At 66.5% G+C, this 134897-nt stretch overlaps 7 protein-coding genes and 1 pseudogene across 9 annotated transcripts; 4 read left to right on the top strand and 4 right to left on the bottom strand.

Moving 5' to 3' along the window:
- Window positions 1-19067: 19067 nt before the first annotated feature.
- Window positions 19068-34402, bottom strand: CNGA4 (cyclic nucleotide gated channel subunit alpha 4). Of its 3 annotated transcripts, none has more exons than XM_089775843.1 (5): window positions 33381-33652; window positions 28640-28753; window positions 24405-24511; window positions 22033-23073; window positions 19068-20560 (listed from the first exon to the last, which is right to left on the bottom strand). In XM_089775843.1, exons 1-5 carry the CDS (start codon window positions 33431-33433, stop codon window positions 20181-20183), a joined length of 1695 nt encoding a protein of 564 aa, XP_089631969.1. In that variant the 5' UTR covers window positions 33434-33652; the 3' UTR covers window positions 19068-20180. The 3 variants fall into 3 exon arrangements, with proteins under 3 accessions (XP_089631969.1, XP_089631971.1, XP_089631970.1); XM_089775845.1 differs by lacking the exon at window positions 33381-33652 and adding an exon at window positions 34278-34402 and having other exon boundaries at window positions 19079-20560; XM_089775844.1 differs by having other exon boundaries at window positions 19082-20560; window positions 22033-23028; window positions 33381-33645.
- Window positions 34403-34430: 28 nt separating this feature from the next.
- On the top strand, window positions 34431-73031 carry FHIP1B (FHF complex subunit HOOK interacting protein 1B). Its single transcript, XM_089775842.1, is given in 14 exon segments — window positions 34431-34539; window positions 35057-35101; window positions 40851-41127; window positions 42308-42919; window positions 43728-43886; window positions 45634-45720; window positions 48770-48937; window positions 50965-51044; window positions 51709-51860; window positions 52717-52993; window positions 52995-53602; window positions 69247-69425; window positions 72175-72337; window positions 72726-73031. Coding segments are annotated over 12 exon segments (2874 nt in total). The 5' UTR covers window positions 34431-34539; window positions 35057-35101; window positions 40851-40989; the 3' UTR covers window positions 72977-73031.
- LOC149526161 (uncharacterized) lies at window positions 44352-45629 on the top strand (the record flags this gene model as incomplete). The annotated part of the gene is made up of 1 exon (XM_089777621.1): window positions 44352-45629. A coding segment is annotated over exon 1 (1278 nt), but the record flags the coding sequence as incomplete, so codon positions are not given.
- A 3094-nt stretch (window positions 73032-76125) lies between the features above and the next one.
- C1H11orf42 (chromosome 1 C11orf42 homolog) lies at window positions 76126-82144 on the bottom strand. Its single transcript, XM_075919727.2, has 3 exons — window positions 82020-82144; window positions 77063-77744; window positions 76126-76244 (listed from the first exon to the last, which is right to left on the bottom strand). Exons 1-3 carry the CDS (start codon window positions 82089-82091, stop codon window positions 76126-76128), a joined length of 873 nt encoding a protein of 290 aa, XP_075775842.1. The 5' UTR covers window positions 82092-82144.
- Window positions 82145-106515: 24371 nt separating this feature from the next.
- On the top strand, window positions 106516-107369 carry LOC102444729 (dnaJ homolog subfamily C member 8 pseudogene; annotated as a pseudogene).
- Window positions 107370-109080: 1711 nt separating this feature from the next.
- On the bottom strand, window positions 109081-110185 carry LOC102444515 (olfactory receptor 52R1-like). Its single transcript, XM_006114917.3, has one exon. The coding sequence runs from the start codon at window positions 110023-110025 to the stop codon at window positions 109081-109083; it is 945 nt and encodes a 314-aa protein (XP_006114979.3). The 5' UTR covers window positions 110026-110185.
- An 8337-nt stretch (window positions 110186-118522) lies between these two features.
- On the top strand, window positions 118523-121364 carry LOC149526160 (olfactory receptor 52P1-like). Its single transcript, XM_089775422.1, has 2 exons — window positions 118523-119067; window positions 120977-121364. Exons 1-2 carry the CDS (start codon window positions 118523-118525, stop codon window positions 121362-121364), a joined length of 933 nt encoding a protein of 310 aa, XP_089631548.1.
- An 11569-nt stretch (window positions 121365-132933) lies between these two features.
- On the bottom strand, window positions 132934-133881 carry LOC142827822 (olfactory receptor 52E2-like). The gene has a single exon (XM_075923813.2). It carries the CDS (start codon window positions 133879-133881, stop codon window positions 132934-132936), a length of 948 nt encoding a protein of 315 aa, XP_075779928.1.
- Between the last annotated feature and the right edge of the window lie 1016 nt (window positions 133882-134897).

The following is a 134897-nucleotide window of genomic DNA, read 5'->3' as shown; positions in this document are numbered from 1 at the left end:
CAGGCGTCCGGGCGTCCGGCGGTGGCCAGGCACAGAACCCAGGCGTCCGGGCGCCCGACCTTGGCCAGGCACAGAACCCAAGCGTCCGGCTGTAGCCAGGCACAGAACCCAAGCATCCGGCGGTGGCCAGGGACAGAACCCAGGCGTCCGGGCATCCGGCTTTGGCCAGGCACAGAACCCAGGCGTCCTGGCGTCCGGCTGTGGCCAGGCACAGAACCCAGGCGTCCGGGTGTCCGGCGGTGGCCAGGCACAGAACCCAGGCGTCTGGGCGTCCGGCGGTGGCCAGGCACAGAACCCAAGCGTCCGGCGGTGGCCAGGCACAGAACCCAAGCGTCCGGCCGTGGCCAGGCACAGAACCCAGGCGTCCGGGTGTCCGGCGGTGGCCAGGCACAGAACCCAGGCGTCCGGGTGTCCGGCTGTGGCCAGGCACAGAACCCAGGCGTCCGGGCGTCCGGCGGTGGCCAGGCACAGAACCCAGGCGTCCGGGCGTCCGGCGGTGGCCAGGCACAGAACCCAGGCGTCCGGGCGTCCGGCGGTGGCCAGGCACAGAACCCAGGCGTCCGGGCGTCCGGCTGTGGCCAGGCACAGAACCCAGGCGTCCGGGCGTCCAGCGGTGGCCAGGCACAGAACCCAGGTGTCCGGGCGTCCGTCTGTGGCCAGGCACAGAACCCAGGCGTCCGGGCGTCCAGCGGTGGCCAGGCACAGAACCCAGGCGTCCGGGCGTCCAGCGGTGGCCAGGCACAGAACCCAGGCGTCCGGGCGTCCGGCGGTGGCCAGGCACAGAACCCAGGCGTCCGGGCGTCCGGCTGTGGCCAGGCACAGAACCCAGGCGTCCGGGCGTCCGGCGGTGGCCAGGCACAGAACCCAGGCGTCCGGGCGTCCAGCGGTGGCCAGGCACAGAACCCAGGCGTCCGGGCGTCCGGCTGTGGCCAGGCACAGAACCCAGGCGTCCGGGCGTCCAGCTGTGGCCAGGCACAGAACCCAGGCGTCCGGGCGTCCGGCTGTGGCCAGGCACAGAACCCAGGCGTCCGGGCGTCCAGCTGTGGCCAGGCACAGAACCCAGGCGTCCGGGCGTCCGGCGGTGGCCAGGCACAGAACCCAGGCGTCCGGGCGTCCGGCGGTGGCCAGGCACAGAACCCAGGCGTCCGGGTGTCCGGCGGTGGCCAGGCACAGAACCCAGGCGTCTGGGCGTCCGGCGGTGGCCAGGCACATAACCCAGGCGTCCGGGCGTCCGGCGGTGGCCAGGCACAGAACCCAGGCGTCCGGGCGTCCGGCGGTGGCCAGGCACAGAACCCAGGCGTCCGGCCATGGCCAGGCACAGAACCAGGGGGCCTGGGTGCCTGGCTCCTGCTCTGGGCACTGGGAAGCCCTCGGCTGTGGGGCGTCGTGTGGGGGGCAGGGCCGGCCGGGAGGGGCTGTGGCAGAGGGCGCGGGCCCAGGGAACGTCTGCCGTCTCCAAGCAGCGCCTGGCCCCGCAGGCATGCCGTGTTTGCCCTGCTTATCCGGCCGCGGCGCGGGCCGCGTGTACGCCGGGTGGGGCGTGTTGACTCGTGGCTCGGTGCTCCGGCCTGTTTACCCGTCGGGGGGCGGGAACAGCTGCAGCCTTTCACCCAGCCGCTCACCCATTGTCTGGGCACCTGGCGTCCGGAGCCATCCGCCCACGCAGCCCCGCCCAGCCCCCCACCCAGGACTTGGTACGGCCTGCCCCGAACCTATAACAAGGTACAGCCCCCGTCAGTGCCTCCCACCTCATGACATGGTACAGTCTGCCCCATGTCCCCCATCCCATGACATGGCACGACCCCCCCGTGCCCACATTGCATGGCCCCCCGGTCTTCCCAATAGCCCCTCGTGACATGGGTCAACCCCCAAGTGCCCCTCCCCTTGCTGTGGTACCTCTCCCATTGCCCCCCGGCCCAGCGTGTGCCTGCCTGGCCTCGGGCGGGGGGCCAGTCCCCGCTGGTGGGGCGGGCGCCCGCTCCTGCCGGGGGGAGCGCTTTAGGCCCTGCGGGTTAAGGCAGCCAAGCAGGACTCGGGCTCTCTGCGTGGCGGAGGCAGGGACCCCAGTCCCTTGGGCACACGCCTGTGCCCCGACTGACTTGTGGGCACCAGGTGTGGCGCGGGCCGGACTCTCCGGCGGGCTCTGCCAGGCGCCAGCAAGGGCTGGACGCATTCGCTGGGCCGCTGCCGGTGCCACGGCTGCCACGTCCATCCACTGCTTTGCAGCCTTTGGCGCAGAACCAATCCCTGGGCTACTCAGTGCCCCGGCGCCTCTGCCCCCCAGCTCAGGCGACCTGCTGCCCTCTCGGTGGCTGTGTGGGGCCAGCACAGGGGCCAGGCTGGGCACCCCGCAGCACCCGCGGCCACCCTGCGGGCAGAGGGGCCCGGTCACTGAGCGGGGAACAGGGGTGGCGGGAAGAGGGGAGCCTGGCCGCCAGGGCCATGTGTGGGGGGACTGGGGCGTGGCAGCAGGCGGAGGTGGTTGGCTGCCGTGGCCCCTCGCTCCTGGCCCCAGGCTGCTCCCCTGGGAGACGGCGCGCAGTCTGTCCAAGGCGCAGCGCCTGGCCTGGCACCGTCGCGCCGCAGGGCCCGGGCGTCACGAGGGGCCGAAAGTCCCCGTCTGCCAGCCGCACAGGGACCACGGCTCGTCACCTTGGCCACGGTGCAAATCACCGCTCGGCTCCGTGATTCACAACACCCAGCCCTGGCCGCCTGCTGCTGGCAGTGACCGAGCCGCCCAAGGCAAACACGGCCCCGCCGGCAGCTCCCGCCGCTGGCTGCTGGCCAGCAACTGTCCCCGCACAGGCGGCGGGCCTTTCGCCAGTCCGCAGAAACAGCCCCTCCCCCTTGCCCATTCTGATCCCCCAGTGTTCACAGCCCCAGACCGCCTGTTACATTACACCCCCGTGTTCACAGCCCCCCGACCCTCCCAGTGCTGTGCCCCAGACCGCCTGTTACATTACACCCCCGTGTTCACAGCCCCCCGACCCTCCCAGTGCTGTTCCCCAGACCGCCTGTTACATTACACCCCCATGTTCACAGCCCCCCGACCCTCCCAGTGCTGTGCCCCAGACCGCCTGTTACATTACACCCCCATGTTCACAGCCCCCCGACCCTCCCAGTGCTGTGCCCCAGACCGCCTGTTACATTACACCCCCGTGTTCACAGCCCCCAGACCCTCCCAGTGCTGTGCCCCAGACCGCCTGTTACATTACACCCCCGTGTTCACAGCCCCCAGACCCTCCCAGTGCTGTGCCCCAGACCGCCTGTTATATTACACCCCCGTGTTCACAGCCCCCCGACCCTCCCAGTGCTGTGCCCCAGACCGCCTGTTACATTACACCCCCATGTTCACAGCTCCCCGACCCTCCCAGTGCTGTGCCCCAGACCGTCTGTTACATTACACCCCCGTGTTCACAGCCCCCCGACCCTCCCAGTGCTGTGCCCCAGACCGCCTGTTATATTACACCCCCGTGTTCACAGCCCCCAGATCCTCCCAGTGCTGTGCCCCCAGACCACCTGTTATATTACACCCCCGTGTTCACAGCCCCCAGATCCTCCCAGTACTGTGCCCCAGACCGCCTGTTATATTACACCCCCGTGTTCACAGCCCCCAGACCCTCCCAGAGCTGTGCCCCAGAACACCTGTTATATTACACCCCCAGTGTTCACAGCCCCTAGACCCTCCCAGAGCTGTGCCCCAGACCGCCTCTTATATTACACCCCCGTGTTCACAGCCCCCAGACTCTCCCGGTGCTGTGCCCCAGACCGCCTGTTATAGTACACCCCCGTGTTCACAGCCCCCAGACTCTCCCAGTGCTGTGCCCCAGACCGCCTGTTATACTACACCCCCGTGTTCACAGCCCCCAGACCCTCCCAGTGCTGTGCCCCAGACCGCCTCTTATATTACACCCCCGTGTTCACAGCCCCCAGATCCTCCCAGTGCTGTGCCCCAGACCGCCTGTTATATTACACCCCCGTGTTCACAGCCCCCAGACCCTCCCAGTGCTGTGCCCCAGACCGCCTGTTATAGTACACCCCCGTGTTCACAGCCCCCAGACTCTCCCAGTGCTGTGCCCCAGACCGCCTCTTATATTACACCCCCGTGTTCACAGCCCCCAGACCCTCCCAGTGCTGTGCCCCAGACCGCCTCTTATATTACACCCCCGTGTTCACAGCCCCCAGATCCTCCCAGTGCTGTGCCCCAGACCGCCTGTTATATTACACCCCCGTGTTCACAGCCCCCAGACCCTCCCAGTGCTGTGCCCCAGACCGCCTGTTATATTACACCCCCGTGTTCACAGCCCCCAGACCCTCCCAGTGCTGTGCCCCAGACCGTCTGTTATGTTACACCCCCAGTGTTCACAGCCCCCAGACCCTCCCAGCGCTGTGCCCCAGACCGCCTGTTACATTACACCCCCGTGTTCACAGCCCCCAGACCGCCTGTTACATTACACCCCCGTGTTCACAGCCCCCAGACCCTCCCAGTGCTGTGCCCCAGACCGCCTGTTATATTACACCCCCGTGTTCACAGCCCCCCGACCCTCCCAGTGCTGTGCCCCAGACCGCCTGTTATATTACACACCCGTGTTCACAGCCCCCAGATCCTCCCAGTGCTGTGCCCCCAGACCGCCTGTTACATTACACCCCCGTGTTCACAGCCCCCAGACCGCCTGTTACATTACACCCCCGTGTTCACAGCCCCCAGATCCTCCCAGTGCTGTGCCCCAGACCGCCTGTTATATTACACCCCCGTGTTCACAGCCCCCCGACCCTCCCAGTGCTGTGCCCCAGACCGCCTGTTATATTACACCCCCGTGTTCACAGCCCCCAGATCCTCCCAGTGCTGTGCCCCCAGACCGCCTGTTATATTACACCCCCGTGTTCACAGCCCCCAGACCCTCCCAGTGCTGTGCCCCAGACCGCCTGTTATATTACACCCCCGTGTTCACAGCCCCCAGACCCTCCCAGTGCTGTGCCCCAGACCGTCTGTTATATTACACCCCCAGTGTTCACAGCCCCCAGACCCTCCCAGCGCTGTGCCCCAGACCACCTGTTACATTACACCCCCAGTGTTCACAGCCCCCAGACCCTCCCAGTGTTGTGCCCCAGACCTCCTCTTATATTACACCCCCGTGTTCACAGCCCCCAGACCCTCCCAGAGCTGTGCCCCAGACCGTCTGTTATATTACACCCCCAGTGTTCACAGCCCCCCGACCCTCCCAGTGCTGTGCCCCAGACCGCCTCTTATATTACACCCCCGTGTTCACAGCCCCCAGATCCTCCCAGTGCTGTGCCCCAGACTGCCTGTTATATTACACCCCCAGTGTTCACAGCCCCCAGACCCTCCCAGTGCTGTGCCCCAGACCGTCTGTTATATTACACCCCCAGTGTTCACAGCCCCCCGACCCTCCCAGTGCTGTGCCCCAGACCGCCTGTTATATTACACCCCCGTGTTCACAGCCCCCAGATCCTCCCAGTGCTGTGCCCCAGACCGCCTGTTACATTACACCCCCAGTGTTCACAGCCCCCAGACGCTCCCAGTGCTGTGCCCCAGACCGTCTGTTACATTACACCCCCAGTGTTCACAGCCCCCCGACCCTCCCAGTGCTGTGCCCCAGACCGCCTGTTATATTACACTTCCGTGTTCACAGCCCCCAGATCCTCCCAGTGCTGTGCCCCAGACCGCCTGTTACATTACACCCCCAGTGTTCACAGCCCCCAGACGCTCCCAGTGCTGTGCCCCAGACCGTCTGTTACATTACACCCCCAGTGTTCACAGCCCCCAGACGCTCCCAGTGCTGTGCCCCAGACCGTCTGTTACATTACACCCCCAGTGCTCACAGCCCCCCGACCCTCCCAGTGCTGTGCCCCAGACCGCCTGTTATATTACACTTCCGTGTTCACAGCCCCCAGATCCTCCCAGTGCTGTGCCCCAGACCGCCTGTTACATTACACCCCCAGTGTTCACAGCCCCCAGACGCTCCCAGTGCTGTGCCCCAGACCGCCTGTTATATTACACCCCCAGTGTTCACAGCCCCCAGACCCTCCCAGTGCTGTGCCCCAGACCGCCTGTTATATTACACCCCCAGTGTTCACAGCCCCCAGACCCTCCAAGCGCTGTGCCCCAGACCACCTGTTACATTACACCCCCAGTGTTCACAGCCCCCAGACCCTCCCAGTGTTGTGCCCCAGACCTCCTCTTATATTACACCCCCGTGTTCACAGCCCCCAGATCCTCCCAGTGCTGTGCCCCAGACCGCCTGTTATATTACACTTCCGTGTTCACAGCCCCCAGATCCTCCCAGTGCTGTGCCCCAGACCGCCTGTTACATTACACCCCCAGTGTTCACAGCCCCCCGACCCTCCCAGTGCTGTGCCCCAGACCGCCTGTTATATTACACTTCCGTGTTCACAGCCCCCAGATCCTCCCAGTGCTGTGCCCCAGACCGCCTGTTACATTACACCCCCAGTGTTCACAGCCCCCAGACGCTCCCAGTGCTGTGCCCCAGACCGCCTGTTATATTACACCCCCAGTGTTCACAGCCCCCAGATCCTCCCAGTGCTGTGCCCCAGACCGCCTGTTACATTACACCCCCAGTGTTCACAGCCCCCAGACCCTCCCAGTGCTGTGCCCCAGACCGCCTGTTACATTACACCCCCAGTGTTCACAGCCCCCAGATCCTCCCAGTGCTGTGCCCCAGACCGCCTGTTATATTACACCCCCGTGTTCACAGCCCCCAGACCCTCCCAGTGCTGTGCCCCAGACCGCCTGTTATATTACACCCCCGTGTTCACAGCCCCCAGACCCTCCCAGTGCTGTGCCCCAGACCGTCTGTTATGTTACACCCCCAGTGTTCACAGCCCCCAGACCCTCCCAGCGCTGTGCCCCAGACCGCCTGTTACATTACACCCCCGTGTTCACAGCCCCCAGACCGCCTGTTACATTACACCCCCGTGTTCACAGCCCCCAGACCCTCCCAGTGCTGTGCCCCAGACCGCCTGTTACATTACACCCCCGTGTTCACAGCCCCCCGACCCTCCCAGTGCTGTGCCCCAGACCGCCTGTTATATTACACCCCCGTGTTCACAGCCCCCAGATCCTCCCAGTGCTGTGCCCCCAGACCGCCTGTTACATTACACCCCCGTGTTCACAGCCCCCAGACCGCCTGTTACATTACACCCCCGTGTTCACAGCCCCCAGATCCTCCCAGTGCTGTGCCCCAGACCGCCTGTTATATTACACCCCGTGTTCACAGCCCCCCGACCCTCCCAGTGCTGTGCCCCAGACCGCCTGTTATATTACACCCCCGTGTTCACAGCCCCCAGATCCTCCCAGTGCTGTGCCCCCAGACCGCCTGTTATATTACACCCCCGTGTTCACAGCCCCCAGACCCTCCCAGTGCTGTGCCCCAGACCGCCTGTTATATTACACCCCCGTGTTCACAGCCCCCAGATCCTCCCAGTGCTGTGCCCCAGACCGCCTGTTACATTACACCCCCAGTGTTCACAGCCCCCAGACGCTCCCAGTGCTGTGCCCCAGACCGTCTGTTACATTACACCCCCAGTGTTCACAGCCCCCCGACCCTCCCAGTGCTGTGCCCCAGACCGCCTGTTATATTACACTTCCGTGTTCACAGCCCCCAGATCCTCCCAGTGCTGTGCCCTAGACCGCCTGTTACATTACACCCCCAGTGTTCACAGCCCCCAGACGCTCCCAGTGCTGTGCCCCAGACCGTCTGTTACATTACACCCCCAGTGTTCACAGCCCCCCGACCCTCCCAGTGCTGTGCCCCAGACCGCCTGTTATATTACACTTCCGTGTTCACAGCCCCCAGATCCTCCCAGTGCTGTGCCCTAGACCGCCTGTTACATTACACCCCCAGTGTTCACAGCCCCCAGACGCTCCCAGTGCTGTGCCCCAGACCGTCTGTTACATTACACCCCCAGTGTTCACAGCCCCCCGACCCTCCCAGTGCTGTGCCCCAGACCGCCTGTTATATTACACTTCCGTGTTCACAGCCCCCAGATCCTCCCAGTGCTGTGCCCCAGACCGCCTGTTACATTACACCCCCAGTGTTCACAGCCCCCAGACGCTCCCAGTGCTGTGCCCCAGACCGCCTGTTATATTACACCCCCAGTGTTCACAGCCCCCAGACCCTCCCAGTGCTGTGCCCCAGACCGCCTGTTATATTACACCCCCAGTGTTCACAGCCCCCAGACCCTCCCAGCGCTGTGCCCCAGACCACCTGTTACATTACACCCCCAGTGTTCACAGCCCCCAGACCCTCCCAGTGTTGTGCCCCAGACCTCCTCTTATATTACACCCCCGTGTTCACAGCCCCCAGATCCTCCCAGTGCTGTGCCCCAGACCGCCTGTTATATTACACTTCCGTGTTCACAGCCCCCAGATCCTCCCAGTGCTGTGCCCCAGACCGCCTGTTACATTACACCCCCAGTGTTCACAGCCCCCCGACCCTCCCAGTGCTGTGCCCCAGACCGCCTGTTATATTACACTTCCGTGTTCACAGCCCCCAGATCCTCCCAGTGCTGTGCCCCAGACCGCCTGTTACATTACACCCCCAGTGTTCACAGCCCCCAGACGCTCCCAGTGCTGTGCCCCAGACCGCCTGTTATATTACACCCCCAGTGTTCACAGCCCCCAGATCCTCCCAGTGCTGTGCCCCAGACCGCCTGTTACATTACACCCCCAGTGTTCACAGCCCCCAGACCCTCCCAGTGCTGTGCCCCAGACCGCCTGTTACATTATACCCGCAGTGTTCACAGCCCCCAGATCCTCCCAGTGCTGTGCCCCAGACCGCCTGTTATATTACACTCCCGTGTTCACAGACCCCAGACCCTCCCAGTGCTGTGCCCCAGACCGCCTGTTATATTACACCCCCGTGTTCACAGCCCCCAGATCCTCCCAGTGCTGTGCCCCAGACCGCCTGTTACATTACACCCCCAGTGTTCACAGCCCCCAGACGCTCCCAGTGCTGTGCCCCAGACCGTCTGTTACATTACACCCCCAGTGTTCACAGCCCCCAGACCCTCCCAGCGCTGTGCCCCAGACCACCTGTTACATTACACCCCCAGTGTTCACAGCCCCCAGACCCTCCCAGTGTTGTGCCCCAGACCTCCTCTTATATTACACCCCCGTGTTCACAGCCCCCAGATCCTCCCAGTGCTGTGCCCCAGACCGCCTGTTATATTACACTTCCGTGTTCACAGCCCCCAGATCCTCCCAGTGCTGTGCCCCAGACCGCCTGTTACATTACACCCCCAGTGTTCACAGCCCCCCGACCCTCCCAGTGCTGTGCCCCAGACCGCCTGTTATATTACACTTCCGTGTTCACAGCCCCCAGATCCTCCCAGTGCTGTGCCCCAGACCGCCTGTTACATTACACCCCCAGTGTTCACAGCCCCCAGACGCTCCCAGTGCTGTGCCCCAGACCGCCTGTTATATTACACCCCCAGTGTTCACAGCCCCCAGATCCTCCCAGTGCTGTGCCCCAGACCGCCTGTTACATTACACCCCCAGTGTTCACAGCCCCCAGACCCTCCCAGTGCTGTGCCCCAGACCGCCTGTTACATTATACCCGCAGTGTTCACAGCCCCCAGATCCTCCCAGTGCTGTGCCCCAGACCGCCTGTTATATTACACTCCCGTGTTCACAGACCCCAGACCCTCCCAGTGCTGTGCCCCAGACCGCCTGTTATATTACACCCCCAGTGTTCACAGCCCCCAGACCCTCCCAGTGCTGTGCCCCAGAATGCCTGTTACATTATACCCGCAGTGTTCACAGCCCCTGACCCTCCCAGTGCTGTGCCCCAGACCGCCTGTTATATTACACCCTGTCATGGGCTGTGGGGGAGTCCCCCGGCCCTCCACCCCCGTCCGCAGCCTGAGGGGACTCTCAGGCGGCAGGTAGAAGAGAAGGGTTCTCGGGTCCCAGGGACACGGTGCAGCCCAGACTTGTTCCAGGCGCCGCCGGCTCAGCCCAGCCGGGGGGGGGGGGCTGGGCCCTGTTCCAACCCCCTCTCCCATCCTCCACTGACCCATCCCCCCAGGCCCTGGTCCCCTTTGATCCCCTTCCAGGCCCAAGGTGCTGTCTGCTGTCCCCTCCTCAGGCCGCGAGAGACTCAACATTCCTCCCTCGCGAGTGTGCCCGGCCTCCCCTCCTTGTGCAGCTAGTGCTGCAGTGCCCAGGGAAACTGAGGCACACACTGTTCCGGCACTACGGCACAGGGCGGGAGAATGGCCTCCGGAGTGAATTCAAGGAGTGAGCCCACCCCCCGCCCGACCGCACTGAGCGGGGTCTCTGCCAGCGGCCCGGGGAGGCCAGGCCCCGCCGCGGCGTTGGCACCCCCCTCGCACGGCCCCTCCACGGCGCAGCCCTGCCGCAGCCGGCCCCACCTGAGCAGCTTGGCCACGGCCCCTTCCCCGGGTCAGCCGGCCGGGCAGGGGGTCGCACCGGGCAATGCCCCAGGCAGACACGGCGCAGGGCCCAGCCCAGCTCAGGCGTCGTCCTCCGGCCGCGTCGCTCTGCACCCGGGCAGCACCTTCCTGCCCAGGCACACGAGGGGGTGTCGCTCCCCCCTCGGGCCCCCCGCGTCAGCCCCACCCCGCCCGGTGGCTGGTGAGTCTGGGTTTGCCGGCACTGGGGCCCTGGCCAGGCCCTTCTCCAGTGCAGAGAGAGCCCCCGGCCCGGCCCACCCTGTCCGGCTTCCCCATCTCGCACGGCTCTGACGGGGGCGGCCACGGAGCTACCGTGGGGCACAAACCTCCGGTCGCCCCGCCCTCCCAAGGCAGGACCCGCTGCCCGGTCTGGGGACCGGCCAGTCCCTGCGGGCCTCCGCCTGGGCCGGCCTGGGCGTCGAGCAGCCGCTCCCCCCGTGGCCCGGGTAGGACACCTCGGCCACCCCCCTGCAGCTCCACAGTCAGCTGGCTGGCCGGGGACACGTGGCCCGCCCAGGTCTGGCCGAAGAGCCCAGCGGGGCCCGCGGGTCGTGCCACGAAAGCTCGTGGGCTGCTTGTGGCTGTGGGACTCCGCTGTGCCCCGGGCACGCGCTGCTTTCCAGGCGACAGGCCGGGCCGGCTCCGCCTCGGAGAGCTGAACCGTGGGGGCGGGAGCCGGGGCGAGGGATCCGTCCCCGCGGCAGTGGCCTGGGCGTGGGACGGTGGCCGGCGCCCCCTGGTGGCTGGACGGAGCACGCCGGGACGCTGTGGAGAAGCGAAACGAGTTCTTGGCCTCGGTCTGCGCGGCAGGGCCGTGCCGAAGCTGAGCCCGGCCCTTAGGGGAGGCGCGAGGATCTGCCCCAGGTGGAGGGGCCATTGGAGCAGGCCCCGGCGCTCAGAGCCCCCGGGTGGCAAACGCTGATTTCGGCCGATTTCAGCCTGGCCTCGGGGCCAGCAGCACCTGCCAGGCGCCCGCGGGGGGTCCAGGGCGGTGAGGCAGCGAGCTCCCCCCGGCTTGTCCAGGAGCTCGTGGGGCCTCGGCACGGGGGAGGCGTCGGCCACGGGGACGGCGCGGAGCGTCCGACAGCCCCGCGCCAGCAGCCCAGCGCTGGGCGTCCTCCGGCTCCCTGTCCTTCAGCCGCAGCCTCACGTCGGGAGAGCACATTTCATAGAACCGTCCCAGGACCATCCGCGTCGCCAGGCCCCTGCGGTCTGGGCCCCAGCCCCCACTTGCAGCAGGCGGGAGGCCAGGTCTGTGTAGGTCTCAGGGCCCTTCTGCGCCTCCTGGAACTTGGGCCTGCGCCTCAGGGGTCATCCCGAACTCGCGCAGCAGGGCCTGTGTGACCCGTGCGTATCCCCCGGCTGCAGCCCTCCAGCTTCCGGGGGAGAGCTGCTGGAGCCAGTCGGCTGGGGGACCCGGTGCAGCTCGCAGGCTCGCTCAGAGGAGCTAAGGAATCCATCCGGGTCCCCCACATCCCTCCACTGGGACAGCACGAACCTCTCCCAGTGCCCTGCCATCCTGCGCCCCTGGGCCCTCCCCGCTGGGTCTCTGGGCTCCCTTTCCCCGAGGCGGGCTGGACTGGCTGCAGGTGGGGGTGCAGGCCCGTGGCCCCCCCCACCGCGTGAAAACCGCGGCCCCGGCCCGACAGGAACCAGCTGACACCTTCGAAACGGGAACCGCGCAAGGCTCGTGGATAAGCCTGGCCCTCGCCCCGGCCTCTCCTTCAGGGCACTGGGCATGGAGAGCAGCCGGGCGGGACGCAGCCAGGAGGGGACGCTCACCCCAGGGGCCAGTGTCTGCCCCTGCCTCCAGCCACACTCGGCCCTTCCCTGGCAACCCAAGCGGCTGCCACAGGCGGGGGGGGGGGTGCAGCCCCTCCTCCTGCCCTCAGCGCTGGCAGCACCAGCTCCCCCACATGGGGCTGTGGGAGTTCTACATCCCCTTCGTACCTCGCGAAGGAGTTCGACCCCTGTCTGCCTCAGTTTCCCCAGGCACATTGCCAAGCCCAAGAGAGGGATGGCAATTTTGGTGTGACCCCTCGCACCCTGTACAGGTTGGCTGCCTGGCCAGCAGACGGAGGGAAGGGGGGAGAGCCCTTTAGTCCAGCCGGAGAGGCCTCGCCTGGATCCCGGAAACCGAACAGCTGAGTCAGTCTGGGACACCACGCTCAGGATCAAACCAGGGTGAAGTGCCCAGAGTCAGCGCTACCTGCAGCCCCCCTCACACCGGGGAAAGGACAAACTCGGCCCCCCTCAGGCACCCCACTGCTCCCTCAGCCCCCCCTCACACAGGGGAGAGGTTATAACCCACCCCTCTCCCCTCAGACCCCCCAGTGCTCCCTGTGCCCCCCCCTCACACAGGGGAGAGGTTATAACCCATCCCCCACCTCCCCTCAGACACCCCAGTGCTCCCTGTGCCCCCCAGGCCCCCCTCACACAGGGGAGAGGTTATAACCCACCCCTCTCCCCTCAGACCCCCCAGTGCTCCCTGTGCCCCCCAGCCCCCCCTCACACAGGGGAGAGGTTATAACCCACCCCTCTCCCCTCAGACACCCCAGTGCTCCCTGTGCCCCCCAGCCCCCCCTCACACGGGGAGAGGTTATAACCCATCCCCCACCCCCCTCAGACACCCCAGTGCTCCCTGTGCCCCCCAGCCCCCCCTCACACAGGGGAGAGGTTATAACCCATCCCCCACCTCCCCTCAGACACCCCAGTGCTCCCTGTGCCCCCCAGCCCCCCTTACACAGGGGAGAGGTTATAACCCATCCCCCACCTCCCCTCAGACACCCCAGTGCTCCCTGTGCCCCCCAGCCCCCCTTACACAGGGGAGAGGTTATAACCCATCCCCCACCCCCCTCACACACCCCAGTGCTCCCTGTGCCCCCCAGCCCCCCTTACACAGGGGAGAGGTTATAACCCATCCCCCACCTCCCCTCAGACACCCCAGTGCTCCCTGTGCTCCGCAGCCCCCCTCACACAGGGGAGAGGTTATAACCCATCCCCCACCTCCCCTCACACACCCCAGTGCTCCCTGTGCCCCCCAGCCCCCCCTCACACAGGGGAGAGGTTATAACCCATCCCCCACCTCCCCTCACACACCCCAGTGCTCCCTGTGCCCCCCAGCCCCCCTCACACAGGGGAGAGGTTATAACCCATCCCCCACCTCCCCTCACACACCCAGTGCTCCCTGTGCCCCCCAGCCCCCCTTACACAGGGGAGAGGTTCTAACCCATCCCCCACCTCCCCTCAGACACCCCAGTGCTCCCTGTGCCCCCCAGCCCCCTTACACAGGGGAGAGGTTATAACCCATCCCCCACCCCCCTCACACACCCCAGTGCTCCCTGTGCCCCCCAGCCCCCCTTACACAGGGGAGAGGTTATAACCCATCCCCCACCTCCCCTCAGACACCCCAGTGCTCCCTGTGCTCCGCAGCCCCCCTCACACAGGGGAGAGGTTATAACCCATCCCCCACCTCCCCTCACACACCCCAGTGCTCCCTGTGCCCCCCAGCCCCCCTCACACAGGGGAGAGGTTATAACCCATCCCCCACCTCCCCTCACACACCCCAGTGCTCCCTGTGCCCCCCAGCCCCCCTCACACAGGGGAGAGGTTATAACCCATCCCCCACCTCCCCTCACACACCCAGTGCTCCCTGTGCCCCCCCAGCCCCCCTTACACAGGGGAGAGGTTCTAACCCATCCCCCACCTCCCCTCAGACACCCCAGTGCTCCCTGTGCCCTCCAGCCCCCCTCACACAGGGGAGAGGTTATAACCCATCCCCCACCTCCCCTCGCACACCCCAGTGCTCCCTGTGCCCCCCCAGCCCCCTTACACAGGGGAGAGGTTATAACCCATCCCCCACCTCCCCTCAGACACCCCAGTGCTCCCTGTGCCCCCCAGCCCCCTTACACAGGGGAGAGGTTATAACCCATCCCCCACCTCCCCTCAGACACCCCAGTGCTCCCTGTGCCCCCAACCCCCCCTCACACAGGGGAGAGGTTATAACCCATCCCCACCTCCCCTCAGACACCCAGTGCTCCCTGTGCCCCCCCAGCCCCCTTACACAGGGGAGAGGTTATAACCCATCCCCCACCTCCCCTCAGACACCCCAGTGCTCCCTGTGCCCCCCAGCCCCCCTTACACAGGGGAGAGGTTATAACCCATCCCCCACCTCCCCTCACACACCCCAGTGCTCCCTGTGCCCCCCCAGCCCCCCTCACACAGGGGAGAGGTTATAACCCATCCCCCACCTCCCCTCAGACACCCCAGTGCTCCCTGTGCCCCCCAGCCCTCCTCACACAGGGGAGAGGTTATAACCCATCCCCCACCTCCCCTCACACACCCAGTGCTCCCTGTGCCCCCCCAGCCCCCCTTACACAGGGGAGAGGTTCTAACCTATCCCCCACCTCCCCTCAGACACCCCAGTGCTCCCTGTGCCCCCCCAGCCCCCCCTCACACAGGTGGGTGGTTCAAGCCCCCCCCCCCCCGCCGGGCTCCCCGTCCAAAGGGCAGCCCAGGCCGGGCCGTTGACCCCTGGGGTCTCCCCAAGGCGCTCGCGGGCCCAGCGCTGCCGTCCCCAGTGCAGGTCTATTGGCGGAAGCAGGGGGCTGAGCCGGGCCCCACGGCCTGGGGCCGGCTGGGGGGAGGGGCCACGCGGCCGGGTGACCCGTCTCTGGGGCGCGGCCGGTGCCAGGCTGGGCCGGCGCCTCCTTCCCGGCCCCTGGCCCTGGGGCGCTGCTGGGGCGCAGGCAGCGGGGGCGCCCCCGGGCTCTGTCGACCCCCAGCCCTGAGGAGCTGCCCCTCCCTTGGGGGAGATTGGGGTGTCCCACGCACAGAGCATTTAGCGACAGCCCACCCCCGCTTTCGCCAGACGCCTCCCGCGCCCAGTGCGCACGGCGCGGGGGCACCAGACACCTGCCTGCTCGCAGCAACAGCCAGGCGGGGGGGTCTGTGACGACCCGTCGGGGCCCCGCCTCCCGCACCCCCCAACTGGCAGGGACAGACTCCCCCAGCCCGTAGAACAGGGGAGTTTATTGCTTCTCCAGGGTACAGCCCAGCACAGATGGAATCTGGTTCCAGGGCCGGCCTAGGATGCCTCAGCCCCCTTGAGATGGGGGGGGGGGTCTCAGCTCCTAAACCCCAGCCGCTTGCCTAGGCTGCTTCCTCCATGATCCCAGACAGAGACTGACTCTCTCCCAGCCCTGCCCCCCTCCCTGTGTCTCTCCCTGGGCGGCTGGCCTGGGTGTCTGGTTAGTCCACGTTTGGGGGAGTCAGTGAGAATCTCCCCTCCCAGCGCAGAGGGTCACAGAGCAGACAGCCCCCCCCACTGCACCCCGGCTCTCCCCCCTCCGAGAGCGACCTGAGCAGGGTGTGACGGCGCGTTGGGGTCCCCCGTCTCCTGCACCCCGAAATGGCACAAACAGACTGCACCAGCCAGTGGAATTGAGGGTGGTTTATTGCTCCTCCAGCACAGCACAGATGTAATCTGGTCACAGGAACTGGGCTAGGATGCCTCAGGCCCCCTTGAGATGGGGGAGACTGGGCCCCTAAACTCCAGCTCCTCTCCCTAGGCTGTCTCATCCATCCTCCCAGACAGCCACCAACCAACTAACTCACTTCCAGCCCTGCCCCCCAGCCAAGGCAGCATCCACCTTCCTTTGTTCCTCTCCATGGGGGGTGTCTGGCCACTGGTTTGCATAGTGACTCATCCTGTTTTGCTGGGTCGTGGTACCCACGGCAGCCAGTGGGGGTTCCCCCAGAGCCAGCAGCATAGAAACCAGCCAGGTACCCCCACTACGTCACAGTTCTCCCCCCTCCGAGAGTGAACTGAGCAGAGTCACTCCGCTCGTGACCTAGGGAAGTTCGGGTCCTCTGCGTGGGAACCCGCCCTGGGGACATGGGTGCTCCCCTTGACTCGGGCCGGCCGTGGCGAGGCCCCACATGAATTGGCTTCCCTCTGTTCACTCGCCGCCCCGCTCCAGGGCGACTGGCGCAGGCCTGTCCTCGGGGGTCACACCCACCCTTCCGCTGGCCTTGATCTCTGGCCAGGGTCTCTCGGGCCGGGGCCATGAGCCCAGTGAGCCTTCTCTGGACAGCCAGGGCGGCTTCCACCCCCGATGCTCCATCCAGGGAGGTCTTCCCCTCCCATAACTCTCTCAGCGAGCCCAGAGGGTCTATCTGGGGTAGAGACCCCCAAGCCGCTTTCCTACTGTCTTGGGCCTTCCCGCCCCTCTGGCAGGAGTCACAGGACCGGCAGTACCGCTGCACGGCTGTAAAGATTCCCGGCCAATAGAAGTGCTGGAGCAGCCTCAGCCGGGTGCTCCGGATCCCCCGGTGGCCCCCAACGGGGACATCGTGGGCCAAATACAGCAGCTTGAGGCGATACTTTCGGGGGACGACCAGCTGCCGCTGGACCCCCCATGCCCTCGCCTTCCTGGGGGGAGCCACTCACGGAACAGGAGCCCACGCTCCCGCAGGAATCTCTCCTGGCCACCTCTCCCCCGGGGCCGAGCTGCACGGAGGCCAGCCTGGTCCCTCAGCCTCTGCAAGGAGGGGTCTGCCTGCACCTCAGCCTGGAATTCAGCTGCTGAGGCAGGGATCGGGACCTGTCCCCCACCTCTGCCTAGGTCCGGAGTCCCAGCCTGGCTGGACCCCGTGTCCACTGGGATGGGACCCTGAGGATGCTGCCAGGAGTCCTTCCCTGGACCCACGTTGTCAGCCCCCCGCTGGCTCTGGCTCCGGGTAGTGACTAGAGCCCGCTGGGATTCATGGGGCCACTCCTCTAGGTCATTCCCCATCAGCACCTCGGTGGGCAAGTGCGGGTGCACCCCCACTTCCTTGAGGCCTTCCTTGGCCCCCCATTTCAGATGCACCCTGGCTACAGGCACCTTAAACGGGGACCCGTCTATGCCCTTCAGGGTCAGCTGCGCGTGGGGTAGTATCCGCTCCGGGGCCACTATGTCGGATCGGGCCAGAGTCACCTCCGCCCCCGTGTCCCAGAAGCCCGTCACCTTCCTACCATCCACCTCCAGGGGTATGAGGCACTCGCTCCGCAGGGGCCGTCCTGCCCCCACCCGGTACACGGAGAAATCCGCCTCCTGAGAATCAGACCTCCCAGGGGAGGTGCACTGAGCATCCTTCCCCTCTCTCTGAGCTGAGGTTTGCCTGCCAGCCCCTGCCTCTGGGGCAGCCTGCCCTTCCTCCCGCCCCAGCCAGTTAACCCTGGAAAGTCCCCGGTCCTGGGACCTGGTGCACTGAGCCCTCTTGTGGCCTTTTTGCCCCCAGCTCTGGCAAGTTAGGCTTTGGGCTGTCTCTGTCCAGGCCCTGGCTGGTTCTTTGGGGTATCGATGACTGGTCCTGGTCCCTGGGGCTCGCCTCAGAGGTGTCTCTCTCCGTTGCTCCACCGAGAACCGGTCTCTGCGCCGTTCCCTCTCTCTCCGGGACTCCCGTTCACACCCGGACCGGCTCTCCGTGAACTCATCCGCCAGCCTCCCGGCCTCTTGGGGGTTCTCCAGTCTCCGGTCCTTGAGCCACAGCCTCAGTTTGGGTGGGCACGCTTCATAGAACTGCTCCATCATGACCAGCTTGAGCAGCTCCTCTGCGGTCTGGGCTCCGACTCCAGACACCCACTTGCGGCAGTATTGCGCCAGGCGGGAGGCCAGGTCCACATAGGTCTCCCATGGCCCTTTCTGTACCCCCCGGAACTTCTTCCTGTACATCACGGGGGTCAGCCCGAACTTGTGCAGCAGGGCCTCCTTGACTCGGTTGTAATCCCCTGGCTGTAGGTCCTCCAGCTGACTGAGCACTCCGGCCGCCTCCTGGTTCAGTGCGGGGATGAGCTCCTGCAGCCAGTCAGCTGGGGGGACCCGTTGCAGTCCACAGGCCCTCTCAAAGGCACTGAGGAACCCGTCTATGTCACCCATGTCCTTCAATTGGGCCACCACGAGCCTCTCCAAGCGCCTGGCAGTCCTGGGACCTTGGGGCCCATCCGCACTTGGCGCAGCCGGTGCCCCGCCGGTTCTCCGCTCTGCCATGGCCAGCTCATGCTGTCGCTGCCTCTCTCGATCTTGGCGATCCCTTTCTCGGTCCTTGCGGTCCCTCTCTCGATCTTGTACCTCCAATTCCTTCATCCGCAGCTGGATCTTCAGGCACCGCAGCTCTGCTGGGCTGGCCTCTGCTCTAGATGGGCTACAGCTTGCAGGGCTTCCCTGGGAAGCTGTCCCATCTCTCCAGTGGGCTCCAGTGCTCCGCCCCCTCTCGGAGCCTAAGACGCTCCCAGCAGGGGTCTGGCTGCTCCCTGGCCCTGTGGCTGGTCATTCTCTTCCAGCTGGGTAATCAGCTGGGCCTTGGTTGCTTTCCGCACAGGCAAGCCCCTCTCTCTACACAGCCCCACCAGCTCTGCCTTCAAGGGTCGGGTGTAGGCCATCTGCCCGCTGGGCCCCTCGGTGCAGACTCACCAGTCTAGTGCTGCAGCGCCCCACGATTCCCAGGAACCGCTTCACTCTGTCTCCAGCACGCCTGGCTCCAGGGCTCTTGCTTCTACGGCGCCTTGTCGCTTGCCGCTGGGAGCTTCATTCACGGAGTGCAGTGGATCCCACTCCTGACACCAGTGTGACGGCACGTTGGGGTCCCTCGCCTCCTGCACCCCCAAAATGCCACGAACAGACTCCCCCAGCTGGTAGAATAGAGGTGGTTTATTGCCTCTCCAGGATACAGCCCAGCACAGATGTCACCAGGTCACAGGGCAGGCCTAGGATGCCTCAGCCCCCCTTGATATGGGGGATCCTCGGCCCCTAAATCTCAGCCCCCTCCCTAGCTCCTTCTCCCCTGCTTCCCAGCCAGAAACTCAAACTCTCTCCCCGCCCCGCCCCCAGCCAGGTGCTGGTCTCCCCCCTCTCTTTGTCTCTCCCTGGGCGGCTTAGCCTGGGTGTCTGGGTTAATCCACATGTGGGAGAGTCACTGAATCTCCCATCCCAGCGCAGGGACCCCAGGTCACAGAGCAGACAGCCCCCCACTGCGCCACACAGGCAATGTGGGGCAGGCTGGGGGGACTGGGGAGGCGATGTGGGGCAGGCGATGTGGGGCAGGCTGGGGGGCAGGCGATGTGGGGCAGGCTGGGCAGAGCATGTGGGGCAGGCTGGGGGGGCTGGGTAGGTGATGTGGGGCAGTACACCAGCAGGGTCATCAACCATCTGCCCGTTCCTGGTAACATCCCTCAGGCCCCCCGGGAAGGCCGTGGGATAGGGGCCGCCGGCGCCAGCCAGCAGCAGGCATGGGACAGGTGGCGCCCAGCTGCGGGCTCTGTGGGACCCACACCTGGGTGGGAAAAGTGGTGGGAACATCGGTGGGACCCAGATCACGGAGCTGACCTAGGGCTGGGCGCTCGGGGCGGCGGGGAGGGGCCGGGCGTGGCCGGGCGCTCGGGGCGGCGGGGAGGGGCCGGGCGTGGCCGGGCGCTCGGGGCGGCGGGGAGGGGCCGGGCGTGGCCGGGCGCTCGGGGCGGCGGGGAGGGGCCGGGCGTGGCCGGGCGCTCGGGGCGGCGGGGAGGGGCCGGGCGTGGCCGGGCGCTCGGGGCGGCGGGGAGGGGCCGGGCGTGGCCGGGCGCTCGGGGCGGCGGGGAGGGGCCGGGCGTGGCCGGGCGCTCGGGGCGGCGGGGAGGGGCCGGGCGTGGCCGGGCGCTTGCAGCTGCTGATTGTGCCCCTGTCACGCTCCCCCCCCGGCCCTCACTGCCTGGGCCCCGCCCCCTCCCCGCCGGCCCAGCCCCGCTGCCACTCCAGGCGCTCGATGCGCAGCGCCAGCCGGAGGGCGCTGGACTCCAGCTCGGCCAGCAGGCGGGCGAACTTGGTCTGCAGGGCGTCCAGGGCCTGCTCCAGCGCCGCCGTCCGCCGCCGCGCCGCCGCCTCGCGCTCCAGCTCCGCCTCCTCGGCGTGCAGGTCCAGCTTGTCCATGCGCTGCAGGATCTCCCGGCCCTTGGCCTCCAGCACGGCCTGGGCGGCCGGGAACTCGGCCAGCACTTCCCGCAGGTCCTCCTTGGACAGGCAGAACAGGTCCGAGTAGCCGATGCTCTTGATGTTGGCCGTGCGCCGGTTCCCGGACTTGTTCCCTGGGGAGAACCCACATGCTGGGACCGGCCCACGCGCCCCACTGCCGTCTCCACACGCCCCACAGCCGGCCCCATGCCTCAGCCTACACACCCCACGGCCAGCCCCATGCCCCAGCCCATGTGCCCCACTGCCGTCTCCACTCGCCCCACAGCCGGTCCCATGCCTCAACCTACACGTCCCACAGCCGGCCCCACGCCCCAGCCCATGTGCCCCACGGCTAGCCCCATGCCCCAGCCCACATGCCCGAGGGCCCAGCTCCACGACCCAGCCCAGATGCCCCATGGACCAGCCCCACACATGCCACGGCCAGACCCACAGGTGGCCCCATGTGCCCCAAATCTTGGCCTCTGTGATGCAGTGGGGGGCTGTCTGCTCTGTGACCCGGGCCCCCTGCGCTGGGATGGGAGATTCAGTGACTCTCCCAAATGTGGATTAACCCAGACACCAGGCTCAGCCGCCCAGGGAGGGGGGAGACCAGCACCTGGCTGGGAGGCCGGGCGGGGGGGGGGGGGGCAGGGGCTGGCCGGGAAGCATGGAGAGAACGGGTTAAGCTGGGGTCTAGGGGCGACGGACCCCAACCCTAGGGCCTGAGGCGCCCTGGCCCTGTGGCCACGTCCCGGCTGTGCTGGGCACTCCATAGCCCTGCTCTGCTCTGCTGGCTGCTCCGGGGACCCCGACGCGCCCTCACAGCCCCACACACCCTACAGGAGCAGCTCCACCTCAGAGCCCCCCAGGGCCCAACCCCAGGGAGCCCCCCCAAATAGCCCAGTGGAGGCAGGGGGCCGGGAGACGGGGGGGCCCTGAAGCCTGGAGGGCCAAGGAGTCGGGAGGCCGAGAGTCCAGCCGGCCCTGCCCGCGGCCGGGCGCTACCTTTGATGTTGATGATGCTGATCTCGCCGTGAGGCTGGGGACCGGGGCCCAGCGAGGCCGGGGGGGCCAGTGAGGCCGGGGGGGCAGTGAGGCCGGGGGGCAGCGAGGCCGGGGGGCCAGCGAGGCCGGGGGGCCAGCGAGGCCGGGAGGATGGGGGCCATGGGGCAGGGAGGCCAGGGGGCCAGGGGGCAGAGAGGCCAGGGGGCCGTGGGGCAGGGAGGCCGGGGGGCCAGCAAGGCCGGGGGGCTGGGGGCCGGGGGGCCAGCGAGGCCGGGAGGATGGGGGCCGGGGGGCAGGGAGGCCAGGGGGCCGTGGGGCAGGGAGGCCAGGGGGCAGGGAGGCCGGGGGGCCAGCGAGGCCGGGGGGCTGGGGGCCGGGGGGCCAGCGAGGCCGGGAGGATGGGGGCCGTGGGGCAGGGAGGCCAGGGGGCCGTGGGGCAGGGAGGCCGGGGGGCTGGGGGCCGGGGGGCCAGCGAGGCCGGGAGGCCGGGGGCCGTGGGGCAGGGAGGCCAGGGGGCCGTGGGGCAGGGAGGCCAGGGGGCCGTGGGGCAGGGAGGCCAGGGGGCAGGGAGGCCAGGGGGCCAGCGAGGCCGGGGGGCTACCTTTGATGTTGATGATGCTGATCTCGCCGAAGTAGAGGCCCTCGCCCAGCACGGCGTACTGCGTGCGCCCGTCGTCGCCCACCACGGCCAGCCGCCCCTCGCGGATGAAGTACATCTCGCGCCCGATGTCGCCCTTGCGGCACACGTACTCGTCCGGGCTGTAGACCTGGGGCCGCAGCTTGAGCACCAGCTCCTCCAGCAGGCTCTGCTCGCAGGTCTGGAAGAGCTGCACCTTGCGCAGGGTGGCCAGGTGCACGCTCACGGCCACCTCGGCCCGCAGGCGCTCGGGCAGGTGCTGCAGCACCCGCAGCTCGTCCGTCACCTTCTTGTTGAGGTGCAGGTGCTGGTGCCAGCGCAGGACGCGGCGCTCCAGGCGCCCGGCCACGCGGTGCAGCCGCAGGTAGCCCTTCACCCGGTCGCCGTCGGGGTAGAAGGCGGCCTCGGCCGCGCTCATGGTGGAGATGACGGAGCTCATGCTGCCCATGATGGAGGCGAAGCCCATGACGGCCATGAGGAAGTCGGCCACCATGAAGAGGAACTCCTCCTGGCGCTGGGGGTCGGGCGTGTTGCCCACGGTGGTGAGGATGAGGGTGGAGAAGTAGAAGCTGTAGAGGTACTGGCGCAGCGGGTGCCCGAAGCCGGGCTCGCTGTGGTTGGGGTAGACCCAGGTGTCGGAGCCGTAGCCCAGGGCGCCCGAGAGCGCGAAGTAGGCGCAGGCGTTCCAGTGGATGGCCACGAAGACGTAGAGCATGAGCTTGGCGATGCGGAAGGCGTAGGGGTGGGCCGTGCGCGTCTCCTGCCGGTCGAAGGCCTCGAAGAGGCGCGGGGTGCGCAGCAGCCGGTTGGCCCGCACGGCCGGCACGCCCAGCCCCAGCCGCAGGTACAGCAGGTCGGTGGGCAGCACGGAGGCCACGTCCCACAGCAGGGGCGCGGAGCGCAGGTAGTGCCGCCAGATCCGGGCCCGGTCCTGCACCAGGATCCCCTGCTCCAGGAAGCCTGCAGGCAGAGGGGCCCAAGGCAGCGGGTGGAGCTGGGGAGAGACTGCCAGGCCCTGCTGTTTCTGGGGCACAGCCTGGCATCCCAGGGCACTGCGGGGGCGCGTCTCTGCAGGCGATGGAAACGGGGGGAGGGGCCGTCCCGGTGGGCGCTGGCACGGGGGGGGGGTGTCTCGGTGGGCGCTGGCAACGGGGGGGCGTGTGTCTCGGTGGGCGCTGGCAACGGGGGGACGTGTGTCTCGGTGGACGCTGGCAACGGGGGGGGGGGGCGTGTGTCTCGGTGGACGCTGGCAACGGGGGGGCCGCGTGTCCCGGTGGGCGCTGGCAACGGGGGGGCGCGTGTCCCGGTGGGCGCTGGCAATGGGGGGGGGCGCGTGTCCCGGTGGGCGCTGGCAACAAGGGGGGCGTGTGTCTCGGTGGGCGCTGGCAACGGGGGGGGCGCGTGTGTCTCGGTGGGCGCTGGCACGGGGGGCCGTGTGTCCCGGTGGGCGCTGGCAACAGGGGGGGGGGGCGCGTGTGTCTCGGTGGGCGCTGGCACGGGGGGGCGTGTCCCCCGGTGGGCGCTGGCAACGGGGGGGCGCGTGTGTCTCAGTGGGCGCTGGCACGGGGGGGGCGTGTCTCGGTGGGCGCTGGCAACGGGGGGCGCGTGTGTCTCAGTGGGCGCTGGCACGGGGGGGCGTGTCCCCCGGTGGGCGCTGGCAACGGGGGGGGCGTGTGTCTCGGTGGGCGCTGGCACGGGGGGGGCGTGTCTCGGTGGGCGCTGGCAACGGGGGGGGCGCGTGTGTCTCGGTGGGCGCTGGCACGGGGGGGCGTGTCCCCCGGTGGGCGCTGGCAACGGGGGGGCGCGTGTGTCTCAGTGGGCGCTGGCACGGGGGGGCGCGTGTCTCGGTGGACGCTGGCAACGGGGGGGGGGCGCGTGTCCCGGTGGGCGCTGGCACGGGGGGGGCGCGTGTCCCGGTGGGCGCTGGCACGGGGGGGGGCGCGTGTCTCGGTGGGCGCTGGCACGGGGGGGGGGGGGCCAGCGGGGGGCGCGGGGGCACCAGGGGCTGGGCAGGGACGCGGGGGGCCGGGCGGGGGGCGTGGGACACGGGGGGCCGGGTGGAGGACGTGGGGGGCTGCGGGGGGGCCGGGCGGGGGGCGCAAGGACGTGGGGGGCCGCGGGGACGCAGGGGGCCGGGCGGAGGACGGGGGGGGGCCGGGCGGAGGACGGGGGAATGTGGGGGGCCGGGCGGGGGGCGCAGGGATGTGGGGGGCCGGGCGGGGGGCGCAAGGACGTGGGGGGCCGCGGGGACGCAGGGGGCCGGGCGGAGGACGGGGGAATGTGGGGGGCCGGGCGGGGGGCGCAGGGATGTGGGGGGCCGGGCGGGGGACACTCACCCGTGTGCAGGCGCACGCCGATGTCCAGCAGGTAGAGCAGGTCGCTCAGGTAATCCAGGCTGAGCCACACGCCCAGGTGCTGCTGCTGCACGTCCGGGAAGCAGGACCTGTGTGACGTGGGGGGGCCGTTTGTACGTCTCTGCGATATGGGGGGCTGTTTGCCATGTGGGGGGGCTGTCACTGCGCCGTGGGGGGGCTGTCTCTGCCATGTGGGGGGCTGTCTGTACGTCTCTGCGATATGGGGGGCTGTCTGTACGTCTCTGCGATATGGGGGGCTGTCTGTGACGTGGGGGGGCCGTCTGTACGTCTCTGCGATATGGGGGGCTGTCTGTGACTGGGGGGGCTGTCTCTGCCATGTGGGGGGCTGTCTGTACGTCTCTGCGATATGGGGGGCTGTCTGTGACGTGGGGGGGCCGTCTGTACGTCTCTGCGATATGGGGGCTGTCTGTGACTGGGGGGCTGTCACTGTGCCGTGGGGAGGCTGTCTCTGCCATGTGGGGGGCTGTCTGTACGTCTCTGCGATATGGGGGGCTGTCTGTGACGTGGGGGGGCTGTCTCTGCCATGTGGGGGGCTGTCTGTACGTCTCTGCTATATGGGGGGCTGTCTGTGATGTGGGGGGGCTGTCTCTGCCATGTGGGGGGCTGTCTGTATGTCTCTGCGATATGGGGGGGCTGTCTGTGACGTGGGGGGGCTGTCTCTGCCATGTGGGGGGCTGTCTGTACGTCTCTGCGATATGGGGGGCTGTCTGTGACGTGGGGGGGCTGTCTCTGCCATGTGGGGGGATGTCTGTGACTGGGGGGGCTGTCTCTGCGATATGGGGGGCTGTCTGTGCCGTGGGGGGGCTGTCTGTACGTCTCTGCGATATGGGGGCTGTCTGTGATGTGTGGGGGCTGTCTCTGCCATGTGGGGGGCTGTCTGTATGTCTCTGCGATATGGGGGGCTGTCTGTGCCGTGGGGGGGCTGTCTGTACGTCTCTGCTATATGGGGGGCTGTCTGTGATGTGGGGGGGCTGTCTCTGCCATGTGGGGGGCTGTCTGTATGTCTCTGCGATATGGGGGGCTGTCTGTGACGTGGGGGGCCTGTCTCTGCCATGTGGGGGGCTGTCTGTACGTCTCTGCGATATGGGGGCTGTTTGCCATGTGGGGGGGCCCTTTGTACGTCTCCAGGACGTGGGGGGGCTGTTCACTCTTGTGGCCCTGGGTTCACTGGTTGGCAGTCACTGGGTGCTGTGGGTGACCCCTACTGGCCGGAGTCTGGGGGGCGGATCCTGGGGGCAGGGCACATGGACTATGACTAGCAGCTTTCCAGCTGGCCAGGGAAAGGGTGTGAACAAAGGGGGGGGCCGCCCGGGGGAGGAGTGGCCGGGGGCCGAGGGGGGGCTGCCCTGGGGGAGGAGGGGCCAGGGGCCGAGGGGGGGCCGCCCTGGGGGAGGAGTGGCCAGGGGCCGAGGGGGGGGGCCGCCCGGGGGAGGGTGGCCGGGGGCCGAGGGGGGGGCCGCCCGGGGGGAGGAGGGGCCGGGGGCCGAGGGGGGGGGGCCGCCCGGGGGGAGGAGGGGCCGGGGGCCGAGGGGGGGGGCCGCCCGGGGGGAGGAGGGGCCGGGGGCCGAGGGGGGGGGGGGCCGCCCGGGGCAGGAGGGGCCGGGGGCCGAGGGGGGGGCCGCCCGGGGGGGGGAGGGACTGAGGGCCGAGGGGGGGGCCGCCCGGGGGGCCAGGGGGGGCCGGGGGCCGAGGGGGGGGGCCGCCCGGGGGGGGAGGAGGGGCCGGGGGCCGAGGGGGGGGGCCGCCCGGGGCAGGAGGGGCCGGGGGCCGAGGGGGGGGCCGCCCGGGGGGAGGAGGGACTGAGGGCCGAGGGGGGAGCCGCCCGGGGGGAGGAGGGGCCGAGGGGGGAGCCGCCCGGGGGAGGAGGGGCCGAGGGGGGGGCCGCCCGGGGGGAGGAGGGGCCGGGGGCCGAGGGGGGAGCGCCCGGGGGAGGAGTGGCCGGGGACCGAGGTGGGGGGCCGCCCGGGGGAGGAGGGGCCGGGGGCCGAGGGGGGGGGCCGCCCGGGGGGGAGGGGCCGGGGGCCGAGGGGGGGCCGCCCGGGGGGGAGGGGCCGGGGGCCGAGGGGGGGGCTGCCCGGGGGGGAGGGGCCGGGGGCCGAGGGGGGGCTGCCCGGGGGGGGAGGGGCCGGGGGCCGAGGGGGGGCCGCCCGGGGGGGAGGGGCCGGGGGCCGAGGGGGGGGCCGCCCGGGGGAGGAGGGGCCGGGGGCCGAGGGGGGGGCTGCCCGGGGGGAGGAGGGGCCGGGGGCCGAGGGGGGGGCCGCCCGGGGGGGAGGAGGGGCCAGGGGCCGAGGGGGGGCCGCCCGGGGGGGAGGGGCCGGGGGCCGAGGGGGGGGCTGCCCGGGGGGGAGGAGGGGCCAGGGGCCGAGGGGGGGGCCGCCCGGGGGGGAGGGGCCAGGGGCCGAGGGGGGGGCCGCCCGGGGGGGAGGAGGGGCCAGGGGCCGAGGGGGGGCCGCCCGGGGGGAGGGGCCAGGGGCCGAGGGGGGGGCCGCCCGGGGGGGAGGGGCCGGGGGCCGAGGGGGGGCTGCCCGGGGGGGAGGGGCCGGGGGCCGAGGGGGGGGCCGCCCGGGGGGGAGGGGCCAGGGGCCGAGGGGGAGCTGCCCGGGGGGGGAGGGGCCGGGGGCCGAGGGGGGCTGCCCGGGGGGGGGGGCCGGGGGCCGAGGGGGGGGCCGCCCGGGGGGGAGGGGCCGGGGGCCGAGGGGGGCTGCCCGGGGGGGAGGGGCCGGGGGCCGAGGGGGGGGCCGCCCGGGGGGGAGGGGCCAGGGGCCGAGGGGGGGCTGCCCGGGGGGGAGGGGCCGGGGGCCGAGGGGGGGTGCCCGGGGGGGGGGGGCCGGGGGCCGAGGGGGGGGGCCGCCCGGGGGGGAGGGGCCGGGGGCCGAGGGGGGGCTGCCCGGGGGGAGGGGCCGGGGGCCGAGGGGGGGGCCGCCCGGGGGGGAGGGGCCAGGGGCCGAGGGGGGGCTGCCCGGGGGGGAGGGGCCGGGGGCCGAGGGGGGCTGCCCGGGGGGAGGGGCCGGGGGCCGAGGGGGGGGCCGCCCGGGGGGGAGGGGCCGGGGGCCGAGGGGGGGGCTGCCCGGGGGGGAGGGGCCGGGGGCCGAGGGGGGGCTGCCCGGGGGGGAGGGGCCAGGGGCCGAGGGGGGGGCCGCCCGGGGGAGCCGTGTTCTGGGGTTTGGTGACGGGCCCGTCTGGGCTGGGCAAACCCGAAGGGCCGGGACTAAGTGGGGTGCTGGGGGCTCGGGGCCTGGGTGCCCCCCGGGCCGTGTCTCGGAGCAGCAGTGACCCCCCCCCCCGCCCGGCGGGTCCGTCTGGCTGCGCAGGGGGCGGGGTGGGGCCCCGACGTGCCGTTCAGCCCCCAGAGTCGAGGCGCTGGGGCCACCCCCCCCCCCGCCCTCTGGGGCAGCAACGACAGCTCTGACCCACGGGCCAGCTGGGGCCCAGCGCTGCTCCTCACCCACAGCCCCCTCCCCCCGCCCCCGCCCCAGTCGCCAGCCCTGCACCCCTGCCCCCGCCCCCCTGCCCTGTGCCCCTATCCCTGCCCTGCCCCCGCCCGGTACCCCCGCTCTGTGCCCCCGCCCCCCTGCCCCCGCCCGGTACCCCCGCTCTGTGCCCCCGCCCGGTACCCCCGCTCTGTGCCCCCGCCCCCCTGCCCTGTGCCCCCATCCCTGCCCTGCCCCCGCCCGGTACCCCCGCTCTGTGCCCCCGCCCCCGTGCCCTGTGCCCCCATCCCCGCCCTGCCCCCGCCCGGTACCCCCGCTCTGTGCCCCCGCCCCCCTGCCCTGTGCCCCCATCCCCGCCCTGCCCCCGCCCGGTACCCCCACTCTGTGCCCCCGCCCCCCTGCCCTGTGCCCCCATCCCCGCCCTGCCCCCGCCCGGTACCCCCGCTCTGTGCCCCCGCCCCCGTGCCCTGTGCCCCCAACCCCGCCCTGCCCCCACCCCCCTGCCCTGTGCCCCCAACCCCGCCCTGCCCCCGCCCCCTGCCCTGTGCCCCCATCCCCGCCCTGCCCGGTACCCCGCTCTGTGCCCCCGCCCCCCTGCCCTGTGCCCCCATCCCTGCCCTGCCCCCGCCCCCGTGCCCTGTGCCCCCATCCCTGCCCTGCCCCCGCCCAGTACCCCCGCTCTGTGCCCCCGCCCCCGTGCCCTGTGCCCCCATCCCCGCCCTGCCCCCGCCCGGTACCCCCGCTCTGTGCCCCCGCCCCACCCACCTGCAGATGAGCAGGATCCAGTTGTACATGATGGGCAGCACCATGATGCTCAGCCACCAGTAGTGAAGATCCCCCGCGGGGTCCAGCACCCAGGTCCTCGGGCCACCACCACCGCTGGAGGGACGGAGCACGCGGCCATCAGCGCCTGCCCTGAGTGGGGGGGCGGGCCGGGGACAGGTCCAGGGTGATCCAGAGCGGGGTGGGGAGGGGGGCAGGGAGTGTGTGGGGTAAGGGTTAGAGGGGGGCAGGGCCAGAGCAACACACAGTGAGGTGGGGGAGGGTGCAGGGCCGGGCGACCCGCAGTGGGGCAGGGGAGGGCCGGGCGACCCGCAGTGGGATGGGGGAGGGTGCAGGGCCCGGCTACCCGCAGTGGGGTGGTGGGGGCAGGGCCCTGCAACCTGAAGTGGGGTGGGGAAAGGGAGGGCCGGGCAACCCGCAGTGGGGCAGGGGAGGGCTGGGCGACCCGCAGTGGGATGGGGGAGGGGGCAGGGCCGGGCGACCCGCAGTGGGGCAGGGGAGGGCCGGGCGACCCGCAGTGGGGCAGGGGAGGGCCGGGCGACCCGCAGTGGGGCAGGGGAGGGCCGGGCGACCCGCAGTGGATGTGGGAGGGGGCAGGGCCGGGCGACCCGCAGTGGGGCAGGGGAGGGCCAGGCGACCCGCAGTGGGTGTGGGAGGGGGCAGGGCCGGGCGACCCGCAGTGGATGTGGGAGGGGGCAGGGCCGGGCGACCCGCAGTGGGATGGGGGAGGGGGCAGGGCCGGGCGACCCGCAGTGGGGCAGGGGAGGGCCAGGCGACCCGCAGTGGGTGTGGGAGGGGGCAGGGCCGGGCGACCCGCAGTGGATGTGGGAGGGGGCAGGGCCGGGCGACCCGCAGTGGGATAGGGGAGGGGGCAGGGCCGGGCTACCCGCAGTGGGGCAGGGGAGGGCCGGGCGACCCGCAGTGGGGCAGGGGAGGGCCAGGCGACCCGCAGTGGGTGTGGGAGGGGGCAGGGCCGGGCGACCCGCAGTGGGGTGTGGGAGGGGCAGGGCCGGGTGACCCGCGGCTGGGAGAGGGAGGGGCAGGGCCGGGCTGTGACATAGTGGGGGGGAACGTGCTGGTTTCTATGGGTCTGTGGTAACCCCACTGGCTGCCGCCGGTAGCACGGCCCAGAAGGACGGGGATGGGTCATTATGCAAAGGGGTCTCTCAACCTGTCCTACCAGCTGTGACCGCGCATGGGGGGTCCCCAATATCCTGCACCCCGAAATGGCACGAACAGACTCCACCCGCCAGTAGAATTGAGGGTGGTTTATTGCTTCTCCAGGATACAGCCCAGCACAGATGTCATCTGGTTACAGGAACTGGGGCTAAGAGGCCTCAATGCCCCCTTGAGATGGGGGAGTCCCAGCCCCCCTCCCCAGCTCCTTCTTCCCTGCTTTCCAGCCAGGAACTAGCTCACTCTCCTCCAGCCCTGCCCCCAGCCAGGGCAGCATCCACCTTCCTTTGTTCCTCTCCATGGGGGGTGTCTGGCCACTGGTTTGCATAGTGACTCATCCTGTTTTGCTGGGTCGTGGTACCCACGGCAGCCAGTGGGGGTTACCCCAGAGCCAGCAGCATAGAAACCAGCCAGGTACCCCCACTACTTCACAGTTCTCCCCCCTCCGAGAGCGAACTGAGCAGGGTCACTCCGCTCGTGACCTAGGGAAGTTCGGGTCCTCTGCGTGGGAACCCGCCCCGGGGACATGGGTGCTCCCCTTGACTCAGGCCGGCCATGGCGAGGCCCCACATGAGCTGGCTTCCCTCTGTCCACTCGCTGCCCCGCTCCAGGGCGACTGGCACAGGCCTGTCCTCGGGGGTCACACCCACCCTTCCGCTGGCCTTGATCTCTGGCCAGGGTCTCTCGGGCTGGGGCCATGAGCCCAGCGAGCCTTCTCTGGACAGCCAGGACGGCTTCCACCCCCGAAGCTCCATCCAGGGAGGTCTTCCCCTCCCATAGCTCTCTCAGCCAGCCCAGAGGGTCTATCTGGGGTAGAGACCCCCAAGCCGCTTTCCTCCTGTCTTGGGCCTTCCCGCCCCTCTGGCAGGAGTCACAGGACCGGCAGTACCGCTGCACGGCTGTAAAGATTCCCGGCCAATAGAAGTGCTGGAGCAGCCTCAGCCGGGTGCTCCGGATCCCCCGGTGGCCCCCAACGGGGATTTCGTGGGCCAAATACAGCAGCTTGAGGCGATACTTTCGGGGGACGACCAGCTGCCGCTCTACCCTCCATGCCCTCACCTTCCTGGGGGGGAGCCATTCACGGAACAGGAGTCCACGCTCCTGCAGGAATCTCTCCTGGCCTCCTCTCCCCTGGGGCTGAGCTGCAAGGAGGCCAGCCTGGTCCCTCAGCCTCTGCAAGGAGGGGTCTGCCTGCACCTCAGCCTGGAATTCAGCTGCTGAGGCAGGGATCGGGACCTGTCCCCCACCTCTGCCTAGGTCCGGAGTCCCAGCCTGGCTGGACCCCGTGTCCACTGGGATGGGACCCTGAGGACGCTGCCAGGAGTCCTTCCCTGGACCCACGTTGTCAGCCCCCCGCTGGCTCTGGCTCCGGGTAGTGACTAGAGCCCGCTGGGATTCATGGGGCCACTCCTCTAGGTCATTCCCCATCAGCACCTCGGTGGGCAAGTGCGGGTGCACCCCCACTTCCTTGAGGCCCTCCTTGGCCCCCCATTTCAGATGCACCCTGGCTACAGGCACCTTAAACGGGGACCCATCTATGCCCTTCAGGGTCAGCTGGGTGTGGGGTAGTATCCGCTCTGGAGCCACTATGTCGGATCGGGCCAGAGTCACCTCCGCCCCCGTGTCCCAGAAGCCCGTCACCTTCCTACCATCCACCTCCAGGGGTATGAGGCACTCGCTCCGCAGGGGCCGTCCTGCCCCCACCCGGTACACGGAGAAATCCGCCTCCTGAGAATCAGACCTCCCAGGGGAGGTGCACTGAGCATCCTTCCCCTCTCTCTGAGCTGAGGTTTGCCTGCCAGCCCCTGCCTCTGGGGCAGCCTGCCCTTCCTCCCGCCCCAGCCAGTTAACCCTGGAAAGTCCCCGGTCCTGGGACCTGGTGCACTGAGCCCTCTTGTGGCCTTTTTGCCCACAGCGATGGCAAGTTAGGCTTTGGGCTGTCTCTGTCCAGGCCCTGGCTGGTTCTCTGGGGCGCAGACGACCTGTTCCTTGGTCTCGCCCCGTAGTTGACTCCCTCCGTCGCTCAGCCGAGATCCGGTCTCTGCGCGGTTCCCTCTCTCTCCGGGACTCCCGTTCACACCCAGACCGGCTCTCCATGAACTCATCCGCCAGTCTCCCGGCCTCCTGGGGGTTCTCTGGTCTCCGGTCCTTGAGCCACAGCCTCAGTTTGGGTGGGCACGCTTCATAGAACTGCTCCATCATGACCAGCTTGAGCAGCTCCTCTGCGGTCTGGGCTCCGACTCCAGACACCCACTTGCGGCCGTATTGCGCCAGGCGGGAGGCCAGGTCCACATAGGTCTCCCGTGGCCCTTTCTGTACCCCCCGGAACTTCTTCCTGTACATCTCGGGGGTCAGCCCGAACTTGTGCAGCAGGGCCTCCTTGACTCGGTTGACCTTGGAGCGGGGCGGCGAGTGGACAGAGGGAAGCCGATTCATGTGGGACCTCGCCACGGCCGGCCCGAGTCAAGGGGAGCACCCATGGCCCCAGGGGGGGTTCCCACGCAGAGGACCCGAACTTCCCTAGGTCATGAGCGGAGTGACCCTGCTCAGTTCGCTCTCGGAGTGGGGAGAACTGTGACGTAGTGGGGGTACCTGGCTGGTTTCTATGGGTCTGTGGTAACCCCACTGGCTGCCGCTGGTACCACGGCCCAGAAGGACAGGGGATGGGTCACTATGCAAAGGGTCTCTCAACCTGTCTGACCTGCTACCCCCCAAGGAGAGGAACAAAGGAAGGTGGATGCTGCCCTGGCCGGGGGGCAGGGCTGGAGGCGAGTGAGCTAGTTTCTGTCTGGGAGCATGGAGGAAGCAGCCTCAGCAAAGGCTGGGGGGTTTAGAAGCCGAGACCACTGCCCCATCTCAAGGGGGGCTGAGGCGTCCTAGGCCTGCCCTGGAACCTGGTGACATCTGTGCTGTATCCTGGAGAAGCAATAAACCACCTCTGTTCTACTGGCTGGGGGAGTCTGTTCGTGCCATTCTGGGGGTGCAGGAGGCGGGGGACCCCAATGCGCCATCACACGGGCGACCCTCAGCGGGGTGGGGGAGGGCAGGTAAGTGTCCGGGAGCCCTTGGCAAGAGACGGCCTTGCTGGGTGGGGCAATGGGGGGATGCTGGTTGTGCCCTGGGCTGTGCGAGAGGCTGGGCACCGGGGCCATCCCCCAGTGTTCCTGGCTGCGGGGGGGGGGGGGGGGCAGGGCCTGGATGCATGGGGGGTAGAGAGGGGGCAGGGCCTGGCTGCATGGGGGGCGGGGGGAGCAGGGTCTGGCTCCATTGGAGGGTGGGGGGCAGGGCCTGGCTCCAGTGGGGGGCTAGGGGGGGCAGGGCCTGGCTCCAGTGGGGGGCTAGGGGGGGCAGGGCCTGGCTCCAGTGGGGGGCTAGGGGGGGCAGGGCCTGGCTCCATGGGGGGCTCGGGGGGCAGGGCCTGGCTCCAGTGCTGCCCCCTCAGAGCCACGCTGGGTCGCGGGGCCCAAGGACCCTCCCGGGCGCCCTGCCGGCTGCCAGCCCCTCCGGCTGTGGGGGGGAGGCCGCGGGGGGGCTGGGCCCCACTCACCTGGGGGCGGGCGCCCCGCTGCTCTGCGCCGTGGGGCCCAGCCGCCGGCCCATGCCTGCCCCGGTGACCGCGCCGCGCTGGGGAGTGCCGGCTGGTGCGCGCCGGCTGGTGCGCGCCGGCTCCTAGCAACCGCGCCGGGCCCCGCGGGGCCCCGCACCTGAGCCCCGGCCCCGGCACTAAAGGCAGCAATCAGCGCGGGCGCCGGCGTAATGGGGCCCCGGGGGCAGCCGCTACCTCGCCCCACGGGGCCCCCCACGGCTCTGGGGCAGGGCTGGGGCTAAGGCCAGCCCAGCGTGGGGGCCAGTGGGGTGCCCGGCGGGGCGCGGGCGGGGGGCAGGGGTGAAGGGGACTGGGGAGCAGTGGGGACTGGCGGGGGGAGGGGCAGGGGGCGAAGGGGCCGGGGGGGGCGGGGGGGGCGAAGGAGTCTGAAGGGGGAGGGGCGGGGAGCGCGGGGGGGGGCGAAGGAGTCTGAAGGGGGAGGGGCGGGGGGCGAAGGGGTCTCGAGGGAGAGGGGCGGGGGGGGCGAAGGGGTCTCGAGGGGGAGGGGGGCGAAGGGGTCTCGAGGGGGAGGGGCGGGGGGCGAAGGGGCCGGGGGGGCGAAGGGGTCTCGAGGGGGAGGGGCGGGGGGCGAAGGGGTCTCGAGGGGGAGGGGCGGGGGGCGAAGGGGTCTGGAGGGGGAGGGGCGGGGGCCGAAGGGGTCTGGAGGGGGAGGGGCGGGGGGCGAAGGGGTCTCGAGGGGGGAGGGGCGGGGGCCGAAGGGGTCTGGAGGGGGAGGGGCGGGGGGGCGAAGGGGTCTCGAGGGGGGAGGGGCGGGGGGCGAAGGGGTCTGGCGGGGGGAGGGGCGGGGGGAGGGGCGGGGGGGCGAAGGGGTCTGGCGGGGGCGGGGCCTTTGTTCACCGGCTCCGCAGTCTCAGGCCGAGCGTGCCTCAGTTTCCCTGGGCGCTGCTCGGGGGGGGCCCGGGGGGGCGCAGAGCGGAGCCCCCCGAGGGGCCCGCGGCCCCAGCCGAAGAGGCGGCGCCGCGCGGGAAACTGAGGCAGGGTCAGGGGCGGGGCCTGCCCCGGGGCCTGCCCCCCCCTGCGGGCTGGCCAATGAGCGGCGAGGGGGGCGGGGCCGGGCGGCGGCTGCGTCGGGAGGCGGCGGCAAGATGGCGGCGGCGCGGTGAGCGGGCGGGGCCGTGGGGCTGGCGGGGGGGGGCTGGCCGTGGGGCTGGTGGGCACTGGGCTGGGCGGGGGGCTGGCCGTGGGGCTGGCGGGCACTGGGCTGGCCGTGGGGCTGGTGGGCACTGGGCCGGGCGGGGGGCTGGCCGTGGGGCTGGCGGGCACTGGGCCGGGGGGGGGGGCTGGCCGTGGGGCTGGTGGGCACTGGGCCGGGCGGGGGGCTGGCCGTGGGGCTGGCGGGCACTGGGCTGGGCGGGGGGCTGGCCGTGGGGCTGGTGGGCACTGGGCCGGGGGGGGGGCTGGCCGTGGGGCTGGCGGGCACTGGGCTGGCCGTGGGGCTGGCGGGCACTGGGCCGGCTGGCCGTGGGGCTGGCGGGCACTGGGCCGGGGGGGGGGGGGCTGGCCGTGGGGCTGGCGGGCACTGGGCCGGGGGGGGGGGCTGGCCGTGGGGCTGGTGGGCACTGGGCCGGGCGGGGGTGATGCTGGTCTCAGTGGTGGTCTCTCTCTCTCTTTTGCAGCCCTCGCCCGGCCAGGACATGACCTCGGGCCACCCCCTCTGCCAGGTAGCAGGGCTGTGGGGCGGGGCGGAGCTGGGGGCCCTGGTGGCACTACGTGGGGCAGGTGGAACGTGCGTCGGCCAGGTCTCCCCTCCGGGTGGGGGGTCGTTGCTGGCCGGGCGCTGGTGCCCGCTGGCCGGTCCTGCGGCAGGGGCTGTGGTTGTGGGTCTCGCCCTTCGGCGGGTGTAGTTTCGGCATGGGGCACGGACTGCCTGGGTGGGCTGCTGACCCTCCCCCCAAGACCCTCGCTCTCCTGGGCTGGGGGGGTAGCCGCTGCCCCCTGGCAGCTGCCTGAGCATGGGGCAGCCCCACAGCCTGTGGTCCTGGAGCATGCTGGGTGAGGGGTCGACCCACAAAACTCCAAAGCTGACTCGGAGACTAGGTGGGGACGGGGACTAGAGCCCAGCCCCTCGGTGCTGCACAGGGCTCGGTGACGCTGCTGCCAGCGCTAGCACAGCTCAGCCGCGGCGTGCTGGGCCAGGGGCGTGTGGGGGTGAGGCTGGCACGGGTACGTCACAGGCGGCGCCGGGTCGGGTGGGAGGGATCATGCCAGTCACTCGGCAGGTGAGGCTGGCACAGGTCGCATGCTGACGGAGGGCGGCATGCAGCACTGAAGGCAGCCTAGTGGCAGGACAGGCGGAGGTGGCGAGTGGCTGTAACTCTCAGTCAGCCCAGCAGTAGGGCAGGCGGAGGTAGGGGGCGAGCGGGTGTAACTCCTGGGCAGCCCAGCAGCAGGACAGGCAGAGGCGGTGAGCGGGTGTAACTCCTGCGCAGCCCAGTGTCAGGACAGGCGGAGGTAGGGGGCGAGCGGGTGTAACTCTTGCGCAGCCCAGCGGCAGGACAGGCAGAGGCAGTGAGCGGGTGTAACTCCTGCGCAGCCCAGCGGCAGGACAGGCGGAGGTGGCGAGCGGGTGTAACTCCTGGGCAGCCCAGCAGCAGAACAGGCAGAGGCGGTGGTGAGCGGGTGTAACTCCTGCGCAGCCCAGCGGCAGGACAGGCGGAGGTGGCGAGCGGGTGTAACTCCTGGGCAGCCCAGCAGCAGAACAGGCAGAGGCGGTGGTGAGCGGGTGTAACTCCTGCGCAGCCCAGCGGCAGGACAGGCGGAGGTGGCGAGCGGGTGTAACTCCTGGGCAGCCCAGCAGCAGAACAGGCAGAGGCGGTGGTGAGTGGGTGTAACTCCTGCGCAGCCCAGCGGCAGGACAGGCAGAGGCAGTGAGTAGGTGTAACTCCTGCGCAGCCCAGTGTCAGGACAGGCAGAGGCGGTGAGCGGGTGTAACTCCTGGGCAGCCCAGCAGCAGGACAGGCAGAGGCGGTGAGCGGGTGTAACTCCTGGGCAGCCCAGCGGCAGGACAGGCGGAGGCGGTGGTGAGCGGGTGTAACTCCTGCGCAGCCCAGTGTCAGGACAGGCGGAGGTGGCGAGCGGGTGTAACTCCTGCGCAGCCCAGCGGCAGGACAGGCGGAGGCGGCGAGCGGGTGTAACTCCTGCGCAGCCCAGCGGCAGGACAGGCGGAGGCGGCGAGCGGGTGTAACTCCTGCGCAGCCCAGCGGCAGGACAGGCGGAGGCGGCGAGCGGGTGTAACTCCTGCGCAGCCCAGCGGCAGGACAGGCGGAGGCGGCGAGCGGGTGTAACTCCTGGGCAGCCCAGCGGCAGAACAGGCGGAGGTGGCGAGCGGGTGTAACTCCTGCGCAGCCCAGCGGCAGGACAGGCAGAGGCGGCGAGTGGGTGTAACTCCTGCGCAGCCCAGCGGCAGGACAGGCGGAGGCGGCGAGCGGGTGTAACTCCTGCGCAGCCCAGCGGCAGGACAGGCGGAGGCGGCGAGCGGGTGTAACTCCTGGGCAGGACAGGCGGCCGTGGCGAGGGTGTCCGGGCGTGGCTTTGGCCAGCTCGCTTTGTGCTCTGCTGCTCGATGGGACTGTCCCTGCTGCATTGGGAGCCTGGCAGGGCCGGGAGGGGAGCCCCATGGGGGCGCGGGCGGGCAGGGCTGGGGAGCCGATGTCTCTTGGGCGAGAGAGGCTGGGAGGGTGGAGGCAGGCTGGGCGCGCTCTCACCTGGCCTCTGGGGGTGGCTCTGGGCCCATCCTGCCGGGCCCCGGGGTGTGGTGCCAGGTGCCGGTGGCTGTGCGCTGAGGCAGCGGGGTCCCTCGAGGCCCCGAGTGCCGTGGAAACGCAGTGCCCAGCGCGCCCGTCTCCGGGCCTGCCGCCGGCACGTGCCCGCCTGGGCAGCTGCGGCTCCGTTGGCCGGCGCCGGGGGGGACGTGCCCAGGAAAGCCTGCCCTTGACCGGGCTCGGGCGTAGCTGCTGGTGGTGGCGCCAGGCGGGTAGCGAGGGGGCTCGTGCCCTGGCGACCGTTTCTGCTGCACTGGGTGGAAAGGTCGGCGGGAACCTCGGCGGGCGGCCCCTGGCCGTCTCCAGTGCTGCTCGCGGGAGCGTCTCTGCCGGGCGGGGCCGCGAGCTTCCCACTCACCTTTCCCCGTGTGCCTGGCCCGCTGCCGGCCACACGGCTCACAAGCGCCCAGCCCCCGGCAGGCGGGGCAGGGGGCAGCCCTCTGGGGAGCAGTCGGGGGGCTCCCCGGGGAGAGGGAGCTGGGTGGAGCACTTCAAAGGGCAGAGGCCTGGACTCCCTGCGCGTCCCTGGGGGCAGCGGCTGTCTGGGCCATGCCCCAGAGTCCCGGCACGGCTCCGGCGGGGGACTCGGCTGGGCCGGGCCCGCAGGCCCCATGCCAGGGCTATTTCTGGCAGGCTGCTGGCAGGCGCTCGGAGCGGCTGACTCATGGCCCGGGACTGTCCTGCTGCTTTCTGACCTGTCAGGCTGTGCACATCCTGTCCCCGGCTGGCTGGGGGCTGAGCCGAGCCATGTGGGGCTGGCAATGCTGAGCTCTGGGAGCCACGTGGACCCGTGTGGGTCTGGCAGTGCCCTTGGGGTCCTCCCCACGAGTCAGTCACAGGCGGAGCGCTCGCCGGTCCCTCGGGGTCCTCCCCCACGGGTCAGTCACAGGCGGAGCGCTCGCCGGTCCCTCGGGGTCCTCCCCCACGGGTCAGTCACAGGCGGAGCGCTCGCCGGTCCCTTTGGGTCCCCCCCACGAGTCAGTCACAGGCGGAGCGCTCGCCGGTCCCTCGGGGTCCTCCCCCACGGGTCAGTCACAGGCGGAGCGCTCGCCGGTCCCTTTGGGTCCCCCCCACGAATCAGTCACAGGCAGAGCGCTCGCCGGTCCCTCGGGGTCCTCCCCCACGAGTCAGTCACAGGCGGAGCGCTCGCCGGTCCCTCGGGGTCCTCCCCCACGGGTCAGTCACAGGCGGAGCGCTCGCCGGTCCCTCGGGGTCCTCCCCCACGGGTCAGTCACAGGCGGAGCGCTCGCCGGTCCCTTGGGGTCCTCCCCACGAGTCAGTCACAGGCGGAGCGCTCGCCGGTCCCTCGGGGTCCTCCCCCACGGGTCAGTCACAGGTGGAGCGCTCGCCGGTCCCTCAGGGTCCCCCCCCACGAGTCAGTCACAGGCAGAGTGCTCGCGGTCCCTCGGGGTCCCCCCCCCCCACGAATCAGTCACAGGCAGAGCACTCGCCGGTCCCTTTGGGTCCCCCCCACGAATCAGTCACAGGCGGAGCGCTCGCCGGTCCCTTTGGGTCCCCCCCACGAATCAGTCACAGGCGGAGCGCTCGCTGGTCCCTCGGGGTCCTCCCCCACGAGTCAGTCACAGGTGGAGAGCTCGCTGGTCCCTCAGGGTTCCCCACTTATGGGTCAGTCGCACGCAGAGCGCTCGCTGGTCCCTCGGGGTCCCCCTCGTACGGGTCAGTCGCACACAGAGCGCTCGCTGGTCTCTCAGGATCCCCCTCGTACGGGTCAGTCGCACGCAGAGTGCTCGCCTGTCCCTCGGGATCCCCGTCCTACAGGTCAGTCGCACGTAGAGCGCTCGCCGGTACCTCAGGATCCCCCTCGTATGGGTCGGTCGCACGTAGAGCGCTCACCTGTCCCTCTGGGTCCCCCTCGCACGGGTCAGTCGCACGCAGAGCGCTCGCCCGTCCCTCAGGATCCCCCTCGTACGGGTCAGTCGCACGCAGAGCGCTCGCCGGTCCCTCGGGATCCCCCTCGTACGGGTCAGTCGCACACAGAGCGCTCGCCGGTCCCTCAGGATCCCCCTCCTACGGGTCAGTCGCACGCAGAGCGCTCGCCGGTCCCTCGGTGTCCCCTCGTACGGGTCAGTCGCACGCAGAGCGCTCGCCGGTCCCTCGGTGTCCCCTCGTACGGGTCAGTCGCACGCAGAGCGCTCACCGGTCCCTCGGTGTCCCCTCGTACGGGTCAGTCGCACGCAGAGCGCTCGCCAGTCCCTCAGGATCCCCCTCGTACGGGTCAGTCGCACACAGAGCGCTCACCGGTCCCTCAGGATCCCCCTCGTACGGGTCAGTCGCACGCAGAGCGCTTGCCGGTCCCTCAGGATCCCCCTCGTACGGGTCGGTCGCACGTAGAGCGCTCACCGGTCCCTCGGGATCCCCCTCGTACGGGTCAGTCGCACACAGAGCGCTCACCGGTCCCTCAGGATCCCCCTCCTACGGGTCAGTCGCACGCAGAGCGCTCGCCGGTCCCTCAGGATCCCCGTCCTACGGGTCAGTCGCACACAGAGCGCTCACCGGTCCCTCAGGATCCCCCTCCTACGGGTCAGTCGCACGCAGAGCGCTCGCCGGTCCCTCAGGATCCCCCTCCTACGGGTCAGTCGCACGCAGAGCGCTCGCCGGTCCCTCAGGATCCCCTCGTACGGGTCAGTCGCACGCAGAGCGCTCGCCGGTCCCTCGGGATCCCCTCGTACGGGTCAGTCGCACACAGAGCGCTCGCCGGTCCCTCAGGATCCCCCTCGTACGGGTCAGTCGCACGCAGAGCGCTCGCCGGTCCCTCGGGATCCCCTCGTACGGGTCAGTTGCACGCAGAGCGCTCGCCGGTCCTGGTCCTGCTGCCTGTGCCCTGGGCCGTGGGCGGCTGGTGGGTTGGCGCTGCATCAAGGTGTTGGCTGTCAGGCGGGTGCTGGGCCGTGGGTGGGTGCTGAGCCGTGGGAGGCTGGCGGGTGGGCGCTGGGCAGTGGTAGGCTGCTGGGCGGCCGCTGGGCCGCGGGCGGGCCCTGGGCCGTGGGAGGGCTGGGGGGCGGGCGCTGGGCCGTGGGAGGCGGGGGGGCGGGCGCTGGGCCGTGGGAGGCTCGGGGGCGGGCGCTGGGCCGTGGGAGGCTCGGGGGGCGGGCGCTGGGCCGTGGGAGGCTCGGGGGCGGGCGCTGGGCCGTGGGAGGCTCGGGGGCGGGCGGGCGCTGGGCCGTGGGAGGCTGGCGGGCGGGCGCTGGGCCGTGGGAGGCTGGCGGGCGGGCGCTGGGCCGTCGGAGGCTGGGGGGGCGGGCGCTGGGCCGTTGGAGGCTGCGGGGGCGGGCGTTGGGCCGTGGGAGGCTGGGGGGGCGGGCGTTGGGCCGTCGGAGGCTGGGGGGGGCGGGCGCTGGGCCGTGGGAGGCTGGCGGGCGGGCGCTGGGCCGTGGCATGGGGGCTAGGCTCTCTTCCCGGGGCCTGGTGAGGGTCAGGTTGGTGGGGAAGTGGCACAGGGCAGGGCTGCTCCCCGAACCGCCCTCCCAGCAGCCGGCTCTGGCCTGCGCTGTTCTGGCCTCGCCCGCCTTGCCGCTTCCTCGCACTTTGCCCCTGCCGGCGGGGCGGGGCCTGGCCTGGCATCTCCCTGCTCCAGGTGCTGCCTGGGGCCGGCTCGGGGTCCCCGCCTCACCGTGGTGTCTGCCCACAGCCCCGAGCCGTCCTGGCCGCAGCATGGGGAGCTGGGCCTGCCGCCCGCCCGCCTCTGCCGCCCTGCCGCCGGCTCAGCGCCCTGGGGCCCTCCCCACCCTGTAGCCCCCGCCGGCCCGTCCAGAGCTGCGCCCCCGCCCATGGAGAGGATGAGCTGGCTCAGCAAGCTGCACCCCCGGGCAGCAGGGCACCGGGCCAGCCGTGCCCCCAGCCTGCAGAGCCCCGCGCCCGCCGACCCTGAGACCTGCCTCATGGTCTTCAAGAACCACTGGTACCAGGTGCGGCTGGGGGCTGGGCACAGGGTCGCTGTGGGGTGTGGGGGCGGGAGATGGGGAGAAGGGGGGTGCTGTGGGGAGCCGGGGGCAGGAGATGGGGCTGTGGGGTGGAGAATGGGGGTCACCGTGGGGCAAAGGGGCGGGAGATGGGGCTGTGGGGGGAAAAGCGGGGTCACTGGGGGTGAGGGGGCAGGAGATGGGTCTGCGGTAGGAGAAGGGGTTCACCGTGGGGCGGAAGACGGGGTTGCAGTAGGGGAAGGGGGTCGCCGAGGGGCAGGAGACGGGGCTGCGGGAGGAGAAAGGGGTTGCCGCGGGGCGGGAGACGGGGCTGCGGGAGGAGAAGGGGGTCGCCGTGGGCGGGAGACGGGGCTGTGGGAGGAGAAAGGGGTCGCCGCGGGGCGGGAGACGGGGCTGCGGGAGGAGAAGGGGGTCGCCGCGGGGCGGGAGACGGGGCTGCGGGAGGAGAAGGGGGTCGCCGCGGGGCGGGAGACGGGGCTGCGGGAGGAGAAGGGGGTCGCCGCGGGGCGGGAGGCGGGGCTGCGGGAGGAGAAGGGGGTCGCCGCGGGGCGGGAGACGGGGCTGCGGGAGGAGAAGGGGGTCGCCGCGGGGCGGGAGACGGGGCTGCGGGAGGAGAAGGGGGTCGCCGCGGGGCGGGAGGCGGGGCTGCGGGAGGAGAAGGGGGTCGCCGCGGGGCGGGAGGCGGGGCTGCGGGAGGAGAAGGGGGTCGCCGCGGGGCGGGAGGCGGGGCTGCGGGAGGAGAAGGGGGTCGCCGTGGGCGGGAGGCGGGGCTGCGGGAGGAGAAGGGGGTCGCCGTGGGCGGGAGACGGGGCTGCGGGAGGAGAAGGGGGTCGCCGTGGGCGGGAGGCGGGGCTGCGGGAGGAGAAGGGGGTCGCCGGGGCGGGGGGGCGGGGCGGGAGACGGGGCTGCGGGAGGAGAAGGGGGTCGCCGCGGGGCGGGAGACGGGGCTGCGGGAGGAGAAGGGGGTCGCCGCGGGGCGGGAGACGGGGCTGCGGGAGGAGAAGGGGGTCGCCGTGGGCGGGAGGCGGGGCTGCGGGAGGAGAAGGGGGTCGCCGTGGGCGGGAGGCGGGGCTGCGGGAGGAGAAGGGGGTCGCCGCGGGGCGGGAGAGGGGGGCTGCAGGGAACGGAGCCGGGGGCGCGGCGCTCAGCCGGCCTGTCCCCCCAGGTGCTGCGGGTGCTGGAGAAGCGGGGCCCCCTGCCGGGCCCGGGCGCGGCCGACGACCTGAGCGCCGTGCGCAACAACACCTACCAGCTGGTGACGCTGCTGGCGGAGGAGCGGCCGCGGGCCGGGGGGGCGCCCGGGCCCATCCTGGAGCTGGTGGCAGCCGAGCAGCTGCTGGAGCGGCTCCTGCGCTGGCACCGGCAGCGGGACTTCGGCGAGGAGCAGCGCGCCGAGCAGCTCAAGCTCTACGAGATGCTGGTCAGCCAGAGCCAGCAGCCGCTGCTGCGCCACCCGGCCGTGCTGCAGCCCCTGCTCCAGCTGCTGAGCCTGTGCGCGGAGCCCGGCTCGCCCGCCCTGCGCGCCGGCCTGGTGCTGCTGCTCAGCCAGCTGTGCGCCTGCGTGGCCAGGGAGCCCGCCCTGCTGGAGCGCTTCTTCCACCGGCCCGGCCCCGGCGCGCCCGCCCGCCTGCTGCTCTTCTCCCTGCTCGTGCCCTTCCTGCACCACGAGGGCACCACCGGCCAGCAGGCCCGCGACGCCCTGCTGCTGCTGCTGGCGCTGGCGGGCGCCCACCCGCCCGTGGCCGCCTACGTCGCCGAGCGCTCCTACTTCTGCCCGGTGAGCGCGACCGGCGCCTGCCCCCCCCGGCCCCCCCCTGGCCCCCCCCTCCTGGCCCCCACCCGCCCGTGGCCGCCTACGTCGCCAAGCGCTCCTACTTCTGCCCGGTGAGCGCGGCCGGCGCCTGCCCCCCCTGGCCCCCCCCTCCTGGCCCCCACCCGCCCGTGGCCGCCTACGTCGCCGAGCGCTCCTACTTCTGCCCGGTGAGTGCGGCCGGCGCCTGCCCCCCCCGGCGTCTGGCCCCCCCCTCCTGGCCCCCCCCTCCTGGCCCCCACCCGCCCGTGGCCGCCTACGTCGCCAAGCGCTCCTACTTCTGCCCGGTGAGCGCGGCCGGCGTCTGCCCCACCCGGCGTCTGCCCCACCCGGCGTCTGCCCCCCCTCCTGGCCCCCCCCTCCTGGCCCCCACCCGCCTGTGGCCACCTACGGCGCCGACCGCTCCTACTTCTGCCCGTTGAGCGCAGCCCGGCGCCTGGCCCTGCTACAGCCTTTGCTAGAGGGGAGCCCGGCCTTCTGGGTCCGCTGCCTAGCGCCAGAGTGATCCTCAGCCTGCCACCCCGCCTGCCTCAGTTTCTCATCCCGGGGCGGGGAGATGGAGGCTTGTTGGAGGACTGGCATTGCTCCAGGCTGCGCACTCTGCCCTGAACTGTGCCAGCCGGCGGCGCCCAGGGCCTGCAGCGTCCGGCCCAGGGCTCTGTGCCTCCCGGGGCTGCCCCGTGCGTGGGGCCTTGAGCTGGGCCTGGTGGAGGGGCAGCGCCTGGCGCTGGCACCCCCAGCCTGACCGTCGGCCTTTCGCCATCCTGGCCCGCAGGTTCTCGCCACGGGCCTCAGCGCCCTCTACTCCTCCCTGCCCCGCAAGATCGAGGTGCGGGCGGACGACTGGCACTGCCTGCGCCGCGAGGACTGGACCGGCGTGCCCGCCCTCGTCCTCTTCATGAACTCGCTGGAGTTCTGCAACGCCGTCCTCCAGGTGGGCAGCAGCGGGCACCGGGCCCGTCCCGAGAGCCGCCGCCCAGCCCGGCACCGGGCCCGTCCCGAGAGCCCCCGCCCAGCCCGGCACCGGGCCCGTCCCGAGAGCCCCCGCCCAGCCCGGCACCGGGCCCGTCCCGAGAGCCCCTGCCCAGCCCGGCACCGGGCCCGTCCCGAGAGCCCCCGCCCAGCCCGGCACCGGGCCCGTCCCGAGAGCCCCCGCCCAGCCCGGCACCGGGCCCGTCCCGAGAGCCCCCGCCGAGCCCGGCACCGGGCCCGTCCCGAGAGCCGCCGCCCAGCCCGGCACCGGGCCCGTCCCGAGAGCCGCCGCCCAGCCCGGCACCGGGCCCGTCCCGAGAGCCGCCGCCCAACCCGGCACCGGGCCCGTCCCGAGAGCCCCGTCCTACCTGGGGGAGGGCAACCCGGCTCTGTGCCCATCCTGGGAGTCCCCGTCCATACCTGCACCATGCCCATCCGAGAGAGCCCCAGCCCGGCACCGGGCCCGTCCCGAGAGCCCCCGCCCAGCCCGGCACCGGGCCCGTCCCGAGAGCCCCCGCCCAGCCCGGCACCGGGCCCGTCCCGAGAGCCCCCGCCCAGCCCGGCACCGGGCCCGTCCCGAGAGCCCCCGCCGAGCCCGGCACCGGGCCCGTCCCGAGAGCCGCCGCCCAGCCCGGCACCGGGCCCGTCCCGAGAGCCGCCGCCCAGCCCGGCACCGGGCCCGTCCCGAGAGCCGCCGCCCAACCCGGCACCGGGCCCGTCCCGAGAGCCCCGTCCTACCTGGGGGAGGGCAACCCGGCTCTGTGCCCATCCTGGGAGTCCCCGTCCATACCTGCACCATGCCCATCCGAGAGAGCCCCCGCCCAGCCCGGCACCGGGCCCGTCCCGAGAGCCCCCGCCCCGCCCAGCCCGGCACCGGGCCCGTCCCGAGAGCCCCCGACCCCGCCCAGCCCGGCACCGGGCCCGTCCCGAGAGACCCCGACCCCGCCCAGCCCGGCACCGGGCCCGTCCCGAGAGCCCCCGACCCCACCCAGCCCGGCACCGGGCCCGTCCCGAGAGCCCCCGACCCCGCCCAGCCCGGCACCGGGCCCGTCCCGAGAGCCCCCGACCCAGCCCGGCACCGGGCCCGTCCCGAGAGCCCCCGCCCAGCCCGGCACCGGGCCCGTCCCGAGAGCCCCCGCCCAGCCCGGCACCGGGCCCGTCCCGAGAGCCCCCGCCCAGCCCGGCACCGGGCCCGTCCCGAGAGCCCCCGACCCCGCCCAGCCCGGCACCGGGCCCGTCCCGAGAGCCCCCGCCCAGCCCGGCACCGGGCCCGTCCCGAGAGCCCCCGCCCAGCCCGGCACCGGGCCCGTCCCGAGAGCCCCCGACCCCGCCCAGCCCGGCACCGGGCCCGTCCCGAGAGCCCCCGACCCCGCCCAGCCCGGCACCGGGCCCGTCCCGAGAGACCCCGCCCAGCCCGGCACCGGGCCCGTCCCGAGAGCCCCCGACCCCGCCCAGCCCGGCACCGTGCCACCCACTGCCTGCGGCTGCCCATGGCTCTCAGGTCGTAGTCACACTTGGATCCCGGCCCTCTGGGCGGATCCCCCCTCTCCGGTGCGACAGCCCCTTCCTGGGGGCCCCTCCAGAGCTCTCCCCTTGTCACATTGACCAGTCACATTGGGGCACTGGGTGCCCCTCTGCATGCAGCCGCCCCGAACTCCCCGAACTCCCCACTTCCTCACAGCCGCACCCTCAGCTCTGTGCTCCTGCAGGTGGCCCCGCCGGTGGTGCGGAAGCAGCTGGTGGATTACGTGCACAACGGTTTCCTGGTGCCTGTGATGGGCCCAGCCCTGCATAAGGTAGGGTCAGCAGCCTGGCCGGGGGGCAGGCTCAGCCCAGCCATAGGGGAGCCAGGTCACAGCCTGCCTCAGCTCTGGCTCCATGGTGGGAGAGTGGGGGGCGAGAGCATGGGTGAGCCCTGTGTGGGGGGGGGCGGGAGTCTGAGCAGCTGTCCCGTGGGCGGCGGCGGGAGCGGGCTGCTGTCCCGCGGGCGGGGGCGGGCGTCTGAGCTGCTGTCCAGCGGGCGGGGGCTGGGGCGGGCGCCTGAGCGGCTGTCCCGCGGGCGGCGGCGGAGGGGGCGGGTGTCTGAGCAGCTGTCCCGCGGGCGGCGGCGGAGGGGGCGGGTGTCTGAGCGGCTGTCCCGCGGGCGGCGGCGGAGGGGGCGGGTGTCTGAGCGGCTGTCCCGCGGGCAGCGGGGGGGGCGGGCGTCTGAGCGGCTGTCCCGCGTGCGGTGGAGGGGGCGGGTGTCTGAGCGGCTGTCCCGCGGGCGGCAGCGGAGGGGGCGGGTGTCTGAGCGGCTGTCCCGCGGGCGGCAGCGGAGGGGGCGGGTGTCTGAGCGGCTGTCCCGCGGGCGGCGGCGGAGGGGGCGGGTGTCTGAGCGGCTGTCCCGCGGGCGGCAGCGGAGGGGGCGGGTGTCTGAGCGGCTGTCCCGCGGGCGGCGGGGGGGGCGGGCGTCTGAGCGGCTGTCCCGCGGGCGGCGGGGGGGGCGGGCGTCTGAGCGGCTGTCCCGCGTGCGGTGGAGGGGGCGGGTGTCTGAGCGGCTGTCCCGCGGGCGGCGGGGGGGGCGGGTGTCTGAGCGGCTGTCCCGCGGGCGGCGGGGGGGGGGCGGGCGTCTGAGCGGCTGTCCCGCGGGCGGCGGTGGAGGGGGCGGGTGTCTGAGCGGCTGTCCCGCGGGCGGCGGCGGAGGGGGCGGGTGTCTGAGCAGCTGTCCCGCGGGCGGCAGCGGAGGGGGCGGGTGTCTGAGCGGCTGTCCCGCGGGTGGCGGTGGGGGCGGGTGTCTGAGCGGCTGTCCCGCGGGCGGCGGTGGGGGCGGGTGTCTGAGCGGCTGTCCCGCGGGCGGGGGCGGGTGTCTGAGCGGCTGTCCCGCGTGCGGTGGAGGGGGCGGGCGTCTGAGCGGCTGTCCCGCGGGCGGCGGTGGAGGGGGCAGGTGTCTGAGCGGCTGTCCCGCGGGCGGCGGAGGGGGCGGGTGTCTGAGCGGCTGTCCCACGGGCGGCGGTGGAGGGGGCGGGTGTCTGAGCGGTTGTCCCGCGGGCGGCGGTGGAGGGGGCGGGTGTCTGAGCGGCTGTCCTGCGGGCGGCGGTGGAGGGGGCGGGTGTCTGAGCGGCTGTCCCGCGGGCGGTGGAGGGGGCGGGTGTCTGAGCGGCTGTCCTGCGGGCGGCGGTGGAGGGGGCGGGTGTCTGAGCGGCTGTCCCGCGGGCGGTGGAGGGGGCGGGTGTCTGAGCGGCTGTCCCGCGGGCGGTGGAGGGGGCGGGTGTCTGAGCGGCTGTCCCGCGGGCGGCGGTGGAGGGGGCGGGTGTCTGAGCGGTTGTCCCACGGGCGGCGGTGGAGGGGGCGGGTGTCTGAGCGGCTGTCCCGCGGGCGGCGGAGGGGGCGGGTGTCTGAGCGGCTGTCCCGCGGGCGGCGGAGGGGGCGGGTGTCTGAGCGGCTGTCCCGCAGGCGGCAGCGGAGGGGGCGGGTGTCTGAGCGGCTGTCCCGCGGGCGGCAGCGGAGGGGGCGGGTGTCTGAGCGGCTGTCCCGCGGGCGGCGGCGGAGGGGGCGGGTGTCTGAGCAGCTGTCCCGCGGGCGGCAGCGGAGGGGGCGGGTGTCTGAGCGGCTGTCCCGCGTGCGGTGGAGGGGGCGGGTGTCTGAGCGGCTGTCCCGCGGGCGGCAGCGGAGGGGGCGGGTGTCTGAGCGGCTGTCCCGCGGGCGGCAGCGGAGGGGGCGGGCGTCTGAGCGGCTGTCCCGCGTGCGGTGGAGGGGGCGGGTGTCTGAGCGGCTGTCCCGCGGGCGGCAGCGGAGGGGGCGGGCGTCTGAGCGGCTGTCCCGCGTGCGGTGGAGGGGGCGGGTGTCTGAGCGGCTGTCCCGCGGGCGGCAGCGGAGGGGGCGGGCGTCTGAGCGGCTGTCCCGCGTGCGGTGGAGGGGGCGGGTGTCTGAGCAGCTGTCCCGCGGGCGGCAGCGGAGGGGGCGGGTGTCTGAGCGGCTGTCCCGCGGGCGGCGGGGGGGGCGGGCGTCTGAGCGGCTGTCCCGCGTGCGGTGGAGGGGGCGGGTGTCTGAGCGGCTGTCCCGCGGGCGGCGGGGGGGGCGGGCGTCTGAGCGGCTGTCCCGCGGGCGGCGGTGGAGGGGGCGGGTGTCTGAGCGGCTGTCCCGCGTGCGGTGGAGGGGGCGGGTGTCTGAGCGGCTGTCCCGCGGGCGGCGGCGGAGGGGGCGGGTGTCTGAGCAGCTGTCCCGCGGGCGGCAGCGGAGGGGGCGGGTGTCTGAGCGGCTGTCCCGCGGGTGGCGGTGGGGGCGGGTGTCTGAGCGGCTGTCCCGCGGGCGGCGGTGGGGGCGGGTGTCTGAGCGGCTGTCCCGCGGGCGGGGGCGGGTGTCTGAGCGGCTGTCCCGCGTGCGGTGGAGGGGGCGGGCGTCTGAGCGGCTGTCCCGCGGGCGGCGGTGGAGGGGGCGGGTGTCTGAGCGGCTGTCCCGCGGGCGGCGGAGGGGGCGGGTGTCTGAGCGGCTGTCCCACGGGCGGCGGTGGAGGGGGCGGGTGTCTGAGCGGTTGTCCCGCGGGCGGCGGTGGAGGGGGCGGGTGTCTGAGCGGCTGTCCTGCGGGCGGCGGTGGAGGGGGCGGGTGTCTGAGCGGCTGTCCCGCGGGCGGTGGAGGGGGCGGGTGTCTGAGCGGCTGTCCTGCGGGCGGCGGTGGAGGGGGCGGGTGTCTGAGCGGCTGTCCCGCGGGCGGTGGAGGGGGCGGGTGTCTGAGCGGCTGTCCCGCGGGCGGCGGTGGAGGGGGCGGGTGTCTGAGCGGCTGTCCCGCGGGCGGCGGAGGGGGCGGGTGTCTGAGCGGCTGTCCCGCGGGCGGCGGAGGGGGCGGGTGTCTGAGCGGCTGTCCCGCAGGCGGCGGTGGAGGAGCTGATCGCCAGCACCGCGTACCTGGAGCTGTTCTTGCGGAGCGTCACCGACCCGGCCCTGCTGCAAACCTTCCTGCGCTTCATCCTCCTGCATCGGCACGAGCAGAGCCCAATTCTCGACACGCTCGTCACCCGCCTGGCCAGCAACTCCCGGGTACGCCCCCCGCCGGGTCCCCCTCAGCCCCCGTACGCCCCCCCGCCGGGTCCCCCTCAGCCCCCGTACGCCCCCCCGCCGGGTCCCCCTCAGCCCCCGTACGCCCCCCCGCCGGGTCCCCCTCAGCCCCCGTACGCCCCCCCGCCGGGCCCCCTCAGCCCCCGTACGCCCCCCCGCCGGGCCCCCTCAGCCCCCGTACGCCCCCCCGCCGGGTCCCCCTCAGCCCCCGTACGCCCCCCCGCCGGGTCCCCCTCAGCCCCCGTACGCCCCCCCGCCGGGTCCCCCTCAGCCCCCGTACGCCCCCCCGCCGGGTCCCCCTCAGCCCCCGTACGCCCCCCCGCCGGGTCCCCCTCAGCCCCCGTACGCCCCCCCGCCGGGCCCCCTCAGCCCCCGTACGCCCCCCCGCCGGGTCCCCCTCAGCCCCCGTACGCCCCCCCGCCGGGTCCCCCTCAGCCCCCGTACGCCCCCCCGCCGGGTCCCCCTCAGCCCCCGTACGCCCCCCCGCCGGGTCCCCCTCAGCCCCCGTACGCCCCCCCGCCGGGCCCCCTCAGCCCCCGTACGCCCCCCCGCCGGGCCCCCTCAGCCCCCGTACGCCCCCCCGCCGGGTCCCCCTCAGCCCCCGTACGCCCCCCCGCCGGGCCCCCTCAGCCCCCGTACGCCCCCCCGCCGGGTCCCCCTCAGCCCCCCCGCCGGGTCCCCCTCAGCCCCCGCGTACGCCCCCCCGCCGGGTCCCCCTCAGCCCCCGCGTACGCCCCCCCGCCGGGTCCCCCTCAGCCCCCGTACGCCCCCCCGCCGGGTCCTCCTCAGCCCCCGCATACGGCCCCCCCGCCGGGTCCCCCTCAGCCCCCGCGTACGCCCCCCCGCCGGGTCCCCCTCAGCCCCCGCGTACGCCCCCCCGCCGGGTCCCCCTCAGCCCCCGCGTACGCCCCCCCGCCGGGTCCCCCTCAGCCCCCGCATACGGCCCCCCCGCCGGGTCCCCCTCAGCCCCCGCGTACGCCCCCCCGCCGGGTCCCCCTCAGCCCCCGCGTACGCCCCCCCGCCGGGTCCCCCTCAGCCCCCGTACGCCCCCCCGCCGGGTCCTCCTCAGCCCCCGCGTACGCCCCCCCGCCGGGTCCTCCTCAGCCCCCGCGTACGCCCCCCCGCCGGGTCCCCCTCAGCCCCCGCATACGGCCCCCCCGCCGGGTCCCCCTCAGCCCCCGCGTACGCCCCCCCGCCGGGCCCCCTCAGCCCCCGTACGCCCCCCCGCCGGGTCCCCCTCAGCCCCCGCGTACGCCCCCCCGCCGTGTCCCCCTCAGCCCCCGCGTACGCCCCCCCGCCGGGTCCCCCTCAGCCCCCGCGTACGCCCCCCCGCCGGGTCCCCCTCAGCCCCCACGTACGCCCCCCCAGGGTCCTCCTCAGCCCCCGCATACGGCCCCCCCGCCGGGTACGCCCGAGCCCCCGCGTACGCCCCCCCAGGGTCCTCCTCAGCCCCCGCATACGGCCCCCCCGCCGGGTCCCCCTCAGCCCCCGCGTACGCCCCCCCCCGGGTCCCCCTCAGCCCCCGCGTACGCCCCCCCGCCGGGTCCGCCCCAGCCCCCGCATACGCCCCCCCGCCGGGTCCCCCTCAGCCCCCGCGTACGCCCCCCCCGCCGGGTCCCCCTCAGCCCCCGCGTACGCCCCCCCGCCGGGTCCCCCTCAGCCCCCGCGTACGGCCCCCCCCCGGGTCCCCCTCAGCCACCGTACGCCCCCCCGCCGGGTCCGCCCCAGCCCCCGCGTACGCTCCCCCCGCCGGGTCCCTCTCAGCCCCCGCGTACGCCCCCCCCGCTGGGTTCGCCCCAGCCCCTCGTACGCCCCCCCGCCGGGTACGCCCCAGCCCCCCGTAGGCGCCCCCCGCCGGGTACGTCCCAACCCCCTGTACGCCCCCCCGCCAGGTACGCCCCAGCCCCCGCGTACGCCCCCTCTCTGGGCCCCCCTCCCCCTTAGCGCCTGCCCCAGCCCGCGCGCCCCCAGTGCCGGCCGTGGGGCCCAGCCCGTGCCTGTCTCCCCAGCTCTGCATGGTGTCTCTGAGTCTCTTCCGCACCCTCCTCAACCTCAACTGCGAGGACGTGATGCTGCAGCTGGTGCTCAGGTGAGGCGGGGGAGGGGCACGGTGCCTCGGTTTCTCCATCTCAGGGGCCTCCCCAGAGTGCGGGCCCCACGGGCAGCGGCCGGCAACGGGGCCAGGCCCCACGGGGAGCCCCAGTGTGTGGCAGGCGCCCTCAGCCCCCCTCCCGGCTCTGGCCCTTCGGCAGCCTGGCCGCTGTGTGCCAGGGCGGGGGGGCGGGGCCCTGTGCGTGTGCTCGGGTGGGGCCGGGGGGGGGCGGGGCCCTGTGCGTGTGCTCGGGTGGGGCCGGGGGGGGGCCATGCGCGCTGGGGGCGGGGCCCTGTGCGTGTGCTTGGGTGGGGCCGAGGGGGGGGCGGGGCCCTGTGCGTGTGCTCGGGTGGGGCCGGGGGGGGGGGGGGCGGGGCCCTGTGCGTGTGCTCGGGTGGGGCCGGGGGGGGGGGGCCATGCGCGCTGGGGGCGGGGCCCTGTGCGTGTGCTTGGGTGGGGCCGGGGGGGGCGGGGCCCTGTGCGTGTGCTCGGGTGGGGCCGGGGGGGGGCCGGGGGGGGGCCATGCGCGCTGGGGGCGGGGCCCTGTGCGTGTGCTCGGGTGGGGCCGAGGGGGGGGGCCGTGCGCACTGGGGGGCGGGGCCCTGTGCGTGGGCTCGGGTGGGGCCCCTGCCCCCTGTGACCCGCCTCGCCCCTGCCCCAGGTACCTGATCCCCTGCAGCCACGTGATGCTGAGCCAGAGGCGGGCGGTGAGGGAGCTGGACATCTACGGCAAGACGGCCGCCAAGTTCCTCTCGCTCATCCCACGCTGCTGCCTCCCCGCCCCGGAGCCGGAGCCTGCCGCCTGCGCCAGAGGTGGGGTGCTGTGCCGTGCCCCCCCAGCCTGGCTCCCCTGCTGTTCCTCCCCGGCTGTTCTGGCAGCACCTGGTGGGGGGGAGGGGGCGGCCCGGCCTCGGACGCTGCGGCGTGGTGGGGAGGGGGGAGGGGGCGGCACGGCGGGGGGGGAGGGGGGCGGCACGGCGGGGGGGAGGTGGGTGGCCCGGCCTCGGACGCTGCGGCGTGGCGGGGGGGAGGGGACGGCACGGCGGGGGGAGGGGGCGGCATGGCGGGGGGAAGGGGGCGGCCCGGCCTCGGACGCTGCGGCGTGGCGGGGGGGGGAGGGGACGGCGGGCGGGGGGGGGGAGGCGGCCCGGCCTCGGACGCTGCGGCGTGGTGGGGAGGGGGGAGGGGACGGCACGGCGGGGGGGGGGGGAGGCGGCACGGCCTCAGACGCTGCGGCGTGGCAGGGGGGGAGGGGGCGGCATGGCGGGGGGGAGGGGGGCGGCACGGCCTCGGACGCTGCGGCACGGCGGCATGGCGGGGGGAGGGGGCGGCATGGCGGGGGGGGGAGGCGGCACGGCCTCGGACGCTGCGGCACGGCGGCATGGCGGGGGGGGGGGGGCGGCCCGGCCTCGGACGCTGCGGCACGGCGGCATGGCGGGGGGGAGGGGGCGGCACGGCGGGGGGGGGGGAGGGGGCGGCACGGCGGCGGGAGGGGGCGGGGGGCTGCTGGGCCCAGTTGGACCGGCAGCGGATGCGGGGGGCCTCGTGGCCACTCCGGGGTGGGTCGCCCTGGGCCGCCCTTCCCTCGCTGGGGCTGGGGCTGGAGCCGGGTGCCGGAGCCAGGCCCGTGGAGGTCTCAGGTCTCAGGCCCTGGTCTCTCCCCTCACAGCCCACGGGAGCCCCCGGCCCTCCACGCCCTCCCGCCTCGCCTTCTTCGTGCGCCAGCAGAGCAGCAGCGCGGACGCCGGCAGCCCCACGCCCCGCTCGCCCGGGCTGGCCACGCCCAGCGGCAGCCCCTGCCGCCCCCCGGCCCGCTGGGAGGAGGTGTCGGAGCTGGAGGGGAACTACCTGGAGTACCTGCGGGACGCCCAGCTCAGCGTGGAGCAGTGCGCCTGGGCCTGCCGCGTGTGGTCAGCCCCCTACGACGGGGAGCGGCCCGGCGCCCCCCCCGCCCGCCGGCCCCGCCACCCCCCGGACTAAGAAACGGGGCCTGCCCGAGGAAGGCGGGAGGCTGGCGGGGCCCCCCAGCAGCAGTGAGCCGAGCGCTGGCCCCCCTGCAGCCGGCCCCGAGGCTGCGGCTCACCTCGTCAACGGGGCCCAAGCGGGCGGGCCGGCCGGGGACGTGGCGGTGAAGAAGGTGCGCTGGGAGCAGAGGGGACTCCAGGCCCCGGCGGAGAACGGCGCCCCCGCCCCCGCCCCCGCCCGGGAGCAGCTGCGCTCCGTGGACTCGCTGCTGGACGAGCTGCTGGCCCAGGCCCCCAGCGAAACCAGCGGCTCCGGCCTGAGCATCGAGAGGTTCTCGCAGGAGCTGCGGGAGCTGGAGGCCGAGCTGGAGGGCAGGGCAGGGCAGCAGCCGCCCCCCTCGCCCGCTGGGCCCCTCTCTCGGGAGGAGGAGGAGGCCTACGAGAGGTTCTCTTCACCCCCTGAGCCCCACACTCCAGCCAGCTCCGGGGGACCCCCGGCGGCCGCCCAGCCCCGGCTGCCGGATCCCCTGGCCCAGCTCATCAGCAGCCCCGTGCGGGCCCCCGGACAGGCGCCCAGCCAGCCCTTCACAGGTGAGCCTGGTGCTGCGGGGGCGGTGCAGAGCGGGCACCCGCTGGCCCTGCCAACCCAGACAGTGGGCAGGACCAGGGGCCGGCGGGCAGGGCGGGACCGGGGGCCAGCGGGCAGGGTTGGCAGGCAGGGCAGGGCAGGCTTGGGGCTGGCCAGTGGGCAGGGCGGGGCAGGGTGGGGCCGGCGGGCAGGGCAGGGCGGGACCAGGGGCCAGTGGGCAGGGCTGGGAGGCAGGGCAGGGCAGGGCAGGGCGGGCTTGGGGCCAGCAGGCAGGGCTGGGAGGCAGGGCAGGGCGGGCTTGGGGCCAGCAGGCAGGGCTGGGAGGCAGGGCAGGGCGGGCTTGGGGCCAGCAGGCAGGGCTGGGAGGCAGGGCAGGGCAGGGCAGGGCGGGCTTGGGGCCAGCGGGCAGGGCTGGGAGGCAGGGCAGGGCAGGGCGGGCTTGGGGCCAGCAGGCAGGGCTGGGAGGCAGGGCAGGGCAGGGCGGGCTTGGGGCCAGCAGGCAGGGCTGGGAGGCAGGGCAGGGCGGGCTTGGGGCCAGCAGGCAGGGCTGGGAGGCAGGGCAGGGCAGGGCGGGCTTGGGGCCAGCAGGCAGGGCTGGGAGGCAGGGCAGGGCAGGGCGGGCTTGGGGCCAGCGGGCAGGGCTGGGAGGCAGGGCAGGGCGGGCTTGGGGCCAGCAGGCAGGGCTGGGAGGCAGGGCAGGGCAGGGCGGGCTTGGGGCCAGCAGGCAGGGCTGGGAGGCAGGGCAGGGCAGGGCGGGCTTGGGGCCAGCGGGCAGGGCTGGGAGGCAGGGCAGGGCAGGGCGGGCTTGGGGCCAGCAGGCAGGGCTGGGAGGCAGGGCAGGGCAGGGCGGGCTTGGGGCCAGCAGGCAGGGCTGGGAGGCAGGGCAGGGCAGGGCGGGCTTGGGGCCAGCGGGCAGGGCTGGGAGGCAGGGCGGGGCAGGGCGGGCTTGGGGCCAGCAGGCAGGGCTGGGAGGCAGGGCAGGGCAGGGCGGGCTTGGGGCCAGCGGGCAGGGCTGGGAGGCAGGGCGGGGCAGGGCGGGCTTGGGGCCAGCGGGCAGGGCTGGGAGGCAGGGCAGGGTGGGCTTGGGGCCGGCCAGGGGGCAGGGCGGGGCGGGACGGGGCAGGGCCGATGCGCCAGGCCAAGGGGGCCGATGTGCTCCAGGGTTTGCTGGGGTCCCACCGAGTGACAGACGAGGGCGACTGGCTTGGAACCAGGCTCCCTGCAGCCCCAGCCTGTGGCCCTCTCCCCTCTAAGGCACCGAACTCCCACTCAGCAGCCAGCCCCCGCCCCACAGGCAGCCCGCCTCCTGCTCTGCCCCCTTCCCGGCCGGACGGGGTTACCTTGTTCCAACCCGCCTAGGCTCAGGAGACAGGAAGCACCAGCCAGTGTGCATGAGACTCCCACGTCCATTGCTATTGATGCCGTGGCCAGGGAAACTGAGGCACACACACAAGGTTACTGCAGTGACTTGCACACACAATGAAGCAACAGTGACCCCACCCCCGCATCACGCACCCCCACTCGACCGCACTGAGCGGGGTCTCTGTCAGCGGCCCGGGGAGGCCAGGCCCCGCCGCGGCGTTGGCACGCCCCCCTCGCACGGCCCCTCCACGGCGCAGCCCTGCCGGAGCCGGCCCCACCTGAGCAGCTTGGCCACGGCCCCTTCCCCGGGTCAGCCGGCCGGGCAGGGGGTCGCACCGGGCAATGCCCCAGGCAGACACGGCGCAGGGCCCAGCCCAGCTCAGGCGTCGTTCTCCGGCCGCGTCGCTCTGCACCCGGGCAGCACCTTCCTGCCCAGGCACACGAGGGGGTGTCGCTCCCCCCTCGGGCCCCCCGCGTCAGCCCCACCCCGCCCGGTGGCTGGTGAGTCTGGGTTTGCCGGCACTGGGGCCCTGGCCAGGCCCTTCTCCAGTGCAGAGAGAGCCCCCAGCCCGGCCCACCCTGTCCGGCTTCCCCATCTCGCACGGCTGTGACGGGGGCGGCCACGGAGCTACCGTGGGGCACAAACCTCCGGTCGCCCCGCCCTCCCAAGGCAGGACCCCCGGGTAGGACACCTCGGCCACCCCCCTGCAGCTCCACAGTCAGCTGGCTGGCCGGGGACACGTGGCCGCCCAGGTCTGGCCGAAGAGCCCAGCGGGGCCCGCGGGTCGTGCCACGAAAGCTCGTGGGCTGCTTGTGGCTGTGGGACTCCGCTGTGCCCCGGGCACGCGCTGCTTTCCAGGCGACAGGCCGGGCCGGCTCCGCCTCGGAGAGCTGAACCGTGGGGGCGGGAGCCGGGGCGAGGGATCCGTCCCCGCGGCAGTGGCCTGGGCGTGGGACGGTGGCCGGCGCCCCCTGGTGGCTGGACGGAGCACGCCGGGACGCTGTGGAGAAGCGAAACGAGTTCTTGGCCTCGGTCTGCGCGGCAGGGCCGTGCCGGAGCTGAGCCCGGCCCTTAGGTGAGGCGCGAGGATCTGCCCCAGGTGGAGGGGCCATTGGAGCAGGCCCTGGTGGTAAAGGCTGGTGGTTTGAGGAGCGTCCCCGCGGGTGCCCCACCGTAAGTGTCTGAGCACCGCTGCGCCCGAGATCGGGACTAGGTAGCCGGTCCCGGCTGGCTGCGACGTGAAACAGCTGTTAGGCGTGTGCCACCGATCACCCCCTCTGCTCCTTCCTGAGTGCGCCGGCTCCGGTCACGCTTAGCGGCCCCTCGACTCTGCGGGCGCCCGCTGGAGGGTGATCCTGGCACCTGGTTCAACGTTAGCAGCTCTTGGTGCTCGGTCTGTGGGGATAGCGCTGAAGCCGCCTTCCTCGACTCCGCGGCGCCGGCCGCCCTCTCGCCGGCTCTTCATTCCCCTCGTCTGCTCCGCCCCTGCTGTAAGCCCTCCCTTCTGGGGCCAGGGAACGCCAGCGCCCCGCGATGCAGCAGGAGAAGACGGCTCGTCCTGCCCCAGCGCCCCGCCCAGGCAGCCATCCCTGCAGCGGCACCGGAGAGCGGGGCTCCCACCAGCTTGAGCCCACAAGACCAGGAAAGGGCTCAGGCGCCTCTGGGCAGCCTACAGCCATCGCCTACCGCCCCGTCACCTGGCCCCCCCCCCCAGCTCCTTGGCGGTGGCCACCGTCAGTCAGAGCAGGAACCAGGCTACCCGCACGGTCCTGATGGGCAGGAGGCATATTCCTCAGCCAGCCGGCAGCTGACTCCCGCAGTTGGGCATTCCTCGCCCGACAGGCGTCCTCGGAGCATCTCCTGGCAACAAAAGAGAACAGCGGAAACGGAGCCTTAGCAAGGGGCGCTGATCTCCAGAACGGCTCTCCAGGCCCCTCCAGACGCGGCACACACCATGCAAGGTCCCCGCCCGGCGGCCCTCGTGCGACGTGCATCGGGGCTCCCTTCCGGAGAGCAGTCCAGGCCCGGCTGAGACGTGCTCCGGTGCCTCCCTCCACACATGAAAGTCCCAGCAACTAAACCAGAGAAGGTCACTTGCAGCCCCTCCCTTACCTTTCAGCCAACAACCAGGGCACTAGCTCGGCAGTCGCTCGCTCCGGAGGGCGTTTTCCTGTCGCCCTCTTTGTGGATCCGTAGGGGCTGACCTGCCCGGTTCTGGAGCTGCCGGTCTTACTGCAGGGGGCAGGTGCTGGGGGCTGCTGGAGGGACGCAGGGAGGTTTTGACGGTTCTTTTCTCCTCTCCTTGTCTGTGCTGCGCCGGGGCCTCTCCACTCGCGCTGCCCCCGCCTGGATTACCGCTCTGCACTGGGGACGCTCTTGGGCCAGGTGCTCCCATGTGGCAACACTGAGGCTGCGCTTCTCCATGTTTGCCTTCAACATGTCCTTAAACCGCTCCCTCTGGCCCCCAGCGCAGCCCCGTCCCTCCTTCCACTCGGAACAGCCTGCTTTGGGAGGCGCCGATCAGGCGTCCGGACCCGTGGCCAGGCCAGTGCTGGCCATATTCGCCCCGCCCAGCCGCGAGTGCTCGTGCGCCGTCCTCCCGGCCAGTTGGGATTCTCCTGACGCAGCGTTGATGAAATTGTTCAGGTGACGCTTACGTGTCCCGGTTTCACAGGCATGCAGCAGTGTTGGAACAGCCACTGCACGGCACACACGGAGCTTTGTCTGGGCACTGGCGTCCGTTCCCAAAGACCCTGGGTCTCAGGCGGGCGAAAGCAGAGCTCGTGCGGCCCAGGCGACTGCATTTCCACAGCAGAGGGGGAGTCTCCCGTTCATTGCACTCGCTGTAGCATGTGAGATTCCTGCCCTGTGGGTGGGGGCGTGTGTGTGCACCCGGTGCAAGGAGCTCCTGGCCCTCAGACCATGTATGGGCTTGGAGGAGAGGAGGGAGGCCGAGGGGTGCGTAGATGAGGCTTTCCGGGGCAATGTAGTCTTGTCCCTCCTCCGGTCAGACAGCCCCTGCGCTCTTGAGGGTGAAAGGCTCAGGGGAGAGCAGTCAACAGGAGCAGAGGGAAACCTTCCCGTAGTCGGGACCCTCCTTCCAGATGTTGGGGGATCCTCTTGCACTGAGGTTACCTCTCCGGGGGAGGGGACTCCAGTCAGTAGGAAGGGGCAGGTGTTAGTAGTGGGTGATTTGATCGTTAGACACATAGATAGTTGGGTTTGTGATGACCGGGAGAACCGTATGGTCACTTGCCTGCCTGGTGCGAAGGTTGCCGATCTCTGGAGGCTTCTAGATAGACTTATGTGTAGTGCTGGGGAGGAGCCGGTGGTCGTGGTACATGTAGGTACCAATGACATAGGGAAGGGTAGCAGAGACGTCCTGGAGACCAAATTTAGGTTGCTAGGAAAGAGACTGAATCCAGGACCTCTCTGGTGGCGTTCTCGGAAACGCTTCCAGTTCCGCGCACAGGGCCAGGTCGGCAGGCAGAGCTTCATAGTCTCAATGCGGGGATGAGACGATGGTGTAGGGAGGAGGGGTTTAGCTTTATAAGGAACTGAGGAAACTTCTGGGATGGGGGAGCCTATACAGGAAGGATGGGCTCCACCTAAACCAGAGTGGATCCAGACTGTTGGCACTAAACATTAAAAAGGTCACAGAGCAGTTTTTAAACTAAGACGGGGGAAAGCCGATTGGTGCGGAGGAGCATGTGGATCGGACAGAGACGTCTCTAAGGGTACGTCTAGACTACATGCCTCTATCGCCAGAGGCATGTAGATTAGGCTACCAGACATAGGAAAATGAAGCGGCGATTTAAATAATCGCCGCTTCATTTAAATTTACATGGCTCCGCGCTGAGCCGACAAACAGCTGATCAGCTATTTGTTGGCTCAGCACGATAGTCTGGACGCGCGGGTGTCGACATCAAAGGTATTTGTCGACCACCCAGGTAAACCTCATCCCAGGAGGCATACCTGGGTGGTTGACAGATACCTTTGATGTCGGCAGGGGAGCGTCCAGACTAGCGCGGTGAGCCGACAAACAGCTGATCAGCTGTTTGTTGGCTCAGCACAGCAGCCATGTAAATTTAAATGAAGCGGCGATTATTTAAATCGCCGCTTCATTTTCCTATGTCTGGTAGCCTCATCTACATGCCTCTGGCAACAGAGGCATGTAGTCCAGACGTACCCTTAGAGGAAAGTCTATAGATAGAGATTCTCTAGGTTTTAGTCAGGAGGAGAGGATGGAAGAGGATAAAGTATGGGCCAGATCAGATGAAAAACATTCACATGAAAAAGAGTCCGATACATCTGAAAAGGGCAGACAACCAAACAGTGACACGTTTTTAAAGTGCTTATACACAAATGCTAGAAGTCTAAAAAAATAAGATGGGTGAACTGGAGTGCCTCGTGTTAAAGGAGGATACTGATATAACAGGCATCACAGAAACCTGGTGGAGTGAGGACAATCAATGGGGGACAATCATTCCGGGGTACAAAATATATCGGAAGGACAGAACAGGTCACGGGGGAGTAGCACTGTATGTGAAAGAAAATGTAGAATCAAATGAAGTAAACTCTTAAGTGAATCGACATGTTCCATAGAATCGCTGTGGATAGTAATTCCCTGCTCCAATAAGTATATAACAGTAGGGATCTGTTACCTGACCAGGACAGTGATAGTGACTATGAAATGCCAAGGGAGATTAGAGAGGCTGTCAAAATAAAGGACTCAAAAATACTGGGGGTTTTCAACTATCCCCATATTGACTGGGGACATGTCACTTCAGGACGAGATGCAGACACAAAATTTCTTGACACCTTAAGTGACTGCTTCTTGGAGCAGCTGGTTCTGAAACCCACAAGGGGAGAGGCAATTCCCGATTTAGTCCTGAGTGGGGTGCAGGATCTGGTCCAGGAGGTAACTATAACAGGACCGCTTGGGAATAGTGACCGGAATATAACAACATTGAACATTGCTGTGGTGGGAAGAACACCTCAGCAGCCAGCACCCTGGCATTTCATTTCAGAAAGGGGAATTATGCAAAAATGAGGAGACTAGTTAAACAGAAATTAAAAGGTGCAGTGACTAGAGTAAAATCCCTGCAAGCTGCATGGAAACTTTTCAAAGGCACCATAATAGAGGCCCAACTGAAATGTAAACCCCAAATTGAAAAACAGTAGAAGAATTAAAAAAGAGCCACCGTGGCTTAACCATGCAAAAGAACAAAAAGGTATCTTTTAAGAAGTGGAAGTCCAATCCTAGTGAGATAAATAGAAAGGAACAGAAACACTGTCAAATCAAGTGCAAACATGTAATAAGAAAAGCCAAAAAGGCGTTTGAAGAACAGCTCTCCAAAACCTCCAAAGGTAATAACAAAATGTTTCAGTACATCTCAGAAGCAGGAAGCCTGCTAAGCAACCGGGGGGGGGGGGGGGGGGGGCCTGGATGATCGAGATACAAAAGGACACTTAAAGACGATAAAGTCATTGCAGAGAAACTCAATGAATTCTTTGCTTCAGTCTTCACGGCTGAGGATGTTGGGGAGATTCCCAAACCTGCCCCGTCCTTTGTAGGTGGCAAATCTGAGGACTTGTCACAGCTTGAAGTGTCATTAGAGGAGGTTTTGGAACTAATTAATAAACTGAACAGTAACAAATCATCGGGACCAGACGGCATCACCCAAGAGTTCAGAACGAACTCAAATGGGAAATTGTGGAACTGTTAACTGTAGTTTTAACTTATCCTTTAAATCAGCTTCTGTACCCACTGACTGGAAGGGGGCCAATGTGACACCAATATTTAAAAAAGACACTAGAGGCGACTGGCAATTACAGACCGTTATGTCTAACCTCAGTACCGGGCAAATCAGTCGAAACAATAGTAAAGACTAAAATTGTCAGGCACGTAGAAGAACAGAATTTGTTGGGCAAAAGTCAACATGGTTTCTGTAAAGGGAAATCCTGCCTTACTGATCTCTTAGAGGACGTCTACACTCGCTGCCTAGTTCGAACTAGGGATGCAAAGGTAGGCGACTGAAATCGCTAATGGAGCGGGTATTTAAATATCCCGCGCTTCATTAGCACGATCTCGCCGGCGCGTTAATCCACTCAACAGCTGTTGTGAAAGTGCGTGCCGGGACGTGTGAGTTCGGACCAACCCCCAGACTCCTGCACACGCCCCCCCTGGGCCCATCATGCACCTGAACCATCTGCCCTTAGTCACTCAGACCCTCACGTCCCCAGTCTCCTGCCCCTCCCCCCCAGCCCCGACTCCTGCGCTCCGTGGCCCCAGCGCCTGCCGCCAGGTTGGCCGCACACAGCTGGATGGGACCGGTGAGGATGGCCCTGGGAAGATGGGGGCAGGACGGGCCAGCAGCCCCCAGATGTTTGCTCATCACCCCATTGAAGATCAAGCGCGTTAAGCCGGGTGTTCCCAGTCCTGCCGGTGGGCAGCCTCCCCTGGCTCCGTGTCGCCTGCCTGCCCCGCGTCGCGCTGGCGTGTGGCTCCAGGGCTCCCCCAGGCCCTGCACACCAGGCCTACCCCCTATTCCCATGGAGCCCGGCCAGCGTAGGGGCGCCCGGCGCAAGGGCGACGCAGTGAGGCACCCAGTGGGGCTGGGTCCCAGCATTCCCGCAGCCTGGCGCCTTCCCCCTCGCGCATGTGCTGATCCTGCTTCGGCTGGCTCATGCGCTCACCGGGATTCCCTGCAAAGTGCTCGGCGCCACGCAGCACACTGGCACCACGGTCTCCTGGAAAGCGCCCGGCGCCACGCAGCACACTGGCTCCACGCAGCAGCACACTGGCGCCACGCAGCACACTGACACCACGGTCTCCTGGAAAGCACTCGGCGCCACGCAGCACACTGGCACCATGGTCTCCTGGAAAGCGCCCGGCGCCACGCAGCACACTGGCGCCACGCAGCACACTGACACCACGGTCTCCTGGAAAGCACTCGGCGCCACGCAGCACACTGGCACCACGGTCTCCTGGAAAGCACTCGGCGTCACGCAGCACACTGGCACCACGGTCTCCTGGAAAGCACTCGGCGCCACGCAGCACACTGGCACCACGGTCTCCTGGAAAGCACTCGGCGCCACGCAGCACACTGACACCACGGTCTCCTGGAAAGCACTCGGCGCCACGCAGCACACTGACACCACGGTCTCCTGGAAAGCACTCGGCGCCACGCAGCACACTGGCACCACGGTCTCCTGGAAAGCACTCAGCGCCACGCAGCACACTGGCACCATGGTCTCTTGGAAAGCGCCCGGCGCCACGCAGCACACTGACACCACGGTCTCCTGGAAAGCACTCGGCGTCACGCAGCACACTGGCACCACGGTCTCCTGGAAAGCGCTCGGCGCCACGCAGCACACTGGCACCATGGTCTCCTGGAAAGCGCCCGGCGCCACGCAGCACACTGGCACCATGGTCTCCTGGAAAGCACTCGGCGCCACGCAGCACACTGGCACCACGGTCTCCTGGAAAGCACTCGGCGCCACGCAGCACACTGGCGCCACGGTCTCCTGGAAAGCGCCCGGCGCCACGCAGAACACTAGCGCCACACAGCACACTGGCACCACCCAGCACACTGGTGCCACCCAGCACACTGGCTCCACGCAGCATACTGGCACCACGCAGCATACTGGCACCACGCAGCAGCACACTGGCACCATGGTCTCCTGGAAAGTGCCTGGCTCCACGCAGCACACTGGCTCCAGTCGCCCCGGGGCAGCGCTGCAGGACGAGTGCCTCACCTGCGCAGTAACGAGCTCTGCCCACTGGGTGTTCACAGGGCGCGGCGGCATCCCAAAGGGAAGGGGCTGCCCCTCAGGGCACGGCTACCTACCGTCTCCCAGTAGCGCTGCTCAAGCGCCCGTGGAGCACCCACAGGCACCTGTCTGAGAGCTGCAGTTCCTGCCCGGGGGGGCCCTGAACTTCCCCCGTGGCCAGCGCTCGGGGCCAGCGGCCTTCAGGGGGGTCCGGCGTGGTGAGGCAGCGAACTCCTCCCAGCTTCTCCAGGAGCTTGTGGGGCCTCGGCATGGGGGAGCTGTCGGACACGGGGATGGCGCTGAGCTTCCGGTCGTCCCTGAGGAACCGGCTCGACCCGTCCTTGGGGACCAGCACCACCCGAGAGGCCCAGGGGCTGCAGGGCGGCTGGATCACCCCTTGCGCCAGCATGTCCCGGCCCCCTCTCTCCAGCCCTGGCCCGTCTTCCCCTGACCCTTAACGGGGAGCAGCGCACGGGGGGTGGGTGCCCGTCTGCACCCGGTGGACAGCCAGGCTGCTGAGACCCGGCTTGTCGGAGAACAGCTGCTGGCGGGAGCGCAGCACCTCCCGGATCTCGGCCTGCGGGTGAGCTGGCCGACGGGACCGACTGCAGCGAGGGGTCAGCCCGGTCCCCCTGCTGTGCCCAGCGCGGGTGGTAGCGAGGTGCTGCCCGCGCGCCCCCTCGGCCACGCCTGGGAGCCAGGGCAGCGTGTTCACTTGGGCACCAAGCAGCTGAACGAGGTGATCCCCAAGGGGCAGCTGCGTGGCCCAGCCCAAGTGCGAGAGGGGCTGGGAGCCAAGGGCCCTGCCCCCGGCCAGCAAGCGTGGCGCATGCAGCAACCCCCCCCCCCCACTGCTTAGCCTCCCCACTGCTAGCCCCCCCCACTGCTAGCCCCGCCACCAACCTTTCCCCTGCTTCCCGCGTGGATCATGTCACCTGGTCCCCTGCCCTGGCTCAAGGAATGAAGGGTCGGGCGGTGGGTACGTGCAGCCGGCTGTCCCGTCCCCAGCGTCCTGTGGCGGGGCTCTGCCCAGGGAAACTGAGGCACACACCTTGGCTGTTAAGGGACAGTGGAACTCTCATGCAACATAACAGTGAACACAATCCCCATTGTGTTGTACGCTGCCACTACCAGCCCCCCCGCACACAGGGGAGCAGTTATAACCCATCCCCCACCTCCCCTCAGACACCCCAGTGCTCCCCCAGCCCCCCTCACACAGGGGAGAGGTTATAACCCATCCCCCACCTCCCCTCAGACACCCCAGTGCTCCCTGTGCCCCCCAGCCCCCCCTCACACAGGGGAGAGGTTCTAACCCATCCCCCACCTCCCCTCAGACACCCCAGTGCTCCCTGTGCCCCCCAGCCCCCCTCACACAGGGGAGAGGTTATAACCCATCCCCCACCTCCCCTCAGACACCCCAGTGCTCCCTGTGCCCCCCAGCCCCCCTCACACAGGGGAGAGGTTCTAACCCATCCCCCACCTCCCCCCAGACACCCCAGTGCTCCCTGTGCCCCCCAGCCCCCCTTACACAGGGGAGAGGTTATAACCCATCCCCCACCTCCCTCACACACCCCAGTGCTCCCTGTGCCCCCCCAGTCCCCCCTTACACAGGGGAGAGGTTATAACCCATCCCCCACCTCCCCTCAGACACCCCAGTGCTCCCTGTGCCCCCCAGCCCCCACCTCACACAGGGGAGAGGTTATAGCCCATCCCCCACCTCCCCTCACACACCCCAGTGCTCCCTGTGCCCCCCAGCCCCCCCCACACAGGGGAGAGGTTATAACCCATCCCCCACCTCCCCTCAGACACCCCAGCGCTCCCTGTGCCCCCCCAGCCCCCCTTACACAGGGGAGAGGTTATAACCCATCCCCCACCTCCCCTCAGACACCCCAGTGCTCCCTGTGCCCCCCAGCCCCCCTCACACAGGGGAGAGGTTATAACCCATCCCCCACCTCCCCTCAGACACCCCAGTGCTCCCTGTGCCCCCCAGCCCCCCTCACACGGGAGAGGTTCTAACCCATCCCCCACCTCCCCCCAGACACCCCAGTGCTCCCTGTGCCCCCCAGCCCCCCTCACACAGGGGAGAGGTTATAACCCATCCCCCACCTCCCTCACACACCCCAGTGCTCCCTGTGCCCCCCCAGCCCCCTCTTACACAGGGGAGAGGTTATAGCCCATCCCCCACCTCCCCTCACACACCCCAGTGCTCCCTGTGCCCCCCCAGCCCCCTCTTACACAGGGGAGAGGTTATAACCCATTCCCCACCCCCCTCACACACCCCAGTGCTCCCTGTGCCCCCCCCAACTCCCTTTACACAGGGGAGAGGTTATAACCCATCCCCCACCTCCCCTCAGACACCCCAGTGCTCCCTGTGCCCCCCAGCCCCCCTCACACAGGGGAGAGGTTATAACCCATCCCCCACCTCCCCTCACACACCCCAGTGCTCCCTGTGCCCCCCAGCCCTCCCTTACACAGGGGAGAGGTTATAACCCATCCCCCACCTCCCCTCAGACACCCCAGTACTCCCTCGGCCCCCCAGCCCCCTTACACAGGGGAGAGGTTATAACCCATCCCCCCCCTCCCCTCAGACACCCCAGTACTCCCTCGGCCCCCCAGCCCTCCTTACACACCGTAGAATTTATAACCCCCCCCGCCGGGCTCCCCGTCCAAAGGGCAGCCCAGGCCGGGCCGTTGACCCCTGGGGTCTCCCCAAGGCGCTCGCGGGCCCAGCGCTGCCGTCCCCAGTGCAGGTCTATTGGCGGAAGCAGGGGGCTGAGCTGGGCCCCACGGCCTGGGGCCGGCTGGGGGGAGGGGCCACGCGGCCGAGTGACCCGTCTCTGGGGCGCGGCCGGTGCCAGGCTGGGCCGGCGCCTCCTTCCCGGCCCCTGGCCCTGGGGCGCTGCTGGGACGCAGGCCGGGGTGACGGGCTGGTCCTGTGCCCCCCACGCAGTCTCTGCCCTTTCTAGCCAGGCGCCCTGTAGCACCAGGGCGGGAATTCCCAGGCAGGGCCGTGGGGTGCTCCTCCGCTGCCCCTTGGGGACACTGGGGGCCGCTGCCCCGCCACACTGAGCAACCGCCCGGCAGAAAACGTAAAACAACCCGAGCCCCTGGCCCGTCCTTCCCGCGCAGACGCACGAGCTGCCCCGTCAGAGCCAGCAGTGCACCTGCTCCTGGGCACCTCGCTTGGCCGTCGCGGCACCCGGCCGAGCCAGCCCCCCCCAGTGTGTGCCCCGGGACCCACCTGCTCCCCCGAACCCCCAGGAACGCGGCACCCGGCCGAGCCAGCCCCCCCCAGTGTGTGCCCCGGGACCCACCTGCTCCCCCGAACCCCCAGGAACGCAGCACCCGGCCGGGCCAGCCCCCCGCTGGGTGTGCCCCGGGACCCGCCTGCTCCCCCGAACCCCCAGGAACGCGGCACCCGGCCAGGCCAGCCCCCCGCTGGGTGTGCCCCGGGACCCGCCTGCTCCCCCGAACCCCCAGGAACGCGGCACCCGGCCAGGCCAGCCCCCCGCTGGGTGTGCCCCGGGACCCGCCTGCTCCCCCGAACCCCCAGGAACGCGGCACCCGGCCAGGCCAGCCCCCCGCTGGGTGTGCCCCGGGACCCGCCTGCTCCCCCGAACCCCCAGGAACGCGGCACCCGGCCAGGCCAGCCCCCCGCTGGGTGTGCCCCGGGACCCACCTGCTCCCCCGAACCCTCAGGAACGCGGCACCCGGCCAGGCCAGCCCCCCGCTGGGTGTGCCCCGGGACCCGCCTGCTCCCCCGAACCCCCAGGAACGCGGCACCCGGCCAGGCCAGCCCCCCGCTGGGTGTGCCCCGGGACCCGCCTGCTCCCCCGAACCCCCAGGAACGCGGCACCCGGCCAGGCCAGCCCCCCCCGGTGTGTGCCCCGGGACCCGCCTGCTCCCCCGAACCCCCAGGAACGCGGCACCCGGCCAGGCCAGCCCCCCCCGGTGTGTGCCCCGGGACCCGCCTGCTCCCCTGAACCCCCAGGAACGCGGCACCCGGCCGGGCCAGCCCCCCCCAGTGTGTGCCCCGGGACCCGCCTGCTCCCCCGAACCCCCAGGAACGCGGCACCCGGCCCGGCCAGCCCCCCCCAGTGTGTGCCCCGGGACCTGCCTGCTCCCCCGAACCCCCAGGAACGTGGCACCCGGCCCAGCCAGCCCCCCCCAGTGTGTGCCCCGGGACCTGCCTGCTCCCCCGAACCCCCAGGAACGCGGCACCCGGCCGGGCCAGCCCCCCCCCCCGTGTGTGCCCCGGGACCCGCCTGCTCCCCCGAACCCCCAGGAACGCGGCACCCGGCCGGGCCAGCCCCCCCCAGTGTGTGCCCCGGGACCCGCCTGCTCCCCCGAACCCCCAGGAACGCGGCACCCGGCCGGGCCAGCCCCCCCCAGTGTGTGCCCCGGGACCCGCCTGCTCCCCCGAACCCCCAGGAACGCGGCACCCGGCCGGGCCAGCCCCCCGCTGGGTGTGCCCCGGGACCCGCCTGCTCCCCCGAACCCCCAGGAACGCGGCACCCGGCCGGGCCAGCCCCCCCCAGTGTGTGCCCCGGGACCCGCCTGCTCCCCCGAACCCCCAGGAACGCGGCACCCGGCCCGGCCAGCCCCCCCCAGTGTGTGCCCCGGGGCCCGCCTGCTCCCCCGAACCCCCAGGAACGCGGCACCCGGCCGGGCCAGCCCCCCCCGGTGTGTGCCCCGGGACCCGCCTGCTCCCCCGAACCCCCAGGAACGCAGCACCCGGCCGGGCCAGCCCCCCGCTGGGTGTGCCCCGGGACCCGCCTGCTTCCCCGAACCCCCAGGAACGCGGCACCCGGCCCGGCCAGCCCCCCCCAGTGTGTGCCCCGGGACCCGCCTGCTCCCCCGAACCCCCAGGAACGCGGCACCCGGCCCGGCCAGCCCCCCCCAGTGTGTGTCCCGGGACCCGCCTGCTCCCCCGAACCTCCAGGAACGCAGCACCCGGCCGGGCCAGCCCCCCCCCCAGTGTGTGCCCCGGGACCCGCCTGCTCTCCCAAACCCCCAGGAACGCGGCACCCGGCCGGGCCAGCCCCCCCCAGTGTGTGCCCCGGGACCCACCTGCTCCCCCGAACCCCCAGGAACGCAGCACCCGGCCGGGCCAGCCCCCCCCAGTGTGTGCCCCGGGACCCGCCTGCTTCCCCGAACCCCCAGGAACGTGGCACCCGGCCGGGCCAGCCCCCCCCCGGTGTGTGCCCCGGGACCCGCCTGCTCCCCTGAACCCCCAGGAACGTGGCACCCGGCTATGCCACAGTGACGGACCGGGCCGTGTCTGGGCACAGCTGAGGGCGTCCGCTCAGGGTGAATTGCTCGAATCCGGGGCTCCTTACAGCCCCCAGACTGGTGACCTCTCCACACAGGCCACAAACCAGTCCCACAGAGCGCTTCAGCAGCCTGCCTGAAGCCTCCCGAGCAAAACCCCTCTGACACCCCAGCAATATCCGTGCCCCAGATGGCCCCGGGCCTATACACAGGTGGGGGGTCCTAGCACCCAATCCCACCTACCCCGAACAAATTCTGTCCGGTTCCAAGAAACCAGCCACAGATCCCTGGTCTCTTGGCTGCAGCAGGTCACCTGGCCAGCGGCCCATCCCTGTGTCCCCTGCTGGCAGCCCTCAGGTGTCGGCCACCTTTCCCCAGGTGTGTCCTTGGCCCATCGAGAGCCATTGTCCCACAAGGCCTCGCTGATTAGCATGTCCACAGGCCGGGCCCTGCCCACTGCTCAACCACATGCAGGGAAATATTCAGTCTCCACACAGATTACAGATTCCTACCCACACACACAGACATTAGACACTCACATGACTAGCGTACACGGGATCAGCAGACAGTGAGCTCCTATTCAACACCCCACATGGCCCCTTTATACCATTTTTGGGGCCAGCACCCCCCCATGGGTGCAGCAGTGATCTGGGTACTGCCCTCAAATTCAGTACCATGGCACAGGGAGTGGGCAGGTGCAGGGCGGGTCTGGGCAGGGCGTTGGCAGGTGCAGGGCGGGTCTGGGCAGGGCGTTGGCAGGCGCAGGGCGGGTCTGGGCAGGGCGTTGGCAGGCGCAGGGCGGGTCTGGGCAGGGCAGGGTGGGTCTGGGCAGGGGGTTGGCAGGTGCAGGGCGGGTCTGGGCAGGGCAGGGTGGGTCTGGGCAGGGGGTTGGCAGGTGCAGGGCGGGTCTGGGCAGGGCGGGGCCGGAGCTGGGCAGGGCAGGGGCGGAGCCGGGCAGGGCAGGGGCGGAGCCGGGCAGGGCAGGGGCGGAGCCGGGCAGGGCGGGGGTGGAGCCGGGCAGGGCAGGGGCGGAGCCGGGCAGGGCGGGGGCGGAGCCGGGCAGGGCGGGGGCGGAGCCGGGCAGGGCAGGGGCGGAGCCGGGCAGGGCGGGGGTGGAGCCGGGCAGGGCAGGGGCGGAGCCGGGCAGGGCGGGGGCGGAGCCGGGCAGGGCAGGGGCGGAGCCGGGCAGGGCAGGGGCGGAGCCGGGCAGCCCCTGACTCGGAGCCGTGCTGGCAGGTCCCTTCGTGGCCGTGCTGTTTGCCAAGCTGGAGAACATGCTGCACAACTCGCTGTACGTGAACGTGCTGCTGACGGGGCTGGTGGCCCGGCTGGCCTGCTACCCCCAGCCGCTGCTCCGCTCCTTCCTGCTCAACACCAACATGGTCTTCCAGCCCAGCATCAAGTCCCTGCTCCAGGTAGGGGCCGGCCACACCTGGGGGGGGCAGCCTCGTGGCCAGGCATCGCCCCCGGGCTCTAGCCGTCCGGGGCAAGGCGTCCCCTGTGCCCTGCCGTGCCGGACCCCAGCCCCGAGCCCTGGGGCACCAGGCACCCGCCCCCCCGGCCTGCCCCCTAGGCGCCCGCCCCCCCGGCCTGAGCTCTGAGCCCCCAGGCGCCCGCCCCTCCCCGGCCTGAGCCCCAGACGCCCGCCCCTTCCCGGCCTGAGCCCCAGGCGCCCGCCCCTCCCTGGCCTGAGACCCAGACGCCTGCCCCTCCCCGGCCTGAGCTCTGAGCCCCCAGACGCCCGCCCCTCCCTGGCCTGAGACCCAGACGCCCGCCCCTCCCTGGCCTGAGCTCTGAGCCCCCAGACGCCCGCCCCTCCCTGGCCTGAGACCCAGACGCCCGCCCCTCCCTGGCCTGAGCTCTGAGCCCCCAGACGCCCGCCCCTCCCTGGCCTGAGACCCAGACGCCCGCCCCTCCCTGGCCTGAGCTCTGAGCCCCCAGGCGCCCGCCCCTCCCTGGCCTGAGCTCTGAGCCCCCAGACGCCCGCCCCTCCCCAGCCTGAGCCCCAGACGCCCGCCCCTCCCTGGCCTGAGCTCTGAGCCCCCAGACGCCCGCCCCTCCCTGGCCTGAGACCCAGACGCCCGCCCCTCCCTGGCCTGAGCTCTGAGCCCCCAGGCGCCCGCCCCTCCCTGGCCTGAGACCCAGACGCCCGCCCCTCCCTGGCCTGAGCTCTGAGCCCCCAGGCGCCCGCCCCTCCCTGGCCTGAGACCCAGACGCCCGCCCCTCCCTGGCCTGAGACCCAGACGCCTGCCCCTCCCTGGCCTGAGACCCAGACGCCTGCCCCTCCCTGGCCTGAGACCCAGACGCCCGCCCCTCCCTGGCCTGAGACCCAGACGCCTGCCCCTCCCTGGCCTGAGCTCTGAGCCCCCAGACGCCCGCCCCTCCCTGGCCTGAGACCCAGACGCCTGCCCCTCCCTGGCCTGAGCTCTGAGCCCCCAGACGCCTGCCCCTCCCTGGCCTGAGACCCAGACGCCTGCCCCTCCCCGGCCTGAGACCCAGACGCCTGCCCCTCCCCAGCCTGAGACCCAGACGCCCGCCCCTCCCTGGCCTGAGCTCTGAGCCCCCAGACGCCCGCCCCTCCCTGGCCTGAGCTCTGAGCCCCCAGACGCCCGCCCCTCCCTGGCCTGAGCTCTGAGCCCCCAGGCGCCCGCCCCTCCCTGGCCTGAGCTCTGAGCCCCCAGACGCCCGCCCCTCCCTGGCCTGAGCTCTGAGCCCCCAGGCGCCCGCCCCTCCCCGGCCTGAGCCCCAGACGCCCGCCCCTCCCTGGCCTGAGCTCTGAGCCCCCAGGCGCCCGCCCCTCCCTGGCCTGAGCTCTGAGCCCCCAGACGCCCGCCCCTCCCTGGCCTGAGCTCTGAGCCCCCAGACGCCCGCCCCTCCCTGGCCTGAGCTCTGAGCCCCCAGGCGCCCGCCCCTCCCCGGCCTGAGCCCCAGACGCCTGCCCCTCCCTGGCCTGAGCTCTGAGCCCCCAGACGCCCGCCCCTCCCCAGCCTGAGACCCAGACGCCCGCCCCTCCCTGGCCTGAGCTCTGAGCCCCCAGACGCCCGCCCCTCCCCAGCCTGAGACCCAGACGCCCGCCCCTCCCTGGCCTGAGCTCTGAGCCCCCAGACGCCCGCCCCTCCCCGGCCTGAGCCCCAGACGCCCGCCCCTCCCTGGCCTGAGCTCTGAGCCCCCAGACGCCCGCCCCTCCCTGGCCTGAGCTCTGAGCCCCCAGGCGCCCGCCCCTCCCTGGCCTGAGACCCAGACGCCCGCCCCTCCCTGGCCTGAGCTCTGAGCCCCCAGACGCCCGCCCCTCCCTGGCCTGAGACCCAGACGCCTGCCCCTCCCTGGCCTGAGCTCTGAGCCCCCAGACGCCCGCCCCTCCCTGGCCTGAGACCCAGACGCCTGCCCCTCCCTGGCCTGAGCTCTGAGCCCCCAGACGCCTGCCCCTCCCTGGCCTGAGACCCAGACGCCTGCCCCTCCCCGGCCTGAGACCCAGACGCCTGCCCCTCCCCAGCCTGAGACCCAGACGCCTGCCCCTCCCCAGCCTGAGCCCCAGACGCCTGCCCCTCCCTGGCCTGAGACCCAGACGCCTGCCCCTCCCCAGCCTGAGACCCAGACGCCTGCCCCTCCCCAGCCTGAGCCCCAGACGCCTGCCCCTCCCCAGCCTGAGCCCCAGACGCCTGCCCCTCCCTGGCCTGAGACCCAGACGCCTGCCCCTCCCCGGCCTGAGCCCCAGACGCCTGCCCCTCCCCGGCCTGAGCCCCAGACGCCTGCCCCTCCCTGGCCTGAGCCCCAGACGCCTGCCCCTCCCTGGCCTGAGCTCTGAGCCCCCAGACGCCTGCCCCTCCCTGGCCTGAGCTCTGAGCCCCCAGACGCCCGCCTCTCCCCAGCCTGAGCCCCAGACGCCTGCCCCTCCCCGGCCTGAGCCCCAGACGCCTGCCCCTCCCTGGCCTGAGCTCTGAGCCCCTAGACGCCCGCCTCTCCCCAGCCTGAGACCCAGATGCCCGCCCCTCCCTGGCCTGAGCCCCAGACGCCTGCCCCTCCCTGGCCTGAGCTCTGAGCCCCCAGACGCCCGCCTCTCCCCAGCCTGAGACCCAGACGCCCACCCCTCCCTGGCCTGAGCTCTGAGCCCCCAGGCGCCCGCCCCTCCCCGGCCTGAGCCCTGCGGCGTTGCCTCCCTTGCAGGTCCTGGGCTCCGTGAAGAACAAGATCGAGACCTTCGCCGCCTCGCAGGACGACTTCCCTGCCCTGCTCTTCAAGGCCCGGAAGTTCCTGCTCGCCCGCAGCCAGCTGGACTGGGCGGACGCCCCGCACGCGACGCCAGGCCTGCGCCGCTCGGAGACGCTGGGTAGGGCTGGGCTGGCGACGGGCGCCCCTGGGTCCTGCCGCCGGGCTCGGCCGCATGGCGCTGGGTAGGGCTGGGCTGGGCTGGCCACGGGCGCCCCTGGGTCCTGCCGCCGGGCTCGGCCGCATGGCGCTGGGTAGGGCTGGGCTGGGCTGGCGACGGGCGCCCCTGGGTCCTGCCACCGGGCTCGGCCGCATGGTGCTGGGTAGGGCTGGGCTGGCCACGGGCGCCCCTGGGTCCTGCCACCGGGCTCGGCCGCATGGCGCTGGGTAGGGCTGGGCTGGCCACGGGCGCCCCGGGTCCTGCCACCGGGCTCGGCCCAGGCCCCTTTCCCTGCAGCGCGTGGGGAAACCGAGGCGCCCGAGCCCCTAACCCCGCTCTCTGCCCCCAGTGAGGAGCCGCAAGCCGTCCATCGGGGAGCTGATCCTGCGGCACGCCAACAGCCCCACGCGGGCGCGACAGGCGGCCCAGCAGGCCCTGCAGCAGGCGCGGGAGGGGCCGGCCGAGAAGCAGAGCGAGGCCCTGCGGGTGCGCAACGCCGTCTACTGCGCCGTCATCTTCAGCGAGTTCCTCAAGGAGCTGGCGGCCACCGCGCAGGCCCACGCCGTGGCCTCGCCCTTCCTGCTGGCGCCCGAGCCCTGAGGGGTGCGGACCTTATTTATTGGGGGGCTGTGTATAAAGGAGAGTGTGTGTCCTCCGCCTGGCCTGTGTGTGCGGGGCCCGCCCCTGCTCCCTGCCCCACGGCCCGCCCCAGGGACCGCCCCACGGGCCGCCTCTCCCTCAGGGACCGCCCCACGGGCCGCCCCACGGGCCGCCTCTCCCCCACGGCCCGCCCCACGGACCGCCCCACGGGCTGCCTCTCCCCCACGGCCCGCCCCATGGACCGCCCCACGGGCTGCCTCTCCCCCACGGCCCGCCCCATGGACCGCCCCACGGGCCGCCTCTCCCCCACGGGCCGCCCCATGGACCGCCCCACAGGCCACGTCTCCCCCACGGGCCGCCCCATGGACCGCCCCACGGGCTGCCTCTCCCCCACGGCCCGCCCCATGGACCGCCCCACAGGCCACGTCTCCCCCACGGGCCGCCCCATGGACCGCCCCACGGGCTGCCTCTCCCCCACGGGCCGCCCCTGCCCCACGGACCACCCTACGGGCCACCTCTCCCCCACAGGCCGCCCCTGCCCCATGGACCGCCCTATGGGCCACCTCTCCCCCACAGGCCCCCTCGGCCCGCAGGCCATCTCACGGCCCACCCTAGGGGCCACCTCTCCCCTACGGGCTGCCCCTGAACTCTGCCCCATGGGCTGTCCCTCCCTGATGGCATTATGATCCCTCCACCTAGGACTAGCAGGGCCGGACATCGTGGGGCTGATCCCGGCTGCATCCTGCCCCCCGCCCTGCTTCTCCTGCAGGCTGGGCCATGTGGCCCCTGCGTGTGACACCCCCCACCGTGAGATGACCCCTCCCCCCATGAGACAGCCAGCCCCACCCCGGCTGGGACACCGCCGCCCCGCTTGCTGTGGCCTGTCCAGGGCTGGGCCCGGCCCCGCAGCGCCCCCTGCCAGCGGGCGCGGGGCACCCAGCCACCCCGGCACTCTCGGGTCCAGCTCGCAGCGCAGGCAGCCTGGGCTCAGCTGGGCCCCTCCCCTGGGGCTGCCCATCCCCACAGGAGCTGGGGCAAGGCCGGATATTGCTCCGTGTTCAGGGAGCTGCCGGTGCCTCCTGCTTCCTGGGCCAGAGGGGAAACTGAGGCACACCGCCTTCCATTTCTCCACACATGGACCCAGACGGGTCAGCATCTCCCAGGCCCTGGGGAGCCCCATAGGGCGGGTGGTGCTGGGTGGGCAGCTCTGGCCTGGGGGCCTGGGGGGCGGGGCAGTGGAAGCAGGAGCAGGCAGGCAGCGCGGCCGGGAGGGGGCAGAGCGTGGCGCTGGTGGGCCCGGAGGGGGCCGGCTGGGGCGAGGGGGCTGCCCAGCCCAGGGGCCCCAGCCCACAGTCCCTGCGCCGCCTGCCCCCGGCCTGCCCGCCCCGGGGGGGCTCCTGGGTTCTCTGCCCCTTGCGGCCCCGCCTGCCACAAGCAGCTAATCCCCGGCGGGACAGGCCCCCATGCACCCAGCTCATGTCCTGGGGCGGGGGACAGGGCCCCCAGCGGGGAGGGGAGGGGAGTCTGGGCAGGGCGCAGGGATGGGGGTGCAGGGATGGGGGGTGCAGGGATGGGGCGCAGGCTGGGGGGTGCAGGGATGGGGGGTGCAGGGATGGGGGCGCAGGCTGGGGGGTGCAGGGATGGAGGCGCAGGGATGGGGGTGCAGGGATGGGGGGGCGCAGGCTGGGGGGCACAGGGATGGGGGCGCAGGGATGGGGGGCACAGGGATGGGGGTGCAGGCTGGGGGTGCAGGCTGGGGGGTGCAGGGATGGGGGCGCAGGGCTGGGGGGCGCAGGCTGGGGGGTGCAGGGATGGGGGGCACAGGCTGGGGGCACAGGGATGGGGGCGCAGGCTGGGGGGTGCAGGGATGGGGGTGCGGGGATGGGGGTGCAGGGATGGGGGGCGCAGGGATGGGGGCGCAGGCTGGGGGTGCAGGAATGGGGGCACAGGGATGGGGGGGCACAGGCTGGGGCGCAGGCTGGGGGGTGCAGGGATGGGGCACAGGGATGGGGGCGCAGGGATGGGGGGCACAGGCTGGGGGGTGCAGGGATGGGGCGCAGGCTGGGGGGATGCAGGGATGGGGGAACAGGGATGGGGGGCGCAGGCTGGGGGTGCAGGGATGGGGGCGCAGGGATCGGGGGCACAGGCTGGGGGTGCAGGGATGGGGCGCAGGTTGGGGGGTGCAGGGATGGGGGCACAGGGATGGGGGCGCAGGCTGGGGGTGCAGGGATGGGGGCGCAGGGATGGGGGGCACAGGCTGGGGGGTGCAGGGATGGGGGCGCAGGGATGGGGGCGCAGGCTGGGGGGTGCAGGGATGGGGGTGCAGGGATGGGGGTGCAGGGATGGGGGTGCAGGGATGGGGGCGCAGGGATGGGGGGGGGTGCAGGGATGGGGGTGCAGGGATGGGGGCGCAGGCTGGGGGGTGCAGGGATGGGGGGCAGGGGGGGGTGCAGGCTGGGGGGGGGGTGCAGGGATGGGGGTGCAGGGATGGGGGTGCAGGGATGGGGGCGCAGGCTGGGGGGTGCAGGGATGGGGGGGGGTGCAGGCTGGGGGGTGCAGGGATGGGGGCAGGCTGGGGGTGCAGGGATGGGGGGCAGGGATGGGGGCGCAGGCTGGGGGGTGCAGGGATGGGGGTGCAGGGATGGGGGGTGCAGGGATGGGGGGCACAGGCTGGGGGTGCAGGGATGGGGGCGCAGGGATGGGGGTGCAGGCTGGGGGGGGTGGGGGCGCAGGGATGGGGGCGCAGGGACGGGGGTGCAGGCTGGGGGTGCAGGGATGGGGGGCAGGGATGGGGGTGCAGGCTGTGGGGTGGGGGGCAGGGATGGGGGCGCAGGCTGGGGGGTGCAGGGATGGGGGGCTGGGGGTGCAGGGATGGGGGTGCAGGGATGGGGGTGCAGGGATGGGGGGTGCAGGGATGGGGGCGCAGGGATGGGGGCGCAGGGACGGGGGTGCAGGCTGGGGGGTGCAGTCAGCTGATCCTGTTTCCATTGTGGGCGAGCTTTGGTCCCGTGTCCCAAGCCCCCATGGCGGGTCCCGGGGGTGTCTCTGAACGTGCCCCCCAGGAGGAGGGGCCGGCGGGGGGGACGCGACCCAGGACACACACGCAGGGCTCAGTGCTGCTCCGTGTTGGGGGCCAGGCCCGGGGCCGCTCAGCCGTCGCTGTCGGAGTCGGTGGCGCCCTGCAGCAGGGGCAGGGACAGGCAGTGCCGGTCGGGGTCCCCGCGCCGGGGGGCGTCGCGCTGGGCCCGCCTGGAGAACGGCCACTTCCCTGGGGGCGCAGAGGGGCCGGCGCTGCAGGGCTCTGGGCGGGCAGGGGCTGCCCTGCGGTACCCCAGGCCCCCGGGCCCCCGTGTCAATGGCCCAGCCCCCCCGGACCCCCCGTGTCAATGGCCCAGCCCCCCCCGCCCCCCGGGCCCCCGTGTCAATGGCCCAGCCCCACCGGACCACCCATGTCAATGGCCCAGCCCCCCCCGCCCCCCGGGCCCCCGTGTCAATGGCCCAGCCCCCCCGGACCACCCATGTCAATGGCCCAGCCCCCCCCGCCCCCCGGGCCCCCGTGTCAATGGCCCAGCCCCCCCGGGCCCCCCATGTCAATGGCCCAGCCCCCCCCCCCGCCCCCCGGGCCCCCGTGTCAATGGCCCAGCCCCCCCCACCCCCCGGACCCCCCGTGTCTATGGACCAGCCCCCCAGCCCCCCGGGCCCCCGTGTCAATGGCCCAGCCCCCCCGCCCCCCGGACCCCCTGTGTCTATGGACCAGCCCCCCAGCCCCCCGGGCCCCCCCGTGTCAATGGCCCAGCCCCCCCGCCCCCTGGACCCCCCGTGTCTATGGCCCAGCCCCCCCGCCCCCTGGACCCCCCGTGTCAATGGCCCAGCCCCCCCGCCCCCTGGACCCCCCGTGTCTATGGCCCAGCCCCCCCGCCCCCCGGGCCCCCTGGACCCCCCGTGTCAATGGCCCAGCCCCCCCGGCCCCCTGTGTCTATGGCCCAGCCCCCCATGCCTGCCGTGTTCCCCATGTCTATGGCCCAGCCCCCCCCATGCCAATGGCTCACGGCCCCGTGGCCCCCGGCTCCCAGCGCCCTGCCCTACCTGCCCGGGCGGTCCCGCGGAAGAGGCTCCGGCCCTTGGGGGCAGCCTGGCTCTCGGGGGGCGGTGGTGGGGCAGGGAGCTCCAGCGACGCCAGCTTGACCCAGGCCGCCCGGGGGGGCAGGACGCGCCCCAGGGGTTTCTGGGGGCCCAGGAGGCCGCGGGGGCCGAGGAGGAACCGGAGGCAGGCGAAGGCGACGGGGCGGGGCCCTGGCAGGCGCAGGAGGCGGGGGGCAGGCCCCTGGCTCAGGGCCAGCGCCAGGCCGGAGCAGTAGACGACCTCGTGGATGAGGTAGAGGCTGCGCCGGGCCCGGAGCCAGGGCAGGTCGGGGCGCAGGGCCACCTGGCCGGGCCGCAGCCCCAGGAAGGCCACCCGCTTGTGCACGCCGGCCAGCTGCAGGCGGATGTGGGCCGGGGCGCCCCCCAGCAGCCGCGTCTCCTCGTAGCGCAGCTCGCCGCCCGCCTGGGCGCCGTACTCCCGCGTGCAGCGCTCCAGCTCGGCCGCCTCCGGCCCCCGCTGCGCCAGCTCCGGCAGCGCGCCCACCGGCACCAGGGGCCGCGCCCGCCCCAGCAGCCTCCGCGCCCCGCCCGGCCGCCGCACCAGCACGCTCAGCAGGTCGTAGGCCGCCGCGTCCTCCAGGAAGGGCACGGGCACCACGGCCGGCCCGAAGCGCTCCTCCACCACCTGCGGGAGGGAGGGAGCGAGCCGTCGGCAGGGGCGGGCTGGCACCGGAGCCCCTCGGCCACGTGGGCCCATGCGGCCCTTCTGGGGCGGGCCGGGAGCAGGACTGGCTGACCTGGGACCCCAGCCTGGCGCTGAGATGCGGCTGGCTCTGGGGCGGGATGGGGGCTGGTTATGGGGAGAGCCGGGTCTGGTTCTATGGCCCCTTGTCCAATGCCGGGATGCGGCTGGCTCTGGGGAGGGGCGGGGCTGGTTCTATGGCCCCTTGTCCAGTGCCGGGATGCGGCTGGCTCTGGGGAGGGGCGGGGCTGGTTCTATGGCCCCTTGTCCAATGCCGGGATGCGGCTGGCTCTGGGGAGGGGCGGGGCTGGTTCTATGGCCCCTTGTCCAATGCCGGGATGCGGCTGGCTCTGGGGAGGGGGCTGGTTCTATGGCCCCTTGTCCAATGCCAGGATGCGGCTGGCTCTGGGGAGGGGCGGGGGCTGGTTCTATGGCCCCTTGTCCAATGCCGGGATGCGGCTGGCTCTGGGGAGGGGCGGGGCTGGTTCTATGGCCCCTTGTCCAATGCCGGGATGCGGCTGGCTCTGGGGAGGGGCGGGTCTGGTTCTATGGCCCCTTGTCCAATGCCAGGATGCGGCTGGCTCTGGGGAGGGGCGGGGCTGGTTCTATGGCCCCTTGTCCAATGCCGGGATGCGGCTGGCTCTGGGGAGGGGCGGGGCTGGTTCTATGGCCCCTTGTCCAGTGCCGGGATGCGGCTGGCTCTGGGGAGGGGGCTGGTTCTATGGCCCCTTGTCCAATGCCGGGATGCGGCTGGCTCTGGGGAGGGGCGGGGCTGGTTCTATGGCCCCTTGTCCAATGCCGGGATGCGGCTGGCTCTGGGGAGGGGCGGGGCTGGTTCTATGGCCCCTTGTCCAGTGCCGGGATGCGGCTGGCTCTGGGGAGGGGCGGGTCTGGTTCTATGGCCCCTTGTCCAGTGCCGGGATGCGGCTGGCTCTGGGGAGGGGCGGGGCTGGTTCTATGGCCCCTTGTCCAGTGCCGGGATGCAGCTGGCTCTGGGGAGGGGCGGGGGCTGGTTCTATGGCCCCTTGTCCAGTGCCGGGATGCGGCTGGCTCTGGGGAGGGGCGGGGCTAGTTCTATGGCCCCTTGTCCAGTGCCGGGATGCGGCTGGCTCTGGGGAGGGGCGGGGCTGGTTCTATGGCCCCTTGTCCAGTGCCGGGATGCGGCTGGCTCCGGGGAGGGGCGGGTCTGGTTCTATGGCCCCTTGTCCAATGCCGGGATGCGGCTGGCTCTGGGGAGGGGCGGGGCTGGTTCTATGGCCCCTTGTCCAATGCTGGGATGCGGCTGGCTCTGGGGAGGGGCGGGGCTGGTTCTATGGCCCCTTGTCCAATGCTGGGATGCGGCTGGCTCTGGGGAGGGGCGGGTCTGGTTCTATGGCCCCTTGTCCAATGCCGGGATGCGGCTGGCCCTGGGGAGGGGGCTGGTTCTATGGCCCCTTGTTCAGTGCTGGGATGCGGCTGGCTCCGGGGAGGGGCGGGTCTGGTTCTATGGCCCCTTGTCCAATGCTGGGATGCGGCTGGCTCTGGGGAGGGGCGGGGCTGGTTCTATGGCCCCTTGTCCAATGCCGGGATGCGGCTGGCTCTGGGGAGGGGCAGGGCTGGTTCTATGGCCCCTTGTCCAATGCCGGGATGCGGCTGGCTCTGGGGAGGGGCGGGGCTGGTTCTATGGCCCCTTGTCCAATGCTGGGATGCGGCTGGCTCTGGGGAGGGGCGGGGCTGGTTCTATGGGCCCTTGTCCAATGCCGGGATGCGGCTGGCTCTGGGGAGGGGCGGGGCTGGTTCTATGGCCCCTTGTCCAATGCTGGGATGCGGCTGGCTCTGGGGAGGGGCGGGGGCTGGTTCTATGGCCCATTGTCCAATGCTGGGATGCGGCTGGCTCTGGGGAGGGGCAGGGGCTGGTTCTATGGCCCCTTGTCCAATGCTGGGATGCGGCTGGCTCTGGGGAGGGGGCTGGTTCTATGGCCCCTTGTCCAATGCCGGGATGCGGCTGGCTCTGGGGAGGGGGCGGGGCTGGTTCTATGGCCCCTTGTCCAATGCCGGGATGCGGCTGGCTCTGGGGAGGGGGCGGGGCTGGTTCTATGGCCCCTTGTCCAATGCTGGGATGCGGCTGGCTCTGGGGAGGGGGCTGGTTCTATGGGCCCTTGTCCAATGCCGGGATGCGGCTGGCTCTGGGAAGGGGCGGGGCTGGTTCTATGGCCCCTTGTCCAATGCCGGGATGCGGCTGGCTCTGGGGAGGGGCGGGGCTGGTTCTATGGCCCCTTGTCCAGTGCTGGGATGCGGCTGGCTCTGGGGAGGGGGCTGGTTCTATGGCCCCTTGTCCAATGCCGGGATGCGGCTGGCTCTGGGGAGGGGCGGGGGCTGGTTCTATGGCCCCTTGTCCAATGCTGGGATGCGGCTGGCTCTGGGGAGGGGCGGGGGCTGGTTCTATGGCCCCTTGTCCAATGCTGGGATGCGGCTGGCTCTGGGGAGGGGCAGGGCTGGTTCTATGGCCCCTTGTCCAATGCCGGGATGCGGCTGGCTCTGGGGAGGGGCGGGGCTGGTTCTATGGCCCCTTGTCCAATGCTGGGATGCGGCTGGCTCTGGGGAGGGGCGGGGGCTGGTTCTATGGCCCCTTGTCCAGTGCCGGGATGCGGCTGGCTCTGGGGAGGGGCGGGGCTGGTTCTATGGCCCCTTGTCCAATGCCGGGATGCGGCTGGCTCTGGGGAGGGGCGGGGCTGGTTCTATGGCCTCTTGTCCAGTGCCGGGATGCGGCTGGCTCTGGGGAGTGGCGGGGGCTGGTTCTATGGCCCCTTGTCCAGTGCCGGGATGCGGCTGGCTCTGGGGAGGGGCGGGGCTGGTTCTATGGCCCCTTGTCCAATGCCGGGATGCGGCTGGCTCTGGGGAGGGGCGGGGCTGGTTCTATGGCCCCTTGTCCAATGCCGGGATGCGGCTGGCTCTGGGGAGGGGCGGGGGCTGGTTCTATGGCCCCTTGTCCAGTGCCGGGATGCGGCTGGCTCTGGGGAGGGGGCTGGTTCTATGGCCCCTTGTCCAGTGCCGGGATGCGGCTGGCTCTGGGGAGGGGGCTGGTTTATGGCCCCTTGTCCAGTGCCGGGATGCGGCTGGCTCTGGGGAGGGGCAGGGCTGGTTCTATGGCCCCTTGTCTAGTGTCGGGATGTGGCTGGCTCTGGGGAGGGGCGGGGCTGGTTCTGTGGCCCATTGTCCAATGCCGGGATGCGGCTGGCTCTGGGGAGGGGCGGGGCTGGTTCTATGGCCCCTTGTCCAGTGCCGGGATGCGGCTGGCTCTGGGGAGGGGGCTGGTTCTATGGCCCCTTGTCCAATGCTGGGATGCGGCTGGCTCTGGGGAGGGGCGGGGCTGGTTCTATGGGCCCTTGTCCAATGCCGGGATGCGGCTGGCTCTGGGGAGGGGCGGGTCTGGTTCTATGGCCCATTGTCCAATGCTGGGATGCGGCTGGCTCTGGGGAGGGGGCTGGTTCTATGGCCCCTTGTCCAGTGCCGGGATGCGGCTGGCTCTGGGGAGGGGCGGGGCTGGTTCTATGGCCCCTTGTCCAGTGCCGGGATGCGGCTGGCTCTGGGGAGGGGGCTGGTTCTATGGCCCCTTGTCCAGTGCCGGGATGCGGCTGGCTCTGGGGAGGGGCGGGGCTGGTGCTGGGGAGGGGCGGGGCTGGTTCTATGGCCCCTTGTCCAGTGCCGGGATGCGGCTGGCTCTGGGGAGGGGGCTGGTTCTATGGCCCCTTGTCCAGTGCCGGGATGCGGCTGGCTCTGGGGAGGGGCGGGGCTGGTTCTATGGCCCCTTGTCCAGTGCCGGGATGCGGCTGGCTCTGGGGAGGGGCGGGGCTGGTTCTATGGCCCCTTGTCCAATGCTGGGATGCGGCTGGCTCTAGGGAGGGTGCTGGTTCTATGGCCCCTTGTCCAGTGCCGGGATGCGGCTGGCTCTGGGGAGGGGGCTGGTTCTATGGCCCCTTGTCCAATGCCGGGATGCGGCTGGCTCTGGGGAGGGGCGGGGCTGGTTCTATGGCCCCTTGTCCAATGCCGGGATGCGGCTGGCTCTGGGGAGGGGGCTGGTTCTATGGCCCCTTGTCCAGTGCCGGGATGCGGCTGGCTCTGGGGCCTGCCCCATCTGCTCTGCAGAGCCCAGCCCGAGGGCTCCCCCGCCCTGAGCACCCTGGGGCTGGGCCGGGGACTCCCCTGCAGGCAGGACCTAGGCCCCCGCCCTGCCCCCACCTTGTCTTTGATCAGCGCCCAGCTGGCGTCGGCCTCCCGGATGTCCAGCACCGAGGCCCCGCTGTCGGCCATGGCTGGGCCTGGGGGGCTGCCCTGGGCCTGTGGGGAGAGGCCAGGCCTGGGCCCGGCGGGCGGGGGGGCAGCTATGAGGTCACAAAGGGCTCCTGGCTGCATCATGCCCCTCCCCAGCCTAGCCCCGGTGGGAGCTGGGACCAGCCTGGGCCCCCTCCTGCCCCACGGCTGCCAGAGTCCAGCCCCTGGGTGCTCACTGGCCACGGGGTCCTGTGGGGAGATGCGGCTGGTGCCCGGGGGAGGGGTCAGGCCCTGCTCCCCACCCCACAGGCTCGCTATGGGGCTGGCCTGGCGCCTGCTCCGCTCCCGGCTGGGGCCTTGTGGCAGGGAGTTCCACAGGCCTCGGGGACTGCAGAGCTGCATTTCCCTGGGGGAGGCAAAGGGGCGGGGCGGGGCGGTCCCTTGGCCCCCCACCTTGGAGGCGCTCTTCTCCCGCTGGCCTGAGCTCTGCCCCCCCCAGCACTGCTGTGGGGCGGTGCTGGATGGAGGCCGGAGAGGGGGCAGCAAGAGGGGTGGGGGCAGTTCAGCTGCAGGTTTAATGCTGCTGCGGCGGGTGCCGTAGTCCCAGTTGTGCTGCCTTTGGGGCTGGGGGGCTCACAGCTGGAGGACCCCCCGTGGCCCCGGGCCCCAGAGTCCTCTGGCACAAATGGCAGCAGGTAACCAGCCCTCCGGTGTGACCAGCCCCCCACCCCACTGGTATAACCCCGCCTCCACCCCAAATAACCAGCCCCCCCGAATAACCAGGAACCCCCACACCCATATAACCAGCCCCCCCCGGCACCTGTATTACCAGCCTCCTCACCGCACCAGTATCACCAGTCCCAGCCTGGCCAGCTCACCGGACCCGCAGCCCCTGCAACCCAGCCCTGCCCCCCAGACCCGACGGGGCCCCTCCCTAACATCAGAGCGGCCAGGCGGGGTCAGACCAAGGGTTCCACCCAGCCCAGTGTCCTGGCAGCTGACAGTGGCCAGTGCCAGGTGCCACAACAGGGAATCCGCATGATCCCTCCCCTGTCACCCACTCCCAGCCCCTGACAAACAGGCCAGGGACCCTGTTCCTACCCAGCCTGGCTAATCGCCATTGATGGACCCAACCTCCATGAATCCATCCAGGTCTTTTTTGAATCCTGTTAAAGTTCTAGCCTTCACCACATCCCCTGGCGAGGAGTTCCACAGGTTGACTGTGCGCTGAGTGAGGAGAAACTTCCTTCTGTTTGTTTTAAACCTGCTGCCTGTTAATTTCATCTGGTGACCCCTAGTTCTTCTATTGTGGGAATAAGTAAATAACCTTTCCTTAGTCACTTTTTCCACACCCGTCATTATTGTGTAGATCTCTCTCACACCCACTGGAGGATGGGTCAGAATTCAAACTGATCTGGACAAATTGGAGAAATGCTCTGAGGTAAACAGGATGAAGTTTAATAAGGACAAATGCAAAGTGCTCCACTTAGGAAGGAACAATCAGTTTCACACACACAGGCTGTGTCTACACTGCACCCCTTTTCCGGAAAAGGGATGCTAATGTAGCACTTTGGAATAGGCAAATCCACGGGGGATTTAAATATCCCCCGCGGTATTTGCATTAACATGGCTGCCGCTTTTTTCCGGCTTGGGGATAAGCTGGAGAAAAGCGCCAGTCTAGACATTATTCTCCGGAAAATAAAGCCGGAGGTGGGGTTATACCACTTGAAAGTAGGAATAAGAAATCCTCCAGAAAAGGGCTTATTTTCCGGAGAATCACGTCCCCAAGCCGGAAAAAAGCAGCAGCCACGTTAATGCAAATACCCCAGGGGATATTTAAATCCCCCGCAGATTTTGCTATTCCGATGTGTCTAATCTGCATCCCTTTTCCGGAAAAGGGGTGCAGTGTGTAGACAGCCACAGAGTGGGAAGCGACTGTCTGGGAAGGAGCACGGCAGAAAGGGGTCTAGGGGTCAGAGTGGACCACAAGCTAAACCTGAGTCAGCAGCGTGACGCTGTTGCAAAAAACGCCAACATGATTCTGAGCTGCATTAACAGGAGTGTTGTGAGCAAGACACAAGGGGCGCGTCTAGACTGGCCGCTTGAATTTGAGCAAGAGCACTGACGGTACTGTACAAAATCAGGGCTTCTTGCGCAAATACTGTGACGCTCCCGCTCAGGGATAAGCCCTCTTGTGTAAGAATCCTTGTGCAAGAGGCCAGTGTAGACAAGCACCTTCATTTTTTGTGCACGAAAGCCTAATGGCTAAAATGGCCATCGGAGCTTTCTTGCACAAAATCGCGTCTAGACTGGCCACGGATGCTTTTACGCAAAAGCACTTTTTGCACTAAAGCATCCGAGCCAATCTAGACACTCCAGAAAAACGTTTCCATTAAAAGTATTTCCGCAAAATCATACCAGTCTAGACGTAGCCAAGAAGTCCTTCTTCCGCTCTGCTCTGCGCTGGTTGGGCCTCAGCTGGAGTCTTGTGTCCAGTCCTGGGCACCGCATTTCAAGAAAGATGTGGAGAAATTGGAGAGGGTCCAGAGAAGAGCAACGAGAATGATGAAAGGTCTAGAGAACATGAGCTAGGGGGGAAAACAGAAGGAATTGGGCTTGTTTAGGGTGTTACAAGGAAGGGGGCAAGGCAGACATTGTTCTCCTTGGCCTCTGGGGATAGAACAAGAAGCAATGGGGCTTAAACTGCAGCCAGGGATGTTCAGGTTGGACATTAGGAAAAACTTCCTGCCTGTCCGGGGGTGACACACTGGCTACGTCGACACTGGCAGGATTTTCCAGAAATGCTTTTAACAGAAAAGTTTTCCATTAAAAGTATTTGTGGAAAAGAGCATCAGATTGGCCCGGACGCTTTTCACTTTTTGCGGAAGAGCGTCCCTGCCAATCTAGATGAGCTTTTTTGCAAAAAAGCCCCAGTCGCCATTTTTGCGATTGGGGCTTTTTTGTGCAAAACAAATCTGAGCTGTCTACACTGGCTCTTTTGCACAAATCATTTGCGCAAAAGGGACTTTTGCCCGACTGGGAGCAGCACAGGATTTCCGCAAGAAGCACTGATGTCAGACAGTAGGAAGTCAGTGTCTTGCGGAAATTCAAGCGGCCAGTGTAGACAGCTGGCAACTTTTTTTTGTGGAAAAAATTGCGAGTCTAGACACAGCCACTGGGATAAATTGCCTGGGGGGTTGTGGAATGTCCCCCTCCCGGGATATTTCAGAGCAGGCTGCACAGACACCTGGCAGGGTGGGCTAGACGGTGGTTCCCAAACTTTCCACATCATGGCCCATTTTCGATTTTTGAGAAACCCTCCCGCCCCCAAAAACAGCAGCAAAACTTGATGAGGAAAAAAAAAAAAAAAGGAACTGACCTAGGCCAAAACCCCAAAATAGCAGCCAACCTTGCGGGGGGCGGGGCGGGGGGGAGGGGAGGAGGAGTGGGCTGGGTGGCATCGCACCCCCCCGAATGTCTTCACATCCCCCCGGGGGGCACGTCCCCAGCTTGGGACCCCTGGTCTAGATGGTGCTCGGCCCTGCTGGAGGGCAGGAGACGGGACTTGGTGACCTCTCGGGTCCCTCCGGGTTCAACCTTTCTAGGGTTAGTCTGCTCTGTTCTAAACTGATCTGTCCTGGGAAGAGACCCCTGCCCCCCAGCCCTGCCCCGCCCCCCAGCCCGACCCGCAGCCCCGCCCCCCAGCCCTGCCCCGCCCCCCAGCCCGACCCGCAGCCCCTCCCCCAGCCCTGCCCCACCCGACCCGCAGCCCCTCCCCCCAGCCCTGTCCCTGCCCCCCAGCCCAACCCACAGCCCCTCCCCCAGCCCTGTCCCTGCCCCCCAGCCCAACCCACAGCCCCTCCCCAAGCCCTGCCCCGCCCCCCAGCCCGACCCGCAGCCCCTCCCCCAGCCCTGCCCCGCCCCCCAGCCCGACCCGCAGCCCCTCCCCCAGCCCTGCCCCGCCCCCCAGCCCGACCCGCAGCCCCTCCCCCAGCCCTGCCCCGCCCCCCAGCCCGACCCGCAGCCCCTCCCCCAGCCCTGCCCCGCCCCCCAGCCCGACCCGCAGCCCCTCCCCCCAGCCCTGTCCCTGCCCCCCAGCCCAACCCGCAGCCCCTCCCCCAGCCCTGTCCCTGCCCCCCAGCCCGACCCGCAGCCCCTCCCCCAGCCCTGCCCCACCCGACCCGCAGCCCCTCCCCCCAGCCCTGTCCCTGCCCCCCAGCCCGACCCGCAGCCCCTCCCCCAGCCCTGCCCCACCCGACCCGCAGCCCCTCCCCCCAGCCCTGTCCCTGCCCCCCAGCCCAACCCACAGCCCCTCCCCCAGCCCTGTCCCTGCCCCCCAGCCCAACCCACAGCCCCTCCCCCAGCCCTGTCCCTGCCCCCCAGCCCGACCCGCAGCCCCTCCCCCAGCCCTGCCCCACCCGACCCGCAGCCCCTCCCCCAGCCCTGCCCCGCCCCCCAGCCCGACCCGCAGCCCCTCCCCCCAGCCCTGTCCCTGCCCCCCAGCCCAACCCACAGCCCCTCCCCCAGCCCTGTCCCTGCCCCCCAGCCCAACCCACAGCCCCTCCCCCAGCCCTGTCCCTGCCCCCCAGCCCAACCCACAGCCCCTCCCCCAGCCCTGTCCCTGCCCCCCAGCCCAACCCACAGCCCCTCCCCCAGCCCTGTCCCTGCCCCCCAGCCCGACCCGCAGCCCCTCCCCCAGCCCTGCCCCGCCCGACCCGCAGCCCCTCCCCCAGCCCTGCCCCGCCCCCCAGCCCAACCCACAGCCCCTCCCCCAGCCCTGTCCCTGCCCCCCAGCCCGACCCGCAGCCCCTCCCCCAGCCCTGCCCCACCCGACCCGCAGCCCCTCCCCCAGCCCTGCCCCCCAGCCCCTCCCCCAGCCCTGCCCCACCCGACCCGCAGCCCCTCCCCCAGCCCTGCCCCGCCCCCCAGCCCGACCAGCAGCCCCTCCCCCCAGCCCTGCCCCACCCGACCCGCAGCCCCTCCCCCCAGCCCTATCCCTGCCCCCCAGCCCAACCCCCAGCCCCTCCCCCAGCCCTGTCCCTGCCCCCCCAGCCCGACCCGCAGCCCCTCCCCCCAGCCCTGTCCCTGCCCCCCAGCCCGACCCGCAGCCCCTCCCCCCAGCCCTGTCCCTGCCCCCCAGCCCGACCCGCAGCCCCTCCCCCAGCCCCGTCCCTGCCCCCCCAGCCCGACCCGCAGCCCCTCCCCCCAGCCCTGTCCCTGCCCCCCCAGCCCGACCCGCAGCCCCTCCCCCCAGCCCTGTCCCTGCCCCCCCAGCCCGACCCGCAGCCCCTCCCCCCAGCCCTGTCCCTGCCCCCCCAGCCCGACCCGCAGCCCCTCCCCCCAGCCCTGCAGTGCGTGGCAGGTGGTCCCGCGGGTGCCCGGCCGCACTGGGCCGTGGGCTCTGGTGCTTCTGAGCTGGGTCCCGTCCTGGGCCGGAGGTGCCGGGGGGGCCCTGCCCGCGGGCGATGGAGCGGCTGGCGGTGCCCGGGGGCGGGGCATCAATGGGGCGCCCCCTAGCGCACAGCAGCTGCAGGACAGTGGGGCCGGGGCCCCCCTGCGTGTCCCCCACATGCCCCTGGGGCCCTGGCCCCGCCCCTTTGCCCTGGGAGGCCCCCAGCCACGGCCGGGAGCAGCGTCGCCAGGTAGCAATCACCCCCCACGTGGGGAGAGGGGAGGGCAGGCCAGTGCAGAGCCAGGCCCAGCCCCGGAGCAGCCCCCCTGCAGGCAGCGCCAGGTAGCAATCACCCCCCACGTGGGGAGAGGGGCGGGCAGGCCAGTGCAGAGCCAGGCCCAGCCCCGGAGCAGCCCCCCTGCAGGCAGCGCCAGGTAGCAATCACCCCCCACGTGGGGAGAGGGGCGGGCAGGCCAGTGCAGAGCCAGGCACAGCCCCGGAGCAGCCCCCCTGCAGGCAGCGCCAGGTAGCAATCACCCCCCACGTGGGGAGAGGGGCGGGCAGGCCAGTGCAGAGCCAGGCACAGCCCCGGAGCAGGCCCCCTGCAGGCAGCGCCAGGTAGCAATCACCCCCCACGTGGGGAGAGGGGAGGGCAGGCCAGTGCAGAGCCAGGCACAGCCCCGGAGCAGCCCCCCTGCAGGCAGCGCCAGGTAGCAATCACCCCCCACGTGGGGAGAGGGGAGGGACAGGACAGTGCAGAGCCAGGCACGGCCCCGGAGCAGCCCCCCTGCAGGCAGCGCCAGGTAGCAATCACCCCCCACGTGGGGAGAGGGGCGGGCAGGCCAGTGCAGAGCCAGGCACAGCCCCGGAGCAGCCCCCCTGCAGGCAGCGCCAGGTAGCAATCACCCCCCACGTGGGGAGAGGGGCGGGCAGGCCAGTGCAGAGCCAGGCACAGCCCCGGAGCAGCCCCCCTGCAGGCAGCGCCAGGTAGCAATCACCCCCCACGTGGGGAGAGGGGCGGACAGGCCAGTGCAGAGCCAGGCACAGCCCCAGAGCAGCCCCCTTGCAGGCAGCGCCAGGTAGCAATCACCCCCCACGTGGGGAGAGGGGAGGGCAGGCCAGTGCAGAGCCAGGCACAGCCCCAGAGCAGCCCCCTTGCAGGCAGCGCCAGGTAGCAATCACCCCCCACGTGGGGAGAGGGGAGGGCAGGCCAGTGCAGAGCCAGGCACGGCCCCGGAGCAGCCCCCTTGCAGGCAGCGCCAGGTAGCAATCACCCCCCACGTGGGGAGAGGGGCGGGCAGGCCAGTGCAGAGCCAGGCACAGCCCCGGAGCAGCCCCCCTGCAGGCAGCGCCAGGTAGCAATCACCCCCCACGTGGGGAGAGGGGCGGGCAGGCCAGTGCAGAGCCAGGCACAGCCCCGGAGCAGCCCCCCTGCAGGCAGCGCCAGGTAGCAATCACCCCCCACGTGGGGAGAGGGGCGGGCAGGCCAGTGCAGAGCCAGGCACAGCCCCGGAGCAGCCCCCCTGCAGGCAGCGCCAGGTAGCAATCACCCCCCACGTGGGGAGAGGGGAGGACAGGCCAGTGCAGAGCCAGGCACAGCCCCGGAGCAGCCCCCTTGCAGGCAGCGCCAGGTAGCAATCACCCCCCACGTGGGGAGAGGGGAGGGCAGGCCAGTGCAGAGCCAGGCACAGCCCCAGAGCAGCCCCCCTGCAGGCAGCGCCAGGTAGCAATCACCCCCCACGTGGGGAGAGGGGAGGGCAGGCCAGTGCAGAGCCAGGCACGGCCCCGGAGCAGCCCCCTTGCAGGCAGCGCCAGGTAGCAATCACCCCCCACGTGGGGAGAGGGGCGGGCAGGCCAGTGCAGAGCCAGGCACAGCCCCGGAGCAGCCCCCCTGCAGGCAGCGCCAGGTAGCAATCACCCCCCACGTGGGGAGAGGGGCGGGCAGGCCAGTGCAGAGCCAGGCACAGCCCCGGAGCAGCCCCCTGCCAGCAGTGCCAGGTAGCAATCACCCCCCACGTGGGGAGAGGGGCGGGCAGGCCAGTGCAGAGCCAGGCACAGCCCCGGAGCAGCCCCCTGCCAGCAGTGCCAGGCAGCAATCACCCCCCACGTGGGGAGAGGGGAGGGCAGGCCAGTGCAGAGCCAGGCACAGCCCCGGAGCAGCCCCCTGCCAGCAGTGCCAGGCAGCAATCACCCCCCACGTGGGGAGAGGGGCGGGCAGGCCAGTGCAGAGGGTGGCAGCTTTGCGTTGCCAACCCCGTCTCTCTGCGCGATGGGGGGGGGGGGACACCCGGACATCGGCGCCCCCCTCCCCCCACACCCTGCAGAGCTGGCAGCAGGCTCCCGGGGGGCAGGTCCCGGGCAGGTGACGTACCAGCGCTTGAGAGCGGCCTGGCCGAGCGGGTCAGGACCCCGCCAGAGGCTCCAGGACGCGCCGCGGGGGGGGGGGCGGGGGCGGCTGCTGCAGGCTCGGCTCAGGCGCCCTCATCCCACCGGTGGTCGGGGCACCGCCGAGAGGAGAGACCAGAGCCAGAGCGACGGCCAGCCCAGGCCGGGTCCTCCCCGTGGGGCGCAACCCCCCTCAGCGCAACAGCCCCCGGCCAGCACAGAGCCTCGCGAGCAACCCCCCGACCCCCAGCGCTCCCTCGGCCCCCCGACCCCCCTCACACAGGGGAGAGGTTCTAACCCATCCCCCACCTCCCCTCAGACACCCCAGTGCTCCCTGTGCCCCCAGCCCCCCTCACACAGGGGAGAGGTGATAACCCATCCCCCACCTCCCTCAGACACCCCAGTGCTCCCTGTGCCCCCCAGACCCCCTCACACAGGGGAGAGGTCATAACCCATCCCCCACCTCCCCCCGGACCCCCCAGAGCTCCCTGTGCCCCCCAGCCCCCCTTACACAGGGGAGAGATCATAACCCATCCCCCACCTCCCCCCGGACCCCCCAGTGCTCCCTGTGCCCCCCAGCCCCCTTACACAGGGGAGAGATCATAACCCATCCCCCCACCTCCCCCCGGACCCCCCAGTGCTCCCTGTGCCCCCCAGCCCCCCTTACACAGGGGAGAGATCATAACCCATCCCCCACCTCCCCCCGGACCCCCAGCGCTCCCCGTGCCCCCCGACCCCCCTCACACAGGGGAGAGGTCATAACCCATCCCCCACCTCCCCCCGGACCCCCCAGAGCTCCCTGTGCCCCCCAGCCCCCTTACACAGGGGAGAGATCATAACCCATCCCCCACCTCCCCCCGGACCCCCCCAGAGCTCCCTGTGCCCCCCAGGCCCCCTTACACAGGGGAGAGATCATAACCCATCCCCCCACCTCCCCCCGGACCCCCCAGTGCTCCCTGTGCCCCCAGCCCCCCTTACACAGGGGAGAGATCATAACCCATCCCCCCACCTCCCCCCGGACCCCCCAGTGCTCCCTGTGCCCCCCAGCCCCCTCACACAGGGGAGAGGTGATAACCCATCCCCCACCTCCCCCAGACACCCCAGTGCTCCCTGTGCCCCCCAGCCCCCCTCACACAGGGGAGAGGTGATAACCCATCCCCCACCTCCCCTCAGACACCCCAGTGCTCCCTGTGCCCCCCAGCCCCCCTCACACAGGGGAGAGGTGATAACCCATCCCCCACCTCCTCTCAGACACCCCAGCGCTCCCCGTGCCCCCCGACCCCCCTCACACAGGGGAGAGGTCATAACCCACCCCCCACCTCCCCCCGGACCCCCCAGCGCTCCCTCGGCCCCCCAACCCCCCTTACACAGGGGAGAGATCATAACCCATCCCCCCACCTCCCCCCGGACCCCCCAGTGCTCCCTGTGCCCCCCAGCCCCCCTTACACAGGGGAGAGGTTATAACCCATCCCCCCACCTCCCCTCACACACCCCAGTGCTCCCTGTGCCCCCCCCCAGTCCCCCTTACACAGGGGAGAGGTTATAACCCATCCCCCACCTCCCTCAGACACCCCAGTGCTCCCTGTGCCCCCCAGCCCCTCCTTACACAGGGGAGAGGTTATAACCCATCCCCCACCTCCCCTCAGACACCCCAGTGCTCCCTGTGCCCCCCCCCAGTCCCCCTTACACAGGGGAGAGGTTATAACCCATCCCCCACCTCCCCCCGGTCCCCCCAGTGCTCCCTCGGCCCCCCGACCCCCCTCACACAGGGGAGAGATCATAACCCATCCCCCACCTCCCCCGGACCCCCCAGTGCTCCCTCGGCCCCCCAACCCCCCTTACACAGGGGAGAGATCATAACCCATCCCCCCACCTCCCCCCGGACCCCCCAGTGCTCCCTGTGCCCCCCAGCCCCCCTTACACAGGGGAGAGATCATAACCCATCCCCCCACCTCCCCCCGGACCCCCCAGTGCTCCCTGTGCCCCCCAGCCCCCCTTACACAGGGGAGAGGTTATAACCCATCCCCCACCTCCCCTCACACACCCCAGTGCTCCCTGTGCCCCCCCCCCCAGTCCCCCTTACACAGGGGAGAGGTTATAACCCATCCCCCACCTCCCGCCGGACCCCTCAGTGCTCCCTGTGCCCCCCAACCCCCCCTTACACAGGGGAGAGGTTATAACCCATCCCCCACCTCCCCTCACACACTCCAGCGCTCCCTGTGCCCCCCAGCTCCCCTTACACAGGAGAGAGGTTATAACCCATCCCCCACCTCCCCTCACACACCCCAGTGCTCCCTGTGCCCCCCCCAGTCCCCCTTACACAGGGGAGAGGTTATAACCCATCCCCCACCTCCCGCCGGACCCCTCAGTGCTCCCTGTGCCCCCCAACCCCCCCTTACACAGGGGAGAGGTTATAACCCATCCCCCACCTCCCCTCACACACTCCAGCGCTCCCTGTGCCCCCCAGCTCCCCTTACACAGGGGAGAGGTTATAACCCATCCCTCTCCCCTCACACACCCCAGTGCTCCCTGTGCCCCCCAGCCCCCCCTCACACATGGGAGAGGTTATAACCCATCCCCCACCTCCCCTCACACACCCCAGTGCTCCCTGTGCCCCCCAGCCCCCCTCACACAGGGGAGAGGTTATAACCCATCCCCCACCTCCCCTCACACACCCCAGTGCTCCCTGTGCCCCCAGCCCCCCTCACACAGGGGAGAGGTTCTAACCCATCCCCCACCTCCCCTCAGACACCCCAGTGCTCCCTGTGCCCCCCAGCCTCCCTTACACAGGGGAGAGGTTATAACCCATCCCCCACCTCCCCTCACACACCCCAGTGCTCCCTGTGCCCCCAGCCCCCCCTCACACAGGGGAGAGGTTCTAACCCATCCCCCACCTCCCCTCAGACACCCCAGTGCTCCCTGTGCCCCCCCAGCCCCCCTCACACAGGGGAGAGGTTATAACCCATCCCCCACCTCCCCTCAGACACCCCAGTGCTCCCTGTGCCCCCCAGCCCCCTCACACAGGGGAGAGTTTATAACCCATCCCCCACCTCCCCTCAGACACGCCAGTGCTCCCTGTGCACCCCAGCCCCCCTCACACAGGGGAGAGTTTATAACCCATCCCCCACCCCCCCTCACACACCCCAGTGCTCCCTGTGCCCCCCAGCCTCCCTTACACAGGGGAGAGGTTATAACCCATCCCCCACCTCCCCTCACACACCCCAGTGCTCCCTGTGCCCCCCAGCCTCCCTTACACAGGGGAGAGGTTATAACCCATCCCCCACCTCCCCTCACACACCCCAGTGCTCCCTGTGCCCCCCAGCCCCACTTACACAGGGGAGAGGTTATAACCCATCCCCCACCTCCCCTCACACACCCCAGTGCTCCCTGTGCCCCCCAGCCTCCCTTACACAGGGGAGAGGTTATAACCCATCCCCCACCTCCCCTCACACACCCCAGTGCTCCCTGTGCCCCCCAGCCCCCCTTACACAGGGGAGAGGTTATAACCCATCCCCCACCTCCCCTCAGACACCCCAGTGCTCCCTGTGCCCCCAACCCCCCCTCACACAGGGGAGAGGTTATAACCCATTCCCCACCTCCCCTCACACACCCCAGTGCTCCCTGTGCCCCCCAGCCCCCCTTACACAGGGGAGAGGTTATAACCCATTCCCCACCTCCCCTCAGACACCCCAGTGCTCCCTGTGCCCCCCAGCCCCCCTTACACAGGGGAGAGGTTATAACCCATTCCCCACCTCCCCTCAGACACCCCAGTGCTCCCTGTGCCCCCCAGCCCCCCTCACACAGGGGAGAGGTTATAACCCATCCCCCACCTCCCCTCAGACACCCCAGTGCTCCCTGTGCCCCCCAGCCCCCCTCACACAGGGGAGAGGTTATAACCCATTCCCCACCTCCCCTCAGACACCCCAGTGCTCCCTGTGCCCCCCAGCCCCCCTCACACAGGGGAGAGGTTATAACCCATCCCCCACCTCCCCTCACACACCCCAGTGCTCCCTGTGCCCCCCAGCCCCCCTTACACAGGGGAGAGGTTATAACCCATTCCCCACCTCCCCTCAGACACCCCAGTGCTCCCTGTGCCCCCCAGCCCCCCTCACACAGGGGAGAGGTTATAACCCATCCCCCACCTCCCCTCAGACACCCCAGTGCTCCCTGTGCCCCCCAGCCCCCCTCACACAGGGGAGAGTTTATAACCCATCCCCCACCTCCCCTCAGACACCCCAGTGCTCCCTGTGCCCCCCAGCCCCCCTTACACAGGGGAGAGGTTATAACCCATCCCCCACCTCCCCTCACACACCCCAGTGCTCCCTGTGCCCCCCAGCCCCCCTTACACAGGGGAGAGGTTATAACCCATCCCCCACCTCCCCTCACACACCCCAGTGCTCCCTGTGCCCCCCAGCCCCCCTTACACAGGGGAGAGGTTATAACCCATCCCCCACCTCCCCTCAGACACCCCAGTGCTCCCTGTGCCCCCCAGCCCCCCTCACACAGGGGAGAGGTTATAACCCATCCCCCACCTCCCCTCTGACACCTGCGTCCCAAAGGAGTTCCTTGTTCTTTTTCTTGCGAGGGCTGACGTGGTCCGTGTGAGTCTCTCTCTGTGGCTGGTGAGCCGGCGAGGGGGACGTGTGTGTGGACGTTGGTGTTTATGGAGTCTGGGGTGCTGAGAGCAGCGCCTCGAGTTCCTGCTGTGGGCTGGGCCGTGCTGGACGGTGGCTCCTGAGTGTCTGTGCGCGATTGTGGCGCAGTGGCTGGCTGTGGTGCGTGGGGTGCAGATCGCGGTGGGAGCCGTTATAACCTCTCCCTGGGCTCTGCTCTTTGTCTGCTCGCGCCTGGCTGGGAAGACGATGTCCCTTCGGAGCTGGGCGGCTTTCTTTGTGGAGTGGGTGGAGTTCCACGCCACACGGCTGACTGTGGCGCCTGGCGTGTTCAAGAGGGCAGCCGAGTTAGTCTGCAACTGGGAAGTTCTTCCGACGTTCTGGGTTCCTGTCCCCTGAGGGTCCAAAACGTGGGGGTAGAGCAGCCCCCCAGAATGCCGGCAGCAGTGTCTCTCCATACGCACGTCTTTGCATTTAGTCGCCATTGCCAGGAGGCGGCGTGCCTCAGTTTCCCCTTCCACACAGCTGTGCGGGTTAGCTGTGCCTGCGCTGCTATGCCCAGCTCTAGAAGCTGCCGGACCCTGGTGCTCCTGTCCCCAGCAGGCACAAAAGTTCTTCCGAAGTCTTAAGCATGTTGCAGTTTCAAGAGATTTATCGTCCACACCCGTCTCGTTGCGCTGACCCAGAAGGGTCGCAGGGACAGACTCCAGATCACCAGCAACCAGCGCTAGAGCAGCGTTTCCAAGTGCGGGTCTCAGCCCTCGCCCTCTCTAGGCCAGAGCTCTCCAACCCTTTTACACCCAAGATCACTTTTTAAATGACAGAACAAGCCAGGCTCTACCGCCCCGTCCTTCCCCCAAGACCCTGCCCCTTCCGTGAAGCCAGCCCCACCCACTCGATTCTCCTCCTCGCTTGCTATCCCCAACCCTTCTACTCCGGTAGGAAGAGGGTTTTCCAACATTTGGCCTGCCTAGACTGAACCAAAGGTCAGAAAACCCCTTCCTTTGGAAGCCCCCTTATTCCTCGGGGAAAGAGGAACACAGGGGTCACCAAAAGAGCACGTTTGCTCTTCCACTAAAAAAAGCAGAAGAACAAACGCGCATCCCTGGATGCAGAAGTGTTTTTCTGGGATATCTCCGGAATCCTGAAAAACTCCTGCAGCCTAGCCAGACCCCCGCTGGGCTGAGACAGGATGTGTGGGCTCTGGGGTGGGAATGAGGGATTTGGGGGTGGGAAGGGGGAGAGGTGCATGCTCTGGGAGGCAGTCTGGATGCAGGAGGCGGTGGAGAAGGGGACGCTGGCTTGGGGAGGGGGCTCCAGGCCGGGCAGTGTTGGGGTCAGATGGAGGGTTGGGGTACTAAGCAAGCACAGGCTTGTGGATGTGAGGGTGCAGGAATTTGGGTTGGGGTATGTGAGGGGCTCAGGGCAGGGGTTCCAGTGTATGACAGGCTCAGATGTAGGGTCTGGGGGGTCCAGGAGTGTTCTGATGCTGTGGCCAGATGGGGCTTGGCCCCAATTGGGGGTTTGTTGGCCAGGCTTCATTTCATGTTCTGCAGCAGGGCACAGGAGAGAGGGGCAGGGTGCTGGGGGGAGGGGACAGGGTGCCGGGGTGGGGGCAGGGTTCTGCAGCAGGGCACAGAGGAGAGGGGCAGGGTGCTGGGGGGAGGGGACAGGGTGCCGGGGTGGGGGCAGGGTTCTGCAGCAGGGCACAGGGGAGAGGGGCAGGGTGCTAGGGGGAGGGGACAGGGTGCCAGGGTGGGGGCAGGGTTCTGCAGCAGGACACAGGGGAGAGGGGACAGGGTGCTGGGGGGAGGGGACAGGGTGCTGGAGTGGGGGCAGGGTTCTGCAGCAGGGCACAGGGGAGAGGGGACAGGGTGCTGGGGGGAGGGGACAGGGTGCCGGGGTGGGGGCAGGGTTCTGCAGCAGGGCACAGGGGAGAGGGGACAGGGTGCTGGGGGGAGGGGATAGGGTGCCGGGGTGGGGGCAGGGTTCTGCAGCAGGCCACAGGGGAGAGGGGACAGGGTGCTGGGGAGAGGGGCAGGGTGCTGGGGAGAGGGACAGGGTGCCGGGGTGGGGGCAGGGTTCTGCAGCAGGGCACAGGGGAGAGGGGATAGGGTGCTGGGGGGAAGGGGCAGGGTGCCGGGGTGGGGTCAGGGTTCTGCAGCAGGGCACAGGGGAGAGGGGCAGGGTGCTGGGGGGAGGGGGCAGGGTGCCGGGGTGGGGGCAGGGTTCTGCAGCAGGGACAGGGGAGAGGGGACAGGGTGCTGGGGGGAGGGGATAGGGTGCCGGGGTGGGGGCAGGGTTCTGCAGCAGGGCACAGGGGAGAGGGGACAGGGTGCTCGGGGGAGGGGATAGGGTGCCGGGGTGGGGGCAGGGTTCTGCAGCAGGCCACAGGGGAGAGGGGACAGGGTGCTGGGGAGAGGGGCAGGGTGCTGGGGAGAGGGACAGGGTGCCGGGGTGGGGGCAGGGTTCTGCAGCAAGGCACAGGGGAGAGGGGATAGGGTGCTGGGGGGAAGGGGCAGGGTGCCGGGGTGGGGACAGGGTTCTGCAGCAGGGCACAGGGGAGAGGGGCAGGGTGCTGGGGGGAGGGGGCAGGGTGCTGGGTGGGGACAGGGTTCTGCAGCAGGGACAGGGAAGAGGGGCAGGGTGCTGGGGGGAGGGGACAGGGTGCCGGGGTGGGGGCAGGGTTCTGCAGCAGGGACAGGGGAGAGGGGCAGGGTGCTGGGGGGAGGGGACAGGGTGCCGGGGTGGGGGCAGGGTTCTGCAGCAGGGCACAGGGGAGAGGGGCAGGGTGCTGGGGGGAGGGGGCAGGGTGCCGGGGTGGGGGCAGGGTTCTGCAGCAGGGACAGGGGAGAGGGGCAGGGTGCTGGGGGGAGGGGACAGGGTGCCGGGGTGGGGGCAGGGTTCTGCAGCAGGGCACAGGGGAGAGGGGCAGGGTGCTGGGGGGAGGGGGCAGGGTGCCGGGGTGGGGGCAGGGTTCTGCAGCAGGGACAGGGGAGAGGGGCAGGGTGCTGGGGGGAGGGGACAGGGTGCCGGGGTGGGGGCAGGGTTCTGCAGCAGGGCACAGGGGAGAGGGGCAGGGTGCTGGGGGGAGGGGGCAGGGTGCTGGGGTGGGGGCAGGGTTCTGCAGCAGGGACAGGGGAGAGGGGCAGGGTGCTGGGGGGAGGGGACAGGGTGCCGGGGTGGGGGCAGGGTTCTGCAGCAGGCCACAGGGGAGAGGGGACAGGGTGCTGGGGAGAGGGGCAGGGTGCTGGGGAGAGGGACAGGGTGCCGGGGTGGGGGCAGGGTTCTGCAGCAGGGCACAGGGGAGAGGGGATAGGGTGCTGGGGGGAAGGGGCAGGGTGCCGGGGTGGGGACAGGGTTCTGCAGCAGGGCACAGGGGAGAGGGGATAGGGTGCTGGGGGGAAGGGGAAGGGTGCCGGGGTGGGGGCAGGGTTCTGCAGCAGGGACAGGGGAGAGGGGACAGGGTGCTGGGGGGAGGGGATAGGGTGCCGGGGTGGGGGCAGGGTTCTGCAGCAGGGCACAGGGGAGAGGGGACAGGGTGCTCGGGGGAGGGGATAGGGTGCCGGGGTGGGGGCAGGGTTCTGCAGCAGGCCACAGGGGAGAGGGGACAGGGTGCTGGGGAGAGGGGCAGGGTGCTGGGGAGAGGGACAGGGTGCCGGGGTGGGGGCAGGGTTCTGCAGCAGGGCACAGGGGAGAGGGGATAGGGTGCTGGGGGGAAGGGGCAGGGTGCCGGGGTGGGGTCAGGGTTCTGCAGCAGGGCACAGGGGAGAGGGGCAGGGTGCTGGGGGGAGGGGGCAGGGTGCTGGGTGGGGACAGGGTTCTGCAGCAGGGCACAGGGGAGAGGGGATAGGGTGCTGGGGGGAAGGGGCAGGGTGCCAGGGTGGGGGCAGGGTTCTGCAGCAGGGCACAGGGGAGAGGGGCAGGGTGCTGGGGGGAGGGGGCAGGGTGCCGGGGTGGGGGCAGGGTTCTGCAGCAGGGACAGGGGAGAGGGGCAGGGTGCTGGGGGGAGGGGACAGGGTGCCGGGGTGGGGGCAGGGTTCTGCAGCAGGGCACAGGGGAGAGGGGCAGGGTGCTGGGGGGAGGGGGCAGGGTGCTGGGGTGGGGGCAGGGTTCTGCAGCAGGGACAGGGGAGAGGGGACAGAGTGCTGGGGGGAGGGGACAGGGTGCCGGGGTGGGGGCAGGGTTCTGCAGCAGGGCACAGGGGAGAGGGGACAGGGTGCTGGGGGGAGGGGGCAGGGTGCCGGGGTGGGGGCAGGGTTCTGCAGCAGGGCACAGGGGAGAGGGGACAGGGTGCTGGGGGGAGGGGACAGGGTGCCGGGGTGGGGGCAGGGTTCTGCAGCAGGCCACAGGGGAGAGGGGCAGGATGCTGGGGGGAGGGGGCAGGGTGCCGGGGTGGGGGCAGGGTTCTGCAGCAGGCCACAGGGGAGAGGGGCAGGGTGCCGGGGTGGGGGGAGGGTTCTGCAGCAGGGCACAGGGGGGAGGGGACAGGGTGCCAGGGAACCCCCCCCGCAGAGAAGGGAAGTCCCAGCGCGCTCCTCTGGGGACCCCCGGGAAGCTCCCGGCACGCCACAGACCCGGGGCAAGGAAGCAGCCAGCCATTTCCGAACCCCGGGAAGTGACCCGCAGCTCAGGACTTCGCGGGAAGCCGCCGCTCCCTCCATTGTTGCTGCAGGTGGGCAGTGAGGCTTCTTGGGGGTGGGGGAAGGGGGCCAGAGCGCCTCGCGATCGACGGGTGGGTGCCCACGGCTCTAGGCGTTGGCATGGCGCGGCGTGGAGCCATCACTGGGAGGACGTGTCCCAGGTCAGCAGGTGCTGGGTGGCTCCGGGGGGCTGGGCTGACCGTGGAGGTGCAGGGGGTGGCCGAGGTGCCCTACCCGGGCTACGGGGGCGAGCGGCTGCTCAAAGCCCAGGCCGGCCCAGGCGGAGGCCCACAGGGACTGGCTGTTCCCCAGACAGGCAGCGGGTCCAGGCCTCTCTTGGGAGGGTGGGGACACCCTGAGGCTTGTGCCCCACGTTAGCTCCATGGCCACCACCATCACGGAGCCGTGTGAGAAGGGGAAGCCGGACAGGGTGGGCGGGGAGAATTGCTTCCTGTGGTTCAGTGTGGAAGCTACGGTGTGTGGGCGGGGGTGGTACGGGTGCATGGCAAAGACCCTGACCGCCATTCCCTGCCCCACTCCCATCTCTGCAGTGCCACGGGTGGGTCCCCAGGCTCAGGCAGGGATGTGGCTAGATGCCCCCCCATTCCCTGGCTCCGGGCACGTCTCCCGCTCTCCCCTGACCACACAACAGGCACAGGAAGGTGGCCGCTTCCCATTCAAAGGCCCACGCTCCGTTTCCATTGGCTCCCTGGCCTCCTGCTTCCCTGGCCTTCCCGGGGCGCCCTAGGACCTGCTGCCTGCGGGTTTGCCCCTTGCAGGCAATGCAGCGAGCTGAACGGCTGGAGTGTGGGACCCTCCCATCCCTCCCTGCCCAGAGGCTGCCCGGCTCCCAGGCAGGGGCATTGGGGCAGGAGAGCTGGGGAGCTTCTCCGTGTCACCGTGGCCCAGACCAGCACACCCACGTGCCCACGAGGCGACTCCCAACTGGTCCGTCGGCCGTCCCCAGTTCCCTCACGCAGCAGCCCCTTGGGCCCCTCAGGCCATGTCCCCTGCGTGTGCAGCCCCTTCCCTGGCCCCGCCAGCCCAGCAGGATCCGGGGACAGCGTGGCTCTGCGCTGGCGCCGCAAGTGCGTCCCACGGCAGCAAATGCTGGGCTGCTCCCACACGCGGCAGCTTCCCTTCGCATGCGGCCAGGGCCAGGTTAAGGGGGGGCGAGCCGGGCAGCTGCCTGGGGCGCCAACCTATGGGGGGTGCCTGCTGGCAGCTGGAAGGGGCGCCACGCTCCGGGGGGCGGGGCCGAGCATGCGCCGTGCGCCTGGGGCAGAGGAATGGCCCGACCCGCCCTGCATGCAGTGCTCGCCGCCGGGCGCTTTCTGTGCAGCTTTGCCCTCCTCGGCCAGTCACAGCCGTCTCCAGCAAACCACAGAGCTCTCACCGCCCAGACGGCCGTCCCAGGGGAGATGCCTTCTCGCACTCGGTCCCCACGGGCGCAATGCGTTTCGGCTGGCCTAGAGCCTGTCCGCTCCCGTGTGCTCTCCAGTACCGGACCCCGTCTGACAGAAAATGCCCCACAATAGAGCCGAGTCTCATCCTCCTTTTCCTCCTCTGGCGTTGCTCTGTGCCCTGCCTCCCGCCAGGGACATGGGCCCCATCACTGTAGGGCTTTCCAGCCAGCAGGAACCGAGTCTAGGGCACTGTGTCCTCGGGCCAAGGACTGGGTGCTGACACTCGGGGCGGGCCTTCTTCAGTACTAGGAAAGGCCTCTATGAAAGGAAGCATTGCTTCACGCAGCACACAGCCAACCTGGGGAACTCCTCGCCAGAGGATGTGGTGAAGACCAGGACTTTAGCAGGGTTCAAAGACGAGCTAGGCAGATTCAGTGGCTAATAGGCTGGGCAGGGCTGGTGTCGCTGGCCGCTGGGTGTCAGCGGCTGGGAATGGGCATCAGGAGAAGTGTTGCTCGCTGCTTCCCGGTACTGAGCTGCACGGTGGTGCTCGCTGTTGCAGGGAGCAGCTTGCAGGCGTGCTATGGCATTCACCCAGGCCTGGGCACGGTCAGAGCTCACCGGTGTCAGGTCCGGGTGGGTGCCTTGCTCTGCCCAGTGCTGATAGCTGCCCGGCTGCCCGGCTGCGCTGCTTTGGCTCTGCACAGCCAGCCCGCGCAGGAGACGTCAAGAGGCCCCGGGGTGCCCACAGACTTGGAGAGGTGGGAAGGTGCCTGGCCAGGCGCGTTGTCAAACAAACCCTGGTCTGCAGCCTCCCGGACCGTAACCCTAGCGCATGAGTGTCCCTGACGGGGGCCGCTCCGTCAGCCGCGGGACTTTCCTCTGCCCCCTCGGCCGGGCTAGGACAGCGCCTCTGAGACGCGCCTCTAGCTCCGATACCAACAAGCTACACGTCACTGCTGGAGTGCCGGGCGCTACCCTCTGCCCTCCCTGGGTGCCACCCAGCGCCTTGTACACGGCGGTGGGGTCGGCACATCCCTTTCCATCGCGCTAGCCCAGGGGTCTCCATCGCTGGCAATGTCAGGGAAAGCCACGATCTACCCCCTCTGTCCCCAAGACCCCGCCCCTTCCGGGAGGCCCCACCCTCTCCAGCCCCCTCCTCTCCATCACTGGCTGCCCCAGCCCTTACCCTCACTGAGTTGAGGCAGGCGGGGTGGGTCCTGGGGCAGGAATGAGGGGTTTGGGCATGGGAAGGGGTGGAGAAGGGGCTGCTGGCTCGGGGCGGGGGGGTCCAGGCTGGGGAGCGTTGGGATCAGGTGGAGAACTGGGGTGCTGAGCAAGCCGCAGGCTTTCTGCATTGTCGTTATTTATGGGAGGGGTGGGGAACCTGTTGTGGGTCGGGGCGACTGACCCACAGAGAAATCAGCTGGGGACCACACAAGTGAGATGCAAAAAACCCAACCCCTCCAGCCCCCCCAAGCCTCTCTGATGTGGCCCCAACTGAGACACCTCCCTTCCCTGGCACTCCAGCCCCATGGCAGGGGGATAAGTAGCACTGAGGTTCAAGGCCTCAGGCCAGATTAACTCTTCTGACTTCCACAGCTAGTGGGTTTTGTGGGCCCCTCTACACTCTGAGGTGGGGCCAAGATGAGGGACCCCGTGTGCCGGACAGGGCTGCCAGTGAGTGGGATAGGGATGGGGGTACTGAATCTGGGTAAGAGGTAGGGTACAGGGGCAAGCTGGGGGCAGGGCAGGTGTCTGGTCTGGAGGGAGGGGACAGGAGCAGGGTGCTGGTGGGTGTCTGGCCAGGGGACAGGGGCTGGCGAGTGTTCAGGGACAAGGGTCTCTCAGGAAGTGCTGGATGCTGCTCCTAAAAGAAATCCAGCTGCTGTGGCTCCTCTGCTGCCTCTTAACATCCCCCAGCCCTGAACCTCTGGATCTCAGAGAGCTGGAAGGGACCTTGCGAGGTCATTGAGACCAGCCCCCTGCCCTCACGGCAGGACCAAGGAGCAGCCCTGACAGATCTGCCCCAGATCCCTAATGGCCCCTAGAGGATTGAACTCACAGCCCTGGGCTCAGCAGGCCAATGCTCAAACCACTGAGCTACACTCCCCCTCAAAGCTGCAACTCAGCCCCACATCCAGCTCATTAATAACGATGTTGAACAAAACCGGCCCCAGAACCGACCCCTGGGGCACCCCGCTAGAAACCGCCCGCCCACCTGCCATCGCTCACGACCCACTGGGCCTGCCAGTCTAGCCAGACTTCCATCCCCCGGGGACAGGGCGTGTGCCCTGCACTGGCCCTTGAAGGGCAAGGCCCAGCCCCGAGGGAGGGCTGCGAGGGAAGTCCCAGCTGAGGCAGCTCTGGCTAGCGAGGGCCCAGCTGGGGGAGATATAAAGAAGGGCTCCTGGAGGGAGGGGAGAAGTGATGGCTGCTCTGGAGAGAGAGCAGTAGGGACCTGGCTGCCAGGGAAGCAGGAGGCTCCCTGGTGGTAGAGCAGGGCTGGGGAAGGCAGGCAGGGCTGGGGAAGTTCTGGCAAGCAAGCTCCCAGGCTGCAGGGCCTGAAGCAGCCATGGTAGGCAGGGGCAGCAGGTCCACCCCCTTGGCCAGGGAGTGTGGAGCAGGACAGCGATAGGGACAGAAATGCTGAGGGAGATTAGAGAGGCTACCAAGATAGAGAACTCTATAATAATGGGGGATTTTAATTACCCCCATATTGACTGGATACATGTCACCCCAGGAAGAGAAGCGGAGATAAAATTTCTCAATGGTTAAATGACTGCTTCTTGGAGCAGCTAGTGCAGGAACCCACAAGGGAAGAGGCAATTCTCGATTTAGTCCTGAGTGGAGTGCAGGATCAGGTCCAGGATATAACCGTTACAGGACCGCTTGGGAATAGTGACCATAATATAATAACATTCAACATTCCTGTGGTGGGAAGAACACCTCAGCAGTCCAGCACCCTGGCATTTAATTTCAAAAAGGGGAATTACACAAAAATGAGGAGGTTAGTTAAACAGAAATTAAAAGGCACAGTGACTAGAGCCAAATCCCTGAAAGCTGCATGGAAACTTTTCAAAGACACCATAATAGAGGCCCAACTTAAATGTATCCCCCAAATTAAAAAACATAGCAAGAGACCTAAAAAAGAGTCACCGTGGCTTAACCACCATGTAAAAGAAGCAGTGAGGGACAAAAAGGTATCTTTTAAGAAGTGGAAGTCCAATCCTAGTGAGATAAATAGAAAGGAACATAAACACTGTCAAATCAAGTGTAAACATGTAATAAGAAAAGCCAAAAAAGATGTTGAGGAACAGCTAGCCAAAAACTCAAAAACTAATAACATGTTTTTTAAGTACATCAGAAGCAGGAAGCCTGCTAAGCAACCAGTGGGGTCCCTGGACAGTCGAGGTACAAAAGGAGCAATCAAGGACGATAAAGCCATTGCGGAGAAACTAAATGATTTCTTTGCTTCAGTCTTCACGGCTGAGGACGTGGGGGAGATTCCCAAACCTGCACCGTCCTCTGTGGGTGATGAATCTGTGGAACTGTCCTGGATTGAGGTGTCATTAGAGGAGGTTTTGGAACAAATAGAAAAACGTAACAGTAACAAGTCACCGGGACCAGATGGCATCACCCAAGGGTTCTGAAACAACTCAAATGGGAAATTGTGGAACTTTTATCTGTGGTTTGTAAACTATCCTTTAAATCGGCTTCCGTACCCACTGACTGGAAGGCAGCTAACATAACGCCAATACTTAAAAAGGGCGCTACAGGCAACCCTGGCAATTAGAGGCCAGTAAGTCTAACGTCAGCACCGGGCAAATTAGTTGAAACAATAGTAAAGACTAAAATTGTCAGACAAGTAGGAGAACATAATTTGTTGGGCAAAAGTCAACATGGTTTCTGTAATGATACAGCCACAGTATCATTCACCAAACTGAGTGACTGGGCAACAAAATGGAAAATGAAATTTAATGTGGATAAGTGTAAAGTAATGCACATCGGGAAAAATCACCCCAACTATACGGACAGTATGATGGGGGCTAATTTGGCTACGACAAATCAGGAAAGAGATCTTGGAGTTATCATAGAATAATAGGACTGGAAGGGACCTCGAGAGGTCATCGAGTCCAGCCCCCCGCCCTCAAGGCAGGACCAAGCTCTGTCTAGACCATCCCTGACAGATGTCTATCCAACCTGTTCTTAAATATCTCCAGAGAGGGAGATTCCACCACCTCCCTTGGCAATTTATTCCAATATTTGACCACCCTGACAGGAATTTTTTCCTAATGTCCAATCTAAACCTCCCCTGCTGCACTTTAAGCCCATTACTCCTTGTCCTGTCCCCAGAAACCAAGAGGAACAAATTTTCTCCTTCCTCCTTGTGACACCCTTTTAGATATTTGAAAACCGCTCTCATGTCCCCCCTTAATCTTCTTTTTTCCAAACTAAACAAGCCCAGTTCATGAAGCCTGGCTTCATAGGTCATGTTCTCTAGACCTTTAATCATTCTTGTCGCTCTTCTCTGTACCCTTTCCAATTTCTCCACATCTTTCTTGAAATGTGGTGCCCAGAACTGGACACAGTACTCCAGCTGAGACCTAACTAGTGCAGAGTAGAGCGGCAGAATGACTTCACGAGTTTTGCTTACAACACACCTGTTGATACAACCTAGAATCATATTTGCTTTTTTTGCAACAGCATCACACTGTTGACTCATATTCAACTTGTGGTCCACTCTGACCCCTAGATCCCTTTCCGCCATGCTCCTTCCTAGACAGTCGCTTCTCATCTTGTATGTATGGAACTGATTGTTCCTTCCTAAGTGGAGCACTTTGCATTTCTCTTTATTAAACCTCATCCTGTTTACCTCTGACCATTTCTCTAACTTGCTAAGGTCATTTTGAATTATGTCCCTATCCTCCAAAGAAGTTGCAACCCCACCCAGTTTGGTATCATCTGCAAGCTTAATAAGCGTACTCTCTATCCCAATATCTACATCCTTGATGAAGATATTGAACAGTACAGGTCCCAAAACAGACCCTTGTGGAACTCCACTTGTTATCCCTTTCCAGCAGGATTTAGAACCGTTAACAACAACTCTCTGACTACGGTTATCCAGCCAATTATGCACCCACCTTATCGTGGCCCTATCTAAGTTATATTTGCCTAGTTTATCAATAAGAATATCATGCGAGACCGTATCAAATGCCTTACTAAAGTCTAGGTATATGACATCCACCGCTTCTCCCTTATCCACAAGGCTCGTTATCCTATCAAAGAAAGCTATCAGATTAGTTTGGCATGACTTGTTCTTCACAAACCCATGCTGGCTATTCCCTATCACTTTATTGCCTTCCAAGTGTTTGCATATGATTTCCTTACTTACCTGCTCCATTATCTTCCCTGGGACAGACGTTAAACTGACCGGTCTGTAGTTTCCTGGGTTGTTCTTATTCCCCTTTTTATAGATGGGCACAATATTTGCCCTTTTCCAGTCTTCTGGAATTTCCCGTCTGCCATGATTTTTCAAAGATCATAGCTAAAGGCTCAGATACCTCCTCTATCAGCTCCTTGAGTATCCTGGGATGCATTTCATCAGGACCTGGTGACTTGCTGACATCTAACTTTCCTAAGTGATTTTTAACTTGTTCTTTGTGTATCCTATCTTCTAAACTTACCCTCTCTCTGCTTGTATTCACTATGTTAGTGTGCAGTGGTGGTCAAAATACAGTGTGCAGTGGCAGTCAAAAAAGCAAATAGGATGCTAGGAATCATTAAAAAAGGGATAGAAAATAAGTCAAAGAATATCTTACTGCCCCTGTATAAAACTATGGGACGCCCACATCTTGAATACTGTGTACAGATGTGGTATCCTCACCTCAAAAAGATATTTTGGCCTTGGAAAGGGTTCAGAAAAGGGCAACTAAAATGATGAGGGGTTTGGAACGGGTCCCATATGAGGAGAGGCTAAGAAGACTGGGGTCGCATGGGGGTCCTGTGTCACGTGGTGCAGCGATGGCCGCTCCGGGGAGCGCAGGGTGGGGGTTGCCACCGAGGCATTTCTCACCTTCTCCAGCGAGGTGAAGCAGATCGAAAAGCGTGACTCTGTTTTAACACCGAAAAACCAGATTGAGAGATTGACCTGGCCTGGATCCTCTTCTTTCAACGTGAGTCCATCGGAAGTCCTGCAGATGGATCCTGATGTCACAGATGAAGAAATAAAGAGGAGGTTTCGGCAGTTGTCCATATTGGTACAAAGATCAGGGTGATGCTGAAAGAGCACAGACAGCCTTTGAAGCTGTGGCCAAAGCATACAAGTTGCTACTGGCCCAGGAGCAGAAGAAGGGAGCCTTGGATGTGATACCGGCAGGGAAAGGGCATGTGGGCCATACTGTGAAAGAGACAAAGAAGCTGCTAAAGCAGGCAGGGAAGCCAGCCCACGCTGAGGAGGAGGATCGGACGTATTCGAACAGGCCGTGTACAAGCAGGCGAGGAAGCTCTTTGCTGAACTGGAAATGAAAAGGAAAGCAAGAGAAGCTAGAGAGATGCATGAAAGGAAGCGGCAGAGAGAGGAGGAAATTGAAGCCCAAGAGAAAGCCAAGCGAGAGTGAGAAGGCAGAAAAACTTTGCGGAGAGTCGGGATGGTCGTGTGGGCAGCTGGAGAAACTTCCAGGCAAATCCAAAAGGGAAGAAAGAAAAGAAACACAGGGTCTTCTTGAGACCCCCCAAGTAAAAGTGGAGCAGCGCGAAGGAGGCTGGCAGCAGCTATGCACGAGCGAGTCTCCTCCGCCCCTCCCGCTTTTAAGGCCTTACTGGCCTCTAGAGTAATACTTGCTATTCGGTAGATTGCTTTGTTCAGTACAATTGAATATTGGTCACAAGCATTTTTGTACTCTGTCCATTGAATTAGGGCCATGTTATACAATCAGTCATGGACCAGCTGCTTGTAGAATAACTGGCTTGTGAGGGTCCCGCTCTTGTTACTGTCCTGTTGGTTTGCAGCCCTGTAATTTAATGTTTTGTCCTTCAGAGATTGTGTTGTTCCTCCACCTTCATGTATAGTTTTGTGAGAGTCGAATTGAACGAGATGCTGAAATGGTGCCTGTCACATACCCAGGCCTTGCCCTCAGCGAGTCAAACTCTGGAAACTGTCTACCAGCGGGGGGTCATTTGCCAGCTTGACGTGCATGGGGGGCTTGAACCTGCCTTGGAGTTGTGCAGTTAAATCTCCTGTAGCCCCACCCCATGCGTGTGGTGCCGAAAGCCGCAGCCTGTATCTGACTCCTAAGCTGCAGGCTCTTGGCTCTCCCGTTCAGAGCTCTGGGAATCTGACTTGCTAGTCACCTGCAAAGAAAGCCCCTTTCTCTTGTTGAATAGGCAGCAGCGATGTTCTGGATGTAAAAGAAAGAGAGACTGTGCTGGTGGGACTCCCCGGCACTAAGGGATTTCTGTACAAAGACCAGGAAGGGGCCGTTCTGGCCTTTGGGCGGGGCCAAAGACCCGGGGGGGAGGGGAGAGCGCTGGTGGGGGGGCGGCTGGGGAAGAGGGTTGAGGGGCGGGGGGAGGGTCCAGTGTCCAACAAGCCAAACGTTTTGGATTCTCTTGATCTGTAACCGACTCAGCTCGGCCTGTTCTCACTTATCCCACGTCAGCCCCACTGCTGCTGCTGCGTGAAATCATTGCAAAGCCCAGTGTGAGCGAGTGTTACCGGGGGGGGCGCAGTCTGCACAGTCCCCCGCTCTCTGCTAAAGGGGCTCACCCAGGTCATTCAGGGGGTCTGGTCCCCTCTGGGGAGGGGTGTCCCAGGAGCTGGGCCCTAAGCTGCCCTCTCCTTGGACCTGGAGTGGTTCAGCGTCTGTGCTGCTCCTCGGGGGGCAGGGACCTCAGCCCGGGGCCTCGGCTGGGGGGACCAGGGAGCTGGCCAGCAGGACCGGGTGGGGAGGAGTCCCAGAGAGCGGGACGGCGAGTGGCCAGTGGCCGCGGCAGCACCCGGAGGAGCCCTGAAGGGTTGTCTGTGACCTCCCCGTCACACCCAGATTAAAATTGTGGCCCTAAGCCGTGTGCTCACGCGACTTGCCACCAGGCGTCAGAGTGCGCTCGCACTTGTGTTCCGTGGGAATTCAGTCCAGGGCTCCTGCCGGCTGACTGCTTAGTTACCTGCCGAAAAGGTGGGATTCCCTGGAGCCTGCCCAGCCCTTGGGTCGGGGCAAGGGGAGATCCTTGCCAGAATCTGAGCTGGCTCCCTTGCAGCTGGAGGACAGGGAGGTGGGCAGGTCCTGCGCCCAAGGAGGGGAGGGGAGGAGACAGGGTCAGTGCGTGGGGGAAGAGGCAGGGAAGGGGCAAAGCCTTGGCAGAAGAGATGGAGCAGGGGCGTGGATTTGGGGGCCCAGCTACCTGCAGTTGGAAGGGTGGCAAGCCAGTGTATCGTACATTGACGCGCCCCCCCCCCCAGCGTGTCGGGCTGACTGCGCGCACCGGGCCAGGAAAGGGGGAATGTCCCCGAGAAGAGGGCCCCGCACCGCGTCCCCAGCCAGCTCGGCATGGAGCTGGGGCTGAGAGCCCGGGCGCCAGGAGAAACCCTTACGTCCCTTTCGGTGCAAAGAGCCGCAGCAGCCTGTCCCGGATCTGCCGGGTCCTCACCCCGTAGATGATGGGGTGCAGCATGGGGGGCATCAGGAGGTAGACGTTGCCAATGAGAATGAGGAGGTGCAGGGGCACGTGGCCGAAGCGGTGCGTGAGGGAGGAGAAGAATTCCGGGATGTAAAAGGTGGAGATGGCGCAGAGGTGGGAGCCGCAGGTCCCGAAGGTCTTGAGCCGGGCGTCCTTGGTGGGCAGGCGGAAGATGGCCCTGAGGATCTGGGCGTAGGACAGGAGGATTAGCAGCGCGTCCAGGCCGATAGCGGAGAACAGCACGAAGAGGCCGTAGTAGCTGCTGACGCGGACGTCGGCGCAGGCCAGCGTCACCACGGCGATGTGGTCGCAGAAGGAGTGGGGGATGATGTTGGTCCTGCAGTACGGCCACCGCCTCACCAGGAAGGGGTAGGGCAGGGCGAGCACACCGCTGCGCAGCGCCACGGCCAGGCCCATCTTGGCCACCACCGGCTTGGTCAGGATGGTGGAATGTCTCAGGGGGTGGCAGATGGCCACGTAGCGATCCAACGCCATGGCCATGAGGGTGCCAGACTCCATCGCGGAGAAGCAGTGAATGAAGAACATCTGGGTGAGGCAGGCACTGAAATCGATCTCCCGGGCATTGAACCAGAAGATGCTCAGCATTTTGGGCACCGTGGACGTGGACAGGACCAGGTCGGTGACAGCCAGCATGCAGAGGAAATAGTACATGGGCTCGTGGAGGCTCGGCTCCGTCTTCACGATGAACAGGATGGTGACGTTCCCCAAGAGGGCGATGGCGTAGATGATGCAGAAGGGGATGGCGATCCAGACGTGGGCCCCCTCCAGGCCAGGGATGCCCAACAGGATGAAGGTGGAGGGGTTGGTGAAGAGGGTGGTGTTGGAATCTGACATGGTGCGGGGGAGCTGTCCCGCGCTGAGGTCGAAGGGGGTCTCCTGCAGGTGCTGTGTGTTCCCCTGACTTCCTGCATGTGCCCAGGGGCTCAGGTGATGGTCACTCTGCCAGTGTCTGGAAGGGGAGACAACGTGGGCATGAGACAAGGCGGGAGGCAGGGGAAGCCGACGGGTTGCTCTTCACACCCAGAAACCGACACTCACATCACTCAGAGAAGGGAGCGATGAACCCCTGGCTCCCCCATACAGATCCCACACTTTGCAGGGCCCATGGCTCTTCATTCCTACCCGCAGCAGGAAACACCTGCGGCCCCTGGCTAGCCAGCCTTGCCCGCAACTGGGCGTCCCTGCCACACTGGGCTCCCCAGTCACCCCCTTGCTCAGAATCTCAGAGTGGAAAGGAGCCAACCAGTTGCCAAGCCCCGGGCTGGGGGACACGGCCCAGGAAAAACCTGGCATGTCACTGGTCGGAGCGCCCTGGAAACGCTTGCTCACTCGCAGCCATGGCCAGAAAAACCCCTCGCTGAGATGCCCAAGGGAGGGGATGGAAGAGCTGCTGGCCGGGGCTGTTGCTGTGTTTGCTCACCTGGGCTCCAACAGGACCTGGTGGCTGGTTGCAGGCTGCCTGGACAGGCTGTGGGAATGGGGGGATGCCCTGCGTGAGTGTCTACACGGGTCTACTGACCAGCCGGGGTGCGCTGTCCTGGAATCACAGAATCCTACGGCAGGCAGAGCCCTCAGGAGTCATCGCGTCCAGCCCCCTGCCCAAAGCAGGACCAACCCAACTCAATCTTCCCTGCCAGGGCTTTGTCAAGCCAAGACTGAAACCCCCCTAAGGATGGAAATTCCACCCCCTCCCGGGGGAACCCAGCCCAGCGCTTCCCACCCGCCTAGTGAAATAGTTTTTCCTAATATCCAACCTGGACCTCTCCCACCACAACTTGAGCCCATTGCTCCTTGTTCTGCATCTGTCACTACTGAGAACAGCCTCTCTCCAGCCTCTTTGGAACCCCCTTCAGGGAGTTGAAGGCTGCTCTCAAATCCCCCCTCACTCTTCTCTTCTGCAGACTGAACAGACCCAACTCCCTCAGCCTGTCCTCATAGGTCATGTGCTACAGCCCCCTAATCAGTTTGTTCGCCTTCCACTGGCCCCTCTCCAATGCGTCCGCATCCTTTCTGTAGTGGACATGACACTCCAGATGTGGCCTCACCAGAGCCGAATAAAGGGGAATCATGACATCTCTGGATCTGCTGGCAATGCTCCTCCTAATGCACCCTAATATGCCATTAGCCTTCTTGGCTACAAGAGCGCCCTGTTGACTCATGTCCAGCTTCTCATCCACTGTAACCCCCAGGTCCTTTTCTGCAGAATGTCTACTTAGCCAGTCGGTCCCCAGCCTGTAACAATTCTTGGGATTCTTCCGTTCCTAGTGCAGGACTCTACACTTGTCCTTGTTGAACTTCATCAGATGTTTTTTGGCCCAATCCTTCAATTTGTCTAGGTCACTCTGGACCTTATCCCTGCCCTCCAACGTACCTACCTCTCCCCACAGCTTAGTGTCATCCGCAAACTTGCTGAGGGTGAAACCCATCCCCTCATCCAGATCATTAGTAAAGATGTTGAACAAAACTGGTCCTAGAACTTGAAACCCACCAGCAACCTGACATCGACTCGTTGGGCCCGACAGTCTAGCCAGCTTTCTATCCATCTTACCATCCATTTATCCAATCCCTTCTTCCTTAACTTGCTGGCAAGAATATTGTGGGAGAACGTATCAAAAGCCTTGCTAAAATCAAGGTATATCACATCCACTGACTTTCCCATGTCCACAGAGCCAGTTACCTCGTCATAGAAGCTAATCAGATTGGTCAGGCACGACTTGCCCTGGGTGAATCCATGCTGACTGTTCCTGATCACTCTCCCCTCTTCCAAGTGTTTCAAAATGGATTCCTTGAGGATCCCCTCCATGATTTTTCTGTGGACTGAGGTGAGGCTGATGGGTCTGTAGTTCCCTGGATTGTCCTTTCCCCCTTGTTTAAAGATGGGCCCTACATTTGCCTTTTCCCAGTCATCCGGGATTTCTCCCGATCTCCACGAGTTTTCAAAGATAATAGCCAAAGGCTCCGCAATGACATTTGCCAACTCCCTCAGTACCCTCGGATGCATTAAATCCAGGCCCATGGATTTGTGTCTGTGTAGCATGGGTGCGTTGCCCTGCGTGGGTGAGCCGCCGTGCCTGGTGCATGGCAAAGCCTGGGGCAGGCTCGCTCAGAGGAGAGACGAAAAAGGGGACGTGCCAGTGGAGAGCGGCTGATTGTTACATTTGAACAAACTGCCGGAGCAGTTCCCCGCTGGCGCTCTCTGCGGACACGCAGGCCCAGGCGTAGCATGTTGCTCTGGCACGGTGGTTCCGGGCTGGTTTTACCGGCAAACCCTCGGGGAATCTCCCTGCATAGCAGGGCCTTGTGGGCACTGGAAACCGGTCCCTGTGGCGCAGGCGCTACTCACGCCCCATCCCCTTCCCGATGGCTGCCCCCGAACAAGCACCTCACCCCTGCCGGGCCTGGCCTGAGCCGGGGGAGCTAGCCGGCGCCATTGGCGGAACATGGCCAGCAAAAGCCATTTGGGAGGGAAGCGCCAGGCAGAGCATGGGACTGAGAACTGGGATTTCTTTGAGGGGAGTTAACTAGCTAGGGGAAAAGTCCTAGGGCCCAGCCAGGCAAGTGGGCCAGGCTGGCTAAAAGCAATCAGGGCGAAGGCCAACGGAGCCAAGGGGCAAAGGCCGGCCAGCACTACAAACTGGAAGTTCTGGCCATTCTAAGCGACACTAAAGGCGGCAGGGCAAAGGGGCGCACAAGTACTAAGAACAAGACAAATCCTACACAGGTTTTAGGGCAATTCCGGTGATAAATGTACAGTCATGAAAAAAAAGGGGGAAAAGCTTAAAAAAGATTCAAGAAGGTTGAGAACAAATGGAAGAGCTGCCATGGGCTTGGTTTGAAAAAATCTGGGACTCTCGTGATTGCCAATCAACTGCAGGGTCTATGAATACCAGGACTTGGCAAATCCACTGCAGGGCAGGCGCCAGGGAGGGTGCGAGGGACGGGACGCAGCCGTGGGAGCAGCCCAGGGTGCGGGGGCGCGGAGCTTGGAAGGAGGTGCTGAGGGGGCGCGACAGCGCTCTGGCGAGGCAGGGAGGGTGGCCTGGGAATGGCGGAGGGACGTTTCTGCCTTGCCACGGAAGGTGGGGCCAGCGGCAAGGGCAGCAGAGTCCAGCAGAGCAGACTTAGGTTCAAACTCGGGCCCGACTTGGTTTGTGAAAATTCCAGGCGACTCGTTGCACAAACGAGAGGAGACGTCCGGCCCAGGCTGGATCCCAACGTTGGCTCGTTCCAGTGAGGGGCCCTGCCCCCCCCCATGGCTTCTAGCGACACACGTCAGGCGGCAACCCCGGCCCCTTCCCACCAGCGCCCTGCGATGCAGGAGGGGCAGTGTCTGGGCACTCACCCCGCTGGCCCCCCCCGCCCTCTGACCCGCTCTCGCTGCCGGGGGGGCTTCCCCAGTGGGGCCTGAGCAAAGTGCTGCCCGGCCTGAGGGCTGGTTTGGTACCGAACGTCCCCCCCCCCCCCCGCTCAGCCCGAGGGCCCCTGTGCACAGAGATGCAGCCACCTCGGGGGTGGAGCCCATGTGTGGGGACAGGCAGGGGTGCACAGAAGAGGGTGACATTTTTGGCCCATGATACTGGAGAAAATTCACTCATGTGGCAGGGCCCTGGGAGGTTTAATGGCTGGGAAGAACGCGAAGAACCCCAGACCGACTCTGCCCCTCACACCCACGCTGCCCTGGGGCTGTGGGGCAGGGGAGCCCTCGGCCAGAGCTGGTACCTGTGAGTGCTGAGAGGGACGTGTCTTCCCTGGAACCCCCCTCAGGCAGCCGCGTCCCCACCTCTCTCAGCCCAGCGTCTGCAGCAGCGTCCGGCGCCGAGAGCCGGCACAGGGCTGGGCACTGGTTATAACCCAGCTCTGGGCCGTCCCGGGGGGGTCGCTCGGCCTTGGGGGAGAGGCAGCATCTGGACACAAACAAACTGTCGGTGCTTCTGAGCTAATTACTCCGCGATTGGCGCAAACAGCAGTCGAGGGCCCTCCGAGGGCAGAGCAGACGCCTGGGCTCTGGGCTGCCAGAGGGGAGCTGGCTGCCCGGTGCCTATTCGCAAATCCCCCGGCTGCCCTCTCTGCACAGGAACCTTTGGCTGCTGCCGCGTTCCTGCGCCGCTCTCACCAAGCGACCCGGGCTGGGCTGTGGGGCCGGTCTCACGGGGAGCGGAAGGGGCCCCAGAGTTCCCAGCTCCCGGGGGGCGGGGGGGGGGCACACTCTGGCTCGTTCTGAGAACTTCCGATTCGGATTCAGAGGGTGGCGAAGGCTCTGCCTCCCCTTCCAGCCCTTCCTCTGCCTCCCAGCCAGCGAACAGCCCATTTCCCCCTGGGTGCGCTCAGCGGGGCAGCCCATAGCCCTGGCTTTCGTGTGCCATCCTGCCGCTCCTTCCGTGCCTGACCCTGGCCAGGCAATGGTTTCCCTTGCCTCAGTTTCCCTTGCCTCAGTTTGCCTGGCCATAGAGCAGGGATCAGTGCTCAGCAAGTTCCCTTTGCTAGGGGCTCTGCAAGGACAGGTGGTGCCCAGGGCAGTGATATTTCTGAGAATTCCTGAGCCCTGAGCCCCTTGTAACGGCCCATGCGTGGCTCTAGAACGTGCTTGTGTCTCCTCTCAGTCATCTGTCTGCCTGCTGGCTACCCGTCCCTCCTGGGCATTGGCCCCCTCCAGCCCAGGCAGCCCCCGCTCACACAGGGATGGGACCCTCCTGTCAAGGCTGCTCCCCACCCTGGCACTTTGGGGGCAGAAGGTGGGGCTGCTACGAAAGGCTGGTGTTCAACCCCCCAGGGTCACAGACTCCCCAGCCTGGGACCGGACTTGCTGCCACCCCCAAATGCACAGCCCCCCGGAGAGCCCAGGGAGGCGCATGTGGGAATTGCTTCCCGTGGGGACCCTCCCGTTTCAGAGCGCTTGAGGAATGGCGTTTCTCTTCGGCGCTGGGCTGTGCAGTCTGAGGCACAAGCCCACGGAACCACCTGCCTCCCAGGGCCCGGGATTCACACCAGGGTCTGAAACGGGCTTTTTATTAACAAAAGAGAAACCCCCCAGGTGAGGCCTTGCCCGGTGGCCGGGTGTTTCAGAGCAGCTGGACCAGGATTCAAACACAGAGACTTGCTCCCCTGGGACTCACTTTGGAAAGCCCCAGCACAAGGGGTGGCTACTTGTGCGCAGCACAGAGACATCCAACAACCCCAGCATATAGAGAGTCCCCTGCCAGCGTCTGACTGACCATTCCCTGTTCCACTCACATCTCTGCAGTGCCACGGCTCCCTCCTTCCCCAGGCAGGGGTGTCGCGGGATTCTCCAGGCCTGGCTCCCTGACTCCTCATTGCTCCTCCCAGGGGCTCTGCTCTGGCCACGCAACAGGGACAGGAAGGTCACTCTTCCCGTTCAAAGGCCCACGCTCTGTTTCCGTTGGCTCTCTGGCCTCCTGCCAACTCACTTCCTGCTTCCCTGGCGTTCCCGGGGTCGCTCTAGGACCCACTGCCTGTGGTTTAACACGTACGGGCCAGGCTGCTGCGGTTGGGTCTCAAGATTTAAGAATGGTTGGGAAATGATTTTAGCCAGCTGAATGACTGGAATGTCCAGAAAATTGTGTTTACCTTGCCCCCCCATTCACCACACCTCCCGACTCCCTCATTGGCCTGCCTGCCTTGTCAATCAACCTGGCCAGGAGCATTACCCCTGGGGCCTGTCAATCTCAGGGGCCTGGCTTCTGTAGCCAGACAGACCCCCCCGTCACATCCATCTCGTTTGCCCCTCTGAGGTGCCTGCGTACAGGGCAGAGAAGGAGCAATAAAAATCAGCATAGCCTTGGAAGCCTCGATGCGAGGCCAGGATATGCCGGCTCATCTGACCCTGGGGGAGCTGAACACATAGATATGAGAGAGAGCAGTCAACGCAATCAGCTGACCTCGAGAACTGCCCTGGCTGGAACCAATATTGATACGATCACACACAGCCGTCCCTGGGAGAGGACTCTCCCACTGAGAAAAGAACGCCCAGTCCTCCCAATTTAGTTCTCTCTCTTACAAGTGTAAATTAAGTTCACAACTCCCTTGTAAGAACTGGTGTCACAAAGACGGACCAGCACCATTTGGCATCACAGATAAGAAAGAGAAATACGTGACCCCCTGGGTATGAAGATGGGTCCAGCAGCGCACTCACTCTGAGTGTCAATCTACCATCTGCCTGTTGGTCGGGTTAGGCGTTTGACCTCCCGAGGTCCATGGGGTCGCCCACCTCGTATTCATCTTTCCGGGGAATTGAGGGACCGATCCTGGCCTGACACGCTGGGACCGGGTGATGCAGAAAGGGGTAAAAATTGTACCCGTATGTGTCCCTCCTGGCTGTTCCTCCCCACCCGCTCGGGCTGATGGGCCCCAGGGGATCCCTCAGGGTGCGAGGGGCTGGAACATGGAGCGCGTCTGCCAGAAAACAAGGTGGTTTATGTGAAGTGGCCACTCGGCCTTAACCAACGGTGGTGCCAGAAGCCCAGCGACAGACTCGTCCGCATGAGACTTCCCTGGGCTCAGCTCTCTGCTCCGCTCGCTCTGTGGCTGCTCCAGGGGCTCCTGTTCCACACGCAGGAAGCGTTTCCTGAGATTCCCTCTGCACCTGCCCTGCTGCAGGGAGACCTCCTGCCCCACCCTGCCCGGCAGCAGGAGAGAGCAGCTCCCCCCGCTTCCCTCCGGCAGCCCCTCACGTGTGTGAGACCCCCTGCCCTGCCCCACAGCCTCCTGTCTGCCCCACGGCACCCCAGCTCCTCCAGTCCTGCCCTTCCCCACAGCCTCCTCTCTGCCCCATGGCAGCCTCAGCTCCTCCAGCCCTGCCCTGCCCCACAGCCTCCTCTCTGCCCCATGGCACCCCCTGCTCCTCCAGGCCTGTCACGCCCCACAGCCTCCTCTGCCCCATGGCACCCCCAGCTCCTCCAGGCTTGTCACACCCCAACCTCCTCTCTGCCCCATGGCACTCCCAGCTCCTCCAGCCGTGTTATGCCCCACAGCCTCCTCTCTGCCCCACGACACCCCCAGCTCCTCCTGCCCTGCCATTCCCCCAACCTCCTCTCTGCCCCATGGACCCCCCAACTCCTCCAGCCCTGCAATGCCCCCAACCTCCTCTCTATCCCATGGACCCCCCAGCTCCTCAAGCCCTGTCATGCTCCAACCGCCTCTGTGCCCCACGCACATCCCCAGTGGTAGGGTGAATTTGTAACATGTTTGTAATAAGTTTGTGATAAGTTTGTATTGAGGATTTAGTGTAACAGAGATTTACTCTGGGCTCGATTGGAAAGAAACGTTATTTTGTTAAGAGCCCACAGCAGGGTTTACGTGGCTGTAAGTGAGAACAGGCCGACCCAAGTGGATTACAGTCTCGAAAGAAGAGGGACGCAGAGCTAACCCTAGCACTGAACCCTCGGCTCAAACCTATGAGAACCGCCCAGAAAGCTTTTCTTGTTCCAGCCCAGCCTCCACAGCAGGGACGTTTCTCTCTCCCTGGGGTCTCTGGATCCTTCTCTGGGGTGTGTGCAGCCAGCCAAAGACAAAGAGCTGCTAGTTCCCCCTTTTGCATGGGAAGTTACCTGGCCAGTCCCTACCTCTTCGGGAGGTCATGTGACTTCCTAGGACCAGCCACGCGAAGATTGAAGGACTAACGGCTATTTATCTATGATTGCCCAGACACTGAGGCATCCAGCATTGGAAACCCCCGTGATGGCTTTCCTTTGCACCGTCAGAACCACAAAGCATCCCACACCCCAGAGCTCTCGCTCTCCACACCGGAGCGACGCACACACCGTGAGATACAGACCCAGCGGGTTAGGACATGAGGGTGGCAGGTTACACGAGCCCGTTTGTCCAAAGCACCTTTGAGTTCAGCACTTCGGTTCCCACGAGCCCGTGTTGTAAGCTTTGGGGGAGGGTGGGTGAAGAGAGACATAAGAACATAAGAACGGCCGTACTGGGTCAGACCAAAGGTCCATCTAGCCCAGTATCCTGTCTGCCGACAGTGGCCAGCACCAGGTGCCCCAGAGAGGGTGGACCGAAGACAATGATCGAGCGATTTGTCTCCTGCCATCCCTCTCCAGCCTCTGACAGAAAGAGGCCAGGGACACCATTTTATCCCCTGGCTAATAGCCTTTTATGGACCTAACCTCCATGAACCAGTCTGCTTCGCCCATGGGAACCCCTCCAATAGCGCGTGACTTGTCTCACAGTAACTTTGTCTCTCCATCCAGGCAATTCTGTGGTGAGCACCCCCTGAGAGCGAGAGCACAGAGACTCAGGGAAACGTGCGGTACATGCAGGAGATATCGTTCTCCTTCTGCTGTACTCCATGTCAGATTCCAACATGACTCACTTCACCAACCCCTCCACCTTCATCCTGCAGGGCATCCCTGGCCTGGAGGGGGCCCACGTCTGGATCGCCATCCCCTTCTGCACCATGTACGTCATAGGTGTGTTGGGGAACGTCGCCATCCTGTACCTCGTGAAGAGGGAGCCGAGTCTCCATGAGCCCATGTACTATTTCCTCTGCATGCTGGCCGTCAGTGACCTGGTCATGTCCACGTGCACCGTGCCCAAAATGCTGAGCATCTTCTGGTTCAATGGCAGGGAGATCGATTTCAGTGCCTGCATCGCCCAGCTCTACATTGTTCACAGCTTCTCAACCATGGAGTCCGGGATCTTCGTGGCCATGGCGTTGGATCGCTACCTGGCCATCTGTCATCCCCTGAGACATTCTACCATCCTGACAAACTCGGTGGTGGCCAAGATCGGCCTGGCCGTGGGGCTGCGTGGCTGGATCCTCATGCTGCCTCATCCCTTCCTGGTGAGTCGGTGGCCGTATTGCAGAACCAACGTCATCGCCCACATGTACTGCGAGCACATCGCCGTGTTGAAGCTAACAAAGGATGAATATAGGCAAGCAACACGGGAATGCAGGGGCAAGATTAGAAAGGCAAAGGCACAAAATGAGATCAAACTAGCTACAGGCATAAAGGGAAACAAGAAGACTTTTTATAAATACATTAAAAGCAAGAGGAAGACCAAGGACAGGGTAGGCCCACTGCTCAGTGAGGAGGGAGAAGCAGTAACAGGAAACTTGGAAATGGCGGAGATGCTCAATGACTTCTTTGTTTCGGTCTTCACCGAGAAGTCTGGAGGTGTGCCTAACGTAGTGAATACAAGCAGAGAGAGGGTAGGTTTAGAAGATAGGATTCACAAAGAACAAGTTAAAAGTCACTTAGGAAAGTTAGATGTCAGCAAGTCACCAGGTCCTGATGAAATGCATCCCAGGATACTCAAGGAGCTGATAGAGGAGGTATCTGAGCCTTTAGCTATGATCTTTGAAAAATCATGGCAGACAGGGGAGATTCCAGAAGACTGGAAAAGGGCAAATATTGTGCCCATCTATAAAAAGGGGAATAAGAACAACCCAGGAAACTATAGACCGGTCAGTTTAACGTCTGTCCCAGGGAAGATAATGGAGCAGGTAATTAAGGAAATCATATGCAAACACTTGGAAGGTAATAAAGTGATAGGGAATAGCCAGCATGGGTTTGTGAAGAACAAGTCATGCCAAACTAATCTGATAGCTTTCTTTGATAAGATAACGAGCCTTGTGGATAAGGGAGAAGCGGTGGATGTCATATACCTAGACTTTAGTAAGGCATTTGATACGGTCTCGCATGATATTCTTATTGATAAACTAGGCAAATATAACTTAGATAGGGCCATGATAAGGTGGGTGCATAATTGGCTGGATAACCGTAGTCAGAGAGTTTTTGTTAATGGTGCTAAATCCTGCTGGAAAGGGATAACAAGTGGAGTTCCGCAAGGGTCTGTTTTGGGACCCGTACTGTTCAATATCTTCATCAATGATGTAGATATTGGGATAGAGAGTACGCTTATTAAGTTTGCAGATGTTACCAAACAGGGTGGGGTTGCGACTTCTTTGGAGGATAGGGACATAATTTAAAATGACCTTAGCAAGTTAGAGAAATGGTCAGAGGTAAACAGGATGAGGTTTAATAAAGAGAAATGCAAAGTGCTCCACTTAGGAAGGAACAATCAGTTCTATACATACAAGATGGGAAGCGACTGTCTAGGAAGGAGCATGGCAGAAAGGGATCTAGGGGTCATAGTGGACCACAAGTTGAATATGAGTCAACAGTGTGATGCTGTTGCCAAAAAAGCAAATATGATTCTAGGTTGTATCAACAGGTGTGTTGTAAGCAAAACTCGTGAAGTCATTCTGCCGCTCTACTCTGCACTAGTTAGGCCTCAGCTGGAGTACTGTGTCCAGTTCTGGGCACCACATTTCAAGAAAGATGTGGAGAAATTGGAAAGGGTACAGAGAAGAGCGACAAGAATGATTAAAGGCTTAGAGAACATGACCTATGAAGCCAGGCTTCACGAACTGGGCTTGTTTAGTTTGGAAAAATGAAGATTAAGGGGGGACATGATAGCGGTTTTCAAATATCTAAAAGGGTGTCACAAGGAGGAAGGCGAAAATTTGTTCCTCTTGGTTTCTGAGGACAGGACAAGGAGTAATGGGCTTAAAGTGCAGCAGGGGAGGTTTAGATTGGACATTAGGAAAAAATTCCTAACTGTCAGGGTGGTCAAATATTGGAATAAATTGCCAAGGGAGGTGGTGGAATCTCCCTCTCTGGAGATATTTAAGAACAGGTTAGATAGACATCTGTCAGGGATGGTGTAGACGGAGCTTGGTCCTGCCTTGAGGGCGGGGGGCTGGACTCGATGACCTCTCGAGGTCCCTTCCAGTCCTATTATTCTATGATTCTATGAAGCTGTCCTGTGTTGACACCAGAATCAGTAGTTACTACGGCCTCTTTCTGGCGCTGATTATTACGGTTCTGGATGTGTTTCTCATTGCCATGTCCTATGCCCAGATCCTCAGGGCCATCTTCCGCCTGCCCACCAAGGACGCCCGAATCAAGACTTTTGGGACCTGCGGCTCCCACCTCTCTGTCATTGTTGTCACTTACACCCCTGTTCTCTTCTCCTCCCTAGCACACCGGTTTGGCCACAATGTGCCCCTGTATTTCCTCTTTCTCTTTGCCAATGTGTACCTCCTGGTGCCCCCCATGCTGCACCCCATCATCTACGGGGTGAGGACCAAGCAGATCCGGGACACCCTGCTGCGGGTCTTTGCTCAGAGAGGGACCTAAGGGCTCTTCGACTGAGCTCCATGCAGAGATGGCTGGTGGCGGGGTGCTGGGCCCTCTTCCCGGACTCTCTGAATCACCAACTGGGCAATCAAACAGACATTGACCCTCCCTGGCCTAACGATTCTGCATCCGTGTGGGAAACTGGGCATCCTACTATAAAAACGCACCCGGCTGCTGCCTTTCCAATTGCTATTTACTGCACCCGTGAGGTCTCCCGCCATCTCTCACCTCCTCCTCCAAGGCTCGGCCCTGCTCTGCTTTTACCCTAAAGGTTCCTTGGTCCATGATGTCCCAGCCCCCTTCTCCCCATGGACCATTCACTGTCACTCACTCCTTTCCTCCCCACCCCCCACTCACTGGGTGGTCTCCACCTCGTTCCCCTCCCGTGTGGGACCCCTCGGCTCCAGGGCTGGGATAGGAGCTGCTGCAGCCTGACAAGGAGCCTTGTAGAAGGCACCTGGGCAGAGAACCCCAGACTGTCTGGGTACAAGCAGACAGGTGGGAGCCCCAGTGACTCGCGTTGGGGTGCGTGAACCATCGGTACCTCATGTCTTTGGGCTTTTCCAGCACCCTTCCCTCTCTCGCCTTGCACCCCGAGGCCGGAGGCTGGGGTGGGGCATCTGTCTATGAACAGGCTGCACATTAACGACTCCCAGCAATTAGTGAGCTCTCAGCCAACACGAGAAAGGAGTCACTGCAGTCGAGATCGAACCAGCTTCCTCCAGGGTCTCTGCAGAGGGGCAGGGTGGGAGGGACGGTACCTCCCTAGAAGAGGGCACAGAGGGAGGAGGGTTGGTCCAGCCCTTCAAAACCAGTGACCGGAGGAGCCAGAAGGCGCTGGGGCAGGAGAGAGGCCCGAGGGCGGCTGAGGGGACTCTGGGGCAGGGCTGTGGGTGCAGCAGGGACAGACTCTGGCTGGGGGAGAAGCCAGGACTTGCAGGAGGAGGCCCCTGGACACCTTAGAGGGCTCTGGCCGAATTCTGAGCTCTGGCCTAGGGCGGTGAGGACACAGAGGTGGGCAATGGGCGCAGGGGCTGTTGTGTTACCTGGATCTCGGTATCGCCTGCCCTGGGTAAAGAAGATGAATTATTTTATTAAACCCTTTCCAGAGCCCCGGTCTGTTTGCTGTAATGACCATGTGACCCGCAAGAGCGAATCGGGAATCGTGGGGCACCCAAGGGGCAGCTCCGGGAAGGATGCGCTGAGGCAATGGCAGAGTCTGGGGGAGCGGCGCTGAAGCCAGGCTCAGGGATTTGGCATTTGGGGCTCAGGTCTCCGCTCCCAGTGGGAGGGGCTGGAACGGAGGCTGCACCCGAGAGTGGAGCTGGAACCCCCCAGCCTGCTCAGACTCAGCCCCACAAGGGCCCGGTGGGTGGGACCGAACACAGGGACTCCCAGGGACACGCAGAGCAGTGATTGGGTCTCTGTCATTGGCACGGCTGTGACTGCAGCTGGAATCCCGTGTCCCATTCTGGTGCCCGTGAGCACAGGTGGAGGCGGGGACATTGGGGAGGCTCAGAGAGGAGTCCCAGGAATCGGTAATATCTCAAACCTGCCTTGCAGGGCCCGATCTACTGAGCTGAACAAAGATGGGGGAGGGGTGAGCTGGTAACAGTCCGTAGGTACCGACAGGGGATACAATATTGGGGAACAGGCCTCCCAGCCGAGCACACAGGCGTGTCGGGTGACCCAGTGGCTGGAGGCTGAAGGTAAAGACATTCTGGCAGGAAATCAGGGCACATGAGTTACTTGGTGACCGGAATTAGCCATTGGGATGATTTACCAGGGGCCGCGGCGGATTCCTCATCTCTCGGACTGTAGAACTCCAGCTCGGCTGGTTCTCTAGAAGATCTGCCCTAGGAATAATTCTCAGGGCTGGGGGTGCAGACAGGATGCTGCCAATGGCCCCTCCTGGCCATGCAGCCTGTGAACATGTCCCGGGGTCAGTGGGCGTATTCTGCCTGCAAGCTCGTGCTGAGCTCACTGCAGGCGTTTTCTCTTCATGTCAGTGGTGAACTGAGCCCCAAAGGGAGCCCCTTGGAAAAGTGCCACTAGGTGAGTGTGTCACAGGGCGGAGGGTCTCCGTGCGGCGTTGCATGGAATTATCATGGTCTGTGAGACAAACGTCCTGAGCCCATGAAATCTCCACGGCTGAGCAGTGAGTGTCCATCCCTGGCCATGAGTGACTCACAGGGCTCACTAGCAAGCGCCCCAAAGCATCCTGGGGTGAACGTCCGGGGCCCATTGAGTCAGGCAGCTCCCAGTGGTTCCTAGAGGTGGCAGCTCTGTTTGTCTAGGCCAGTGTCACTGTGACGTAGTGGGGGTACTTGCTGGGCTGTGGTGACCCCTGCTGTCTGGAGCAAGACCCAGCAGGGAAAACCTCACTAGGCAGAGGTAAGGCCAAACTTGTTGAACCAGTGGAATTGAGGGTGGTTTATTGCTCCTCCAGCACAGCGCAGCACAGATGTAATCTGGTTACAGGAACTGGGGCTAAGAGGCCTCAGTGCCCCCCCTTGAGATGGGGGAGTCCCAGCCCCCTCCCCAGCTCCTTATTCCCTGCCTTCCAGCCAGGAACTCACTAACCCCTTGAGGGCGGGGGGCTGGACTCGATGGGACGGGATGGGACGGGACGCATGATTGGAATGTTGGTATGGAAGGGTACGGCTTGCTCAGGAAGGACAGACAGGGAAAAAAGGGAGGAGGGGTTGCCTTGTATATTAAAAATGTGCACACTTGGACTGAAGTGGAGATGAATGTAGGAGATAGCTGTGTAGAGAGTCTCTGGGTTAAGCTAAAAGGGGTAAAAAACGAGGGTGATATCATGCTAGGAGTCTACTACAGGCCACCTAGCCAGGTGGAAGAGGTGGATGAGGCCTTTTTTAAACAATTAACAAAACTATCCAAAGCCCAAGATTTGGTGGTGATGGGGGACTTCAACTATCCAGACATATGTTGGGAAACTAACACAGCGAGGCACAGGCTATCCAATAAGTTTCTGGACTGCTTTGGAGACAACTTTCTGTTTCAGAAGGTTGAAAAAGCTACCAGAGGAGAAGCTGTTCTGGATTTGGTTTTAACAAATAGGGAGGAACTAGTTGAGAACTTGAAAGTGGAAGACAGTATAGGGGACAGTGATCACGAAATAATAGAGTTCATGATCTTAAGGAAAGGTAGAAGGGAGACCAGCACAATTGAGGTAATGGATTTCAGGAAGGCAGATTTTGATAAGCTCAGAGAACTTGTAGGTAAGGTCCCATGGGAAGCAAGACTGAAGGGAAAAACAACTGAGGAGAGTTGGAAGTATTTCAAAGGGACGTTGTTAAGGGCCCAAAAGCAAACAATTCCGCTGTGTAGGAAAGATAGAAAATATGGCAAAAGACCAGGTTGGCTTAACAAGGAGATCTTGCATGATCTCAAAATAAAAAAGGAGTCATATAAAAAATGGAAACTAGGACAACTAACAAAGGAGGAATATAGGCAAGCAACACGGGAATGCAGGGGCAAGATTAGAAAGGCAAAGGCACAAAATGAGATCAAACTAGCTACAGGCATAAAGGGAAACAAGAAGACCTTTTATAAATACATTAAAAGCAAGAGGAAGACCAAGGACAGGGTAGGCCCACTGCTTAGTGAGGAGGGAGAAGCAGTAACAGGAAACTTGGAAATGGCGGAGATGCTCAATGACTTCTTTGTTTCGGTCTTCACCGAGAAGTCTGGAGGTGTGCCTAACGTAGTGAATACAAGCAGAGAGAGGGTAAGTTTAGAAGATAGGATACACAAAGAACAAGTTAAAAATCACTTAGGAAAATTAGATGTCAGCAAGTCACCAGGTCCTGATGAAATGCATCCCAGGATACTCAAGGAGCTGATAGAGGAGGTATCTGAGCCTTTAGCTATGATCTTTGAAAAATCATGGCAGACAGGGGAAATTCCAGAAGACTGGAAAAGGGCAAATATTGTGCCCATCTATAAAAAGGGGAATAAGAACAACCCAGGAAACTACAGACCGGTCAGTTTAACGTCTGTCCCAGGGAAGATAATGGAGCAGGTAATTAAGGAAATCATATGCAAACACTTGGAAGGTAATAAAGTGATAGGGAATAGCCAGCATGGGTTTGTGAAGAACAAGTCATGCCAAACTAATCTGATAGCTTTCTTTGATAAGATAACAAGCCTTGTGGATAAGGGAGAAGCGGTGGATGTCATATACCTAGACTTTAGTAAGGCATTTGATACGGTCTCGCATGATATTCTTATTGATAAACTAGGCAAATATAACTTAGATAGGGCCACGATAAGGTGGGTGCATAATTGGCTGGATAACCGTAGTCAGAGAGTTGTTGTTAACGGTTCTAAATCCTGCTGGAAAGGGATAACAAGTGGAGTTCCTCAAGGGTCTGTTTTGGGACCCGTACTGTTCAATATCTTCATCAACGATGTAGATATTGGGATAGAGAGTACGCTTATTAAGTTTGCAGATGATACCAAACTGGGTGGGGTTGCAACTTCTTTGGAGGATAGGGACATAATTCAAAATGACCTTAGCAAGTTAGAGAAATGGTCAGAGGTAAACAGGATGAGGTTTAATAAGGAGAAATGCAAAGTGCTCCACTTAGGAAGGAACAATCAGTTCCATACATACAAGATGGGAAGCGACTGTCTAGGAAGGAGCATGGCGGAAAGGGATCTAGGGGTCATAGTGGACCACAAGTTGAATATGAGCCAACAGTGTGATGCTGTTGCAAAAAAAGCAAATATGATTCTAGGTTGTATCAACAGGTGTGTTGTAAGCAAAACTCGTGAAGTCATTCTGCCGCTCTACTCTGCACTAGTTAGGCCTCAGCTGGAGTACTGTGTCCAGTTCTGGGCGCCACATTTCAAGAAAGATGTGGAGAAATTGGAAAGGGTACAGAGAAGAGCGACAAGAATGATTAAAGGTTTAGAGAACATGACCTATGAAGCCAGGCTTCATGAACTGGGCTTGTTTAGTTTGGAAAAAAGAAGATTAAGGGGGGACATGATAGCGGTTTTCAAATATCTAAAAGGGTGTCACAAGGAGGAAGGCGAAAATTTGTTCCTCTTGGTTTCTGAGGACAGGACAAGGAGTAATGGGCTTAAAGTGCAGCAGGGGAGGTTTAGATTGGACATTAGGAAAAAATTCCTAACTGTCAGGGTGGTCAAATATTGGAATAAATTGCCAAGGGAGGTGGTGGAATCTCCCTCTCTGGAGATATTTAAGAACAGGTTAGATAGACATCTGTCAGGGATGGTGTAGACGGAGCTTGATCCTGCCTTGAGGGCGGGGGGCTGGACTCGATGACCTCTCGAGGTCCCTTCCAGTCCTATGATTCTATGATTCTATGAACCCTCTTCCAGCCCTGCCCCCCAGCCAGGGCAGCATCCACCTCCCTTTGTTCCTCTCCATGGGGGGTGTCTGGCCACTGGTTCAACAAGTTTGGCATTACCTCTGCCTAGTGAGGCTTTCCCTGCTGGGTCTTGCTCCAGACAGCAGGGGTCACCACAGCCCAGCAAGTACCCCCACTACGTCACAGTCACGTACTGGATTTTGAGGGGAGCAGCCAGATCGCTTCTGCACCCAAGGGGGGGGGGGTGTTGGCCCCAAAAGTAGCACAAAAGGGGCCATGTGAGGTGTCAAATAGAAGCTCCTTTCTTCTGATTCCATCTATGCTATTCATGTGATTGTGTAGTGTCGGTGTGTGACGTTACAAGCATGGACTTTGTGTGGATACCAAATGTTTCTCTGTATGTGGTTGAACTATGGGCAAAGCAGCTCAGCCTATGGACATGCTAACGAGCAAAGCTCTGGAATAATAGCCCTCTTTAGGCCAAGGACACACCTCAAGGGTGGTGACTCACACCTAGGGGCTGCCAGCAGGGAACACAGGGACAGGCCGCTGGCCAGGTGACCTGCTGCAGCCAAGAAGAGACCAGGAAGGAGGGATAAATAGGCCATGCGGCTGACTCCATTTTGGTCTTCAGACCTACTTCTGATCCCAGATGCGGCCTCACAGGGAATCACAAGCTGGGAAGACCTGTGGACCCATCCTGCTATAGGATGTGCAACAAGGACCTTTAAGCCAGCAGCTGTAACATCTCTGCTAGAGCCTGCATCGAGGACTGGGAGATTTGGTGCATGTAACGTACTGTACTTTAGCAACCTCACTCTCATTTTTCTTTCTTGTAGCAATAAACCTTTAGATGTTAGATGCTAAAGGATTGGTCCAGCGTGATTTGTGGGTAAGATCCAAAGGGTAAATTGACCAGGGATCTGTGGCTGGTTTCTTGGAACCGGACAGGACTTGTTCGGGGTAGGTAGGATTGGGTGCTAGGACCCCTCACCTGTGTATGAGGCCCAGGGCCATCTGGGGCACGGATATTGCTGGGGACTTCGTGGGCCAAATACAGCAGCTTGTGGCGATACTTTCGGGGGATGACAGAGGGAAACCAATTCATGTGGGGCCTCGCCGCGGCCAGCCCGAGTCAAGGGGAGCGCCCATGTCCCCAGGGCGGGTTCCCACGCAGAGGACCCGAACTTCCCTAGGTCACGAGCGGAGTGACCCTGCTCAGTTCGCTCTCGGAGGGGGGAGAACTGTGATGTAGTGGGGGTATCGGGCTGCTTTCTATGCTGCTGGCTTTGGGGTAACCCCACTGGCTGCCGTGGGTACCGCGGCCCAGAAGGACAGGGGATGAGTCACTATGCTAAGAAGGTCTCTCAACCTGTCTGACCAGCCACCCCCCCAGGGAGAGAGACAAAGGAAGGGGGATGCTGCCCTGGCTGGGGGCAGGGCTGGAGGAGAGTGAGTTTAGTTTCTGTCTGGGAGCATGGAGGAAGCAGCCTCAGCAAAGGCTGGGGGGTTTAGAAGCCAAGACCCCTGCCCCATATCAAGGGGGGCTGAGGCATCCTAGGCCTGCCCTGTAACCTGATGACATCTGTGCTGTGCTGTATCCTGGAGAAGCAATAAACCACCTCTGTTCTACTGGCTGGGGGAGTCTGTTCGTACCATTTCGGGGTGCAGGAGATGGGGGACCCCAACGCGCCGTCACACGAGGGGGCTGAGGGAGTTGGCAAATGTCATTGCGGAGCCTTTGGCCATTATCTTTGAAAACTCGTGGAGATCGGGAGAGATCCCGGATGATTGGAAAAAGGCAAATGTAGTGCCCATCTTTAAACAAGGGAAGAAGGACAATTCAGGGAACTACAGACCCATCAGCCTTACCCCAGTCCCTGGAAAAATCATTTAGGGGATCCTGAAGGAATCCATTTTGAAGTACTTAGAAGAGAGGAAAGTGATCAGGAATAGTCAGCATGGATTCACAAAGGGCAAGTCGTGCCTGACCAATCTGATTAGCTTCTCTGATGAGGTAACTGGCTCTGTGGACATGGGAAAGTCAGTGGATGTTATATACCTTGACTTTAGCAAGGCTTTTGATACGGTCTCCCACAATATTCTTCCCAGCAAGTTAAGGGAATGTGGATTGGATAAATGGACGGTAAGATGGATAGAAAGCTGGCTAGACTGTCAGGGGCCCAGCGGGTAGTGATCAACGGCTCGATGTCAGGATGGGGGTCGGTTTCTAGCGGAGTGCCCCAAGGTTCAGTTCTAGGACCGGTTTTGTTCAACATCTTTATTAATGACCTGGCTGAGGGGATGGATTGCACCCTCAGCAAGTTTGCAGATGACACTAAGCTGGGGGGTGGTAGATACACTGGAGGGCAGGGATAGAGTCCAGAGTGACCTGGACAAATTGGAGGATTGGGCCACAAGAAATCTGATGAGGTTCAACAAGGACAAGTGTAGAGTCCTGCACTTGGGACGGAAGAATCCCAAGTATTGGTGCAGGCTGGGGACCGACTGGCTAAGCAGCAGTTCTGCAGAAAAGGACCTGGGGGTTACAGTGGATGAGAAGCTGGATAGGAGTCAATAGGGCGCCCTTGTAGCCAAGAAGGCTCATAGCATATTAGGGTGCATTAGGAGGGGCATTGCCAGCAGATCCAGAGAAGTGATTATTCCCCTTTATTAGGTTCTTGTGTGGCCACATCTGGAGTATTGTGTCCAGTTCTGGGCCCCCCACTATAGAAAGGATGCGGACGCATTGGAGAGGGTCCAGCGGAGGGCAACCAAAATGCTGAGGGGGCTGGAGCACATGACCTACGAGGAGAGGCTGAGGGACTTGGGTCTGTTCAGTCTGCAGAAGAGAAGAGTGAGGGGGGATTTGAGAGCAGCCTTCAACTTCCTGAAGGAAGGTTCCAAAGGGGATGGAGAGAGGCTGTTCTCAGTGGTGACAGATGCAGAACAAGGAGCAATGGGCTCAAGTTGCAGTGGGGGAGGTCTGGGTTGGATATTAGGAAAAACGATCTCCCTAGGCAGGAGGAGAGGAAGGGGAAGCGCTGGGCTGGGTTAGCTAGGGAAGTAGTGGAGTCTCCATCCCTAGAGGTGTTTAAGTCTCAGCTTGACCAAGCCCTGGCCGGGTTGATTGAGTTGGGTTGGTCCTGCCTTGGGCAGGGGGCTGGACTTGATGAGTCCTGAGGTCTCTTCCTGTTCTATGATCAGGTAACAGGGAGATGGGAAGGTCTCTGTCTCTCCACAAAAAGTCTTCTCACAATGTGTAAGTCGGGCAAAGTTAGTGAACCCGTCGGGTTTTCTTGTTTGTGGGTTGGGGATGTGGAATTGCTGTCGGAGCTGTTCAAAGTGGGTTTCTTTTCCCTTTAAAAGTGTTTCCCTTTTGTACTGAAAGTTCTGAGCCCAGGGGGTCACCCTGGGCACCTAGATTCATTGGTTCCTCTTTTCCAACTAGTCACTGTGCTTGCAACGCTCGTATTGGTTTGATAATACATGTTTTGTTCCTTTTTCTAATTAACCGATATTGGTTCTGGAAAATGTGTCTGTGGGATCTGCAGGCCTCTGACCGGGGGCAGCTACCAGAGACTGCAGCTGGCTTCTCTTTTCTTTTCAAGCTCTTTGAAGAGAAGAGCTTGGGGTGCCCCTGAGGTTTTAGGGAGGAGGTTTCCCAAGTGATCTCGTCCCTGGTTTTCTTGGAATCCTTGGGTGGGGGCAGGGCTTTTTATTCTCTAGCGTCCAGGTATTAGGGTTTTGGGGGCAGTTTTTGTACCAAGCCTGTAGAGATCAAGTTTTGGGGGTACTTTCGCAGGTCCCCCACCTCTGCATTTGTCATGCCAGAGGGGGGAACAGCGTTGACACCCTCCTGGTCACTTGGGCTATGACATACCCGCTACTGCTAAAGTCCTACGACGGGAGCATGGAATTACTATTGGAGCATGGAATTACTATTGGAGCATGGAATTACTACTCCCCCGAGACTCTATTGGACAGTTTGGTTCACGTTAGATTTGTACGTCTTGTGATTCAGTCTTTCACCTCTAGTCCCATCCCCCACCAGCACAACCTCTTCTGTCCTTCCCGGAGATACGGTACCCTGTAAGTACTCAGTAGCATTGATTGGCCTCCTTCCACCAAGTTCTGTGTGGCCTGTTTTATGAATATCCTCGCTGAATAAGAGATTCTCTAGTTCACCCGTTTTCCTGTTGAAACTTCTAGCGTTTGTATATAAGCACTTTAAAATTTGTCACGTTTTCATCTGCCTGCCCTCATGCAATAATATTGAATGAGGCTGTTCTTCATGTGAGGGTTTCTCATCAAATCCTAACTGTATTTTACCATCTTCCATTCTCTCCTTACTAAGAGTGAAAGAATCTTCGTTAATGGATTCTCTTGGCTTCCGCACAGGCTTTGGTCTCTAAATTCCTCTATGACCTTGTTCATTTTAAGTGACACAACTCTGGTTCCATGTAACGGTAGGTGGAACCCACTCTTCCTGTGTCTGCTTCTCCTCTGCCAAATGGTTCCCAACCCCCCTCTACCCTCTACTTTACTCTCATGCACACATTGAACCCCTGCAGTTCCACCTGTCCATCTCGCTCTTTGGCTATGTCTGCATTGCACTCTCTTGCGCAAGAATATATGCAAATGAGGCACAGCAATGAATATCGCTTTGCCTCATTTGCATACTTAATGAGCTGCCATTTTTGCGCAAGGGGCTTTTGCACAAGAGCCGTTCTGCCTGAAAATAAGCGGCAGAACAGCTCTTGCACAAGAGTATAGACTGCTCTTTCTTGCGCAAAAGCCCCTTGTGCAAAAATGGGGGCTCATTAAGTATGCAAATGAGGCACAGCGATATTCATCGCTGTACCTCATTTGCATATGTTCTTGTGCAAGAGAGCGCAATGTAGATGTAGCCTTTTTGTTGGAGGGGAAACATTTCTGAGCGTGCTGCTGGGGAGGTCCCGGACTTCAGCCTCTCACCAAGCAGCCTAAATCTGGTTTCCTTCCCTCTGTCATAGGGCAGTGCCTTTTTTGTTAAAAAAAGAAAAGGTGCCAGTACTCCAGGGGGAAAGTTGTTGAGCTCCGACTGGAGGTGCCAATGCAGCGTACCGGGCAGTACCGTCACAAGAAAAGCACTGGTCCTAGGTATCTGCGTGTATCACGACCACAAGCTTTCCTGGGAATACTCTTGTGTCTATTTAGATGTCTCGAGATCCACAATCTTTGCATCTGGCACAAAAGTGACCAGTGGTTCTCCCGGTCACCGCGAACCCAGCGATCCAGGGTTCTGTTGGATGAATTGCCCATTGCCTGGTTTTTCATACTACGTGGCGTTCCCTCCCCTGCAGAGGAGGGTTCCATGACACCACCTCGAAGGAGTGTCCCAGCTGCTCCAATGCGCCGTTCTCCTCCCTTGCCTCTCCCAGCTGTTGTCCTCCTCACGTTTAAGCTGATCCCCTGCCCTGGATCTGGCCAAATGGTGCCCTGCCCACATCCACTGCAGCATCCTCCCTGTGATGGATGCCAGCAGGGAGGTACTGAAAAATAAATTAAAACACCAACATGCCTGATTGAATTCCTGTGTCATGGCTTTGTGGCAGAGCCTCTGGGCCCACATGCCGAATAAAGCACCGTCTTGCCTTTCTGCAACACAACCCTGCACCAACCCACAAGTGCATTTGTACGTGCTTCCTGGCTTCCCTCTCTGCTCCTGCCTGCCAGCTCCAGCGCTGTGTCCTCCTGGCCCTCATAACAGTCCCCTGGTCAGATTGGAGCAGCTCCCGTCCCAGCCCTGCAGCAGAGGAAATTAAGATGGTGGGTTACAGAGGTGGAGGCACTCCAGTGAGCGATGGGGGTGGGGAGGTGAGGAGTGAGCAGGAGGGCTGGTGGTTTGAGGGATGGGGGTAGAACGATGGCAGAAACGTTAGGGGGAAGAGGTGAAGGGAATCTTGCTGGGATAAATGGGGCAGGGAAAGGGGCTGCAGTGCTCCAGTTACCAGGCATTAGAAATTGAGAAGCCCCCTGAGTTGAACACAGACCGATTGCTCGGTTTGTCCCATGGACACAGCGCGGTCAGGCCAGCCCAGGGTTGGTTTAATGTCACTTTCACTCCATAGTCAGAATTTCAGACAAGAGGGTCTAGCACATTGTCCCCAACCAGCTCTTGTCTGATCTCAGTCTCAGAGCCAGAGCAACGAGCGAAATCCTTAGGTACCCTTCTGAGTAAAGAGCCGGAGCAGCCTGTCCCGGATCTGTTTGGTCCTCGCCCCATAGATGATGGGGTTGAGCATGGGGGGCAGCAGCACATACAAGTTGGAAATGAGAACGTGGAAATGCCAGGGCACGTTCCGGCCAAAGCGGTTCGTGAAGGAGACGAAAAGACCAGGGATGTGCAAGGCTAAGATGGCACAGATGTGGGAGATGCAGGTCCCAAAAGTCTTGAGCCGGGCCTCTTTTGTGGGGAGGCGGAAGATGGCCCTGAGGATCTGGGTGTAGGAGACAGCGATAAAAATCACATCCAGCCCCATCACACAGAGTAGGAGAAAGAGGCCGTAGTAACTACTCACACGAATGTCAGCGCAGGCCAGGCTCACCACACCTATGTGTGAGCAGTACGGCTCAGAAATGACGTTGGTTCTACAATATGGCCACTGCCTGGCCAGGAGGGGACAGGGCAATGTGAGGATGGCACCACGCAGCAGCACGGCCAGGCTGATCTTGGCTACAGTGGAATTTGTGAGGATGGTGGAATGTCTCAGGGGATCACAGATGGCCACGTAGCGATCAAACGCCATGGCCACGAGTGTCCCAGACTCCATCAGTAAAGTGCAGAGAATGAAGAACATCTGGGTGAGGCAGGCGCTGAAATCGATCTCCCTGGAATTGAACCAGAAAATACTCAGTGTTTTTGGCAGGGTGGACGTGCAGAGGACCAGGTCGGTGACGACCAGCATACAGAGGAAATAGTACATGGGCACGTGGAGGCTCAGCTCCATCTTCACAATGAACAGGATGGTGAAGTTCCCCAAGAGGGCTATGACGTACATGGTGCAGAAGGGGATGGAGATCCAGACATGAGCCGTCTCCAGGCCAGGAATGCCCAGCAGGATGAAGGTGGAGGGGTTGGTGAAGTTGTTTCTGCTGGAATCGGACATGGAGAAAGGGAGAAAGTGTCCAACTTGGATGCAGAATAGTATCACAGGAATATCCCTCTGATGTTTTGTATGTACCCAGAGTCTCAGGTGATGGTCACAGTACAAACGCCTGGATGGAGAGACAATGTTCTTATGTTCTTAAGCTGTAGAGGTAAATTCATTGAAACAATAGTAAAGAATAAAATTGTCAGACACGTAGAACATAATTTGTTGGGCAAAAGTTAACATGGTTTCTGCAAGGGAAATCCTGTCTTACTAATCTATTTGAATTCTCTGAAGGGGTCAACAAACATGCGGACAAGGGGGATCCAGTAGATATAGTGTACTTAGATTTCCAGAAAGCCTTTGACAAGGTCCCTCACCAAAGGCTCTTGTGTAAATTACATGGCCATGGGATAAGAGGGAAGGTCCTTTCATGGATTGAGAACTGGTTAAAAGACAGGAAACAAAGGGTAGGAATAAATGGTAAATTTTCAGATTGGAGAGGGGTAACTAGTGGTGTCCCCCAAGGGTCAGTCCTGGGACCAATCCTTTTCAACTTATTCATAAATGATCTGGAGAAAGGGGTGAGCAGTGACCAAAGCAGACTGTGAAGAACTTCAAAAAGATCTCACCAAACTGAGTGATTGGGCAACAAAATGGCGAATGAAATTTAATGTGGATAAGTGTAAAGTAATGCACATCAGGAAAAATAACCCCAACTATACGTACAGTATGATGGGGGCTAATTTGGCTACGACAAATCAGGAAAGAGATCTTGGAGTTATCGTGGACAGTTCTCTGAAAACTTCCACGCAGTGTGCAGCGGCGGTCAAAAAGGCAAATAGGATGCTAGGAATTATTAGGAAAGGGATAGAAAATAAGACCCAGAATATCTTACTGCCCCTGTATAAAACTATGGTACGCCCACATCTTGAATACTGTGCACAGATGTGGTCTCCTCACCTCAAAAAAGATATTTTGGCATCATATATATAGTAGCCCAATGTCTGTGACTCTGTAATGCTGAAACGTTT

The sequence above is a fragment of the Pelodiscus sinensis genome, chromosome 1 (assembly GCF_052426305.1).
Source record: "Pelodiscus sinensis isolate ZL-2025 chromosome 1, ASM5242630v1, whole genome shotgun sequence".
Lineage (NCBI taxonomy): Eukaryota > Metazoa > Chordata > Testudines > Trionychidae > Pelodiscus > Pelodiscus sinensis.
The sequence above is the reverse complement of the archived record's forward strand: the minus strand, read 5'-3'. Positions and strand labels throughout refer to the sequence as shown.

What these genes read in the sequence shown, in the direction of transcription:
- CNGA4 (XM_089775843.1), bottom strand. Translation starts at nt 33,433, where the DNA reads ATGGGCCGGCGGCTGGGCCCCACGGCGCAGAGCAGCGGGGCGCCCGCC. An exon ending in AGCGGGGCGCCCGCCCCCAG is followed by an intron (nt 28,754 to 33,380) that starts GTGAGTGGGGCC and finishes CCGTCCCTCCAG; the next exon opens with CGGTGGTGGTGGCCCGAGGA. An exon ending in TGGATCCTGCTCATCTGCAG is followed by an intron (nt 24,512 to 28,639) that starts GTGGGTGGGGCG and finishes CACGTCACACAG; the next exon opens with GTCCTGCTTCCCGGACGTGC.
- C1H11orf42 (XM_075919727.2), bottom strand. Translation starts at nt 82,091, where the DNA reads ATGGCCGACAGCGGGGCCTCGGTGCTGGACATCCGGGAGGCCGACGCC. An exon ending in GGGCGCTGATCAAAGACAAG is followed by an intron (nt 77,745 to 82,019) that starts GTGGGGGCAGGG and finishes TCCCTCCCGCAG; the next exon opens with GTGGTGGAGGAGCGCTTCGG. An exon ending in CCGCGGGACCGCCCGGGCAG is followed by an intron (nt 76,245 to 77,062) that starts GTAGGGCAGGGC and finishes CTGCGCCCCCAG; the next exon opens with GGAAGTGGCCGTTCTCCAGG.
- LOC102444515 (XM_006114917.3), bottom strand. Translation starts at nt 110,025, where the DNA reads ATGTCAGATTCCAACACCACCCTCTTCACCAACCCCTCCACCTTCATC.
- LOC149526160 (XM_089775422.1), top strand. Translation starts at nt 118,523, where the DNA reads ATGACTCACTTCACCAACCCCTCCACCTTCATCCTGCAGGGCATCCCT. An exon ending in TACTGCGAGCACATCGCCGT is followed by an intron (nt 119,068 to 120,976) that starts GTTGAAGCTAAC and finishes ATTCTATGATTC; the next exon opens with TATGAAGCTGTCCTGTGTTG.
- LOC142827822 (XM_075923813.2), bottom strand. Translation starts at nt 133,881, where the DNA reads ATGTCCGATTCCAGCAGAAACAACTTCACCAACCCCTCCACCTTCATC.